The 137,537-nt window shown below is 50.0% G+C and overlaps 10 protein-coding genes and 2 long non-coding RNA genes across 20 annotated transcripts; 4 read left to right on the top strand and 8 right to left on the bottom strand.

Moving 5' to 3' along the window:
* Positions 1–28,184: 28,184 nt before the first annotated feature.
* Positions 28,185–39,909, bottom strand: JRK (Jrk helix-turn-helix protein). Of its 4 annotated transcripts, XR_014772923.1 has the most exons (3): positions 32,789–37,576; positions 28,590–31,376; positions 28,185–28,500 (listed from the first exon to the last, which is right to left on the bottom strand). XR_014772923.1 is itself a non-coding variant. In XM_084748689.1 (2 exons), the coding sequence occupies exon 2, from the start codon at positions 30,948–30,950 to the stop codon at positions 29,277–29,279; it is 1,674 nt and encodes a 557-aa protein (XP_084604815.1). In that variant the 5' UTR covers positions 30,951–31,376; positions 39,447–39,909; the 3' UTR covers positions 28,185–29,276. The 4 variants fall into 4 exon arrangements, 3 of the variants coding, with proteins under 3 accessions (XP_084604815.1, XP_084604813.1, XP_084604814.1); XM_084748689.1 differs by lacking the exon at positions 32,789–37,576 and adding an exon at positions 39,447–39,909 and having other exon boundaries at positions 28,185–31,376; XM_084748687.1 differs by having other exon boundaries at positions 28,185–31,376.
* On the top strand, positions 37,784–41,021 carry PSCA (prostate stem cell antigen). Of its 2 annotated transcripts, XM_084748691.1 has the most exons (4): positions 37,784–37,970; positions 38,654–38,757; positions 39,916–39,950; positions 40,389–41,021. In XM_084748691.1, exons 1-4 carry the CDS (start codon positions 37,785–37,787, stop codon positions 40,598–40,600), a joined length of 537 nt encoding a protein of 178 aa, XP_084604817.1. In that variant the 5' UTR covers position 37,784; the 3' UTR covers positions 40,601–41,021. The 2 variants fall into 2 exon arrangements, with proteins under 2 accessions (XP_084604817.1, XP_084604816.1); XM_084748690.1 differs by lacking the exon at positions 37,784–37,970 and having other exon boundaries at positions 39,916–40,023.
* A 3,299-nt stretch (positions 41,022–44,320) lies between these two features.
* On the top strand, positions 44,321–47,725 carry THEM6 (thioesterase superfamily member 6). Its single transcript, XM_084747896.1, has 2 exons — positions 44,321–45,071; positions 46,823–47,725. Exons 1-2 carry the CDS (start codon positions 44,559–44,561, stop codon positions 46,931–46,933), a joined length of 624 nt encoding a protein of 207 aa, XP_084604022.1. The 5' UTR covers positions 44,321–44,558; the 3' UTR covers positions 46,934–47,725.
* Positions 47,726–49,216: 1,491 nt separating this feature from the next.
* On the top strand, positions 49,217–64,645 carry LOC311579075. Of its 2 annotated transcripts, none has more exons than XR_014773042.1 (3): positions 49,217–49,625; positions 63,028–63,227; positions 63,554–64,645. It is a non-coding gene; the product is annotated as an uncharacterized lncRNA (long non-coding RNA). The 2 variants fall into 2 exon arrangements; XR_014773043.1 differs by lacking the exon at positions 49,217–49,625 and adding an exon at positions 57,572–57,721.
* On the bottom strand, positions 49,858–51,344 carry SLURP1 (secreted LY6/PLAUR domain containing 1). The gene is made up of 3 exons (XM_084749302.1): positions 51,190–51,344; positions 50,718–50,837; positions 49,858–50,172 (listed from the first exon to the last, which is right to left on the bottom strand). The coding sequence occupies exons 1-3, from the start codon at positions 51,245–51,247 to the stop codon at positions 50,018–50,020; spliced, it is 333 nt and encodes a 110-aa protein (XP_084605428.1). The 5' UTR covers positions 51,248–51,344; the 3' UTR covers positions 49,858–50,017.
* On the bottom strand, positions 58,260–60,786 carry LYPD2 (LY6/PLAUR domain containing 2). 2 transcript variants are annotated; one of them, XM_084749301.1, is made up of 3 exons: positions 60,671–60,786; positions 58,932–59,051; positions 58,260–58,547 (listed from the first exon to the last, which is right to left on the bottom strand). In XM_084749301.1, exons 2-3 carry the CDS (start codon positions 59,047–59,049, stop codon positions 58,342–58,344), a joined length of 324 nt encoding a protein of 107 aa, XP_084605427.1. In that variant the 5' UTR covers positions 59,050–59,051; positions 60,671–60,786; the 3' UTR covers positions 58,260–58,341. The 2 variants fall into 2 exon arrangements, with proteins under 2 accessions (XP_084605427.1, XP_084605426.1); XM_084749300.1 differs by lacking the exon at positions 60,671–60,786 and adding an exon at positions 60,181–60,472.
* Positions 64,646–68,965: 4,320 nt separating the features above from the next.
* LOC311579516 (secreted Ly-6/uPAR domain-containing protein 2) lies at positions 68,966–73,060 on the bottom strand. Its single transcript, XM_084750184.1, has 3 exons — positions 72,910–73,060; positions 69,587–69,691; positions 68,966–69,324 (listed from the first exon to the last, which is right to left on the bottom strand). The coding sequence occupies exons 1-3, from the start codon at positions 72,959–72,961 to the stop codon at positions 69,188–69,190; spliced, it is 294 nt and encodes a 97-aa protein (XP_084606310.1). The 5' UTR covers positions 72,962–73,060; the 3' UTR covers positions 68,966–69,187.
* Positions 73,061–77,552: 4,492 nt separating this feature from the next.
* Positions 77,553–79,648, bottom strand: LYNX1 (Ly6/neurotoxin 1). Of its 2 annotated transcripts, XM_084750182.1 has the most exons (5): positions 79,489–79,648; positions 79,104–79,239; positions 78,442–78,617; positions 78,077–78,178; positions 77,553–77,918 (listed from the first exon to the last, which is right to left on the bottom strand). In XM_084750182.1, exons 3-5 carry the CDS (start codon positions 78,491–78,493, stop codon positions 77,722–77,724), a joined length of 351 nt encoding a protein of 116 aa, XP_084606308.1. In that variant the 5' UTR covers positions 78,494–78,617; positions 79,104–79,239; positions 79,489–79,648; the 3' UTR covers positions 77,553–77,721. The 2 variants fall into 2 exon arrangements, with proteins under 2 accessions (XP_084606308.1, XP_084606309.1); XM_084750183.1 differs by lacking the exon at positions 79,104–79,239 and having other exon boundaries at positions 79,489–79,646.
* A 3,746-nt stretch (positions 79,649–83,394) lies between these two features.
* Positions 83,395–86,679, top strand: LOC311579191. Its single transcript, XR_014773094.1, has 3 exons — positions 83,395–83,584; positions 83,801–83,990; positions 85,988–86,679. It is a non-coding gene; the product is annotated as an uncharacterized lncRNA (long non-coding RNA).
* On the bottom strand, positions 85,062–86,860 carry LY6D (lymphocyte antigen 6 family member D). The gene is made up of 3 exons (XM_084749511.1): positions 86,704–86,860; positions 85,764–85,862; positions 85,062–85,599 (listed from the first exon to the last, which is right to left on the bottom strand). The coding sequence occupies exons 1-3, from the start codon at positions 86,753–86,755 to the stop codon at positions 85,373–85,375; spliced, it is 378 nt and encodes a 125-aa protein (XP_084605637.1). The 5' UTR covers positions 86,756–86,860; the 3' UTR covers positions 85,062–85,372.
* A 9,125-nt stretch (positions 86,861–95,985) lies between these two features.
* Positions 95,986–103,449, bottom strand: LOC311579792 (ly-6/neurotoxin-like protein 1). Of its 2 annotated transcripts, XM_084750631.1 has the most exons (3): positions 103,336–103,426; positions 99,782–99,880; positions 95,986–96,668 (listed from the first exon to the last, which is right to left on the bottom strand). In XM_084750631.1, exons 1-3 carry the CDS (start codon positions 103,388–103,390, stop codon positions 96,457–96,459), a joined length of 366 nt encoding a protein of 121 aa, XP_084606757.1. In that variant the 5' UTR covers positions 103,391–103,426; the 3' UTR covers positions 95,986–96,456. The 2 variants fall into 2 exon arrangements, with proteins under 2 accessions (XP_084606757.1, XP_084606758.1); XM_084750632.1 differs by lacking the exon at positions 99,782–99,880 and having other exon boundaries at positions 103,336–103,449.
* Positions 103,450–126,952: 23,503 nt separating this feature from the next.
* LY6K (lymphocyte antigen 6 family member K) lies at positions 126,953–129,810 on the bottom strand. The gene is made up of 4 exons (XM_084748930.1): positions 129,690–129,810; positions 129,302–129,378; positions 128,476–128,574; positions 126,953–127,364 (listed from the first exon to the last, which is right to left on the bottom strand). Exons 1-4 carry the CDS (start codon positions 129,719–129,721, stop codon positions 127,042–127,044), a joined length of 531 nt encoding a protein of 176 aa, XP_084605056.1. The 5' UTR covers positions 129,722–129,810; the 3' UTR covers positions 126,953–127,041.
* Positions 129,811–137,537: the final 7,727 nt, after the last annotated feature.

Below are 137,537 nucleotides of genomic sequence, written 5' to 3'. Positions count from 1 at the left end.
ACCCTCCTCCCTGTTCTCTCTTCCCTCCTCCCTCCTCCCTCCTCCCTTCTCCCTCCTGCCTCCTGCCTCCTGCCTCCTGCCTCCTGCCTCCTGCCTCCTGCCTCCTGCCTCCTGCCTCAGCTCCTCCAGTCCAGCCTCTAAGGAAACCTGGTATTTTTCCACAGACTCTGCACGGCCTTGATGCTCTCTGTGCCCCAGGCATTTCCCACTGCCCACCTGGCAGTGGACAAGGACACAGGTTTGTGGGAGTCTGTCCTCAAGAGACCTGTGCTCCTCACAGAGCCCAACCATTATTCATAAGGGAGACTGAGGTACAGAGAGGGCCAGAAACCTACCCAAGCCACATAAGGATAGGGGCAGGGAAGGAACGGGGATAGAGGGAGGTCTGAGGGAGAGCTCTAGGCTCCTAGAGTCGTTATGTAGAACACTTCCTTGTGCTATGTGAAGGTGAGTATGTCTCCCTAAGGCCCTACCTCTTCCCTGGCCTCAGTTTCCCCACTGGTGGTCCCCTGCTGTGATTCTAGCTTGTGCTTCCGTCCTCTGCAACTTTTCAACACCAGTGGGTGGCCTTGCTCAGAGCCTCAGAACTTAGCAAAGAACACCCAGCATTTCCTCCCTAGGGATTCGTATTGCAGGAAGCAGGTCAGCCCCTCTAATGGTTATTGTTCAAGCTAGAACAGTCTAGAACAAGGGAGGAGATGCCATGTGGGTACGGTGGGTACGGATCCTGGGACTTGCATGCTAGAAGGCAAGTTTAAGTGTAGAAATGGGACACAGGCTAGGCCTGGGGAAGCCCCTTCAGGTCCATGTCAGATAGCCTGCCGGAGCCCAGCTAAGACTCCTTTTGCGTCTCCTGGAGGCTCTGTGTGACTTCATGCCCCCCATTCACACAACCCAGCAATCTGTACTGAGTGGCCACTAGGGCCCTTCTTCAAGGTGAAGGGTGAGGAAGGGCTGGGTGGACCTGTGGCGATGAGGCTCCCACTCGCTTGTTCAGTTGACAAAATACCAACTCGGTGTTAAAATGAGAAAGACGTGGCTCCCTACCGCTGTATTCTGTACTCTGTGCCGATAGGAAGGGCCCCCCAGGGACAGCAGATGTTGAGTCCTAAGCCTTGGCCCATCCTATGTGCGTCCTCACAGAGCCGCTGAGCATGAGTGGCCAATCTTGGTGTCCATGCAGGGTCAGAGATAAGGAGGGACTGCTGGGTGAATGGGGGGCGATACTTTGGGTCAAGGGCAGCAATGTGGCCCAAGTGGGTTCTGTCCACTGGGGCCAGAACATGGAGGGTAGCAGAAACCAGGTTTCAGGGCAAGTCGGGGTCTCCCTTACTCTGGCCAAGATAGCAGCCTCGAGCCAGGGCCTAGTGTGGCCAGGACCTCATCCACCTAAGGAGGACAAGGAGGATAGAGAGGGTGGGAAGGGGCCAGGATACGAGGAAATGATTCGGGTTTGGTGTTCCTGTTGTGTGGAGAAAAGGCCCAGGAAGTAGGGCTGCCAAGGGGAGGAAGGAATAAAGGCTAACAGGGTCCCCTACATCCAGATATCCAGTGCTGACCTGGGAAGCAGGGGCAGAGAGGTAGGGACCAGGAATCAGCAGGGGGCGTGAGAGGCTGGGCTGAGGTGGGAGTCTGGCAGCCACCCCCCTCCGTCTTTGCTCCACTGGGGCCTTAGCCAGACTGAACGCCCACCCACCAACTCCCTGTGTGCCCACTGGGCCGGATCAGCCCTCCATAAGGTTTGGGGTGGGGGGGAGGGCTTGCTGGCAGCTGGCCCATGCAGACACCCCCAGAGCTGAGAGTTCAGATGCCCATGCCAGTTAGAGGTTGGCATCCAAGGTTGCCACCCCCACCCTGGCGGCTGCCGTTTTCCTGCTGTTCCCTGTAATTGCATTTAAATACCTCCCCAGAGCCAGCCCAGCAGCATCCGCCTTGCTTCCGGCACCATAAAAGGACAGAGGCTGAGAATAGCTGAGCCATGACGCAGCAAGGAGCTTCCCCACGCAGGAAGGCTCTATGCGCAGCAGCACTGCAGTGAGCGCTGAGCCTGCCACCACCCAGGGCCCACCCTGCCCTGAACCTGCTCTGCCCCTGCCCTGGGGGAGAGGCCGGAGACTGGTCACATTGCCCCTGCCGCTGGTAGGTTTGTGACTCTAACAAACCTAGACCTGCACAAATTAGACCTTGTATCAAGTATTTGTTTACTTGTACCCAGAAAAAGCCGATGGTCCTGGCCCTGGGCAGTAGTTCCTAAACGCCTTAAATCCCTAAGGACTGTGTACAGGCTTAATGGTCTGAACTGTGAATCTGGGCATGGACTAGCGCCAAAGGATACCTAAGGATGACTGCAGTGCAGGTGCCTGACATTTTTCATTCTGTCACAAAGGGGAGGGGGGAACCAATAGGGACAAAGCACAGTGCTCTGGAAGAGTCCAAAAGGAGACAAGGGATTTCAAAACCCAGAAGGGCTTCCTGGAGGAGGACGGTGGCCTGGCAGAGAAGAGCCCAGGGTGGGCAGGGGAAGCCTGTGCCCTGTCCCCCTCCACTCTCTCCTGGCTCCCTAATGGCCTTCAATCATGGTTATCCTCTTCTGGATGGTGACTCCCCCATTTTCTTTCTCTGGTGTGGGGGTGGGGGTAGGGTGGGGAGGGGTGGCGGCGGCTGGATCTGAACCCGTATCTTTCTCTGATGCCTCCTCCTCTGATGTCTCCTCCTGAGACAACCCGTCTGCTGCCACAGACCAACTGAGCTGAGTTCTCAAGCCTCTGTCCTGGGCTTTGAAACTGGTGGACCACTCACAGCCAGCTCCCAGTGAGTGACCTGTGTAGCTGCAGACCACCTGGATGGCCAGGTTGACCCCGCCCCGCCCCCACTTCCTGTAGTTTCCCAGGTCGACTGACTCTCCACTTCCTTTAGTTTCCTAGCAAGTCAAGCCGGTCTCTCCCTTTGATGGGTCTCAGGCACCAAGGGTGATCCTTGATCCTTGAACTCACTGGAAAGGTTGGCCTTGGGTTCAGGGTCTGCCCCAAACTGCCCAGTTGAGCAACTGCCCACCATACCTAGCTAGCCCTTTCTCTGTCTAAGGACAGGGGAGGTGCCCACTGTTGTATGGACTTTTTAAAAATTGGGCAGACACTGCAGATGACCTTCACAACCACTTCTCAGTCGTGACCTCCTTCACTGACGGTGTGACCACCACAACTGCTCCCACATCCCAGCCACCACCTCACCATTATTGTCCCCACAGTTCCAAGCATCACCCATGACCACAAGCAGGTCCCCACTTCACCCGCCCCCTCCACTTTGACTCCAACATTGACATCTCTAGTTTCACCCCCACCCTGAGCTCCGTACCGCCAACTCCAACAGCACCATCACTGTTCCCCCTACCAGTGCTCAATATCTGTACTGCCGATGCCACCCGCCGCCACCTTTGTAGTCGTGACCCTTAGCTCCAGGAGGCTTCCCTGCTGTCAGCATTGGGAGAGACGGGGTAGGCCAGCTCCTGTGTGCCAACTGGCTTCACCTCAGCTGTGAGGTAGCACTGTGACGACTCAGAGCTTGCAGCACTGTGGGGATTGACCGCCGTGGCAGCGGGCACTGAGGAGGGCAGGGAGGATGCACACGCGAAGCACCTTTCTCTGCGTGTGCCACCTCAGCTGTTACTCAGGCAGCTTTGTGCTGGACCAGGCTTGCTATCTGTTGAGAACGTTCCAGGCCACCAAGCCTCCCCAGCCCCAGGCAGACACATAGCACGGGCAAGCTGATGGGAGGGTGAGGCAATGAGGGTCATTTTGGGGATCTGTGGACCATGCTTTTTTTCCCTTGGGGTGCTTTATCCATCTCCATGTGCAGGATCCCTGATTCCAGAGATGTTTTCCACCCTGGTCTCTGGATAATGCCAGCGTCTCTCAGATAATTATCATGCTATGAGGTCCTTGCCTATCCTTCCTATATGACTAGTGCCAGGGACATGTTTAGGGAGTCGGTAGACCTATGGCCTCCACCAGAGGTGCCATCATAGCTACCCGCACCCACCCAGAGGCTGTGGCAGCTGTAGTATCTTTGTCCAAAGTGGAATGCAAGGCCACTTGACTTGACCTGCTGCTGCCCTGGCCCCTTGGCTGGGCCCGACCTCCAGGAAGATGAAGGGAGCACGGATGCCAGGACAGTGGGTGGGCACAACAGCTTAGCCTTGTGAAACCCATGCTGTCAAGCCTTCAAGGATGAATCCTTTTGTTTCCTTGCTTCTAATTAAAAAAAGAATTTGTCAGTGGAGTGACACGTTTATGAGGAGAGCCAAGTGACACTGCTGCCCGGCTTTATTAATAAAACGAGAGGGGGAACAGATTCCCACGCTGCTGGAGCCTGGCTTGGAGACTCATTCTCACAGCACAATGGCTTGGAAGCCCAAGCTGTTTCCCAAGTGAACCAATCCCCCCCCATCCCCCCCTTCCTCCCACCCTCCTCATCTACCTTTCATGGACTGAGAGAAGAAGAAAAATGTGTGTGGGCTCCCCACATCTCCCTGCTCTGCTAGGGAGGCCCCAGAGAAGAGGACCACAGCCCATGGGGAATGTGACCAGAGCTGGACCCAGTGCCCAGGAATTGACACCCATCCAGGGAGAGCCCACCACACAGGAGGGCTTACAACCATCCCAAGGTAGCGACCCAGTTTTGGGCTTGGCCTACTCATGCCCCCTCCCCCAAATCAAGTTTCTTCAGTGGCAGTTGGAGTGCTAAACTGTAGCACCTTTGTAACTCCTCATCCTTCCGGTGAAAAGGGGCGTGGCCAAGCCAGGCTATAGCGCCCATCAGGGACTTTACCGTTATCACTGATTAAGACATCTGCTACCAGGAGACACTGTCAAGAGAACAAAGCCACAGCCTACAGACTGGGAAAAGATCTTCACCAACCCTACATCTGACAAAGGTCTAATATCCAAAATATATAAAGAACTCAAGAAATTAAACACCACCAAACGAAATAACCCAATTGAGAAATGGGGCATGGAACTAAACAGAGAATTCTCAACAGAGGAATATCAAATGGCTGAGAAACACTTAAAGAAATGCTCAACCTCCTTAATCATCAGGGAAATGCAAATCAAAACAACTCTGAGATTCCATCTTACACCCATCAGAATGGCTAAGATAAAAAATTCAAGCGACACCACATGCTGGCGAGCATGTGGGGAGAGAGGAACACTCCTTCATTGCTGGTGGGAATGCAAACTAGTACAACCACTTTGGAAATCTATCTGGTGCTATCTCAGAAAAATGGGAATAGGGCTTCCTCAAGACCCAGCTATTCCACTCCTTGGAATATACCCAGAAGATGCTCCAGCACACAACAAGAAAATTTGCTCAACCATGTTCATAGCAGCCTTATTCATAATAGCCAGAACCCGGAAACAGCCTAAGTGTCCCTCAATAGAAGAATGGATAAAGAAACTGTGGTACATATACACTATGGAATACTATTCAGCTATTAAAAACAAGGAATTCCTGAAATTTGTGGATAAATGGATTGAGCTAGAAATGATCATAATGAGTGAGTTAACCCAGAAGCAGAAAGACTCAAATGGTATATACTCACTTATATCTGCATATTAGCCCAAGGGGCATGTCCCACGAAAGCCTTCACTTACCAGGAAACTGAGACAGAGGGGAGGACATTCTATTGGGACTCTAGATGAGAGAAGCATGGGAGAATGGCAAAGTAGAAGGATCCAGAGGGTCCTAGAAGCCTACAAGTAGAACATTATGATAGGCAGATTTGGGCCCAGGGGTCCCGCTCAAACTAAGGCACCAGCCAAGGACAATACAGATGGTAAACCTTAAACCCCTACCCAGATCTAGCCAATGGACAGAACACTCTCCACAGTAGAGTGGAGAGTGGGATATTACTTTCTCACATACTCTGGTGCCTCACCTTTGACCATGTCCCCTGGAGGGGGAGACCTGGTGGCACTCAGAGGAAGGACAGCAGGTTACCAAGAAGAGACTTGATACCCTATGAGCATATACAGGGGGAGGTAATCCCCCTCAGGAACAGTCATAGGGGAGTGGAATAAGGGGAAAATGGGAGGGAGGGAAGAATGGGAGGATACAAGGGATGGGATAACCATTGAGATGTAACAAGAATAAATTAATAAAGGAGAAAAAAATGAAAAAAAAACTATAAAAAAAAAGACATCTGCTACCATCATCATCATCATCATCATCATCACATCAACACTGTCACCACCACCACTACTATCATTATCATCGGCATCATCGCCATTATCACCAGCATTGCCACCATCACCATCCTTGCTATCTCCATGTCTACTATCCTCACTGTTACTATCCTGATCCTTATAACCACCATCATCACTGCTACCATCTTCATCAACATTGTCATCATTGTTGTCACTATCACTGACAGGACGATGAGCCTTAACTCCCTCAATAATACTGTCATAATCAACACCATTACCATCCGACCAGGCCAGCTGGTCAGTTATTGGGGGGCCGAGGAGGGTCGCAACCTGTGGATAAAAAATGGGCGAGAGGGAGGCAGGGCTCAAGGAAACTAGCTTGTCAAGAGCCGTTTATTGAAGGTGAGGGCAGGTTTTTTAAAACCTGCTTTAGGGAGGGCGGGGGTAAGCGAGGAGGGTAATGGAAAAGTACAGAATCTTCTGGGGTTGAGCCCTGGGAACATCTGCAGGGGGAGGGGTTTTCCTAGTTGGGGCAAAGCAGGATGTCTCTGTGGTTATCTCAGGATCGGATCGCTCTCTTCTCAGGGCTAAGCCGGATGCCTTGCATGCCTAGTGAGTGGCCAAGCAGGATGTTTGCTGCAGGTGCTGAATGGGTGGGGGTCAGCCACAAGCCGTTTGGTTCCTGGCAACCATCCTTTCCCCCATTATTTCATTACTCTGTTGCTGTCACCATTGCCACAATGGTGCCTTCACAATGTCACAATTGTCTAGATTATCATCACCACCATAGTCATATCATCTTCATTAATGCTGACCTATTGCCATTATGGGCATTTGGGGGGTTGGGGTGTTTGAGGCAGGGTTTCTCTGTTTAGCCCTGGCTGTCCTGAAACTCACTCTGTAGACCAGGCTGGCCTCGAACTCAGAGATTCGCCTGCCTCTGCCTCCCAAATGCTAGGATTAAAGGCGTGTGCCACCACCACCCGGCTTCACTGAGGGCATTTTTTTTATCATAGCTACAGACTTACCCTTATCACTTCATATGTCTAGTGACAACCCCACCTTCAAGATAGCCATTCCCCATGCACCTTTCTTCTTCACCTCTCCCCTAACCTTCCACTCTTTAGTCAGCCAGCCTCTGCTCCTCACTCATCCCCCTGTCAAACACAGGGTGGTTAGGACAACACTCAGACCCCACTAGACCCAGTGTGTACAGATCTCTGGGATAACACTCTATAATGGCTCCCGGAGTATGCTCAGACCTTAGCCTAGAAGCTGGGCTATGTGCTACTTGGGTTTTATGGCCTGGCCCTGCAGACCCTGGACAACCTGACCGTGGTCCTCCCTGAGTAGGTGGGGAGGCCAGAAAGATACAGCACTGGGAGCAAGATGGGGGGGGGGGTGATCTGAGAGGCCATATGCTCCAGCCAGGCCCCACTGCAGCTGTGCTGTTAACATGTCTCCCACTGAGTGATAGCTTTTGGTTTTTTCTTTAGTACCTTCTCCTCTTCCTCCTCCTCCTTCTTGTTTTTCAAGACCAGGTTTCTCTGTGTAAACTTGGCTGTTCTGGACTGCTTTCGTAGACCAGGCCAGCTTTGAACTCAAAGAGATCCACCTGCCTCTGCTGGGATTACAGGCACGAGCCACCATGCCAGGCTCTGTTTAGTAGCTCTTCATCAATGGTTTCCTTCCATGACTGCTTATTGGGGGGAATCCCCGAGGTAACTCATTATATCTTTGTTCATAGGCGACTCTTCCCTTATCAGGAAGTTCTGAGTGCTGCAGAAGCCTAGGGAATGGGAGTGACAGATGGCCTGGGATGGGCACCAGAGAAAGGTAGCAGCCAGAAACCAGCCAAATACCCCAGGGAAAGAAAGTTAGAAGCTGAGCCCTGAGAGAGCAGTGGGGGCCCACAGACTGAGCTTTCTTCTGCCCAACCAGAGCTGCCTCAGTGGTACCCTGTTACTCTAGACCAGTACTGGTACCCAGAGCTGCAGGGGCCTCAGGCTGGACCACTACGTGAACTCAGTGTATCCTTGTTCCTGTTGCAATCCAGATAAGGGGTCACCCCCTCTCCCCAGCCTGCTGAACCATTTTCTGAGCCTCTCCTGAGTGAAGCTCACCTTTAGGTCCAGTTGAAAGAGTTGGCGGGCTTAGGTCCTGAATTACACTGGTCGTGTGCCCAGAGCTGGCTGTGCTGCTTGCTGGCTGTGCTGCTCCACTCATGGTGGGAAGAAAGGGTAGGGAAGAAAGAGAGACATGGAGTAAGAGGACAAACAAGAAGTCACAGTCCCCAAAGGACACTCTTCCATCAGTCTCTTCATTAGCCAGACTGCATTCACACAACCCGTGGGAAGCTGGGCTTCTCCTCTCCAGTGGGAGGATGTCTAAGAATTGAGATGCTCTTAGACCAGCACAAGCAGCATCCACTGTAGGTGTGAAGAGTGCCCTGCCTCTAATCTCTCTTCTCAGTGGGGTGTGTGTGTGTGTGTGTGTGTGTGTGTGTGTGTGTGTGTGTGAGAGAGAGAGAGAGAGAGAGAGAGAGAGAGAGAGAGAGAGAGAGAGAGAGAGAACGAACTGGGGAATTGAACTGAGATTCCTAAATGTGAGGCAAATGCTATACCACTGAGCCACACTCCAGTCTTCACAGGAAACTGTTGGGGAGTGTCAGGGCTGTGCTGCTACTGTGCTAACTGTGCATCTGCCTGGTAAAATGCAGAAGGGTTCCCGGATCTGCAGGAGCGTAGCCTGTATCTCCCAACTGTGGCCCGCTGCCTGGTTCCACTTTGCATAACCCAGAACCCATTTACTCTGAATACAAGGAGACCCCATCACCCTCTCTGGGGGATAGTGAAAGTGTGGGTTATAAGCACGAGGCTCACAGTTCATGCTCCATGAGTGCTGGGCTTGCAGCCATGGGTCCACCTCAGTACACACACCGTGAATGCTCAATTATAGGCACAGATCACAGACATCAACATGTCCTCCAGTGGCATCAGAAACCACAGACACCAACATAATCTCCTGTGGCAGCATGGGTCACGGATATCAACACGGCCTCGGGTGGCAGCACAGGCCACAACGTCAACATGGTCTCCAGTGGCAATGTGGGCCAAGGACACCAATCTGGCACTCGATGGCAGCTTGGACCACTGGCATCAGCATGGCTTCTTTTCTATAAAGACTTCATGTAGCTCAAGTGAGACTCAGTAGAAACTTGAATATTTGTCAGTTACTACAAAAGGCAACACATTTTGCAGCTTACTTTGAACTCTATTTTAACCCCAGATGGTTTCAATACCCCACATCCTTTATTGTCTTTTTAAAAATATATTTTACTAATTTATTCATATTACATCTCAATTGCTATCCCATCCCTTGTATCCTCGCATTCCTCCCTCCCTCCCGTTTTCCCCTTACTCCCCTCCCCTATGACTGTGACTGAGGGGGACCTCCTCCCCCTGTATATGCTCATTGGGTATCAAGTCTGTTCTTGGTAGCCTGCTATCCTTCCTCTGAGTGCCACCAGGTCTCCCCATCCAGGAGACGTGGTCAAATATGGGACACCAGAGTTCGTGTGAAAGTCAGACCCCACTCTCTACTCAACTATAAAGAGCGTCCTATCCATTGGCTAGATCTGGGTAGGGGTTCAAAGTTTACTGCACGTATTGTCCATATTGCGCAGGACACCTGGGCCCAGATCTGCCCATCATAGTGTTCTTCTTATAGGTTCCTAGAACCCTCTGGATCCTTCTATTTCCCATTCTCCCATGCTTCTCTCACCTAAAGTCCCAATAGCATGTTCTCCTCTCTGACCCACTTTCCTGGTGAGTGAATACTTCATGGGACATGCCCCTTGGGCTAGTATGCAGATATAAGTGAGTATATACCATTTGAGCCTTTCTGTTTCTGGGTGAACTCACTCATTATGATCATTTCTAGTTCAATCCATTTGTCCACATATTTCGGGAATTCCTTGTTTTTAATAGCTGAGTAGTATTCCATAGTGTAAATGTACCACAGTTTCTTTATCCATTCTTCAACTGAGGGACATTTAGGCTGTTTCCAGGTTCTGGCTATTATGAATAAGGCTGCTATGAACATGGTTGAGCAAATATTATTGTCTTTATAAAACCTGTCATAAGGCCAATCCCTTAGTCTCATTGAACCCCACATTGTTCCTTTTTGAAATCCCTCTTCCTCTGTTAACTCATTTCTGGCCCTCCACCACTGGGCTCACTTTTTCAGTTTCACTCTTATCCTCTTCCTCCTGGAACATGACTCACTCTATCTCCTCTTATTAAACCACCCACCTGAACACTGGACAGCGACGAAGATAATTGGATTCCTATGCAAGGATCATTTGTGCCTAACTTGGGTATCTCAACCTCCATCGAATACTGTTAGCTCTGGGTGCTGCATCACCATAACTATTTCCCTATGATCTTGAGCCAAACTTGAAAACTAATCAAAGTGCCCCGTGGTGTACCAAGATTCCTTGAAATCTCAAAGCTTTTGGAGTCAAAGGTTCTTTACAGAAACAAAGGAATACTTGGCTAACAAAAATTCTAAAATACATGGAAACATGAAGAAAGTAAAAAGTACAAGAAAATGAGTGCTGTGGGGAAACAAAAGGCTCAATTAAGCAAAGAAAAACTTCCTGTACTTGGGCAGGAAGTAGTTTGAAGAGAAAACAAAACTGAGAATAAATGAATTACTAATGTCCTTGAAGTAAAGGCTGAGCACGTTAAGTATTTCACTGTGTACATGCAATGCTCTACACTTCATGTGAAGTAATTCCTCTCCAAGACTCCTCTCACCTTGCTCATTTCAAGTGTGACTCTATGCACATGGTTAAGTGAGGTCATCCTTCCAACCTTTGATGACAGTACAGTGTACCCACGCACTGACTAACAGCAACTGCCAAAAGACGTTGAGACGCACTGTTGAACTGTAGCTAGAAATCTCAGGAAAAGGCTACGTCAGAGTTGACAGAAAAGTTAAATCTGCTTTCTACTCGGGGAACTCTCAGTGTACTCAGGGGAGCATAGAAATGCGCAAGCTGACGGTTAAGTCGTGGCTGGGCTACTTGTTAACTGTGGGATCCTGGAATAATCAAACTCTCTGGATGACAGGTGCTTAACTAGTAAGACACTAATTACAATGAAATAAAAAGTTAATATACATTGTGTTTTGGTGTAATCATATCATGTAAGTGAATCATATTGAATCCTATTCAGAGTAAAACACCTAACAAATATTAGCTTCCTTTTCCTGGTTCGAATTACCAGTTAGCATTCATTTAAAAAAATTTTTATACTATGTCCTGACAGAAAGAGGTCTTCAGGATGATTTCCTGTGATTGATGAAAAAGTAAAACATATTTTATGACATATTAATCTATAAAATATAATACTTATAACTGAAGCAGCATCTTGGGTAACTAATCACTATGTTATTGATAGGTAATTAACTCATTAAGAAATCTTCACTTTATTTGGATTTATTGAATAAAAGAATGTAGGAGATTATTAGTATCTGATGTCTAAAATGAAGTGGCAAATTACAATGACTATGTTCCTGACTAAAGTATAAGACTGACAGGAAGTAATATCACTATGGAAATAAGTACCTATAACAACTATGTTGTAGAAAGATGATTTTTTCTATATTAAATAAGGCAGTAAATTATTATGGCAACAGTTTTCTTTAATCAGCTGACATAGAGAAACTATGATTTTGTTTTTGTTTTATTGGGTTTTTTGAGACAGGGTTTCTTTCTATAGCCTTGGCTATCCTGGACTCACTTTGTAGACCAGGTTGGCCTTGAACTCAAAGCAATCCGCCTGCCCCTGCCTCCCTAATGCTGGGATTACAGGCTGAGAGATTGATTTATTATTAAGCTATAAACACTATGGTAGGAAGAATCTGAGCTGCTCTAATCCTAGTACCTTTAAACCCACATAAAAGGCAATCACTTGCCAATCCGATGACTCCACTGGTGGCTTCTGCTCCATTAGTCTGTCCTTACAACCATGTGATCACTGCCATCTTGCCTTATGGTGACTCCTCTCTCTCTCTCTCTCTCTCCCTCTCTCTCTCTCTCTCTCTCTCTCTCTCTCTCTCTTCCTCCCTTCCTGCTGCTCTGCTGCTTTCTCTCTCTCTCCTCTCCTTTCTCAACCCCAGTCATAGGCTTCAGCATCTTTATTTAGCTAATCAGAGATAATTGGGGAACATTCCTTATCATTGCATGGTTACAGGAGATAGTTCAACATTCATAGCAATGCCCATGGCAGGGCAGTAACCAGATCTCAAGGCACTGAGATTAGCACTTGAAAACACAGTTGGACCTTCCTCCAACACAAATAACAAGCAAAGAGAGTAATTTTTCTGGAATAATAGCACTAGGGACAATGTGAAGACAGTATAAATGTTTTGTAATTCAGTTGCATCTTTACAGTTAAGGATAAAGCAACCAATCAGAGAGAACCAGGGTCGGTGAGCATTGCACTTTTCAATTTTCCTCCAGAGGATGGAAACTGATCAGGATAATGGCGTTCACAAAGACTTGCAAGGTCTCAGAGAAGAGAGCTAAGGTGACACCGGTGCTGCTCATCCTCCCTGACCTTCTCAGGTTAGGCGATGATGAGCTCTCTCAGATCTGGATGCAAGTCTCGTTCTTATCTGTGATGCAAACAAGGTAGAACCTCACTTGCTATTTTTGCCACGCTTGGAAATAACCCCTGATAAGATCACTGCCTTAAGACGTGTCCACTCTGCACACTGCTCATATAGAGAAGTAGAATGAATTTTCTGATATGAAATTATATACATATATATAAATATGTTTATGGCATGTGCATATATATATAGCTTATTAATTCACCGTAACTTTCAGAATGTGCCAATAACTTTCCATAATAAGATAGAAAATTGTTTTTCATTTAATATAAAACTGTGGCTCTATTGGTATTACCTATGAGAAAGAATCCTCCCATAGAAAATGAAGACTTGGAATGTGCCCAAGTAGTAGGGAACCTGTCCTGAAAAATAGGATAAAAGATGACCTGCAGTTATGGATTGAAAATTAAGCACTATCTTATTGTAATGGTGGCTTCAGGTTCAATGCTTAGTATACAGATTTCAATCACACACAATAAAAAGAGAATTTAAATCAGGCATGGATAGACTGGTTTCACCTTTTTCTTCAAAAGAAGAGGGTTATTTTCATCTATCCATAGCATTTAACTCTAGTGTTATTCCTCATGGCAAAAATTCATGTAATTTTTTTCCTGTAGATTGTTCTTTTTCTCTGTTTTTCCCTTTCTTTCCTTTTGTTTTGTGTTGTTGTTGTTTTGTGGTTTGTTTTTTTTGTTTGTTTGGTTGTTTTTTTTTTTTTTGAGACAGTGTCTCTTTGTGTAGCTTTGGCTGTCCTAGACTCACTTTGTAGACCAGGCTGGCCTCGAACTCACAGCAATCCGCCTGCCTGCCTCCTGAGTGCTAGGATTAAAGGCGTGTGCCACTACGCCCAGATTCCTGTAGGCTTTTCAAGCCTGTAGACTTGACTACAAGTTTGAAATATGATCTCTTGGGATTGCCTTTCAGGGTCCGCCAGTCTGTACAGAGCCACAATCAGGATGATCCCATTGGTACAGAACAGTAAAACACATTGCCCTTTCTCTCCACCCTTCTCCTTATGAAGCAGACATCTGAAGACATAATCGTCAGTAAACTGTTTCACACATTGAACCCAGAGCGACCTTGCAGAGGTGTTTTTTATTTATTGTTGTGGGTCTCCTCTTCCCTTGGGGGCTGTTGGCCACCAGTTGACAAGGGCAGTGGGGTGGGCAGAGGCTGGGCGCAGGACTCAGAAAGCCATGGGCATGACAGAATAGCATCTGGGACCAGCTGCAGGGAGGCAGATCAACTTTATTCCAGGGGTGAGAAAAATATATAGGAAAAGGGGAGCAGCCAAGAGGTACTCAGATAGGTGTTCATAGCGTACTTAATTTGCATTAAACAGCACAAGCCTATCGCCTTTGCAGGCGCACACTACCTAATATATTATCTGCAGAAAGCTGTCTCAGAGGTTACTTCTACAGTAAGCCAGAAACCAAGCTGGGAGACACTCTCCAGATAAGGACAGAGAGCAGGAAGCCCAACTAGGGACAGGGAGCCCTCCATCTCGTGCCAAGCTCAGAGAGATGTCCTGTCATGGAGGCTGCAACCTTCAGCAGCAGGGCCCTCCAACAGATTGTTACACAAAAGGTATGTTTACCAAGTCAATTTCCACAAACCAGAGCCTTGGTCTGATCTAGGAGTTGTCTGAAGGAACCATTATCCAAGCAATTCTCAGCCATTACGACTTCCTGGTTTGCCAGGAATGTCTTGTGACTGAAGTCATACAAAGCTTCTGAAGCGCCCACAGGAAAAACAACTCCATAAATCACAGATAACAAACAATCACTGAATACTTACACACACACACACACACAATTACTCCAAAGCCTAGGTGCGGCATCAGTCCAGAGTTTATGGCAGGTACAGAGGCTCTACTCAATTTCCCACTGCATTTCCCTTTTTTTTCCAGCTATTTAATGATGCTGAGGATTATAACTATGCTGAAGATTATGTAGCCATACAGTGAATACTTTTTCTTTATCATGTCACACAAATAAGTCAGAATATATTTCAAAGCCTGTAAAGTTATTACTACAAAAACAAGGATAATGATTGCTAGAACAAGAAATCTATCAAAATGATGCATAGGGTTGCAAGAAGCTAAAACATCTGCAAGGCTATCCATAACAGCCGTTCCTGGCGTATCAGGTAGTCTTTTAAAGAATGTTAATTTCTTGTTCTAAATCATAAATCATTTGAGAAGGATTAGGGTGACCCAATCAAATGCATTTTAACCTGTATCCAATCACAGTTGCTGTCATTAAACCTTAAAGGTGTAATACAACAGCATGTAACAGTCCAATCTCCTTTTATTTGTTTCCTCAACATTTCTTTTTTGGTTTTTTGTTTGTTTGTTTTTTTCAAGTCAGGGTTTCTCTGTGTAGCATTGGTTGGTCTGGACTCTCTTTGTAAGCCAGGCTGGCCTCAAATTCACAGAGATCCGCCTACCTCTGCCTCCCGAGTGCTGGGATTAAAGGTGTGCGCCACCACGCCCCCGATAGTATTATTTCTTGTCTCAAATCAGCCACATTATTAACTATCTACAAAGGGCTGGCTTTGATTTAAACTGCAGCACAAAGTGACCTTATCGTCATTAACGTTTGACCTCTCTTTCCACACTTTCAGATGGCAAAGGGCGCTTGCCAGTTTCCACAACTTAGTCTGAACTGAATTGCCAAATTGCAAGAGAGGACCTGCCCTCCCACCTCCATGCCATTAAGCAGGTTTGTAAAGAATGGATCTGAGTTCCGCTGTTTCATTCAAATGATGCCGCTGCCATCTTAAGCCCAAGTGAGAATACTTTCTCTGAGGAAAGCCATAAGAGGTCCGATCAATGACTTCTCCATGGGAGACAGTAACAAGCGCCCAAGGCTTCTCATTTTCACACTGTTGCCAATGCACCCAGTCAGATTCCTTTTTGATAACCCACATTTCACAAGACACAGATTTGTGAAACTAGAAACATTCATTTCCTGTCCCTTAAAACCAGATGTATTGAAGGATAGAAAAAAAAACTTATTATAAAAATCCTGGGTATTATTAGCTACAGATAACCACCCTTGACAAGTTATATTTAGACACTGAGTTCCATTACCCATGCAACTATGAATTACTTGCATTCCTGCATTATAATTCATGATTTCCTTACCCTCTTTCATAGGTTTAGCAGACCTCAGTGGTCCTATGGACCAGGTAGCCAAGATTCATTAGCCACCACAGGGAAACCCATACCTCCCCAACTTACTCCTATGCTAACTGGAGGGTTGGGAATATAGGCCCAATGTGTGTGATTGGTCCCTGTTACCTGTACAGTTACCACAGACATCATAGCAGTGAACAAAGGTGTGTTAGTCAAAGGGTCCCCAGCCAGTTCAACTGTTGCTTCCCCTTTCATCAGGCAATCTCTTCAACTGTCTCCAGGCATGTGGATCATCCATCCGCGTCAAGGGCTTTCTGTATCTCTTCCTTCCCAGAGATATGTCACCCATGTAAGCAGCCTAAGTGTTCAAGAAAATTCTCTTGGTCATGTCAAATTTTTATCAAATTTGATGGCATCCACAACTTCTCGTCCCCTGCAAAAACATGAGCGTGACCTCAGCCCCATCATAACACCATCCCTGGCTTCCATTCTGATGTCAAAACATCCTTGTAGTACACAGGCTGACCCAGTTCAGCAGTTTTCTCTCCCACAATCCAATGCCTTTCAGCAGCTGTTGTCCATGCTTCATTAGCATTTAAAAATTGTTAAATTAGTAAAGCATTATGCAATCTATCCCTGAGAGTCCTCATATACCCCCCTTTTGCTTTATAAGCATCTCTTTTAGAGTGAGAACAGATCTTTCAGCAATTGCTGTCAATGTACAGTATCCTTGTAATGTGTCTTATGTTATAACATGCAAAAAATGTTTTACTTTACTAGAAACATAAGCAGGAACAGTATTGGTTTTCATTTTTATCAATATGCCCCATTATAGACATTACTTCTGATAAATGTGTAATTACAGAATCAGCCTTTTCAGAACTCTATGCAGATGCTCATTGAAACCAGAACATGTATCAATAGTATATATATATATATATATATATATATATATATATATATATATAGTGCGTGTGTGTGTGTGTGTGTGGTTAAATTCTGCTAAATAAAATACATCAATTTGCCAATTTGCCAAATTTCATTTCTTTGTGTATCTTAGGATTACTACCTTCAGGTTAAGGAATTTGATTATACAAAGGACAAGTAGGACAGTTTTTAAAATAACTTCTTTAGCTTGTTGCTATGCCAAGTAATGGAAATTTTTTTCTTTAAGCTTTACTGTTAATAAGATCTTTTAAATGAAAATTTTAAGCTTTCAGCACATTTGCTATCAGTAATTGATCTATTTCATTTTGCTAATGGCTCAAGCAATCAAGTATGAGACTGAATATGAGTGATATACAGTTAATAATTCCTATCCAGAGTTGTTTGTTGTAGTAACATGAATAGTAAAGTTAATTCTGGATTATCAGGAATTAAAGTGAAGAAAGGAAACAGAAGTGATGTAATCATTTTTTAACATTGTACTTTGAGAATCAAAACTTTCTTACTTCAAGCTTTTTTTTTTTTTATCTAAGAAGAACCATCAAACATAGAACTGCAAGAAGACTTACCTAGGCTGATACTCAGTTGCCCTGCAATTAATGTATTCTCATGCTCCAAAGGTAAGACTCTTTCTGTCATGCACAGAAATGGTGGTAGAAAAATCTGTTGTTTTAATACTGATGGGAAAACATTCACCAATATGATAAATTCATAAGAGTACTTCAAGTGGCACCAGATATTTTGTTAGAACATATTGCCATCGTACTCACATTTATGAACTCTAAAACCTTTTTACAGTGTTCCTCAGTGAGGAAAGAAAGAACAGGTGAAATGGCGTTGAGTCAAGGGCAACACAGTTCAAACCATCTAGATTATCTTGATAGGATGGAAAGTGCTCTAAGTCTTCTTGTATTTTTTAAACTAGTTTATTAGGGTTCCTTCCTTCCAACTCTTATCCATCCTAATCCCTTCTACCACCCCCACCTCCCAACACTCAGGGGCAGGGGAAAGGGGCAGTGTAAGTCTCTTTAGACCACTTCCTGCTGTTTAGGGTCATTGTGTTCCTTGGGGCAAGTCCAATCTTCATTTCGGGATATCTTCAACTTCTTTGTCTCATCAAACCGCAACAGCAACCAGGAGCAGCAGAGGGGAGCAGCCGCAGAGGGGAGCAGCAGAGGGAGCAGCAGCAGAAGGGAGCAGCAGCAGCCACCTTCTTCTTCTTCAGAGTATGCACCCTTTCCCCTCCATCCCTCTCTGGGCTCTGGCATTTATGCCCTCTCATAGTCCTCAGAATTAAACTATCTGAAGCTGGCAATGATCATGCCCCTCTCAAAGCTGACATGAGGCAAATAGTCTGCTGTGGACAATATGAAACAGCCCCATATCCCACACCTGGTACTAAAACAAAAACATGTTTACATGACATAACTGAGTTTTTAAAGAAACTAAAGCTCCTGCTACAATTCTGGGACAGTGTTTCTCTTAGGCCCCAAACTTTGGTTTCCAAAACTTTGGATTTTGCTACTTTAATTTACTGCTTGTTATGAGAGTTCATGATATAAAAATGAACACAGAAATAGTAAAACAGTGTACAATCTGCTTCTTAACCTTGAACTGATTAGAATTCTAAATGAAAATCACAGTGTCATTCATTGAGGGGCTTATTATCAAATGGTGCAAAATTCAAACATTGTTATTATTGAGCTGAAGAGTCAGTCCAAAGTAAGAAGACTAATGAATTCCAAGCCATGTGTTAGCCTATTGCTGGCCTTCCTTTAGCCAACAGTGAAACACTGCGTGCGCTGAGACTCGTCATAATGATCCTGAACCTCCATGCTTATCCCCAACTGGCACAGAAGACAAAGTCGTCTTTCATAATTCATAAGCATACTGATGAGATGCGATGGGGCTTAGCTATTAAATACAGCTAACATAACTTAGACTCATAGAATTGTACTCAGTGTCTTCCTTCTGAAGCAGAGTGGGAAAACGTCCTGAATTCTTGAGGTTCAGACTCAAGTGTCTTCAGAAATGTTCTTTAATATGGAAAAGGCACTTGGGTAGGCCAATCACTTCCTCAAAATCATCCCTGAGAAAGGTGCTACAGAGGACGCTGTTGCCCTCTTGTGGCCAACATCACTACCAATCTTCTAGGAAGAGATCCTGGAGGCTCTTACTGGTCAGTCAAGAGAAAATTACAATAGGTAAATGGTTATACTTGTGGTAGTAATTAACTCATAAAAGCCCTCCTCTATGTTACCCCCAATTCTAAGGACCACTGTTAAACATAACACTCCCTGCCTTGCCTGGCTCTCCAACAAGCTCATCTGGGTTGAGCAATGGCCTCTATCAAGGGAGAAACTTGAAGCACTCACACAGAGGAAGAACAACTCCAATTCACCCTATTCACCCTCCCCTGGTCCATCGAACACCCCTGTGTTTGCTATAAAAAAGAGCTCAGGGGCATGGAGACCGCTACAAGATTTAGTGGCAATTAATAAAACCAGGCGCCCAGGTCTGGATGTCCCTCCAAAGGGGGCTACCCCTCATCTCACATTCCTGCAGAAGTCCCTCTCTATGCAACAGGCATTAAAGACTACTTTTTCTCTATTCCTCTCCACCCATGGGACTGCCAATACTTTGCGTTCTCAATGCCCCCATTAACAACTCTGGGCCAGCAAACAGTCCCACCATCTGTCAGGTGGTCTTTGCCACAGCATGAAGGCCCTGCTTAGACAAAGCTTTCTGGGAAACCTTAATTGGCTTCAAGCATGGCTTCAAGCATGGCTTTCCTTCTCCACCAGTGCCCTGCCACCTCTCTCTTCTGAGGCAGTTAAGGCTTTGGGTGTCCGCCCTAAAAGACATGGCACTTGCTAGTCATGATCCAACAGTGTCCATACAGCTTCTTATTTTTTAATAAAAGATTTATCTGTTTATTATGATTACAGTGCTCTGTCTGCATGTACACCTGCAGGCCAGAAGAGGGCATTAGATCACAGTGTAGATGGTTGTGAGCCACCAAGTGGTTTCTGGAAATTGAACTCAGGACCTCTGGAAGAGCAAGCAGTCAAAGCTCTTAACCTCTGAGCCATCTCTCCAGACCCAGCTTCTTATTTTTTAACCCCTCCCCTGCTCTTGTGGGGGCACTGTAGACTGGAGTGTGGAGCCAGTCTAGCACACCCAGGGAGTGCTAGACTGGCTCCACACTCCAGTGGGCGGTGCACCTAGAATTCTAAGGGAGGTTAATGCATTCGCTGTTGTGATTAGAAGTGGCAGAGATGAAGCCATGTAAACCTTCAGGAAAGAACCCGATATCTTTGTCACCCCTTTCTCTTTCTCCAACATTCAATGGCTACTCAGAAAATACTCCCACTTTGCCTAATTGGATTCTGGTGACAAATTGATAATCCTTACCCTAACGAAAGATAGATTTCTACTACCTCTGTTATGGTGGCTATACATCTTTACAAAGGAGTCCCTCACCAAGGTTCCCTCAGTATTTACTGATGGAGGAAAGAGGGGATCCATGTAAATAATATACTATTCCCTCAGGGATAAACTCCTCATTATTCATTTCAGAGAGTTGCCTCATCGCTCTCCCCAATTTAAGGATTAATATACTATTTATTTAGCCCTCAAAGAAGTCAGTGGGTTCTTTAATCTTTCCTCAGACAGTGTATATGTTGCTAATTTGCTTTCCTGGCTATCAAGATCCTTTGTCAAACTAGATGGCAACTCACTATCCCCCTCTGCTCATCCCTGTCTCCATCTTCTTACAGGGAGAAGGCCACTCCCCCTCTCACAGTCAGCTCTCACAGTCCCCTGCCAGGGCTGATATCTGAGGGAAACGCCCACCCTCACTGATCAGACTGCCTCTCCAGGACCATTCATAGCCTCCATTGTCGAGCAAGCCGACCAAATCCATTCATGCACACACGCAAGTATAAAAGGGCTTCACACCAGTTTCCTTTATGTCCCTCTTGCTCGACCTCAGATGATAATAATAACATACTCTTCTTGTGCATCCGTTATCACTGCCCCAGCTTTACAATCTATGGGTACTAATCCCCAGGTCTCAAAACCACTGCTCTCTGACAAATTGATGCCACCCACATTTCCCAATTCAGCTGCCAAAAATATGTCTTTGTTACTGTTGACACATTCTCGCATTTCGTATGGGCTGCAGCCCAAATAGGAGAAAACTCGAAAAGATGAATTAGCCGCACGCTCTCCACCTTTGCCACCATGAGCATTTCTCAACAGATATAAACTGATAATGGCCCTGCTTGTACTCTCTCCCAACTGAAAACCTTCTGCTCACAATGGGAGATTGCCCATCACACGGGGATTCCTTACAATTCTCAGAGCCAAGGAAATCATAAAAAGAACACATCAAACTCCAACTTAAAAAACAAAAGACAATCGCCTACCCCTGTAACATACAATGGACATTGACCCTAACCACTCTGAATACATTTAATATTTACAAAAGATCCAAACATCCTACCATCTCCCTCCACTGGCACACGACAGGAGTAACTCCTCCCGTCCTGGTATGAGGGCATGATCCCTTAGACCAGCGTATGGAAGGGACCCGACCCTCTCCTCATAGCAGGAAGGGGTTTTGTTTGTGTCTTTGCACAGGTCTTCCACTGGAGTTTTTGTTTTGTGTTTTGTTTTGGTTAGAGAAACCTCTTATGGACACAACAAAGTTGTTGGAACAGATTTCTCTCCAAAAGGGTACCAGGAGCCTTCGAGACGCCCAATCCATAGAGGCCATTTGGGACCTTCCTCCTCATGGTCCCCATTTCATCCACTTTTTAAAATGGCAAGTGAGCAACATTGGCAAAGTCACTACCAACCAGGTTCTGGTTCAATTCCAAACCACTCCTCACCTAGAGCCGGATGACTGTGATATCCCCCCTCCCCCTTATAAAATGAAAGGGGGAGATGTGGGGCCAGGAAGCCATGGGACACAGGTAGGGAGCCAATCCCAAAGAAGAGTGGGGTCGGGGTGTGACCACCCCTGGGAATCTTGTCCTGAGATTGGCAGGAGTAGAATTGTTCCCCCACCCCCATCCCGGGGACTGCATGTCCTGGCACACGTAGCCCTGAGCCCCCACATTTGCCTTCCCTCCAAGAAGGTCATGTAGCCTGGTAGTGAGGTTAAATTTCCTCTCCCCTTATAAGGGGAGGAAGGAGCAGTACCTGTAACTCCTCCTTCTGAAAATGAGGTAGCCCCAGAAGCCTGGCCCCAGCCAATGATATATGTGTGTCTGTGGCATAGTCCAACTTCTGTGTGACAAACAGGTCTGTCCCCAAGCAAAGGGTGGACAGAGACAGTCTGAGCCAAGCTGGCTATGGATCCTAATTCATGGGTAACAACAGAGGTCCCAAAAGCTTAGTTCACCCTACTCCATCATCTACCAGAAGGAAACAGCCTCACCTTGCCCAAACCTAATGGATTGGAAGCCAGGACAGAAACCTGGACCTTGAAGTCACCATGACAAATGTTTTATTAACACCAGCCTCCATATGCACTTCACCGTCCTGAGATCTACATTTCTCACATCACAGAATATTTGAAGGGCTCCAGTACCCATACTGGGACATGGCACACAGAAGGGGTCGATAAATACTAAGGAAGAAAATGGAGGGAATCAAAGCCTATGAGAACGACCAAGTCTCCAAGAGGGACTGTGGCCCTGCCTTGTTCTCAGCAGACAGGTATCAGGAGAGCCGGATCAGTGAGAGCAGGCAGAGCTGGAGGTAGAGACCCATGGTGACCTCTCTACCATGAGGTGACTCTGGGGTGGTTGGATGACAGGAACCACGTCAGAGGAGCCACTGATGCCTGCCCTGGGCAGCACCTCTATGGGGGTAGGATTTTCTAAAGGTGGTCCAGGGAGATGGGCTAATTGTCAGGAGTTTAGCCCTATATGAGTAAATGGCCAAGACCTAGTCTTGCCTGCACTAAAAGGCCCTATGCCCCACCCCCACCCCCGAGGCCCACTGCCTGTCTCTGTCCTTCAGGCTGGGTGTGACTCCATCTGTGGAGACACTGGTCTGGTTGTGGGACCACAATGGCCTAGGATTAATGGAGGAAGGGTTGAGACAGCGTCAACCTGATGCCACAAGTAAGTACAGCAGGAGTTGGCTCCCTCCCCTCTCCCAAGCTGGTGCCAGAAAGTTGGCTGCCCCACTGTCACCCCTAGTTAGAATTTATTACCCTGAAAGTCATCCCACCTTACTCCTTGTTTGACTTTATAAGGATTTTCCACCCCCTCGGGCTTCCTAGCTCCCGAGTATTCAGATAAAGTATCTTCCATCACCACTGTCCTGGCCAATTTTACATGGCCATACAAACCTTGCTCCAGAGACCCTGCCCACCCACCTAGGGACATAAAGACCCCATTTTTCTCTCCATTAAGCTGAACAAGTCCCCCAAAGCTGTTCCCAGGCATGCGTGTTCTTTACCCATGTTTTTAAAGAAAGCAAAACTTCCACTACACTGGATGGTACACGGATGTTAGATGACGGATAAATGAATGATCAGAGACATGGATAAATGGGTGGAGGGATGGTGGATGGTTGAGGAATAGGTGGATGGATGGATGGATGGATCAGTGAATGATGGATGAGCAGACAGATAAACGAATGGAGTAGAACAGATGATATGTGAATGGATACATATGGATGATGGGTGGATGCCAGATGAGGTTTGCATGACAGATGTAAATGGGTGCATGATGGATGGATGATGATAAGCAAGCAGAAAGATGAATGGATGAGTACCTGTGTTGCATAGATGGATGGACAGACAGACCCACAGGTAGATAGAAGAATATGTAGTGGGTTAGGTGGATGTACAGGTGATGAGTGAATCAATGAACAGACGGGCGGGTGACTAGGCTAGTGGGTGGCTGGCAATATGTCCGTGAAGATATTGTTCACACCCGCAACTGATATCTGCCTTCCCCTGAGCCCCTGGCAAACACACAAGGGGTCAAGGCTTTTCTCCCTATGTTGCCTTTTGACTTGGTACCCAAGCCATAGTGGATGTTCTTATGTACAATGATATCTCCAAGGCATGAACTTTAGTAGGTACTCCATAAATTCAAGGAAAGAGACGAAGCCAGTCACCTCTGGATGCTGTAGTCATTGGCAGGCACATGCGCATCCAGCCTTTGGAGTGACTTTTATTCAGTGCTCCCTTCTCTTGGCTGTATTCCTTCTCACTCCTTTCCCAACCTGCTTTGCTGGCTTCTCATAAGCCTTCCCAAGGAGCACAGCTACTGGGAGACAGGAAGTGAGGAGTGGAAGCACAGGCAGGCATTTCTTCCCTCCCTCTCTGCCTTGTGCGGATTCTCAAGCAGTGGTTCCAACTCCCATGGGTGACTGTCTCCTCTTTCACCCCTGAAGGCTTCCTGATGCTCTAGGGCATCTGGTGGCCCCCGCCTGTCCCCTGAAGCTTCCTATCCCCATGCCAGACTCCATCGTGAACACCTCCTTGGGTCTAGCTAGTTAAACCACATAAACCATGAGGTACCATTTCAGCCACTGTTGTAGTCACCGGTTATGTAGCCATTACTACAGATTTTGGAAACAGAGCCTGTGGCCTCATTAAACACCAGCGTCCCACCTGCCAGGCCCCGTCAGCCTCTACTTCTCTTTCTGTCCTGGGAATCGAGTCTTTCTGAGATGCCTCATAGACAGTGACCCCACACAATTTCCTGTGCCCAGCTTGTTTCACCAAGCAGATGGTTCAGGAGTCAATGTGCAAATGACCCATAGCCTTATTGAGGAAACATCAGTACCAGCCCTACCCAGGCTTGTAGGGAAGAGGCCTGGTAGATGTGGATGCTGTCAGGTCACTGGGAGATGAGGTAAGAGAGGACATGGCAGGCCCGTAGAGGTTAGCCCAGAGGTTAGATGCTGGGCATGGTAACAGGCATAACTATCCTTTATAAAGCTTTTAAAGGACTCATAATGACATTCTGATCCCATTTATCAAGTAAGAAGTTAGGCCTGTCAACCCATAGTGCCACTTAGAGTCAGAAAATAAAATCCAATTAATAGGAAAGGCTCAAAAGCCCTTGACCAGAACGGCAGCTGAGGGCCTGGCTTCCCCACCATGAGGGACGCTGCTTAGCAGAGTATGACCTTGTGGCTGGATGGAACAGTGGCCAAGCTACAGTGTGGAGCCTGACACGGAGCCGACATACTTTACTATATAGGGATCAGACAGCCAAAGTAGAGCCTATAGTAAACAGGCACCAAGAGCTGGGGGCCCTTCAGCCAGGAGCGCTTCCTAAATACACACCAGGGCAGGAGTTTCCGGGAAGAGGGGCAGGTAGGTGGCTGGCTGCAGAATGTCCAAGGCTTCAGGGGGGTCTCTGGCACACTCAGTTTTGCTTGTGTAGTTGCTACCTCAAACAGATGGCAGTCTTTAGCAAGCACAAACCTGCCAAGCCTTACAGGGCTGTGAGAAGATGTAGGGTGTCCCTGTAGGAGAATGAGTTGGGGGGGGGGAGGTGGTTACAGATCCTAATAGTATCTTAGCACATCTCTGCATGTGGCCTTGTGGATGGGATATTCGCAGAAGTGAGCAAGGGTTCTCTTATATCGCAGGTTAAGTCTGCCCTGCCAGCAGAGGGCACACTCAAACTTTCTGGCTTCATGTCTGTACAGAGATGGCATGTAGGGAGAGAGCCCTCTAGTGCCCGTCCTTCCACTCCACACTGCTTCTCTGCCCATTTGGGGATTCCATGGGTGCTGCTCTGATGTTCCTCCAACCTTCCCCGAATCCTTCTGCAGGAGGCCACCTTCATTGTGGCCTGCTTCTTAGGAAGCCCAAACTACAAGGCACATGTCTGTTCCCAGGGGTGGGACAGTCGGTTCAGCATTGGGGCCAACTGCCTGCCCTGACTCAAGAGATCACAAGGAACACAGGTATGGGGGTTGTAGTGGCTGAGGAGTACACAGTGAATTTACTACTACTAGAGATGGCAGGTGGGGACACAGTTCCATTTGGGTGATGTTTCTATTTGAGTTCCATGGAAGGATTTTTATTCACTTATCTAGCTGCAGAATGCAACTTTTAGCTTTTCTGCTTCCTGTCATTTGTGAGCTGTGGACAGAGCTCTCCATCTCTCAGCGGGAGCTCCCTTCAGCTGGGCAAGCTCCTCCGTGGGCTGGTGCTGAAGGCTGAGGATATGATCCGTGATGCAAGGACAGGAGGCAGGCAGGGTGCTGGACAAGAGGCGGGCTTAGTGAGAGGATAACCCTGGCCTAGAAGTCCTACAAGGGGAGCTGTTTCAACCTTACCCAGGTCTAGCATCCATTAGGGGCCTCAGGACCCTATCCCCACCATACAAGAGCTCCCAATGGTTTTCTAGCCCAAGGATGCTCCAGTACTGGGCACCATACCCTGGCTTACTTCCCTCCCCTGGAGCCTAAGCCTCTCTGCTATTAAGCACATGCTAAATGGTGAGGAGAGCTGGGGGTTACATCCTTGGAAACACAAAAAAGTAGTTAATTCCTTATACTCAGCCAGTCAGTAGCTGGCCTTGTCACTCAATAGGGAGCCCTGAACTCCCTACTTAAAAAACCTATTGTCCCCAAGATAAAAGACAGCATGACACTCATTGGGGATGCAAGGAATGCTCTGGTGATGTGGGGGGGGGGGGGGCGGGAGGGAGCTGGTGGCAGGCGAGGACGAGTAGGCCAAAGGCCATCATGTAAATGAGCTGGAGCCAGGACCAATGGCAGTCCACTGCATAGCCTCACCATCTCCCACAAGTCACAGCTAGCATCTCACTGAGCTCAGGGTGTCCTCTAGCTAAAGGCCAGGCTCATGAGAGAATGAATGATCCCAGATCCAGTTCCTAGACTTGGATCCACCCCACCCAAGTTCCTCCCCCGGGCCTTACCTGGTCTGTCACACGGATACCCAGGTCCTGTGCATCAGGTCATGGAGGGCCTGAGCTGCTTCCCAACGGAATCTGACTTCCACCTAGGTAACTGGTCAGGGCAGCAGCCTCCTCTTCCACCCACTTACCCAGGTAACCCACCCGTTGCTCAGCATTCTCCACCCACAGGACAAAGGCTGTGGCTGTCTTGCTGTAGATGTACTTGAGTGGAGACAACATACAGGGCGGTGACAGGATGCTTCTGCTCTCCCATCACGTGGCAGGTACTGAGGGGACTGTCCTACGCAGGCCCTCATAAGCAGGGACAACCTTTTCCAACCAGATGCCAGCAGGATGATAGTCCCTCGACATCTGCAAAGGGCCACGTAGGGCTCAGGTAACCACGCCCTGGAAATAACATCCGCCTCTCACTGGACAAGAAGCCACCATGGATACCAGCTCCTTGTGGCCATCTAGAGGCAATGAAGGAGCAGTCCTACTTGGCCCTGCTGAGACACATGGTTTGACATCCTCCCAGTTTCCCTGAAGCAGAGGGCCAGACCTCACAAATTAGCATCCTCCAAGGAAGTGAAAGGTGACTTGGAAGGCCTCTGAAAAATACACAGGGAGAAGGGCTCTGATGGTGGGAAAGGAGCAGCCAGGGGACTGTGACACTCCAATGCCCAAGATCTGTGGTAGGGAGCAGGAAGGGCCTATGATGCTAGCACCCAGGAAGTCAAAGCAGGGCTGCCAGTTCTAGCCAGCCTGAGCTACATGGGTATCCGAGGGACATAATGAGGAAGTAGACAGTATGTAAGGGGGACCCAGAGCGCATTCTGCCCTGGAGAACTTGGGGCTTTCTGAGGGTCTCAGCAGCCACTGGGCAAAGGGACCTCTCCTCTGGAACACACGGATGAAGGCAAAGGGGGCTGCCCACTACGGTTGTTCTGGAAGGTGCCCTGGGGACAGATATCATTCACCAGTAGGTGGCAGGAGCAGGCCCTCAAGGTCAGCCAGCTCTGGTCCTAAAATGTGATCTGATGGGCACAAACCTTCTTAGGGACCCAGAAGTTCCCCGAGCCCTGCCCCATCCTCCTACAGTGTGGACTATCCCGTTCACATGCCCATCATCTGATGCTGCAGGCAAGTGTGACCTCACCTCAAGTAGCTGCAACAGTAGCACAGCAGTCCCCATCATGAGCCAGAACCCACAGCAGGTGAGCATGCAAATGTCACCTAGACACAGAAAACAGTGGTGACAGAAGCATGGCAGTCATCAGGGACCAAAGAATCACAACAGAGACGTCTAAAAACAACCTAGGTATAATATTCACACATGCAGGGAGAGTAAGAAAACACCCACCCACAACTAGAGCCGTCTACAATGACCATCCTCAGTGTTTGGACAGACACAGACAGAAACACGAACCAACACTTCCCAAGCCCCTCTGCCTCTTAAGAGGTTCTGGCAAAGATGTCTCGGTGAAGCAGCTGTCCACCACTGGAATGGAAACTGCAGCAATTCAGCCCCACTCCCATAGGGAGTGGGGGTCAAGCACAAAGCCATGGTGAAAGAACAGAGCTGATCACTGTAGACAAAGGGCACCAGGAGTCATGGGCACTGCAGCTGCCACAGTGCTACTCGTCAGCTACAAGGTCAGGAAGCCATGTCTTCTGACAGCTGTTCTCCACGTATTCCATACTGCTAACCCACCTATCCCGTTGCGCTCCAAGCCATCAAGTGCTGTTCTGTGACTTTGTGTCAACTGTTCACATAAAGGCTGTTGCTTTGACCTTCTGGGCAAGTTGGCCTATGAGCAATGCTGAAACTAGCATGTCGTGTCTCCGTGGGACCTGGACCCTAGAGGTTGGGCCTGCTGCTGATAGGGACACTACAGAGTCTTGCTGTTGAATTTGTTTGCCGATGGCTAAGGTGGGTGCAGGCCAAGAGGATGCATGGTGTCTATCCAACTAGTAGTGAGGGAAGTGGGGTCCAGTGCGCTCAGGCCTGGGCTTGGGGGTCCACCAGTTGAGGAAAGTGAGCCTCCTAAGGGCTAGAGGTGCACCCTCCAAGGCACTTCAACTTGATAATGTGGCTCAGTCCTCCAACACCAGGTGCAGAACTGGCCCACTGGACCCCGCTGCAGCTAGGGGAGGCTCCAGAATACTGAGAGAGAGGGCACAGGTCTCCTGACATTCAAATGACACATTCTCTGTGCTAGGAGATACAGTAAAACCACTAGGCAGAACATACGAGCCCTCTATAAACACTGGAGTCTGCGCTTGCTCTCTCACCCATCTGAGAACGCCCTCCTGCCTAGCAAGCAGTCTGTGCCCCACAGCGGCACACGCTATACAGCAGAGCTGCACTGGGCCAGCAGGTGCAAGCGAGGTACTTCAGTTGTCACCTTCTGTGGATGAGCAAGGCAAGGTAGAGTGGGCTGTGGCCACGCACACACTAGGGCGCTCCTGAAGGGCCTCAAGTTTGATCACTGCCCTAAGAGCCACTCGGGGTTGCCTCAGCTGCTGCTGTCTCCTGAACACTGCGTGCAGTGCCTGCAGCTGCCCCACCTCCTGCATGGTGAAACATGGCCGCTGCTCTGCAAAGCGCATAAGTGCCTCGAAGGATATGGCTGCCTGCTCCCAGGCTGCCTCCTCATCCTCGCCAGCATCTTTCTCTGACTTTTCTGCATATTCAGTGGCCTGGGATGGTGCCACAGCAGCAGGGGCCTCATCCATGTCCCTCCCTGCCATAACCCGCTCTTCAGCCCTGCTGTTCTGAGGCCTGCTGCCGGAACAGGAGGGCCCTTCTTTCACAAGCTCGAGGATGTGGGCAAAAGTCTTGTGAGGCTTGATGCTACAGCACTCGGTCTCCCCCTCAGAGGAGGAGCCTTCAGTGAATGTGACAGTGGGCCACAGCTTCCTCCAGGCCTGCCTGAAGACCTGGCTAGGCACGGCATTCCAGGCACAGGCCACGTTCACTATGGCATCGTTCATGCTGTGGCGGGTGGGGAAAGTCTGTAAGGCCACAGGAGGGTTAATGAAGAGCCTCATGAAGGCTCTGCGAATGCCTTGCTCTGTGGGCTGCAGTAAGGAGGTCACGCTGGAAGGCAGGAAGATAGTGAAGACATTCTCTGACACCAGCTCTGACTCCTGGGGGTGGGCCCGGGAATGGTCCAGCAAGAGGATAGCCTTGCTGTCTTCCGGTAAGCCTATGGTTCGAAAGTGCTCCCTCACTGACGGGACAAAAATATGATGGAACCAGTCTGAGAAAATCTCCTTGTCTACCCAGGCATTACCCTGGGCCTTGTAAGCAATAGGCAGGTGCTGGATGCCTCTGAAGGCTCTGGGGCCGCCACACTTGCCAATGGCCAAAGGCTTGATCCTGTGGGAGCCTGTGGCATTGGCACACATCAAGACAGTCAGCCTGTCCTTGCCCTGTTTGAAGCGGGGCACAGTCCCATCGTCTGGGGTAGAATTTGGCAAGCACCTCCAGACAAGACCAGTCTCATCAGCACTGTACACCTGCTCAGGAGACAGCCCGTGCTCAGCTGCGAGGCTCCTGAAAAAGCCACAGAACTGCTCGGCAGCTTGGTGGTCAGCCACCTGCTTCTCGCTAGAGGCATCTAACTTTTTAATGCCGTGCCTGGCCTTGAAGCGCCAAAGCCACCCTCCAGAAAACACACAGGGTTCTGTCAGCCGCATCTGCTTGTAGAAGTCCTTGGCCTTCTCGATGAGCATGGGGCCTGATACAGGGATGCCCTCGGCACGCTTTACCAAGAACCACTCATACAGCACGCGGTCCAGGTGCTCCAGCTTCGGCGTGTGCAGGGTACGCCGCTGTTCCAGCGCCTGGCGGGAGTCTGAGCTGGCGAAGAACCTGAGCAGCTGAGCCTTGTGGGCTTTGATGTCGTAGAGGGTGGACATGCCCACATTGTACTCCTGCATCAGCGCCTTCCTGCTCTCGCCACGCTCTAGCCGAGTGCAGATGTCAATCTTCTCCTTCAGGGTTAGCACCACTCGCTTCCGCTTCTCCCCTTTGCCCTTGGCTGCAGCCTGCTGGGAGGCCATGAGGAGATGGTCCAGCCTGGGCTGTACCTGTCCTTCCCTGCCGATGTTTCTCGCTGGCTCCCTGGGCCACAGTCTCTCCGTCTCCTCTGCCTGTCCACAGAATGGATGCCAGGCTCAAGGCAAGTTCATTCTTGGCTCTGCCTTTGTCCCACTGCAGTCTCTTGCCTCAGTTTTCCTTTAGTATCGGGTCTCCTGCACACTTAGGCCTCAGATCCTAAGTGTAGTTAACTGTTTCCTTCAGGGGAGGTGACAGGGCTGAGCTACCCTGGGCTGCTGGGCTGCGCCTGGAGTCTATGGCTTCCACACAGATGGCGACTTTCCCCTTCAATAGCGTCCAGCTTTCAGGTTGATGAAGCTTTGATGGCCCGAGCTGGGGATTCTTTTCAGCAGGATTCACAACGTTGTCTTACCCATACTCTTCAGGAACTGGGAAGCAGAGGAGAAAGAAAGAGAAATGTTAGCAAGAGCACTCAAGATGTGCTTCAGAGTCACTGGAAAGCGTCAACCTCAAATATCAGTGCCATTGGGCCTGGGGTTTGCTAGTCAGTCTGTTAACTGCCCTTCCTTTGCAGCCCTGAGAGTATGTACCACCAGCAACCTTCATAGCTGTCCTGAAAAAGCGAGAGTCACAACGCCTCCCGAAGGGCTTCTGCCTGCTCCCTCCAATTGAGCATGCGATTAGCCAGAAGGCCACACAGTTATTTCCATAAGCAGCACCGAAACGCACCTGAGACCACAATCTAAGAGACACAAGACATTTATCCAAATGTGCGAGAGCTCCAAAGAGAGCCAGGGAAAGACAAATTGCCACCAGCCAGCTGTGTAACCCTACTCAAGTCAGCCTCCTGGCCTGCAGAACTCGGTGCCTGTCTCCGAGGGTTGCCCACTCTAGGCATAGTGAGGGTAGTGAGCATACCACTGGTACACACGGCATGTGCTGTGTGCCCATCACTGTAGAGCAGAGGGAAATCAAGGCCACGGTCTATTTTTCAGGGAGATGTTTAACACCAAACCTAGGCAGCTGAGAAATTCTGCAGCAACCTGAGGGCCAGACAAGCCTCCAGGAGCCTCAGCTCATGATGACTGTTTCTTGGTGCCTGGTCTGCAGATATGTTGAGAGGGGTCGAGTGGCTGAATACACCCACTCCAGAAACGAAATTCTGTCAAGCTGAGTGTAGCAGCCCACGCCTGATACCTTAGCACTTGGGAGACTGAGGAAGAACGGCTTTGAGTGCAGGGCCAACCTGGGCTGCCCAGCTAGCTAAGCGCCAGGAAGGGAGAAAAGAAATAATAGGTGGGGACATTTGAATGTTGTGCCACTTAGAACCTATAAATGTAGCTGCAGAAATACAGGCGGCTTCTAACCTTGGGACTTCAAAAGGAGTACTGATGACCCAGGGTCACTTGATCAGGGGTTTAAAGGACCACTTTTCTCGGGCTGGAGCATAAGCTGGGAGAAGCTGCTAATGGAAAAAGCAAATTTCTTCGCGTCGGTCCTGAGGCGTCTAGAGGACGGATGTAAGAAACAACTGGCTACCCGGCTGCAGCCGGAAGGATGCCCTGCAAGAAAAACTCAAAACAAAGGCAAGAGACGAATGAAGGGTCCTGGGAGGGACGGAAACAACGGAGCTTGCCGGGTCCGCGTGCTGGTGGTGCGCTAGGAGCCGAGGGGTCCCGATCCCGGTGGGGAAGAGCTCCTGATCTGTGAGTTCCGAGTTGGACTCGATTCCCGGGAGTAGAAACGACGACGCGCGTCGGGCTCTGGGGCCGGAGAGCAGGCTGCGCCTGGAGTCAGTTCGCGTAGGCGGCAGCGACACCCCCAGCCTGGCCCCACTCACCTGTGGACCCTGCGCCCCGGATACAGGCCGGAAATGCCGGACACGCAGCTCTCCACCGGTCCGCTCCTCGCCAGCCTTCCCCGACCCACTTCCGGAGACGCTCTAGACCACTGGGTGGCTTCGGTCTCAGTGTTGTCTTTCTTGCAACACCGCGTCTGAGCAAGGAAGTGGCCCGGCGGGCAGCTCCTCGCCCGTAGAACAACGAAGGCCAGAGGGAGCCTAGCATTTCTTGAGGAACGGAAGCCCGGAGCTTCCTGGGAGTCCTGGGAGCCATGGCCGAGCGAGCACGGACGGGCGGCTTAGTACAGCGCCACCTTGTGGTGGGAGGTTCCCAAGGCCCGCCAGTTGCCAGGACCCCTTTCCATCCCTGTGACCTTTCCTTTTAGAGTTCAAAGACGTGCCCAATTTAGACGATTTTGATGATGAGATTGGAAAGGTAGTGCAGCGTGGAGGCTTTGAGAGATCTTGAAATGAGAGGAACCATTTTTCATGTGGAACATACCTGAATCTTTGGAGACTGGAAAGTGTGCAGTCGTGAGCTATGTGGTGACCTAATCCCCTGAACCTGTGAGTACAGGCTACTGTTAGTAGCTAAAAGAAACTTGACAGATGTGACTAAGTTAAGACCTTGAGGTGGGAAGTTTATCCTGGTTGTCTCACGGGACTCCTGTAAGCACAGTATTCGTTGCCAAAGCATCAAATGAGAGAGGACACTGTAATGAAGATGGTAAAGTGGCAACAGAGACTGGGGGCCCTGTGCTTTGAAAATGGAGGAAGGCCACCAGCCAAGAAGTACAAGTGTCTTATAGGAGCTCCAAAAGGCCAGGGAACATTCCCCTTTTGGACTACGACCCTGGTGACACCCTGATCTCAGTATCTTGGCCCGCAGAAGTGTTGATTTGGGCCTCCACACTCGGGTAGTTAGTCACAACGCCATAGGAACACAGATTGTGGAAACTTGCTCCTCCCAATTCACACCCTTGCCTGAGCCCGGAGGACCCTTCTGCCAGCCTCTCCCCACCCTCTCCTGTTGGATCCTTTGCCCTCTCCGTTCACACTCCCTAGGGATCTCTAGTACAAGAATTCTAATACCGCGGAAGGCTGGTTGCCTCCCAAATGCGCGTCTCCTCCCAGAACCTCTACCCTGATGGCCACACTTCTGTCTTTGGCCCAGCACCTGGACATAGCTGTCCACATGCACCTCAAACATGGTGTTTCTGAAATGGAGATCAGGGAGGCCTCCTGACCAGCCTGGCTGTACCCATAACGTTTCTCAGATGTTCCACCTTTCCACTCACCGAGGCTCACCCTGAACTCTCCCTCACATCCCACACCCATCAGCCAAGTTCTGATTGGCCTGCCCCATAAATCCATTTTTTTTTCTTAAATTTCCTCTTTTCCTTCATCTGCCTGACCTGTGGTCAGGTCCCTGGTCATCTGGTGCCTCCGGCTTGCTCCTGTTGTTCTGCCCTTACGTCAGTGTCGCCTGTTGCTGCTGCGCTGTGAGCTGTTCTCAAACAGGGGCTGTTGTCTTGTAGACTGAAGGTTGTGAATTGCATGATAGAGTTAAATGTACGCGATGCGGGAGGAAACCGAGTCACAAAGGATACCAGGCACATGACACCCAGGACCCTTAGAAATATTTCTGCGAGTTTCCTGGACTCCCTGGGCATGGCTGGCTCTGTGACTACATGGGGCTCTCTCTTGCCACCATGTAAACATGAGATCACACACTTCTCTAAGGGTAGGGCTTGGCACGTGGCTCCAGGGCCCTTCATCTTACCTCAAGGACTGGGTTCACTCTCACAGTGGGTAAGTGGTCAGAAAGGGAGGAAGATTCGTGTTCCCTTGGATTTGGCACTAAAGGCTCCCCTCCCTCCCACTAATCCACAGGCTTAAGCACTTGAGATCACATTTATACAATTACAGCCTCCTCACCAGCCAGACTTGCCCTCCCACCTTATCTAAAACGGCCTTGGAGAAGGTCAGTCTGGACAGATCACTTGTCTACCCGTGGTCTGGCTTACCTCAGTCACCTTCCAGGCCCCTACATCATACCTGAAAGACTGTTCCCTAGATCAGCAAGCCTTTGCCTGGAGGAGGAGGAGGCCTGGACTACAATACAACAGTGCCATTGACTCAAGTGGAGAAACGACAAACTTCCACTTCCTCCTCACAAGACTTCTCACTGGCTAGCTCACACTGACTTGTCTCCAAGGAGGAGTGGTCATGTGAAGAAAAACAGGGAAAAAAGCAGGGACATCTCTGAGAGATTTAAGGCAGAAGGCTAGGTGGTGACAGCTGGGAGTTGGTGGAAAGGGGATGCTGCAGACAAAGCCATGAGCAGTGCTCCGTCTGGGTAAGCAGTTACCATAGAGATTAAAGGTGGGACATGGCCCAGGAGTCAGCAGGATCCGTGGAGCTTCAGGTCCCCAGCACACTGTCCAAGGGCTAACTCCAGGGACCCAGCTCCCAATCTTCACATCTGTACATATCTTTAGGCTCACAATACATTTATAGTGTACATTTGACCTATACCCACACTCACACTCTCATATGGCATAGGTTTTCATCCCGTACAGAGCTTGCAAGGAGTAGCTTTGACTTGCAGGAGCCAACATGGGGACCCGAATGGGAGAGGATGCCCAGCTCCCTGGAGGCCTGGACGCACATGTGTCATAGCCCTCCCTACCTGAGAGACCGTGCTTCCAAAGGCCTGCAGTGGCACGAACAGAAATCAGCTGTGTGTTGGCAGTCCATGTGCCGACTTTACTTCGAAAAGCTACCTATGTACAAAATTACAATTCCGCCCAGCCATGATTTGTGTCCAAATAGGGGACCCTGTGACGGCCCCCCCCTAAGAAGAGGTAGAGGTGTGGTGAAAAGGCATAGTTTCGAGAATCCACACCCAAGGAACAGTAGCTTCTTCGCTATGTGAACGGGCAGGCTCTCTGGGGAGTGTGGCGAGGAATGGAGGAAAAGAGAGAACAAGAAAAACTGGAGACTCTGGCACTGGAGCGTGGCTAAGGGTGAGTCATGGCAAGGTTACACCCCTACCACGCTCAGTCATGGAGGAAGTACTGCCTTTGTGATAGACCCTTTTGGGGAGTATATCACCGGGGGTTCCCTGCTACAGGGTCTAGGCTACAGGTTTGCGTTTAGCATGAACAGTAAGGGTCAGGGGTTAGCGTGTGGCTAAGTTCAGAGGGTAGTGGATAACCAAGATCAGGCTTCATACTGTAACTAGTATCAGCCTCGGTGTATGGGCTGAATCAGGGCTCAGCGTCTAAGTAAAGTGAGCACTCAGTGTGTGCTTTGAGTAAAGGCACACAGTATGACCAGGATCAAGACTCAGTGTGTGGGTGGTTAGGGTCAAGTCTCAGCTTGCAACCAGGGTCAGGATCATTGTGTAACCAGGAGAAGAGCTCACTGTGTGTCCAGGATTAGGAAGAGGGGCTCAGGGCTCAGTATGTATATCCAAGTTGAAGACTCAGTGTGTGACCAGGGTCAGGGATCAGTGAGTGACCAAGATCAGGACTCAGCATGTGGTCATGACCAGGTTCATGTATGGGCATAGCGAGGACTCAGGGTGTGACCACAATATTGCCCTATTTGGAGACCAGAGTCACCAGAATGAGTGTTCAGTGTTGGGCTGAGGTCATAGTTAGGCCTGTGGTGAGGGGTGGGGCTGTAGGAAAGAGCAGAGCCACGGTCTTTAATATTTGAGGTGAGGCCAGTAAGCCACCTTTTGGCCAGAACTCCCACTCTGGGCACCTCTGGTGTTTGGGGCCCAGCGGTCCTGCTAAGGGCTGGCACTGCAGGTGTTGAACAGATCTAGGCCTGTGCCCCTGGGCTGAGACAACCAAAACTGCCTCTGGGCATTGATGTGGAGAGAGAAGTCTTGCTACATTCAAGAACCCACTGCCTTTAGAATATTCCTTTGATATCAAACACAATCAACAAACATTTACACACCTGTAAATATTTGGGGAGTGACTGTTCCAGCTGGTGCTGGGTGCCGGTGGCTCCAGTCCTGAGACAGATAAGCAAGGTCTCCCAAGGGCAGCCACCCTGGTGGGTGGGAGCAAGGAGACAGCCATACATGGGCACCACCAAGCTGTGGGCACTTAGAGCACTCCCTGGACTGGCAGGCCTGTGGCAGGAGGGGATGTTCCAAGAGGAAGTTCTAGGTGGGCAGAGAGCAGGGAAGCATTCTAGAGAGGGCACCATCACCCTGTGTGACTTTGGGCAGGATCTTGTCGTGCCCCCACTTACCCGCCCTTCCCCCCCATTCTGCCCACAGGCTCATTACTGCCAAAGGAGAAAATTTCCAGTGAAAAGAGGCCAGCCCAGGAGTGCTAGAGTGTTGAGCAGGGGAGATCACAGAGGGACTGGGGCTGCACCAATCCGTCATTACTGCATGTGGTCCAGGCATGGTGGGGCATGGGATGGTTCCTTGAAGGGTAGAGGGAAACACTTAACACTCTCCTGTGTCTTAAATGCCAGGCGGATCTCAAGGAACCTTTAGGGTGAAGGGAGTAATCAGGGATCTCTCAGCAAGGACACAAGACCGTCAGAGAGCCCTGTCCCTGGGGGTAGGCAAGTGGATGGTGGTCATGGCCATCGTTTCTACCCACTGGCACCTTGCCAGCCAGAACAACAGTGTACCCAGTAGGGTGCCCAAGAAAGCCTGGCAGAAGGATGGTAAATGTAGGTGAGCCTCAGGTTGAGGACATGAAACAAAGACTGCAAATAGCCCAACAACAACAACAAAGCCAGCAGCAGCAGCAGCAGCAGCAGCAGCAGCAGCAGCAGCAGCAGGGAGCACTGGGCCCCTGGATCTGTGATCAAAGCTGGCTGGGGAAGACCAACCAATAAGATCTGTAGCCTCTGTTAAAGAGCGGCAGCGGACCCACCAAAACAACCCAGCAGTGAGGCTGCCACAGGGAGGCACGGCCTGATCTCCATCCCTCCCTGCTTTGTTCAGGTCGGCTGAATGCCTCCCAGGCCACAGGGCATTATGCCAAGTGGATCTGGGCACAGCAGGACATATCAGACTCAGGGGCATACCTGCTCAGACAGCAGAACAAAGTGTGTGTGGGGGGGGGCGGGCTCCCCACTCCTCTTTCCCTTGGGACCTTGGGAAAGCTCCCAGAAGCTGTGTTTCCTGATTCTCTTGTGGGTAAAGTTCCAAGTTGGGGTGGTGGTGGTGGTGGTGGTGGTGGTGGTGGTGGTGGTGGTGGTAAACACGGTCCTGAAGATAGGTCCTAATCCAGGGCCTGGCACACTCCAGTGCTCTAAGACATGAGCTCATGGCTACCCACACTCCTCATTGGCTCTTCTGTCCCAGAGCTAAGGAAGGCAGCCTCAGAAGAGCCCCTATTCAGTGACACATTCTAGCAGTCAGTCATTGTCTTTCATAGCAGTCAACCGGTACTATGTCTCCTGCCTTTCAATCCAGGCCTGTCTCCTCAGGAGTGGGTACAGGCCCCTGGGAGACGATACAGCTTTGGTGCAGAGCACCGGGGCCCTAAGGATGCACTTTTTCCTTGGCCAAATGGTTAGGAGAGTAGAGAGCAGAAGGTAACGTTTTAGAACTGACCTCACTCCCCAGAGAAGGGCAGGCACAGTGCGGGTGCCTTAGGACTGACAGCTCTTGTTCTGTGGGTGGCTAAGAAAGGGCTTCTACAGAGATAGCGAGCCCCACCATGGGAGGGCTGTGCCCTCCAGAGCCAGAAAGAAGGGCAAAGGCATTGGGAGGGGTGGTGTGGGAGATCAGATTGGAATGGGCCAGCCCTTGGGCTTTGACTGGCTCCAGGGAACCTGTCACTGTTGACTGTGAGTAACACAAGCCTCCCCTATGAGCTGGAGCCATATAAAGCCTCTGGAGGCACGCGCGCAGCTGCTCACTGTGACCATGAAGACTGGCCTCTTTATCCTGCTGGCCACTTATTTGGCCCTGCATCCAGGTAAGCTACAGACAGCCACAAGGCAGGGTTAGGGAAGGAGTGAAGAAAAAAATGTCAAAGGGGATGATGGTCTAGGAGAAGGGAAGGAGAGAGGGAGGAAGGGAGGGAGGGAGAGAGAGAGAGAGAGAGAGAGAGAGAGAGAGAGAGAGAGAGAGGTTAGGAGGGACCGATGGACTTCCAGAAAGGCCACTGAGGAACAGACACATGGGGCCTTAGTCAGGGAGGCCACAGGGGCCAAACGTCTTAACCGAGAAGTTTCACAGAGGGAATGGGGAAGAAAGGAACAGTGAAGGGAACTCGAGATGTCTTGGAAGGGGACTCACTGGTCGATCCCTGGCTACTTTCCCTTCTAGTGTGTGAGTCCACTGGGGTGGGCAGTCTGTGATGATCTAGTGTGCTGAGCCCTTCCATCAAGGGACCCCAGAAAGGTCACTATACTCTTAAAACCTCAGTCTCCTCTTCCAGACAAGAAGAGAGAGAGAGAGAAAAAAAAAACTGCCCACAAGGCCACTAGAGACCTAAGCAGGACAAAGTCTGTAGCTACTGAAGTCAGGTGTTAAGCACCTATTCCTCCAGATGTGACTTTAACCCTAGCTTTGTCGTTTTTGAAGAGAGAAGACAACTGACACACCCTGACATCTGGGACTACTTGCTCCAGGCACAGAGCAGGATGGGCCCAGGGGTCTTACCTTTGCCACACAGCATGGTGGAGGCCCTGGAGGGGCTGAGAGGGCAAGCTGGGCTTAGAGAGCAAAGACAGGCAGGCCTCTGTGCGCAGTAGCACGAGGGAGTCAAAGAAGAGCCTCCCTCCAGCCTAGTGCCCAAAGCAGCTTTTTCCAGATGTGACTAGTCACCGGGGCCTCTTTCCCCCTCTCTCAGGGTTGACAGGCACTTAATAGAGCTTTAAATTCCTGAATAGTGAGTAACAGCAGAGACTGAGGGCTTTGGGTGGCCAAGGGGAGATAAGCTGGCCCAGAGCCCTCTGTGAAGGGTGTCAGGGGACTTTGGGCTTCTGTCCCCTCTATGCTTCAGCAGTCTGGAGGGGACTGGGATGTCCCTCTCCACTCTGTGGGGATGAGAGTGTCAGGCAGGCCTCCCTTGAAGTGCAGCTGGCCAGTCTCTGAGCCTCAAGCCTCAAGCCTCCTGCCTCACCCACAGGTGCCGCCCTGCAGTGCTATTCATGCACAGCACAGGTAAGCAACAGTGACTGCCTGAATGTGCAGAACTGCACCGACGACCAGAACAGCTGTTGGACATCACGTGTCCGTGAGTGTCCCGCTGCCCTGCCGCCCGCCCAGCGGCTCAACTGTCCTGCTCCTTCAGCCTTCCTCCCCGTTCCTCCAGCTAGGCAGCAAAGAACCTAGGCCTCCGGCTTTGCCGCAGCTCTTTCTCTGTCCATTCTCCCACCTATCCGTGCATCTACACACTCCTGCTTAGGCATCCAAAAACCCATCTCCACCTTCCTACCCTCCACACCCTCCTCTCCCTGCTCACTCACTCGCTAAACATTTTTGGTACTCTGTGGGGGGTGGGGTAGGGGGTGGATCCAGACCTTTAGTATGCTCAGGAAAGGGGCAGAGAGGTGAATATCAAGGCCCAGCTTTATCCCAGGTGTCACCCCGTCTTTCCAGGGGCAATCGGACTCGTGAGAGTTATCAGTAAGGGCTGCAGCTCAAAATGCGAGGATCAGTCGGAGAACTACTACGTGGGCAAGAAGAACATCACGTGCTGCTACTCCGACCTGTGCAATGTCAGTGCAGCCCACACCCTGAAGCCAGCCACCACCCTGGGGCTGCTCACTGTGCTCTGCAGCCTGGTGCTGTGGGGCTCCAGCCATCAATAGGCTCTAGGAGAACCCTACTACAACCCCTACTGTGTGGGGAACCCCCCCCCCCGACTCCTAACATCCACACAGGGCTGGCCTTCACCCTGTCCCGCTGGGGCTTTTTCCTCTCTGCTGGCGCTTTGCCCGCCCCCACCTCCATCAGCACGGGGTGGGGGGGCCCACTAGTTCTGCTCAGGCACTTCCGCTGCAGGACTCCCTGGCCACCCCACTCTCCGTGACCTGAGCCAATCTGCACAGCAGCACCTGGGGAGGGCCTGGTAAAAGCTGAAATGAGACGGACTGAGCAGAAGTGACACTGGGAGGTGGGTGTGAGCGACTGGGAGTCCTGGGAGATGCCTGCCAGGTGGAGGACCTGCCCCATGTTTATAGGGCCCTTGAACATAGTAGCCCTGTAATAAATATCTGTTGGGTAAGTGGAGAGAGTGTCTTTAAGCAGTCCATGATGTGCCCGGGCTCCACCTGAGCAATGTCTATAGAGCGTCACCGACATGGGAGCTAGAGCCCTGGTCCTGATAGGAAGACAGGTGTGGCACCTGGCAGAAAGTAGAACTGTGAAGCTCAGAGCAGCCAGCACTTGCTGTACAGACTCAGGCACATTGCCAAGCTTATCAGAGCACCTGCTCTCACACCCCCCACGCCCCCACCCCCAGAACTTCCATAGATAAGAGGATCCCCGGGGAAAGAGCATTTTACAAAACTTTGTTCCAGCTGGACGTGGAGGCGCTTGCCTTTAATCCCCGCACTTCAAGAGGCAGAGGCAGGCACCTCTCTGTGGATTTGAGGCCAACTCGGTTTACATAGCAGTTCCAGGCCAGGCAGAGCTACCTAGCAAGACCCTGTCTCAAAACAAACAAACGCACAAACATCATTTGTTACACACTTTACGCACATAGGAAGTACAAGCACAAAACGAGCAGCCAGTCAGCTGCCCCCACACCACACCACCCCGGAGTGTCTGGCCCACACTCCTGAACTACCTCTGCGGAGTCTGTGTCCATGCAGTTAGGGGAGGGGCTGTCTACAGGAGGGCATGCCCATCCCTTCCATTCCTGGGAAAACCCTTTTGAAGGAAGCCCGTCTTACACCTGGGAATAGTCTGCACCCTTGGAGGGGACCTGCATGGGGACCCTATTTCTGCAGCTGACTCCTGATCCCCCACCCCCACCCCAGCGTCACTGTTGAGATAGCCGCATGAGGAAGTCAAGGAAAGACCTCCCTCCAGCCTAGTGTCCAACGGAGCTTTTTCCAGGTGAGACTAGTCACTGCGACCTCTGACCCCTCTCTCAGGGATCACAGGCCTTTGATAAGGCTTTGAGTTCCTGAACAGCGAGCAGTGACAGCACAGACTGAGCTGTGGCTGTCTGAGAGGAAGAGGCACAAGAGGACAAGAGGATCAGTGAAGGGTTCAGTTGTGTACTGAGCCAGGGGTCAGAGGCCAAGTCCCAGCATTCAGTGGTGGTGGTAGTGGGATCCCAGTGGCCAGCACCACAGGAGTCACGGTGAGGGTGAGCCTGGCCAGGGGTTCCAGGCTCTCTTCGGAGCTGATGCCCTCGGCCTTTGTGTATGACCTCAGGTTGGAGGCCTCCTTCTCAACCTCAGGGTAAAGTGAGCATGTAGAGGCGGGATAGCTTTTCTAGGCTGTCATCCAAGTGACAGCCTTGAGTGCCAATGTCCCTTTCCCCTCCAGCCCTCCCCAAATCTGCCTCCTTCCTCAGCCACATACAAGGCTAGCTTGCCCAGAGCTAAGTCGAGGCTCTAGAAGGCCCTGTGTTTTCAGGAAGACACAGAAGATCTAGAGGTCTTACAGCAGAACACCACGTCTATCAGGAACATGGTGCAGGGCCTGGGTCCAACAGCAGCCACAAGTGTGTGTGCGTCTGTGTGTCTGTGTGTGTTATCCTTGGCGCCCCTGGGTACCCTAGAACCATGGAGCCCGCAGGACAGCCGACTCAGAAAAATATGACAAACTATGGAATAAGTATTCAGTTTCTTAACACATGAGCTGGGAAAGCAAAGGGAAGAGGGTAGATGGCACAGCTGCCTCACACAGAATGATAATCCTCAGCCACCAAGGACCACACAGCAGCTGCCCCTTAGCCAAGTCTCTTTCTCCCTGAGGTTGGTGCCCACAAGGTCCTGTAGGCTAAGGATGCCCAGGGGCAGAGGGACAAAGGGCCTTACCACCGTATCCTGGAGACTTCATTGCAATGAATTATTAGAGTTAGGATGAGGGGAGCAGAAGGCAGAATGTGCTCCGAGAAGGAGAGAGGCCCTGGATGCCAAGATCAAGCCTATGACCTGGCATGTACCTCTAACTCCTGCATAGTTTCAGCCACCAGTGTAAGGGGGTTCATCTAGCGGGGGCGGAGCCAGGGGAGGATGGGGCGGGGTCTAGGGCCCATCATCCTGCTGGGGCCTGCTCTGCCCCCTGTGCTGTGTGTTCCCCAGTAGCCAAAATGAATTGCCGGCCTGCCTCTAGGGCAAACACATTAGCCCCGAAGAGCCAAGGGTCCCTGAGCGAAGCTTCTGGACCTAGTATTCCTAGTCACCTAGTGCTGGCAGAGGGAGAGAGTATTGGGCCATCGGTGACATCGTATTGCCTTCTTTTGCAGACACTGTAGTCAGTCAGGGCGACCAGGCCCTCCAGTCAGGGTTCAGCTGTGAGAGGCATGCATTACTTATGCATGAAACTACAACGACTTGTGCTCAGATCCCTGCGTGAGGACCCTGGCAATGTGGTCCAGGCTCGGGTAGGGAGAGGAAGATGGGAGCAAGGTGAACAGTGTTTGGCGCCGAGTCCAGCCAGCAGAAAGGCTCGGAATGAAACAAGGTAGTCAGGGCAGAGATGGCCCTGGTGGTAGGTGTTCCGGCTACCAGTCGGAGGGTCTCTCCCCTGGAGGCATGAGAGAGACAGTGGACAGAGTAGGTGACAGAAAACCTATTCTCTGAGCAACGGACTCAAAGAGCATTAGTCTTTTCCTCCCGAGGGCTGCCCCTCCCCATGCTAGGGTGCAGACCAGGGCAAGGTGGATGGTACAAGTGTAACCAGTATGTGGGAAAGGTTCTTCTTCCGGTCCTTTGGAGCTACTGTGATAGGCAGTGAAGTCCTTGCCTCTCGGTGTATCCAAGGAAACCTCAGGCACCCACTGTACCACATTCCACAAACCATGGCTGCACCTTTAGTGGGCTGGATAAGTCTCTTACATTCATCGCGCCCCGTTTCCATTGCCCCACTTCTTCCTCTCCATTTTGAATGTTACTTGCATTAACAACGGAAAAGGCTGGGAATTATTGGGATGCACTTGGGGTGATCAAAATTTTTGGTGGACAGGGAGTAAGTACTTGGGGGAAAAGTAATGTGGATGCAGGGTGAGGCCGAAATGCTTCCAGAAGACCAGATCTAATTCTTAACAAACCGTGAACGCCTCTGGAGCCTTGCGGAAGCCGAAGGTTTGGACAAGCTTGTGGGTCGCGGTCAGCCTCGCAGAAGTAGCATCCTTGGCGATGCATTGCCCATTTTCCTGGCAAAGTTCCTCAGCCTCTCCGGGGAAGTTCTGGAAATCTTTAGCTATGCTCATCTGGGCGACTAGATCTTTAGAGAGAGCCGGCTTTCCTGTCGCTCTTAAACCTGCAGGGTCGAGCGTGGTGGCCAGGGGGCGCTGTACTGTTCCCTGAATCCTGCCGCGCCCCGCCCCGCCCCGCCCCGCCCCGCCCTGGGAAAAGCGAAAGCCGCTAGCGAAGAGGACCCGGGACAGACCAATGAAGGCGCGTGTGGGGGTGACCGGGATCCGAGCGCGCGACTCCAGCAGGCGGCGCCGCTGCCTCCAGCGCCCCCCCCCCTCGGACTGCTAGAAGCGGTGGTACGTTCTGGTCCCCGAAGCTCCCAGGCTCTCCCGCAAGCCGGCGGCCGGCACCTGCGCAGCGGGCTTCTGGGCAGCCGGCGCCCGCTGCCAAGATGCTGGGGTTGTTGGTGGCGTCTTTAGGCCTGGCGCTTGCCTTTTTTGCACTACTGGACGGCTGGTACCTGGTGCGCGTGCCGTGTGCGGTTCTGCGCGCACGCCTGCTGCAGCCGCGCGTCCGTGACTTGCTGGCCGAGCAACGGTACGCGGGCCGGGTGCTGCCTTCGGACCTGGACCTGCTGCTGCACATGAACAACGCGCGCTACCTGCGCGAGGCCGATGTAGCGCGCGCCGCGCATCTGACCCGCTGCGGTGTGCTAGGGGCGCTGCGCGACCTCAGCGCGCACACGGTGCTGGCCGCCTCGTGCGCGCGCTATCGCCGCTCGCTGCGCCTGTTTGAGGCGTTCGAGGTGCGCACCCGCCTGCTAGGCTGGGATGACCGCGCCTTCTACCTGGAGGCGCGCTTTGTCAGTCTTCGCGACGGCTTCGTGTGCGCCTTGCTGCGTTTCCGGCAGCACGTGCTGGGCACCTCGCCGGATCGCGTAGTACAGCACTTGTGCAAGCGCAGGGTGAGCAGCCCCATCCCGATGCCCCGGCCCTGTTCGTCTTCCAGGCCCCTCCCATGAGGAAGAGCTCTTCGAAGCTCTGGGACTGGTCTTTCTAAAGACATCTTTGTGAAGTTTTGGGACTGCACTTTTGCACTCTATGTCCACGCTGACACCCTTCTTAGGGTTCCCAGCATCTATGAGTCAAGGCTTTACAGTCAGACTTAGCCATTTTTAAGTCTGGCCCCAACACCAGGGTTTTTCCTTCCTTCCTCTCTAATAGAACGGAGATGCTCAGAGCAGGTCTCACCACTAGGAGTTTGAGTCCTAGGTCTGTGTGGTCTAGAGTGCTGCATCACCCTCTCTGGTCTTTGGTTTTGAGCACGAAATAAAAGGATGGTCAGTTAGAAGCAGCTGTTAGGAATTCTAGTGGACCTGGGACCCTCTTTTGCACAGCTTGCAGCTGAGAGGCCCCAGGGGTTGGATTGACCCCAGGGGACCACAAGCCTTGTGCCTTTCCGAGGTTGGAGGAAGGAGAGTCCTATGCCTGCAGGGACCCAAGGCCCCTCCCTAGGGCCCACTCCTCTAGCGTGGTGGCAGAGCTAGCTCCTGCAGTATGGCAACTGTGACCTTGGAGACAGCCAGGGTAGTGATGGTTGCTAGGGCAGGCTCCTGAAAGATGCCAGGGCATGCCCTACCCTATTGTGCCCTTTCTGGTCTTAGGCCAGTGCTTCCTCTAGAGCACAAGGATGACGTTACATCAGTGAAGGGGAACACGGACACGGAAGAATGGTGGCCATTCGTCCAGTCTGCACAGCGATTGGTGGTAGATAAGGCTCCTTAGCTTTCTGCGTTTGAGTCATGAACTCCTAGGGGCTAGCTGGTCATGATTGATACAGTGCGTGTAAGGGGTGAGGGGGCTGAAAGTGCAGCCACAGCAAGCAGTGAGCAGTGTGGAGGAAGTTGAACTGATGTACCCTGGCAACCCAGTTCAAGAGGAGACGGGGTTGGCTGGGAGTTTCCCTGGTTACTGGCATATATCTTGGGCCAGGTCGGGTCCCAGGCAGAGGCAGATATGGTTCAAGACAGGCTGAGCCTGGGGTTGGTTCCGTAAGCTGAGGTGCTGGTCTTGGGCTATGTGGCAGGAAGGAGTGACCCTGACGGTAGATTGTACCCGGAAAAGATCCAGACTGTATAGGCCAGCAGCTCCTACCTGCACTCACCACGAGAAGAGGGCATCTAGCCTCTGCCCTCACTCTCTCAGCCCTTAGAACCTATCTGCAAGGAACTCCTGGGACGCAGCTTTGTCTGGCACTCTCCAGGAGGAGCCCCTCCCCATGCCCTGCCCCACTTCCTGCTTTCATCCCCAACCTGTGCCCTCCCCCACTCCCCCCCCCCCCCCCCCGGACAGCTGGTGGTCCGTCAACCAGCCAACCTCACAGGCTTTTGCCTGGTTCTGGAGACAGACACTTCAGACATGGCCCTGCTAACGGGACCTGGCAGAAGTTGATGGGTTGGAAAGAAAGAGGGAGGAGGGCATAGGTTCAAAGGGATTGGGATTGGAGAGACACTGGGCAGGTGTCTCAAGTGGTGTGTGGGGGGTGGGGGCGGGGCCACAGTCCTGCAAGGTTACAGACTAGGCCATGAAATAGGCAGAGGCCCAGAAGCAGGAGGGCAGCAGCCTGGCTGGTTGTCTCTCTTGCAGTGTCTCTCCCTCAGCGTGCAGCAGCAGCAGTTTGGCCCTCTGGAGCTTCAGCCTCCTGTCTCCCCCGCAGGTGGAGCCCCCTGAGCTGCCAGAAGACTTGAAGCACTGGATCGCCTACAATGAGACCAGCAGCCAGCTGCTCCGGGCCGAGAGTGGGCTCAGTGACAAAAAGGACGAGTGACTGCCACCTCTGCACACCCTCCCTGCCCTGCCTGTCAGCCAGTCCCGTCCCACAGAATGGGCCACCTGGGATGCACTCCTAGCCAGAGTGGCCTTGGACAAGCCTGGATCCTTTTACCCGCTTGACATTCCTCTGTGCTTGCCTCATCTTGGGCAGCTGGCAGGGTGGGCACTTGTCCTGGCCCAGCTCTGCCCCCTGGGTCCCTATAGCAAGACTGTTGTATTGTGCCCAGATGCTCAGGATTCTGAAGCAGAAGGACCAGCACAAAACCAGAAGTCAGGGATGCTTGTGGCTAAGCAGGCCAAGAGGAGTCCTGGGTGTGGCCGGGGCCCTCATGGCCTGGCTCTGGGGCCTGCAGCTTACTCAGGGACATTGGGCCCTCTGGAGGGTCACCTTATAGCAGGGAAGATAGGCTAGGACCAGCCCAGGGAAGGGCAAGTGGAAGCTGGCCCTTGGCTAAGATTCTGGTGATGCCCATTACTCTTGATGTACCCTGTCTAGCCAGGTCACCAAGGCCAGGAGCCCTGGTGTAGGGGGGTCCCATGACCCTGCCTAGCCCCTGCCCTGTCAGCTCAGGGAGAGGACAGCTGCTTGAAGCTAGGAACTGCCTCCATGCTACCTCTCTGGGAACCACACCTGGAGGCAGAGCCCAGAGCTTCAGAGATGCTCAGACCCTCACTTGCACCGCTCTGGCCCCCCGTGCTGCTCTGCTTGCCTTAGTGCTACCGAAGGGAAGGCTGCAATCCGTTTTATTTAAAGAAAGCACAAGATTAAAAAAGAGTTTTAAAGGCATGTGTGCTGGGGAGGTTCTCATTGCTGCAGCCTTGCCACCCCTGCACAGACCTACCCACTCCCTGGATAAGTCTTCAGGAGGTACATAAGTGTCATAGGGTGCCCAGGCTTGTGGGCGCCTCTGAATTTAGGGCTAAGCCTGATGAGTCATAGGATTGAGGCCAGGAGTGAGCAGCTGGCTAGAGCCCCAGCTGGCCTTCCTACCTTGTCTACCCCGAGCCTATGAAACTTGGAGCCCTAGTCTCATGCACTTGGCCCAGTTTTTCTGTCCCCTTCCTTAGAGTCCCAGGAGAGCCCTAGGAAATCAAGAAGAAAGTGGGGGTGTGGGCAGCACAGGGTTGTGCTTCATGCCCTTTGTAGGCAGGGAGTCTAGGATTCTTAAGACTTAGAGCAAGTGTTTTATGGGGGGCTGAGGGGAGAGCTGTGCTCTACCCAACACAGTCCAGAGACCTGAGGGTCTGACTTGGGGTGGGGATGTAGACAGACACTCCATGATGGGACACGGGTGGAGAGGTCATGCGGCCAGCCAGTAGTGTGCCCCTGGGAAGACCTGTCCCCGGCCTCTACCTTTCCCATCCCCTGCCCTATAGGTGGTACACACAGGTGTCTTTTAATTTCAGGGGCTTTGGAAAAAGGTTTTCCCCTTTCAGGATTTAGTGGAGCAGAGGGCAGAAGATGGGCCGTGAGTAAAAGGCCAAGAGTAATCTGGAGGGGAGGGTCCTTGGAGGATGTCTGGGTGGATCATAGCAAGTATCTTGCGTGCTGCCAGACAGCCCCACTAGGACTCCAGATAGAAGTTGTGGGAGCCTCTGTGTCTGACTTAGCAACTGCCTCCAGGCCTGGACATAGAGTTCCCTGCTTAATAACCTAGATGTGAAATCACGTATCTATCTATGTGTGTTCATAGGTTGGTAGCTTCAAGGTCAACCATGGGGCAAGGGATTTTGCAGTTCCCTGTTGTCCCTGAGAACCAGGTAGCTGAGCCAGGCTTGTGACTTTGTAAGCGGGGGCCCCTCGGGTGATAAGCCACAACTCTCCTGCCTCCTCATGGACTCAAGACCAAGACTAGACTTGACAGAATTCTCCCATTTCCACTTCGATCTCTGAAGAGGACTGAGGCAGTACCCCAGCTGTTCCACTGGGGGGTGACATCTGCTCAGTCTCCACAAAGAACACATAGCCCTGGCCTCTTGCCTCCAAATCCTGAGCCTAGCAAGGCTCTATGAAAATAAGTCTGCAGTGTGGGGGTGGGGTGGGGGATGGGGTGGGGGTAGGGGGATGGCCTCAGGAGGGGAACTGCAGGTATGGATTTGACGCGAGAAATGCTCCTAACTGGTGAGACTTAGGAGGCCAAGCTGGGAACACAGGAAGTATCTGTCCACAAATCTGTCTCTCACATACATCTGTGGGGGGTGGGGGTGGGGGGGGGTTGGGGGGGGTGAAGGGGTGTTTCACACAACCTCTCAGAGGTCTGCCACTGCCCTAGTTACTCCCTTCTGCCCTTGTAGCCTATTGGGCAGCCTGCCACCTTCTTCAGAGTACCCAACCCAGCAGTCCTGGTTGCCAGTTAGTTGAATCCAAGAAGTGCTCTGTGATGTTGCATTAGTGCCTGGGGGCCACGCACCTCACAGAGGACAGAGCACTGTGGAAGGGGCAGGTATACTGGGAGAGGGACACAGCAGCCACAAGGCAGAGGCTCCTAGGTCCTAAGGAGCTTGGTTTCCTGGCTGGAGAGTCAGTGCCTGAGTGGGTACTGTCCCCTCCATCCTCTGCCCTCAGGAGCAGCCCTGGCCACTGGCCCTGGGAGTGCTCTGGGCCCAGCATGGCATTGGGTCTGGAGATAAGTAGACACTGGCTGCTGTCTCATTTGATCCTCCAGCTGTCTCAAGGCCATTATAAGGTAGGGTGTGTGTGTGTGTGTGTGTGTGTGTGTGTGTGTGTGTGTGTATGTGTGTGTGTGTGTGTGTGTGTGTGTGTGAGAGAGAGAGAGAGAGAGAGAGAGAGAGAGAGAGAGAGAGAGATTTGTGTATATGGACACCCCAGGGAGACGAGGGTAGAGAGGTTGCTGGCCTTCTGTGTACCCTGCAGGCCAGCTCTTTGGGTCCCCAGTGCCCAGCAAGGACAGAGGCCCCTTCATCCTTGGCTTATTTTATTTCCCACAAGTTTTGTAGACAGTGAGTACCCCGGGGCTCAGTGAGCTCTGCTCACAGGGCCGTGCAGGCAGAGATAACCGCAGGTGGCACCAGGCCCTGCCAGGAGAGGGATCTAGGAGGATCAAGGCCCCCTGCATGGCTAGAGGCCTGTCACCAAGCCTGGAAACCCTGAGTTGCAGAGGTCACGGAAGCAACAGAAGACGGGATGGGCAACTCCAATGCTATCAGGGTCGGTGGCCAGGCAGGAACTGGAGCAGGAGCGGGTCACCACTGGACTGTGGTGGAAGGGAAACTCTGCAGGATGGGTAGACATCAGAGCCCAAAGTCACCGCAGCTCCTGACTGCACGTGCTCTTCCCATAGCCCCCTGCCTTCGCAAACCCCTCCTGCAACCCAATCACAGATCTGCCCAGCCCCAGGCTGCGGCACGTATATATTCATAATAGCGCCAGCCTCTGTGGAGCATGCGCACTTCCTGGTCCTGAGATGGGGCTCTAGCCTAAGCCACAGTAGCGTTATCCTGACAGAGCTAAGGTTAAAGCCAACTGCTGTCTCCTACCCTTCCTCATATTCCCATGCCACTACCTCAGTTCGGGTCTGTGCCTCTAACTGCGGGCACCATCTTTAGGGTGGAAGACCAACCCCTTGACCACACGTGCACGCACGCACGCACACACACACACACACACACACACACACACACACACACACACACCCATTCCTACCCCTCTGCCTCGTAGGCTGAGCCGAACAGTGGTGAAAAGAGAGGGAGCATGGGCGGGAGGAGAGGTAATCCTGACCCCAGGTGGACCCCCAACCCTTGCCCGAGCCCAACCTTACCTGCTTCCACCGTCTCCAGTACGGTCTTACAGGCTGTGTCTTCCAGCTTGCACTGAGCAATATTCTTGCATGAGTCAATGGCCGTGGGCTGCTCACATGTATAACACCTGAAGGCTTCACCTAGCAAGGGCGGAGGGTGGGGGACAAGTCTCACCACCTGGCTCTAGGCCCATATTGGAGCCAGGTGGGTGAAAGAGAAAGTGACCTGACATTCTTCAAGACCCGTATGGCTGATGGACAGACTTGAACATCACATCCACCATCCATGTCCCAGCCTTCCTCCCTAGAGAACAGGCCACGGCTGTGACTCCTATCCCAGGGGACAGTTCAGTTCTAAGACCCAGGAAGCGCACCGAGGGTCCAGAGGATGCCTTGGCCACCAGACTTCCCAGCACTTCTCTCCCATTAGGAGATGGAGTAAACTGAGGCCCGTAGCAGAGTCCCCCTGCTAGCCTCACTCCTAGCCACTCACCAAAGCCCATGCTCCACGCTGCCAAGGGCAGCAGCCACACGGCCCAGCGAAAAGTCATTCTTCAGTGCTCAGGAGCTGGGAGCCCTGGCTGGCCTCATGTTGAGGATTTATAGCCAGCCTCCGGCTTCGGCTCTTGGGTGTTGGCAGGACCAGCGTGACTCAGTAGGGTGGCACAGGGCTGGGGATGTGGGTGGTGGGTGGGAGCCATCACCACTTACCACCCCGGGGTGGGGCCCCCTTCTACGGACTTCTCGAGAGCCCCTGTCTGGGAGCCTTGGTCATCCATTTCCTGGCATACCTCCAGTACTAGATGCTCTGCCCGGCTTTCCCAGCATGGCTCCAACTTAGGAAGCCTATTACAGCCAGGCTCAGCTGACCCTCCGATGAGCCTCTTGTCCCAGCTATGTTTGAGGGAATCCGACAGGCCCAATAGCCCAGTCCTGAGGACCCCTGAGGCCCAGGTGCAAGGCTGCCTTAGATCTGCCTGCTGCAGGGAACCTCACAGGAACTATCTCCCTGTCTGCCCACCCAGTGCTTAAGACTGATCTACTCCGTACCCAGATGTACCCACAAAGTAGAGGCTGAGCCAGTGTGGAAAGAAGGGGGTGCCTGATGAGGTGTAGGTGCTGTGAGGATCGAGGCGGATACGGGTTTTAGGCTGACCCCTCCACCTCCACCGCCAGTCCCCTGACTACAGACGAATGGCTTTTAGACCAAGCTTGACTTCTTGGCTTTAGTTCTGACAACAAGACTCTACGAGGCTCCTGGCCTCCTCACCTTATGGTCTCTTTGGGCTTCCTAGGCCTTTTCCTGTGCTGGGCCTTTCGTTATGGGCACACTGGCTGTTTACCGGTGTCATAAGGACCAGCTAGGTCTTCATCCTCCATAGCCCTCCCCAGGTGAGGTCTCACTGTTTCCTCTGTTCTCCAGGGTTCTAATAGTGGTTCTGTGGATGGATAGGGGTGTCAGCAGATGACGGCAGGGTAGAAGGACAGGTGGACGGATAGATGATAGGGTGGATAGGTGGAGGATGGGTGATTGGATGGATGCAGGGTGAATGGAAAATACTTGGCTTTAAAAGTTGATGATAGATTTGTGACTGCAGAGGTAGGCAGGTTGGCAGCCTGCGTCTGTGTCTCTTGTCAGTGACTGCTGAGTGCTGGTGAGTGGACCGCCTCTTTTTTTTTTTTTTTTTTTCTTCGAGACAGGGTTTCTCTGTGTAGCCTTGGCTGTCCTGGACCCGCTTTGTAGACCAGGCTGGACTCGAACTCACAGCGATCCACCTGCCTCTGCCTCCCGACTGCTGGGATTATAGGCATGCGCCACCACTGCCCGGCTATCTCTTATAGACTCTGTTACAGCAGAATTACAGCCTGACCTTGGGACGGGCTGGGAATAGAGAAGGAGCTCCTGACCAGGAGCCTAGGAGGCATGAGTGTCTTTCTTGACCTTTAAGCTCTTTCTGTGTGTGGCCTTGGGGTAGCCCCCACCCCCACCCCAGCCCTTCTAGACCTTAGTTTACTCTTTACAGGTTGCTAGGAGAGAAGAAACCTAGCACTGTAGGGTGAGACCAGTTGTACAAGGTTTGTCTAAAAGTAAAAAGAAGGTGTGGCTTACAGAGGGAGGGAATGTTGTTCCTACAAGTCAAATAGTGGGGCTGTTCATCCCTGGGGCGCTGGCCACAGACCACACCCAGAGGTTGGGAGAAGAGCCACACGGGATGTCTGGTTCTTGCAGCCTGGGAGACTGAGCCTAGCCTTGGCCAGCAGCTGCTGGGTGACCCAGGTCTGTTCCCCAGGCACTCACTCTAATCTCCCTTTCTCTCCTCTGTGAATTGAGCAGATAAGCATCTACTGCACAGTGCTCAGCAAAAAACGGGTCTTTATGGGCCCCGCAAGGCCCTTTGGACTGCAGTGCAGGTGAACTCGGAGCTCAGGGTTGGGGAGGCATGTATACTGAAGACAGGCGATACTGATTGGGAGGCTGAGGTTGCCTCAAGGGGCTACTTGTCCTGCCTTTGCAAAAGAGGGATGACTTCACAGGTCAGCGATGGCCAAGGGAGGTGCTGGGTGGGACAGCCAGGAGAGGACACACGGCATCCTCAGAGGCTACCATGCCACTCCTCTAGCCCCTGTTTGGTAAGGTCAGGAAGACAGCACTGCGTCTGGGTCGGCACTGCTGGGCAGGGCAGAATTTATGCCCTTGTTTGGCAGCTGTTTTTTGTATGAGTCCACACACCCTTGCCATTGGCCCCAGGGGTAGACCCAGGATACCAGGTTTGAGCCTGGGATGTGATAGCAAGTGACTTGGAGGGCTAGCTTACTTCTCTGACCCTGGGACAGAGTTTCTTCATGGACCCGTGTGCTGTGGGTCCTGTGCTGTGGCCCTGGACCAGTCATTTCTCCTGTCTGAGCCAGTCTAAGCTTTAAATTAGAATGGTGATGGTGACTGTCCTAGCCCTTGGGGCTGCTGGGATGCTGAAATGAGGGAATGTGTGTTAAACCTGCCCAGGCCAGGCAGAAGCCAGCAGAGCCTCTGACAAGATCTCCTCAAATCACCTCTCTTGCCAACTGTCCTGACAGGAATCCCTGGGTCCCTCTCCAGATACAGCCCAGGTACCCAAGGCAACCACCAACTTTTATGCAAGCTGGAGCCATGGCCTCTGCCTGTTTGCTCCCATCCATCTGGCCATTGTCCATCCCTAACTGTCTGCCAGATCACCCTGTCTGTTTTGGGGAGTCTGGCTCTTCCTCCTCAGCCATACCCTCTACCTCCCAAAGGCACGGGCTAAAATGCAAATCACACCACTTGCTCCTCTCCTCAGGAACTTTCTCTGGCTTTCTACTGCCTTCAGGACAGAATGCCCCACCCCTTGGTACTTGATGCTCACCCGCCCTTTCCAACTCCTGCGGAAGTGTCAGCTTTGAAAATGAAGGAGCAGGTGTTTTCCATTGCTCTAAGTCCCTTCCTACCCCCAACCCAGACATGGCCATGCTGACTGTTGAGAGGGAGGAGAGAGGGAGGAATGGAAAAAGGATGGCTGCGTAGATAGATCATAGACTAGATGGATGGCATGAGAGGATAGATGGATGAGTGGAAGGTGAAGAAAACAGTAGGTAGATAGATAAAGTGATGGGTAGGTAAATAAATGGATGGATGGTTGAAAAGGAGGATGGATGGGTGGATGATGGACAGACGAGATAGGGAAGATGGATGGGATGAAGAGACCCCGGGCTGCTAGGATTAAAGGTACCAAGATGAGATGTGATAGCCTATGACCACATAGTGGGGGAGAAGGTCCCCCTCCTTCAGTCTTAGACCTAGGAGAGGGGAATTGGGTGAAAGTGGGAAGGAGAGAGGAGCAGGAGGATACAAGTGATGGGATAACAATTGAGTTGGAATCTGAATAAATTAATAAAAATTTAAATTTAAAAAAAGGTGTGTGTCACCACCACCTGACCTAAAAAAACAAACAAACAGACAAACAAGTCAGGGATTAGTGGCACACACCTTTAATCCCAGCACTTGGGAGGCATGGAGCTCTGTGAGTTCAAGGCCAGCCTGGTCTAGAGAGTCTAGGACAGCCAGGGCTCTGTGTAACAGAGAAACCTTGTCTCGAGGGGGTGGGGAAAGGGTGGATGGAATGGGCAAGTAAATGAATGGATGGATAGATTAAAAAAATGGGTAGCCATCAGGCTAATGATATTTGGAAAGTAGAGGTGGGAGGGTCAAGAGCTCAAGGTCATCTTCAGCTACATAGTGAGTTTGGAACCATCCTGGTCTCCATCAAACCCCTGCCTCAAAAACAATGGATGGGGAGATGAAAGGACAGGCAGGTAGCTGAAAGGGTGAAGAGTGGATGGATGTGTGGAGTCAGTGGGTGGAGGATAGATGAGAGGAAAGATGGGTGAAAGGATTTGTGGTTGGTTGTATGGACAAGCGGGTAGACAAGATGATGGAGGGAAGGACAGAATAAAGGACAGATAGCTGGACTGGATGATGGGTAAATGAGAAGATAAAAGATGGATGGGAAATCAATGAGTAATAGAATAGATTGGATGGATGGATGGATGGATGGATGGATGGGTGGGTGGATGGATGGATGGATGGATGGATGGATGGATGGGTGGATGGATGGATGGATGGGTGGATGGATGGATGGATGGGTTTAGCTACTCTTTACTACTTTGGGTTCTTCTTTGTCCCTCCCTTTATTGCCCCCCCCCATCTCACCCCCAACACTAGATAAGAGAGAAGCAAGGATAGAGGGAGGGAGAGAGAAACAATGACTTTCTTTTTGTTTCTTCTTTGAGCACGACTACTAGCAATCCTCATTCACCACCCCACCACCCCACCACCCCACCACCCCACCACCCCCAGACAATCACCAACCACCAACCTCACCTCTCAGGGCCCTGGCATTTATATACCCTCTGAAAAGTTCCTAGAATTCCAAATGTCACACAATCACAGAAACTGTCTGCAGCTGGCAAAGCCTCATCCACAACACCCCCCCCCCCCCAAACAACCACCAACCACCAACCTCACCTCTCAGGGCCCTAGCATTTATATACCCTCTGAAAAGTTCCCAGAATTCCAAATGTCACACAATCGCAGAGATTATCTGCAGCTGGCAAAACCTCATCCACCACACCCCCACCACCCCCAAACAACCACCGACCACCAACCACCAACCACACCCCTCAGGGCCCTAGCATTTATATACCCTCTGAAAAATTCCCAGAATTCCAAATGTCACACAATTGCAGAAACTATCTGCACCTGGCAAAACCACGCCTCTGCTAGAGTTAGCTGCTGCAAACAGTCCGAAGCAGCCCCATACCCCGACACCTGTGTGTCTTTTTTAAGAAATCGAAATTTCAAAATTGTCACTACAGATGGGCTGGTAGATAGAAGGGTAAAAGGATGGGTGAGTGGGAGTGTTTGTGAGCAGTTTAAATTGTAGGTTTGTTGATTCTCCTGAAGAGATGATGCTAGCTATAGCCCAACCAGTAAGGTAAGTGCCAGAGCAAGAACCAGGCCATCAAAACTACTCAGCCCTGGAACTAAGATTGGCCTCTCCCCAAGGTAAAAATGGCCCTTCTTTTAGCCCTTTTCAGACTCGGTTAGCATACACCTGGAAACCCCGGGGTTGGAGAGCTCACCTCCTTTAAGAGCATGCTGCTAGCAGCCGGGCGTGGTGGTGCACGCCTTTAATCCCAGCACTGGGGGGTGGGGGTGGGTGGGTGCAGAGGCAGGTGGATCACTGTGAGTTCGAGGCCAGCCTGGTCTACAAAGCGGGTCTAGGACAGCCAAGGCTACACAGAGAAACCCTGTCTCGGAAAACAAACAAACAAACAAACAAAAAAGAGCATGCTGCTTGGGAACTTACATTTTGTTCTCTGTTCAGGGCAAGAGCAAGGCCGGAGGCATAGAGATGTGGTCTGTTTACTAATGATTTCAAGGCCAGAGGGATGGTGTTAGGTATGTGTGCTGGAGCTGGCAGGCCCCAGAAGAGGGTTAGAACTTACCATATCAACCAGACTTGGGATGGAGTGGGCCACTATACACCCAAATTGCTTTTCTCTTCCTGGATAGCCACACTGATCAGACCCCTGGTCAAAATGGGGCCCCTGCTGAAGCGCATCACTTTCTGACCAGTGAGTTAGAGAGGGGACTAGCTAACAGTCTTGGGTTTAGCTAGTCCACAGACAGGGACAAATCTCCAGAAGAGAGGCTCACAGCCCATGAGGCTGAGGTCAAAGAATGGTATAAGTTCCACATACCCTATACCTGGACAAAACCCACAAACTAACCCCTTCCAGGCAATACACTGGGTCCTGATCCTGATCACAGACAAGGCTGATCTTAATTTTAGATAGCTTCCTGATCCCTGGTTATAAACTGGACTTAATCTTTGGTATTGGGCTCTGCTCTCTGGTTATAGACTGATCCCTGCTCTCTTGTCATAGACTGATCACTGCTCTCTGGTCATAGACTGAGCCCTGTTTTCTCATCATAGACTGAGGCCTGCTCTCTTGTCATAGACTGAGCCCTGCTCTCTGGTCATAGACTGAGCCCTGCTCTCTGGTCATAGACAGTCCAGATCTCTCATCACAGATGGGCCTTGCCCTCAGTTTCTGTGGGGGTTTGTGGGATGCCTGTGCATTGTAAAGGCTTGTATTATACATGAAAGTCAAGTGAGAAAGTGTGATATGGTAACAGGACCATGTCCCCTGTTGACGAAGTCAGAAATCAGAATCATACCCCCAGATGTGAGTATACAAGCTAGCACAAGAATTGTAGATTTACGTTATCCACTTTCTGGAAGTCTACCTTATTTTCATTCCAGAGGCCTCCAGACAGAGTAGTAACGCTTTGGATTAGTTGTACATCAAAACCTGTGTTGAGTCTCACTAGACTGTGGGAACCCTGTTGTCAGGAGCTGGCCCAGGACTGAAGAGCCCCACAGGAGACAAGGATGAGGACTCCTACGTCTCAAGGGACAAGTCTTCAGTCTCCCCTTCTCCAGGTATGGGGTGTCGTCAATGGCACTTGGTCATGGGACCCTAGCCTAGAACCACAGCTATCCCTGGAAGTCATGACCAAAGGACCAGCATCAAGGACTAGGGCAATGATGGAAACAAGACAGTGACATTCATGCAGCCTCGCTGGAGACGCCACCAGCTGAATGAAGGGGTGACTCCTCCAGAGGCCTAGGGCAGGGAAGGTAAGTTGGGTGATGCCAGTGAGGGGCAGCAGAGCTTTCTGTGGGTCAGGGTGGAGAAGCAGGTTCCAGCAGGAGAGGGGAGTCTTATCCGCTGAGCTTCTCCTGGAACCCAGCCTCTGCCTACTTAGCAGGCTCCCCACAACCCCTAAGACCTAGATGGCAACAGTCCTGGTCTGCATGGGTGGTCCAGGCCCGGTGACTCTCCTTGCTTATGACATGAAACATTAGGAGACAGGAGAGACTGACAGAGCGAAGAATAGAGTCAGAGATGTAGCAAGGAGGCCCCCTTTCCCTGCCCACAAGGCCGGCCGGTACCCAAAAAGGAGACTCAAGAGGCTGATGCAGGTGGCTATGGTATTTCTTCAAGGCATCAGGGAACTGGGCTGTCAGGGGCAAGGGGACAGAGCAAGACAGCCATGGCTTTACAGCAGGAGATCCAAGAGAAAGGTAAGTGCCAGGGCAAGAACCAGGCCACCAAGACTACTCAGGCTGGTTGCCCCGTCCACGTTGCATAGGTCAGAGTTGCAGCAGGACACTGGCCGGGTTAGCCCAATGCCATCCACATCCGAAGGCTCACACTTGCTGGCGCAGGACTTGGTCACCGTGGAGTCCCCAAGGAAGGGAAACACTGTAGGACACAGAACGTTTCAACAGTAAGGGCCAGGCCTTTACTCTGTGCCTCCAGCCCGAGGGCCACCCACTCTGAGGCCAATAACCCACCAGCCTGGCTTCCCCTTTCACCAGGGCCACTGAATGCCTGTGACATACAAGGGACTGTATGCACTGGTCTGTGGGGTGACTATATGTCATAGAGAATGTAAAACCCAAGCTGGAAGACAACCAGTCCTTACCAGGGACCTCCCACCATGAGGGGAGAAGGGTAAAGAAGGAGTGATGATGCTGGGGTGGAAAAATCTCTTGGTGGAAATGGCAGATGGTGCAGGCTGTGTGGAAGGCCAGCTGGTGTTACGACACTGGGGTCCTAGTTCTGCCCCGCCCAGAACCTACTGACCAATCTCCCGGGAGTAGAGCGTGGTCTTGCACATGGTTTCATTGATGTGGCAGGTGGTGGTGGTGACACAGTTGGACACAGTCACAGGATCCTGACAGGTATAGCACTGTAAGGCCATAGCTGGGAGAGAAGGGATGAGAGGGAAGTGAGCAGGTCATCCTGTTCCCAAACCCCAAAACATCTGTAGGCAGTGCCCAGCTGTGCCATGGGGGCTTAGTATAGAGAGACAAGGACACTAGCCAGGGGCCAGATGCCTACTAACCGAGCTCAGGGAAGATACCATGACCGTTGAACTAGGGTCTTATGGAATGTGGCCCTGCATCAATGGGCTCAGCCTGTGGCCAGGATGAGGACAGCTGATTTGGAATGAATGATCATCACACACACACACACACACACACACACACACACACACACACACACACACACACCCCACACAGCCACAGGCCAGTTTTAAGGAGACATCATTAAGGCAGGAGCCCTTCCATTTCCTCATCACCAACTGGCCTTCTCTGATGAAGTGCTACCTGTCCTGGGGTCAGGCAAGCAGGTCCTTGGATCACTGGGTGGGAGCTGCACCTAGGAACTCACAGGTGCCAGCTGGGCAAAGGTGTCATCCTGAAGGGGAGGGTTGCAGGTATAGAGCCTGGCTGAAAGGCACTGTCTGTCCTTCATCTTGCCAGCATTCCAGACCCAATCCCAGAAGCCCCCTGTAGACCTGATTGTCTCCGACTGGTCCAAGCAATCCAGACACACAGGGACATCACCTACTCCCCTCCCCCACCCCAGTGACCTACTAGGGTCTCTTCCTCTGGCCCAGCCAATCTCTCCCTCTAAGAAATGTGTGGAACAACCTGGCTTGAACCCTCACCACTGAGCTCCTAACTGATTGAGTGTCAACATCCTGTGAGCACCACTTGTTCTCTTAAACCAGTGATCACCCCATCTCTGGACATTTCTGGGTTTCCTTTCCCCCTCTACATCTCCATTTTGCCCAGAGTCGTAGACCTTCTGCCTCAGCACCCCAGATCTTTCCTATTCCACAGCTCAAAAGGCTTTCACTAGCAAACATGCTAATACCGGCTAACTCCCGAGCTGGAACTTAGGGCTTTGGTGCTGGCCTTTGCCCACCTGCCAAGGCCCAGGGCTGTCTTCTTCTTCTCTGAAACTCCCCCATGAGGTACTCTCTTCTCTGAAGACAGTCCTGGGGAGCATAGACCCCACCGCCCCCATACTCCCCCATGCTCACCAAGCTCCCCGAAGGCGCCTAACACCAGTGCGGACAGCACCATCCAGGCCCCCTGCATGGCTCCAGTGTTCACTCTGGCCTGCCGGTGGGGAAATGCCTACAGTGGTGGTCTGACCGGTTGGCTGAGCAGATTAGAGGGGGATCAGATTTCCGGAGGGCCTGTCCTGCCTCTTTACCAACACCCCGCTCTTCGGGACACTCCTCTGGCTCCCTCTGGACCTTATCCAGTATTCTCAGACTGTTCTTCCAGCTCCACCACTCACAGCTGTGTCCCACCATCCCCTGACCCCTCTTCTCCCCACAGGATGGGGGCGAGGATGCATTCTTTTCCCACTGGAGTCCCTTCCACATCACCCCTGCAACTCCTAGGCCAGGGAATCTTCCAGATTTCTCCGTCTGGGGTAGATCAGGGGTCTCCAGGCTGTACAGAATGGGACAGTGGGGGTTGAGCGCCTCTGCTCACTTCCAGCTATCTTAAGGACATTTTTACCTTGTGGCCGCCATCTTCTGTCTGCAAGCAAAGTCCTGGCCTGGCAGCTCTTGGCTGGAATCTTTCCAAGACGATCTTGCCCCTCCCAGCTCCTCTGAAGTGGTCAGTGGGAAGGTGAGGTATGCTGAATTGCCACTGACAACCTGCCCAGAGTTTGCTCAAAGGCCTAAGGAACAAACACAAAAATTGCTTGTTCAACAGGAAGGTTTCTGGAGGAAGGGTGAGGTGGGGAGGACCTAGAATTGCTTTAGCGGGAGACACTATTTTGGCGGGGGACACTATTTTACGCTTCCTGGAGGGCTATTCGCTCTGGGCTTGTTTGCACACCTTGGTCTCAAACGGCTCAGAGGTTGATCTCAGGCAGGACTTTCCTGGGCCCCATCTACCTCCTCCTCCCTCTGTCCTGCGAAGGCCAGGGGGTTGGAGCAGTGATTCTCAATCCAGCTCCAAAAATATTTACATTATGACTCATAACGGCAGCAAACTTACAGTTATGAAGTAGCAACAAAAATAATCTTATGGTTGGGGGTCACCACAACATGAGGAACTGTATAAAGAGTCACAGCATTTAGAAAGGTTGAGAACCACTGGGTTGGAGGAAGGGAAAAATATCTCTGTCTGTCTGTCTGTCTGTCTGTCTGTCTGTCTGTCTGTCTGTCTGTCTCTCTCTCTCTCTCTCTCTCTCAATCTCTCTCTCTCTCTCTCTCTCTCTCTCTCTCTCTCTCTCTCTCTCTCTCTCTGTGTGTGTGTGTGTGTGTGTGTGTGTGTGTGTTGTCCTTGCACCAGACAGGATGCTGTGACAGCCATCCCCATGACCTGGCAGCACCCACAGGCAGCTCCCTAGAGCACCCTATCCCCAGCTGAGACGTACAGGCTTGGGGCACAGCTGCCCGCCTGACTCTTTGTTAGTGGTCAAGACCACACTGCTACTAGGCCTCCCAAGAGTCTCTTTGTGGGGCATCCAAACCTCACTTCTGTCCTGAGCACAATAAAGGGGTGTCCATTCTTGCCTCGGCCCCACCCTTGCTGTTGAAGTGATTGATCTTTGGAAGTCTCCATTATGGCTCTTTTATGGTCCCAGGGATTTCCTGCTAAGCAGCTCCACTGGGGTCTGGTTTCACCCTGTGTGGGAAGTCCTCATTTGCCTAAGCCCTGGACCAACCACTGTGCTTCCTAGGGCTTTCCCGGAGACTCAGCCTACCAACTGTATTTTTCCTCATGACAGTTCTGGAGGGACAGACCACTAATTAATTTTAGTGTGGATAAAGAAACTAGGTTCCGGGACACTAATTGACTAAAGCAAGGTCACCCAGCAAGCCAGGCAGCATCCCAAGCCTGTCTGATTTTGCAAACCATTCACCATGCGTGGCTGTGACTGCACAGCTGTGGGGATGGCTGTGGCGAGGTTAACTGGAGTAAAGCGCCCACTTTGCACCCATGTGTGTCCTTAGGTCAAACCCAAGTCATCCACCACACCCAACTGAGCTCAGCTCTTTCCTGGCCTTAGGTGCAGGGCCTTTACCTCTGCCTTACCCCCTGGAGTATACCTGGCCCCTAGGTGTTCCTCCTAGAGTTGCACCCACCCCAATGGGAGACCCAGGTTGTACCTGGGAAATTCCCACTTTGGTGCCAGGAGGAATGTGGCCCAGCCAGGGTCTGAGCTGGCTCAGTCTGGGAGGCCTCTGCTCAGAGAGGCCCACACCCTCCTCTTCTCAATTCCAGGAACCTTTGGATCAAAGCTTAGTGTGTGAGTAGGGTCAAGGCTCACAGCGTAACCTGATCAAGACTCAGAGTATAAGGGGATCAGGGCTCAGAGTGTTACTAGGATCAGGGTTCAGACCAGGATTAGCATTCAGGGCTCAGTGTGTGACCATGGTCAGGACTCAGAGCGTGAACAAGATCAGGTCACAGAGTATTATAACCAGGAATAAGGCATGATGATTAGGATCAGGGCTCAGTATATAACCTGGATCAGTTCAGTGTAGGGCTAGGGTCAGGCTTCATGTGCATCTGGGCTTAGGGCTCAAAGGGTGACCATGGAGGACTTCTATGGCACTGGTACTATGCTAGGACATTGTGACTTCTCTTCTGGGGCCACTGCCTTTGAGAAGTCACACTGCAGCTGTGACTCAGGAGTCAGATTCCACCTTTTAGCCTCCCTCACACTGCACAGCTACTGGTTTTCTGGGCACACCAGGACTCTGCAGTGGAGACTTTCTCCCTAAGCTGTCTAGACCCCCTTCCCTCTACAGCTGTGGTACTAATGAAATGGGCTCTGCCATGGGGTGGTGGACAGGAAGGAGCCCACAAGCAGGGAGCGACTCTGAGTGCACCTACTCCTGCCTTTGCTTCTCAAGGTGATGGAGATCAGCAACAGAGACCTGGCTCTGGGTGCCTGGCAAAAGGAGCACTGGATACCATCCTGAGCCCAGGACAAGCTATGGAGGGAGATCTGGATGGATGCTCTTTCAAGTTCAGGAAAGTCCCTGTCCACACTGGACATTGTGGCTCTTCCTTTGTCCTCTAACACCATCTCCCAGGACCACCTATATACCTTGTGAGTACCTTTGCTTTGTGCACTGATGCCCTGGCCTCTCTGGGAAAGGCTGGTCATGCCGGGGCAACTTGGATTCCTGTACTCAACCCACAACCACTAAAGGTTGGCCATGTTCAACCTCAATCCAGAACGTCCCATTGTGGGAACAATACCCACATGCCTTCCTCCCCAGGTAGCCATACCCCCCTGCCCCCACCCACCCCTACTCTGCCCCCGCAGCCAGGCTCTGCTGACTCCAGGAAGGCCAGGGCCCCTTGGGTCCTGACTCTTCTGTCCCCTGGAAAGGGGCATTGAGGAAAACTGACCACTGTGCCCTGTTCCTCCAGGATCTTTCCAGAAGAATGCTGGTATGCACAATAAGCTCTTGTGTAGCAGCCTCTGAGCCCATGAGCATTAGGACAGTCACAGTTTCATCCTGGAGGGGCAAGGCGGGCAGAAGATATCTTTTCCATACCCTCCCTTTGCACCAAGCAGCCAGACATTGAAGGAATGTTTCTAGAAGGGCAGTGTCTGGTCCCAGGGGGACTGGAACCACTCCTCCACAGGCTCATTGTCCCTGCTGTCATAACCCACACTAGTCCTCACTGCCATAGTGCGACTTTTCCTGGGGACTTCCAGGAACATGGAAGTGATTGTGGTTTAATTCAAGCCCTTCCCAAAGGACCTATGGAGCTCTAAAAAGAAACCATTAACCATCACTCCACACTCGGGCTTCTGGCCTCTGATTCCCAAACTGTACTTCAGCCTCCTAGCCAGCCTTTCTCTTGAAAGTCTGCCTTGAAACTTCTGATTTTTGGCCGGGCGTGCGTGATGATGCACGCCCTTAATCCCAGCAGGCAGGAGGCAGAGGCAGGCAGATCTCTGTGAGTTTGAGGCCATCCTGGTCTACAAAGCGAGTCCAAGAGAGCCAGGACCACAAGAGAAACCCTGTCTTGAGAAGCCAAAAAGAAAGAAAGGAAGAAACCTCTGGCTATACAGCAGGGGTCACGGATGCGCTCAAGTTGACTGGGTTAGACAGGAGACACAGGCATCTGCAGAAGCAGCATCCAGCGCACTTCAGACTCCGCCGATTGTCCTCCAAGGAGCAGGCCCAGAGGCCACCCCTCCCACAGGCCTCACCCACTGCATCTTTCATCGGACACCACTTAGTACCTGTGTCACAGCCTTGATAATAAGGTGAGGAGGCTCTGTCCTGTCACCTCCACCTCAGCACTCCTCTTTTCTTGCCTTCCTCGTCTAAGTGTTCTCTGACCATTTCCTGTGGCCCTGCCTTGTGGGCCCACATGGAGGGTGGTGTAGTTCTTGGCATATGGGACAAATAGTTCCTTCTTGGTCTGTTGTCTTTCAATTTGGCTAACAGTCTCCTCTCCCGGATCTTCCTATGTAATCCGGCTTACCTGAACCTTCAGTTCCAGCCTCCCTAGTACTATGAGGCTTTTGTGTATACACAATATATTGTGTTATATATAATATATATTATATATACATATATATTATATATGTTATATATATATATATATATAGTACAGATTTCTATATAGTAACATGTGGCTTTTAATTTGGATTTTGCATCTTGCTTATCTTTTTCCTCTTCTTCTTCTTGTTTGTTTGTTTTTCTAGCCATGGTTTCTCTGTGTCTCCCTGGCGGTCTTGAAACTTAATCTGTAGACCAGGCTGGTCTTGAACTCAGGAATCCGCCCGCCTCTGCTCAATCCTGAGTTCTGGGATTGAAGGAATGTGCCGCCACCACCTGGTTATTTTTCCTTCTTAATGTTCAGTGGCTTTGTTGACTATCTCACATACCTGGCAGCTCACACATTTCAAAGTATATCACTTTCAGAATCCAGTGGTACCTACTTATAATCCCTGCATTTGTGTGGCTGAGAAATGATTGTCATGAGTTCAAGGCCAGCCTGGGCTGCACTGTGACATGCTGAAGAGAGGGTATGAGGAGAGCATACTGCAGAGATCAACAGTTTTGGCATAGCCACAGACATTGGCAAAGCCCCCCAGCTGAGCTGACTTTCCAAAAGGAATTCCATTCTCTTAGCAATCACACTGTCCCTGCGTTCTTGTGGCATTGTGAAAGACACTGTTGGGCTTCAGCCAAGTTTCTTGACACGCAGCTCCTTAAAGTTCTTGGAATCTCTGTAGCAATAAGAGTGCCTTTTATAGGTTGATGAATGACAAGTGGATGGATGCCCCTCCGTAGTTCCAGGACCAGGACGGGGCTGATCACCTAAGAGATACCTGCACAATTAGAGGGTGGGGACTTTGGTCCCCACCCCAAGTCTCCTTTGAAGGCAGAGAAGGATTGGAACCTGAGCTGATCTCCAGTGGCCAATGATGTAACCAACCATGCCACACAAGGAAACCTCCGTGAAACCCCAAAAGGACAAGGCTCAGCGTCTGGGTTGCTTAACACAGAAGGTTCTGGGCTTCTTAGGAAGATAAAGAGAAATTACTCATGACCTGAAAGGCATGGAGGGACTGTTGTTCCTTGGTGGACCCCAAGAATTCAGGTGACACTTTTACCCATTAAAAAAAAAATCAAGGCACACTGGGTGTGGTGGCACACATCTGTAATCCCAGCACTTGGGAGGCAGAGGCAGGTGGATCGCTGTGAGTTCGAGGCCAGCCTGGTCTACAAAGTGAGGCTAGGACAGGCAAGGCTACACAGAGAAACTCTGTCTTGAAAAACAAATAAACAAACAAAAATCAAGGCAATGACCAAAGATTCCAAAACACCACATGGGAAGAGAGAAAGCGTGAAGGATGTGAGAAGGGAATTAATGGCCTTGGGGAACAGAGCTCTAAACTGGTCGGATCTGATGTGGGGTACACACAGTTGGTGTCTGGGTTGTGTTGACCTGAGGAGTGGCCAGCTGGAGCCACTGTGGGATTGCCTGCTGGCTGACGGAAAGCCCCGAAAGCTCCCAGGACGAGAACTTTCTTTTCAGACGCAGTGAAACTAGACAGAGGAAAGAAGTTGTGAAGGGAAGGTTCCTGCCCACCTGTCTGGGACAATGATTTCCTCAGGAGCCGTGCCAGAGATTCCTTGCTCTGCATGTATCCTGTGTTTTGCACGCCCAACACATGACACACAGATTTCTGTAACTGCAGACAAGGTGTACAGGGCATCACAGCAGAACCACCTCCACCAACCGCAGATGCTGAGCCCTGCCCCACATTTCTAGGGCCAACAGACTGCTACCCGAGAATCTTAGGCGCACTCCCCCATTTGCCTTTCTCCCTGGGGTGTTCCCATCATAGTGCTCTGTCATCCCCAAATAAACATCGTTCTTGGAGAATCTTTAAACATACAAGCATTTTGGTGGTCAGAGATGCTAAATGGTGCATTAGAAGGAAATAATTTGGATGTCATTGAAGGAGAGATAAACCTGTTTTTTTATGATCCCCAGTGTGGGATTGGAAGGATCTTGTGAGAGAAGAGGTGAGGTTAATCCACTAGAAGACCAACCACCTCATGCAGGAGCTTAATTGTAGCCAGTTGAAAAGATCCCTCGAACAGACTCTGGGAGGAGCTATATAAAGGAGCCCAGAACTGGAGGCGAGGCTTTTGGAGACTTAGGACGGTTTTGGCTGTTCATCGCTCTACTTTGAGACACTCCTAGAGAGAACCACTCGAAGGAAGGCTTCAGGGCTCCTGCTCCTGCTGAGGTTTCAGGTTCTGGTTACCCCAGGTTCCAGCAGAAGAAATCTCGCTGTTTACACCAGGAGAATCGTTCCTCAGAACGGATATCCTTACTGTTTTGTTATTGTGTTCTTCTCTTTTCTTCTTGTTTTGGTTAGTCGGGTTATAAGTGACGTATGCCCGACTAATAAGTTGTACTAAAATATATCAGTTAAGAAAATTGAGCCTACAAGTGGCACCCAATGTGGGGCTTAATTTTCTTAACCAATATATATTATTACAACTTATTAACCAAGCGTACATCATGTCATCTCCTGCCCTATGTACCCTCCCCATCTGTTTCCAGTGTGCCCTCAATTCCCACCGTTTCTTGCACACAGAGTCCTAGAGCACGCCACGTTCTGTAGTGTTTTCAAGGGTGGGTCAGTACCTCCCTCCTGTATATTGGTGACCAGGATTTTCATAGCCTAAACATGTCATATTGTATGCGTTCATTCACCGTGATGGGCATGTGTGTGTTTCCACCCTGTGGCCACTGTGAGTAGCTGTTTCTATAGACATGTTTCTACTTCTGTGTATACGTCCGGGGTGCCCCTTCCACGTCACCCGATTAATCCCTTGTAAGATCACTATCATGTCTGAGGCCTTTTATCTTCTGAATTGGCTAGCATTTAAAGACTGTCTTTTCATCCACACAGGAAGCTGAGGTAGGAGCCAGCCTGGGCTATACAGTGGGACCTGTTCTCAAAACACACAAAAGGTCTTTGTCTGGACCCATGTCTTCTCGATTTTACATCTGGGTACCAGTATATCAGCTAACTGTCCTTCCCCACTACCCTGAGCAATGCTTATTCAGGCATTGTTAGCACAGGTTACCTCTTTTCCGTCTATTAGCTGAGGCTGAGGCCCCCACTTTCTGTCAGTTACTCTGTTTGTGCTTTGTCCTCCTCATGGGTGTCACCTTTTGCCTGTGTTTATTTTGGTGAGAGCCTTGCCAAGCTGAGAACAAGCAAGTTGAGGGCTGGCCCTGCCCCTGTGTTTCCTGGCAGGTACCAACCATGACTTGCTTTTGTGTCTCCGAAACCAGGAGCCCGAAACTTATCCCCAGGCCTGGTTGGGAGCTAGAGATTAAATATTTACTGGGCACAAATTCTGAGCATTTAATTCCCCATGTCCATACTAAGGTGAGTGGGTTTACTGTCCGGGCAGCTCTATCTAATTGCCCCAAGGCACAGCTTTCCCATTGCAGACTGATGGTGGGTACCTGGAGGCAGAGTTCCTGCTCGGGGCTACACAGGGTTTGGTAGGTGGGCAGCCTTCCGGGAGACATAGGAGAAGTGAACCAGGTAAGGACACGGTGGGAAGGATAGGACAGGACAAGTTGCCAGAGACACAAGGCCAACAAGGTAGCAGGTTTCCCCAACAGCTAATAACAAAAGTGGTCGTCCCCAGAGGCCTGTGGTCAGTGAACACCATCCCTGTTCTGCAGAGGCCTCCTCCTCCACCTGCTCCACTGTGCGCCTGTAGGAGGCTTCCGGAGTCTCATTCAGAGGGAAACTGCTTATTGGCCTCACATCTGGGTTCCTTTCTGCTTTCAAGACCAGGTTAGCGTGCTGCTCAAATGTCAAAACCCACATCAAGGGTGCTCTGTAAGTGTTCTCAACCCCAGGTTTAGAGTGCTTTCCGGCCCTAAGCTGCAAGGCTGGGTGCTCCTTGGCCTTAATACCAAGTTCAGGGTACTCTTTTCCATATCAGCCCCAGGTCAGGGTAATACCCAGGTGCCCCAGCCTCAAGTTGGGGTGCTCTCCAAGTGCCTACAGACTCAGCTACTCCTCACAGCCTGCTCAGTAGCAGAGGAGGCAGCCACCTGCAGCTCCCTGTGCCTTTCAGGCCCCATGTCTACCCAGAGATAGGCAGGCTCTTTATAGAGAAGAAGGTCAGTGGCGGGCGCAGTAGAAAGCCTGGGCCAAGGAGGCCATGGCTGACAAGAGAGGGGGAGGGGATAAGGAATTGTCTGAATCTAATTCCTTCTGTGGCCAAGCCTAGCGCCTGATGCACTCCGTCCACAGGACAACTCATACCGTGTGATCCAGGTAGTTTTTTATTGGGAGATTTGTTGATCCTGAGGGCGGTCCACAGATAGGGCCTTAGTATGTTCCGCAGTGGATTTACGCAAGACTCCATTGGGAACTTCCTGCAGAAGTATGAGTTGGGGGGCTTTGGGCCAGAATAATCTCCAAGAACCGGGCGTGGGTGAGAGGCATGGTATGGTTCTGTGCAGCCAGCTGGTAATGGAGGAAGGTGGTCAGTCCCTGTTGCAGAGGTCGGACTGGCAGCAAACGAGGGATACATGAGGACCTAATTCCAAACTGGGGATGTCAGGACAGCCAGTGTAGCACATCTTCTTCACCAGGGGCAGTTCTTTAAAGCTGATGGGAGACCCTGTGGGGGATAAAAGTGAGACCAAGGTGCGTCCTGAAACTCTAAGCTGCCCAAACCTCTGTCCTATCAGCCACTGTACTGAGAGTCACTCCCCCACCCCGCTAAGCACTGGTCCTTGTCCCAGGTAGAGGCTGTCAGACTTCTTCCTTCTCTGTTCTTGATCTTATGGGCACCACATGGGCTCTGGGCCCCGCCTGCCCAGTGAGCCAGCTCTCTGTGCAGGAAGGGTGTGCCCAGCCCACCCCACCCCCACCACACTCACGGGTGGCAATGATGACGCAGTGGGTGGAGTTCCACGGGCAGGTGAACTGGCGGGAACAGCCTCCAAAGCCCTTGCACAGGTGGCACCGCAGGCCCTGTGTTACAGCTTACAAGCAGAGACAGAGACAGAGGGCAGCAGGTGAGCAACTTCTTCAGAGGATGGAACCCACTCTTGGACCCAGCACTGCGCTTCCATTCTTGGGCCAGCGCCATAGCTCTGTAGCCCAACTCCTCCTCAAAGTGTGAGGCCCCTCGAGACCTTGGAGGAAGGGCTAAGTGAGACCCTGGTGCTCAGCCTCCTGCTGTGTGAGATACAAGTGATTACACAGGAGGTTCTCTGTGTTCCTCTGCCCAGAGCTCCAAGGCCTGGGGGAGCAGAGGTGAGACCTCCTGGGGAAGGGGAGTGCAGGTTCAGACTCCTGAAGACCAGAGATGGAGGGTTGGGGGGCCAGAGACTTTAAGCATGCCCCCCTTTACCTCCAGAGACCTGAGGAGGATCATTTATACCCCCAGGGCTCTCTGTTCTATGGGTTGAGATAATAGAGCTTTCACTCCATGGGCAAGGAACCCAGGGCAAGGCCAGGCAGAAGGAAGGGGAGCCCACTGAGCTCTTTCTGTTGGCTACTGGCAAATACTACATCACAGGTCTTGTGTCCAGCCCATGCCTGCTCTCTCTGGCTTTCAGATAATTCCCTCATCTACCCCCCTGACTCTTCCTGGTCTCTCTGTCTCTGTCTCTCTGCCTCTGCCTCTGCCTCTCTCTCTCTCTCTCTCTCTCTCTCTCTCTCTCTCTCTCTCTCTCTCTCTCTCTCTCTCCTTTTCTTCCTTAAGCTCCCTTCCTTAGATTACAAAGTCCCTAACCCCATGCCCAGTGCTGAGTACTCTCCAGTACCTGTACCAGTCCTGAGCTGACACTGAGTGAGGGAAGCTCCGAGGCTTTGTTCCATCCCACTTGGGCCACTGAGTAGTGTCTGAGATAGGAGGGTAGCTCCTCCCTGTGGCTCCTACTACAGCCACACCTCTGCCAGACCTCACCTGTAAGGATGCTGGTCAGTTTCAGGCAGTCTCAAAGGCGTCCATCCTATGTATTATGAAGCAGGTGACAGACAGGAGGTCTCTACCACAGCAAGGTCCCCACTACTTGTCTTGACTGTTTACTAACTCTACCTAAAAGCCCTACCTGTGACCCTGCCAGGGACACAAAAACCACAAAAGTAACAGAAGCCAAAAGAAAAATCTGTAGCTATCCCATGGATGTTAAAAATAGACTGACCATGGGTTTCCCCAGACAGGAAAGGGCATAGACAGCAGCTGACTGAAGGGCATAAGCTTGAGAAGGTGCTGGGGAGAATTGTACTGGTACCACTGCCATCCTCCTACCTTTGCCCAGGTTCATCTTTCCATTATCTATGTATCATACACAAGCCCCCAGCTCATAGGTCATCTCTGCCCAGAAAGCCTCTCAGCTCTGGGGCAGAGGCCATCCTTTGATGCAGCCACCACAGCTGACCTTGTTATGTCTGTGCTCACGGCCACCTCCCCACACCTGGTCCCTAGGGTTCTGGAGATGAATGGGGATCCCTTCCCACTCCCCAGTGCCCCCCACACACACCAAAGCATCCATTATTCTGAACCTTGCTGCACTGGTGAGGCTCAAGAGATGTTTAGTAAATAAATGAATGATCACTAGGTGTTGAGGCAAGAGCTGGGTCATTGAGAGAAAGAAAATACTGTCCGTCTTGGTGTTTTTGTGTTGTCATTAAGGAAGCCAGGAAGGTTTAGCTCCCAGAAGGAAACTGACTTTGGGGACAACGGTTGGGCTGCAGGATCAGTGTTTGCTTAGAGAGAGGGGACTTTGGAGAAGAGGGCAGGAGGGACAATGAGATAAACCTCGGGACACCAGACTCCACGAGGTGCAGTCCCTCTGCAATGTTGCCAGGGACAGGTGAGTCCCTCTGGTCTTATTTTCTCACTCTAGGGGTCAGCTTAGGATGCAATCCACCATTCCCAGACTGCTGTGAGCCCAGGGGGAGATGGCATTACCCATGGGTGGCAGAGCGGGAACCCAGCAAAGATGTAGGACGTGGAGTGTTCTGGGAGAGGCTAATGGAGCCCAACCCCCTCCAACTTCTAACCCGGCCAGGATTGGGGCTTTTGTCTTGAGGGGCAGGTATGATTTCCATGAAGGGGAGGGACAGGGAGCTTTCAGGGCAGAGAGTTGTCTCAACCTCACAGATGCTCATGAGATACTTAGGGTGTTGGCTAGGACAGAAAGGGCAGCTGGCCCAAGGCTGAGCACTCCCTCTGATACCTCAGCCCTGTCGGTGACAAAAGGTCTCTAAACTTTGAGCTCAGGGCCATCAAAGTGGAGCTGGCCTGTCCTAAAGCTCTGGGTAGCACTTTAGGGGGTCAGTAGTTCAGACTTTCTCAGGTCAGAGTCCTCATGAGGCTTGGCCCAAGAAGGGCAGACTAGAGCCAGAGATGTACGCATGGACCTCTGATGCCACACCTCAGCCGGACCACGGGTCCTGGAGCATTCCCACCCGTGATGAAAACAGAAGTTTTGCTAGGTGAGGCCTCTGGGATCTGGGGCTGTCTTGAGTTTGGAGCATGGGTTGCTGTTGGGCCACAGGGGAAACTGTTTCTTTGCTTGGGCATTGATCGGGGTTGGATATAGGAACAATGTGGGCTCCACTAAATGATGTCAATGCCAGACATAGGCAATGGTATTTCGGGGGGGGGGTGTCCCTGGGAGGCCATCAGCAGGGACTGGGGCCAAAGCTCCTGTGACTGAATCAGATGAAACTCGCTAGCCTGGAAGCTATAGAAGTCTGAGGGCACTAAAGTCAAGTGGATGCAATCGCCCTAGGAAGGTGGAACAGAGAGAACCTAAGCAAGGAGGCAGGCAGGCCGGGTATCAGGAGAGGGTGGCTGTAGAAAACAGGTCAGCCAGAGCTTCTAGGGGCTTGGATAAGGGCAAAGTGGCAGAGGTTGTGCCATGCTTGTGTGTGTGCACGCGAGAGAGTGTTGCTATGGAACTGGAGATGTTTAGGGGTGGCTTTCAAACTGAGAAGTAGGCGTGAGGACAGTACTGAGTGGTGTTGAAGAGGGCTGAAGAACCCGTGAAGTTCAGCAGAGGCTGCTGGGTAGGGACAGAGGCTGCTGGGTAGGGAAGGTCCTGGTGTCCAGGATAAGAAGAGGCGACAGGAAAAGGAGTACCCCAAGGGTCAATGGTGGCCCAGGCTGAGAGGACAGTGATAAGTAAGGCCAGTAGGGAAGGCGGCTGCACCCCTGATCCCTGATCTACACCCCTGATCTACTCACCTAGATCCATGCTCAAGACCACGGCCAGAAGGAACCAGAAGGGAAGCCTCATGTTCTCCGTGTTAAGGATGAGGCTTACTCCCTGGCCACCCCTTATACCTGCTTGCGGCTCCCACCCCACCCCTGTCTCCCATTGCCACTGGCTCCCAGCCCTGAGTCACTTGCGGCCTGGTTTAGACGGGAGCTGGCAGAGCTTGCTGCTGTGTGGCCTTGGGGAGCCTGGTGCAATTTCACAAGTCGTCTTCCCTCCTCCACGGAGTAGGGATGAGCTAACCATCAGGCCCAAGGCTTTCAAGGGAGGCCTGGTGCAGGCCGGAAGCTCAGGAGAGGTCCTCCTCACCCTGCAGCTCCGTGGAGGGTGTGGCGCAGCATGCCCTCAAAAATGTGAATGGAGCATGGGCCAAGTGAAGCCGGGGTGTCTTCCACAGCAGCCCACTCTGGATGGAGTATGGTGGGCAGGCTTTTGAGAGACCAGTTTCCTCATCTGCCAAAGCAGCCTTCAGTCCTGACCTGGCCCTCCCAGGATTAGGAGAGCCAGGAGAAGCACGGCTGTACACATTATCCTAGGTCCAAGGCATGAGTGTTAATCTATCACGGGATTGTACTGTCGTGGTACCAAGGAAACTGAGTCCTGCCGGTATTTGCTCACTAGCAGCAGTGGGGAGGGGGGTTGTGAGGGTGAGTGGGTGGAAGCAAAGCCTTTGGTGTTAAAAAGTTCCCAGGTTGGGGTGAGAGACAAAAGTGGCATATTGCAGGGCAGGGGTTATTCTGCTGATGGACTGAGCCTGAAGCCAGGTGGGAGGCCACATCTGTCTGCTCTGGCTGTCCAGGTGATTGTGACTTGCCTCCATGTTTTATGGAATCCCCCCAAACCTGGGGGTTGGGAAGAGCAAAGGACCAGAGATCCTGAGAGAGGGTCTGGTAGAGTCAGGCTGTCTGAGAAGTAGTAAGGAATTGGGATCAGGTCAGAAAGCCAGAAGAAGGCAGAAGGAGCAGGTAGGGCCTAGGGTCCTGTCTCTCCCAACCAGTCCCTCAGCCTACCCTAGGGCTTGTCAGTCCCCTGATGGGAGCTGGTGGGTCTGCCTCTTTCCACAGAATGGAGGTGACTTTCAGCAATGCCCCAGCTGTCCTGCTAATTCCTCTCTTGCCTTGGCTGGCTCAAATATCAGGACAGGAGCCAGGACACTTCAGGATCAGGAGGACCCACCAAGACCATCTGCGTGGGTAAAGTCCAAACTTAGAAGACAGTCAGGAGGGAAAGATAGACACCTGTCCTTCATTTGTTTATTCATTCAGTGGAGGACATTGACATTGACAGGACCACTCTGAAGTGTGGGTACATGGGACTGGCGGGGGGAAAGGAGCTATGGCATAAAAGTGGGTTTCATGTCCTTTCTGGGTGAGAGGTTGGGGTCGGCAGAGACACAGGCAAGGGAAGCACCAGGCATCCTGTATCCATGCATCCTTCGGGCCCTCCTCTGTGCAGACCCAAGGCCAAGAGCCATCTGAATAGGCACCGTCATTGTCATTTCAACAATGAGATGGCTGGAGTGTGAGCCCGTCCATGGTTGAGGAGCCCAGGGCACGCAGTGCTGCAGGATGCCACGTTGCTTGCCAGGAAGTAATCAGGTGCTGAAGCGAAGGGCCACCCTACTCCAGGTTTCAGAATGTGAGCTCGCATCCTTGCTGGAGAAGATGGAGACACAGGTGCTCTGGGTCCCTCTTCTCCTTACCAGCGTTTGGGGGAAGCCGATCACAGAGACGGTGGCAGAGCCTGACTTACCCGATGACGGCTCCTCTCTAGTGGGCTAGACCAGACACCCCACTGTGTTCCGAAGTGTGCCTTGGCTTTCAGGTGTTGACCTGGCTTCATCAAATCCCACAGAAGCATACACATTCCACGGTGTCATTGTCTCATCAAGCACCCTCTCTCCAGTGACTTCAAGCTGCCTCCAGATTGCGACTCCATAGATTACCACCACCAGCCCCTCTACACAGCCCAGGTGAGAACACCCACTGCCTTGTGCCCTAGTCCCCGCCCCCCCACTAAGGCAGGGACAGCTTGTGTGGTGTCTGATCTTACTTTGTTCCTCTCTCCACCTCTCCATCCCATATTTCTTCTCTGTATCCACACACAAGGCTGGACACCCCTGGCCGGTTACCCCTTCAGCCAGGCCCCCCCAAACTTTCAGCTCTTATTTTCCCTTCTAAGGTTTCAGGCTCGTATGCTTTTACGACACCCCATTCTGAAATGCTCTGGTTAATGAAGCCACTGTCACCTTTGAGGGTGGACCGCCTCAAAGAACCCCAGCTGCTGAAAGAGCACCCATAGGTGAATGGCTTGGTACCGGAAAGATGAGGAGGCCCAGGACAACTAAGTGCTTCACTCCTCTGTGCCTCAGTTTCTTTATCTGTCAAAGGGGTACAGTAATGACCACCCCCAGACACCTTGCGGAGCTGCTGTGGAGTGTGCGGAGCCACCTGCAGTGGACTGGACAGATGTTCATTACATAATCCCAGACAGGATTCGGGACAGGCCATCTGGCGCTGTTGCCCTAATCAGCACCTCCCAGTGGCAGGCTCGGCCCTGTATTAATTGAGCACCTTCTGGGGCTCTGTGCTAAGCAGCAAGGATGGGCTAACTAGGCGTAGTGCTCCCTGTAGGGCTGGGTGGTGGCAGTGTGGTCACTGTGTGGCCTATCTGGTTGGTGTCAGGAGACAGGTGAAAGATGATGCCCCCAACACTGAGGCATTCAAGTGCCTCACTTTGGGGCTGCAGGTAATCAAGCCTCTTCCACATCCTCTCCCCCCTGGCCCCCCCCTCCACCCCCCGCTTTGTGGTAGAAGGGAGGACCGGCCCCCGGCTCCTCCCAGTTTTGGCCTAGGATGCCACTTGACTGGGGACAGTGGACTTACACAAGCAGGGTAACAGGATAATGTTTCCCAGGCCTCACCCACTGAGTCAGGGGCCCGCCTCTGACCCTCCTTGCAGGTGCTCTGTGGTGGCGGGTATAGGTCAGTCTCAATGCTGGCTGCTTGCTGGTGGTGGTGGTGCTGGTGGTGGTGGTGGTGGTGGTGGTGGTGGTGGTGGTGGTGGTGTGTGTGTGTGTGTGTGTGTGTGTGTGTGTGTGTGTGTCGCATGCAAGCTCAGGTGTGGGCAGCATTGGCTTCCTCCCAGTATCCTGCCTCAGCCTCAGGGGATGTAGCAGCCAGTGCTGTCTTCTGTAGACGGTGTGTGCACATATGCACGTGTGCTCCTTCCTCCTACTTCCTGGCTTCCCAAGAGGCTCATCTTCCCTCTGGGTAATCTATGTCTCCTCATGTCCAGGCCATTTCCCACCCAGTTCTCCTTTGTAATCAAGCTGCACAGTCCCTATTCCTGAGGGTCTGGGTCCTCCCCAACCTACTAAATCCTCCAGTGGCCTGTCTTGGGAAGAAGAAACTGAGGCAGAAAACTACATCAGTTCCAGTAGCAGAAAGAGCTCAGGTCTGCCTGAGAACAGGGAGGAAGGTCTCCAGAATAGGCCTCTGTGTTGTGAGATCCTACAGTGGGGGTGGGGGTGGGGGCGGGGTCCGAAAAAAAAAAAAGCACTCAAGATGTGACCAGTAGAATGCAGGGACCATTAGGACTCTCTATTGGATAAACCCACAACATGAACACTGATCTGCATCCTCACCCCTGGTCTGAGCCAGCTTGAGGGGCTTCCTCACTGGCACATGAGTTGGGGGGGTACTAGTTAGAGTGGAGGGTAAGGCTCCGTAGGCTACCCACACTGCATAAAAGGTAGATGGATATATCCCAAATCTGGGCTGGGTTCCCTGGAGTCTCGACACCCAGCAATACTCAGCCACAACTGACCTGACAGGCAGTCACCTACAACCTGGGCTGGCTCCCCATAATTTACCGAGACTGAAGGATGCAGGCGCTGCCTCGCTGCCTGCGGGACTTGGGGAGCTGGCTGAAGTCTGCTTCCCTATCTTAGTCATACTACCCGCCTGCTCTGACCTGCCTTTGTCCCCTTCCTGCTATGCCCAGAATAGCTCTGGCCAGGGTACAGGCCAGACAAAATATAGCCGGGCCACCTGCCCCCATGTCCCTGCCAGCCTCAGGGGATGTAGTAGGGGCGGTCAAGAGGCCCATTGAGTTGGAGCTGGAAGATTCTCAGTGGCCTATGGAAAGAAAGCCGTTGCTAGCTACCCGTGGCCAAGAGCTGTCCTGACACCCAGTCTGGAAGAGTGCCTGAAGAAGTGGAAATAACAAATCACAAGAGGCCTCCGCCTCACACCTGCCCTGGGCAGCTGCTGGAGACTTAGTAGGAGACAGCTCTGCTGAGCCTTTCTCTGCTTCTAGGCAGTTCATGATCTTTTGTCCCCTTCTAGCAGAACTATCCTCTACTGGGTAAACCGAGGCAGGGTCCTGATGCCATGATGGTGGAGTTTGGCCGCTAATTCCTTCAAATCGGTGTACCTTGACTTAATGATGCCAACCCCTCTAAGCTCTAGCACTCTCCCAAGATGCCCCTGATGATGGGTAGAGGAGGGGCCCCGCCTGCCTCACCCATGGCCAGGCACATCACAAAGGCTTAGATCCACACACCCAGATGCCTTCTGAAAATGAAAAGGTATGGCCTTGGAGTGAGGTATCTGGGTGTCATCAGTCCTTTTATCGATAGCCATGGGACCTCTTTGTGGCCTAGGAGTCTCAGAGGGAAGAGGGCTGGGTGAAGCAAATGGGTGTGAGGGTGCAACTGTGTCTTTTAAGAGCTTTGTGTGTGAGTGGATCTGCTGGGTGGGGGTGGGGAGAGCAGAGCTTTACAGCAAGCTCCAGAAGGTGACGAGAAGTGCTGGGACCAGACCCAAGGTCACTGGGGTAGCAAAGCCAGCCCCATTGCAGAGGTAGTACTGGCAACAGGAGGTGGCTGATGCATGCTTGGAGTAGCCATCGTACACGGTCTCAAAGCACCTGGGCACACATGACTTCCTCACCTTCATCCGGTATGGGGTGAAGTCTGCAGGGGACAGGACATAAGAAGGTTGCAGTAAGAGATTCAGGACCATGGATGGCTCAACTTTAGCTTGTAGGTCCACACTCCACCCCCTGGCCCCCACCCCCGGGGCAGGTGGGAGCTTCTCTCCCTATCTCTATGTTCCAGGATGCCAGACTCACAAGTACGGGTGGTCATACAGTAGGTGGCCATGTCTGGGCAGCGCATGGGTTTGAAGCAGTTGTCTCCATTGTAGGCACACACGTGGCACTCCAGAGCCTGGGCTGTGAGCCGGAGGGGGGATGGGGGGCATGGGGAGGTGGGAGTGGGGGATGGGGGGGCGGTGGGGTGGGGAATCAGAGAACAGGAAGAAATCCTTGCCCTGACAGTCAGACTCCAGCTGTCTCCAGCCAACCTCCCACTCCCACTGGGCACCAGATTAGGACAGCCAGAAGGCAGGAGAACTCTGGCCAGCCTGCCCCTCTTTCCACCTGCCTGTCCCAGGTTCAGGTTCCAACTGGGCCCCACTAGCCTCTGTCCACCTTACCCACAGGCAAGCCCATCAGAGCCACCAGGAACACCATGAGCAGGGGTGCCATGACGGAAAGGCGAGGACAGCGTGGGAGTGAACAGCTGGGCAGCAGCTGGTCCTGGATCCAACTCCGGGCCAGGGAAGAAGCAGAGCACAGAGGCCCCGCTTGAGCTCCTAGTGGTAAAGCAACCCTGCATAGACAATGGCGGAGACTTGTGATCACAGCTGGGCTGGGGCGGGCACCAAAGCCTCCCAGCTCAGCCGGTGCCACCTGGAGATGAGGGGGAAGGAGTAGGATGTGCAACATCCCAACAGAAGACCAAAAGCAAGCAAAAAGCTAGGGTGGAGGGAGCTAAAGAAGGAGAGATGCATCAAAGAAAATCAGGAGGCTCCTGGGGACCGTGAATGTCAAAAGCATAGAGGACTTCACCCAAGGGGCTTTTTTTTTTTCAGGAACACTATGGAAACAGCACCAGTCTCTTCCTGGCAGAGCCTAAAATGCAGGACGCTGGCCAGAATAAGACTGGAAGCCAGGGTTGGTCTCTTCTTGGGGCAGGGGACCCTCTCTTATTCGCTCTCCTTGTGAAATCCCCTCCCTACCCGCAGGAAAGCATAGGCTCTGCTGTGTGAATCCTTCGCTTCAGATGAAGAGGCCATGATGAGTGATCAGCTCCTACCTAAAGGCTCTTCAGATGCATGCCAGACGATGCTTGCCCAAGACAGAGCTCCAAAGGCTGAGTCTGGTGTTTGGGACTGTTGGAGGGATGTGGACCAATACTGTCTCCGCGGTCTACAGACTCGAGCCGGCCCCTGCTGGGAAGTACTAAAATACACTCCTGGAAGATAACCCATCCTTCATGACCCATTTCCCAGGTGCCAGCCCAGAATGCTGAGGTCCTGAATCAGACCAGGCCTGCAGGTCGGGCACCTCCTGGCCCCTCTGGGGAGCTCCGCCCAAAAAATTGCAGTCTCGTTTAGGGAGGACTCCCGGGGAGGGTTGGGTGCGGGGTGACCTCGCCCTTGCCCTTCACCACCACAAGCCCTGTCGCCATAGAAACTTACCCGTGGCCGCTCCCAGGTACCTCTTGCCTTGTGATTGTGCGTCTGTACACACTTCGCGCAGCGTTTGTACCGCATCCCAGGCCTGGTAGGCTCCGCAGCCGCCGCAGGGACCTGCAGTGCTAGCTCACTACTGGTCCCGCCCCGCTCCGCCCCGCAGGACACACGCTCCGCCCCCGAGGCCGCTCAAACCCCGCCTCCAGGCTGTCTTCTGTAAGCTCAGTCGCTAGGGGAAGCTCTCTGGTTATGGCCCTAGTGAGTAAAGCCTGGGCATCGCCTGGGCATCAGAATGTGCCCACTTATGTGCAAATTCACAGTGACACAGTAGCGATCCTGAGGCAAGTGTATACCTCCTGGACATTCTCCTCAGGTTTCATCAAAGCTCTCCTCACCCCTGCTGCCCTGCTCCCACAGACCAAACTGTTCTGGGTGGGCATGCACTCACTTCACCCCTGTCCTTACATAGGACCCACTAGCAATGCTTGCGAGCAAGCCTTAGAGGAATCCCATGACTCACAGGCAGCTCTCACCATCAAAAGCCCACCACTAAATAATTACTTTACATAACTAATATGTATTTTATTTTTATTCTGTTTCAAAAGCAGCCAAAGTTTAATAGGGTTTTCACAAAATCTACTTTTGTTGCTGCTGTCATGTGAGGAAGAAAATAAGGAAACGTGCAGTGACAGCAAAGAGCAGATATGTCACTCTTCCAGCCCATGTGCATGCACATATAAGGAGCCTTAGAACTGAAACAAATGCTCCAGAGGCACACGCCTTTCATCCCAGCACTCGGGAGGCAGAGACAGGCAGATTGCTGAGAGTTCGAGGTCAGCCTGGTCTACAAAGTGAGTCCAGGACAGCTAAGGCTACACAGAGAAGCCCTGCCCCAAAAACAAAACGAAAGAAAGAAAGAAAGAAAGAAAGAAAGACAGACCAAAGGAAAAGAAAAAGTACTGAGACAAACAACCAATACACTCTAGTCCCCAAGAAAACATACTTGTTTCCGCAAACTTTCATCAATAGAGGCATTGTGGCAGCCTGAGTGAGAGTGGCCCCCACAGACTCATGTGTTTGAATGTTTGGTCCCCAGTTGGTGGGGATGTTTGTGGAGGCTCTTGTTGGAGGTGTGCCACTGCAGGTGGACTTTGAGGTTTCAGAAGACTTACACCACTCCCAGTTAGCGCTCTCTCTCTCTCTCTCTCTCTCTCTCTCTCTCTCTCTCTCTCTCTCTCTCTTTCTCCCTCCTGCTTGGATCGAGGCTGAGCTTCTAGCTGCTCCTGCTACCATGTCTTTGCTCCTCCACTCATGGACTCTGACCTTCTGAAACTGTAAGCTGAATTGAGCACTTTCTTTTATAAGTTGCCTTGGTCATGGTGTTTTGTCACAGACCAAAAAAAAAAACAAAACAAAAAACAAAAAAAAAACCTAAGACAGACCATATTCTGAGCCATCAAATAAACCTCAAGGCACACATGGACAAGGACCAGAATCCAACAGTACTTGTTGTGGACAGCAATGGACTTTGATTAGACTCCTGAGCAGTGGGACCAGCTAGAAGGCTCAGTGGGTAACAGCCCTTGCTACATGAGCCTGACGCCTGAGTTTGATCCCTGGGACCCACTGCGGAAGCATAGAACAAAATCCCTGAAAGTCATTCTCTGATTCCTCTGCTGTGGTATGTGTGCACCTGCACTGTTCCCCCAAATAATAGTAATAATATCATCATCAACAACAAAGGTTTAAAAATTATGAGCAAAAAAATGTACAAGCGTAGAGATGCCGAGTAACAACACATTTCTAAGTAACCTATGGGGCAAAGGTGACATCAATCAGAAAGCCAGGAAATATTCCTGGCAGATGAGGAAGACACAGCCCATCCAAGCCACTGATGCCATTACAGCTGGTACAGGAGGGAGATGCCATGGAAGTGCTCTGTTTTGGGAGAAAGAAAGGTTCCCTGATGAGGACTTGAGTTTCCACCTTCAGAAACTAGAACAGAAATTAAATCCGAAGGAGGTACTATAAAGCAAAACATGAGCAGAGCTCGAGGTGAGGGAAGTGCTCATTGTGCAAGTGTGAGGACCTGCATTCTTATCCCCAGCACACGGAGAAGCTGGGCTAAACCCTGTGGGTACGGAGTGTCCACGCACTATTAAAACAGAGGGGGGCTGCCTCAAGAAATGTTACTATGAACTGATGTTTGGAGACACCCAGACTTCCGTGTTTGGTAAAACAAAACAGGCCCCATTGCTCAGAAAATAAATTCATAAAAGGTGCGTTAAGTGGTGTCTGCCTGAAACCACAGTGCTGGGGGAGGTGAAGGCTGGAGCATCACTGGGGCTCTGTGGCCAGCCAGTTTAGCCAACTTGTGAGTGCCACTTCGTAATGAGACACCTGTGTTAAAAAAAAAAAAAAAGAGAGTAATAGGAGACCCTCAGACACATGCACAGACAGATACATACATACATACATACATACATACATACATACATACATACATACATACACACATACATACTAAAAGCAAAAAAGAAAAAAGGAAAAAATCAATGAAACAGAAAAGTCAACACATTAAGAGAACTGACCAATTCAGAAGCCATTAGTATGAGAGTGCCCACAAGGGGCCCTGTACCAGCCCCTTTTTGTTCATGGCTGGGTCAGAGAAAGGGCTTGTCAGAAGCCAGACCCAGGTGACTGACTAGAGGAATTGGCAATGGGCGGCCTTTATGTCTTCTGTAAGAAATGGGCGATTAGGCTGAGATGCCAGCAAGGCTATAGGTCACACTCTTTGGGGTGCTGAGGACAAGAGATGTTCTGGGTAGGCTTGCCGTCTTAGAAGATATGATCAGCTGTGTTTTTGAAGTCCTCTACCTTTTTTTGGAAGTTGTGCTTGGGTGCATGGAATGTCTTTTGCTGAAATGAAAGGAACAGTGTCTCTCTCTCTCTCTCTCTCTGTCCTAGGTGGGTCAGAGATCTGTCCAGACCTTTTTGTGTTTTTTTTTTGTTTTGTTTTGTTTTGTTTTCCAGATCTGATGGCACCCAGGATTCTCAGGCTCTGGAGCTGCTAAATACCTTCCTGCTCCTGCCTCCAGCTAGGACCACCACTGGGGTCCCTTCTACCCCTGTTATTGTCTTTTGTCATCACCTTACCACATTGTTGTGCAGCCCTTGGGCCTGGGTTCCTGCAGAAGGGATCCCCAGGAATGAGGGACAGGACTGCTGGCTTCCCACTGGCCCTGGACTCTATCCACATCCACAGGGTTGCATGTAGCTGGAGAGGGCTTCCATTTTTGCAGACCCTGCCAAGGCCTGTGACCGGGTGGGTCCTAGTCAGTGTGTGTGTGGGGTACTGTTAGGTCTAGGAGTAGCAGAGAAGCTGTCCAGTGGGTTCATGCAGGAGAAGGCAGAGAGCTGGCTTTGAGATGCCTGTAGGCCTCCGGTTAGAAGACAGAGCTAGGCTGGGAGACTTGACAGCTCTCAGCTTTTCTCTGGCCTCTGGCCAGCGTCAGGTGGTGCTGTGCTCCCTAAGAAGCCTGGGGCTCCTGATATGTGCAGGCTGGCCCCCTTTCCCAGCATATGCCCACAGCCTGTACACACTTCACTCCACTCTGTGATGGTGGCTGTGTAGCCTTTTCCTTACAAATTGGAACATGGAGGAGGGAGGCTAGTGGAGATTCCCAACATACAAGGAGTTTACAAGACCCCTCCCCCAAAAATTAAGTAAAATCTCTAAGTCTCGAGAAGGCCCCTGAGGCTCACGAGGTTCATCAGTGCCCCTCCCCCAAGCTTCTACAGGCTGGAGACAAGAGACTCTGTAAAGATGCAACTTTCCTGAGCTGTTCCCCAGGTTGGGGTGGGGTTTTTAGTGACATGTCTGCCTCTGAGTCATCTGTGCTTTTTAAAGTAACCATTCACACACATTACTATAAGCAGCCTCCACTGGATCTGGGTGGAACTGTTTTGTTTTGTTTAATTTTGTTTTGTTTTGCTTTTCCTTCAGTGCCATATCTGAGGTTCACATCTCATCAGAGAAGTATGCACTACAGCTGTCCTTGATTTATATGTCAACTGTGGGAAGCTATCAAAAACCCACCTGGTGAGACTGGTTGTGCCCTCTGTCCTGGGGCTGCGTGGTTCCTTGGGCTTCCTGATTTCTGGCGTAGTGCCACATTCTTTTCTGCCTATGTTTGCTCTGATGGGGGACACTTGGGAGTCACTATCCAGGTTCCCAGACTGTTTCCACACTTGGAAATGGCTAGGGCTTCCGTTTGAACTCTCTTAGTCCTCTTCTCTGCCTGGCTTCCACGTCCAGGTGGCTTTCTGTGGTCTGGATACTTCCAGGCACCGGCAGAGAGGAGTGGCAAATTCCCTGGGCAAAGAATTCCCTGCCTGACTCTACAGGCCACTAGGTGGCGCACCGGCATCAGGCTTGGCCCTCAGCTCCAGGAATGACAGCCCCGGGGGAACAGCCGCGACATAGCAGCCAGGAAAGGGTAGTACCGGTAGGACGCTTCCTAATTTCTGGGCTTGGGGCACGTTCCTCTTTGCTTTTCCCTCCATCTCTCTTGCTCACGGTGGATGAATGTCCTGCAGCGTCTGGTAGACAGGGTCGTGGCTATATAGTCGACCAGCCCGCTACTGTGGTGATTAAGTGTGGGAGTCTGAGTAAAAAAAAACCCCAGGCTCAGCAGGTCCAACACCTTGCTCCAAGTAAGGACCTGGCAGAAAAAGAGACTCACTTGGCCCTAGGGCTCACCCCAGACCAAGTAGTTCCTTACCTAGACGTTGAGGCTCCACGGCATACGTAGCCTGGATCACACCTCTCACAAGCCTCTTTTGGAAGTAGAGTGGTTACGTGTGCCTTACGGTTCAGGGTGTGGATGCATAAAGGGAAGAGAGGTCCTCATCCTGCCTCTGTCATCTGCCACGGGCAGGGTTTGCCACACGGACCTGCCACGGCGTTAACCCTGTGTCCACCTCTGTGGGGTTGCAGGATAGTGGCTGCAGTGGAATGAGTTAGCCTGCTTGCCAGCAAGGAGGGCTGCATGTATGGATGGGTATCTGCTGAATGCCTCTCTCTCACTCAACCTCAGGCCTCACCCCATTCAGGAAACGGCCCAAACCCAAGTAGCACACAGGAGCCTAGGCAGCAGGAGGAACCCGGTGCATGGGAAGGCAGGCGGTGAGCCTAGATACAGGGTCCCCAGGGATGTGCTCTGCTGACGCCTGCTTCTCGTAGGCTTGTGCTGAGCCATACCTCACACTCCGACACATCTGGATGAGTTCCTAAGGAACAAATGAGCCTGTCCTGGTAACCTTGGAGCTATGTGCGGTGGCCTTATAACTCTAAGTCTCCTGGGTCTCTTTACAGCCCCGGGCAACCAGAATCTCAGGGTTGAGGCCTGGATGCAGTGTCCTTCCTCCCCATCTGGAACTTGGCAAGAGTCTGCCTCTTCCAGGATGGAAATGCCTTTCAGGCCAGGTACCAAGCTCTACTGCGTGCTGCCGAGGCTTGTCTAGGCTAACATGTGGCAGAAGTCCCACTGGCCCTCTCACCACTCCACACAGACACAGTATTTTTAGATCATTTATTTCCATGTAGAGGTTCAAGTAGAAAAACATAAATGGAACAAGTACAAGATCAGAGGGGATGGATCGTGTCTGTCACCCATCTTCCATGCTGGGGAGCAGGCCACATCTTCCCGTCCCGGGACCAGCACGGTGCTATGTATGTCAACGGCTCTTGGGGCCCACCAGGACCCAGACCCAGCCTTTAAGAGCAGCCCCCAGCCTCAGCATCTGCTGCCTCCATCGTGGTCAAGGATGGTCCATGGGGACCCTGGGAGCCAGAAGGGAAGGGGCAAGGGAAATTCCAAGCAGTGCATTACAGAACCATTAGAGCGAGGAGGCCCAGGCTCACTGCCAGGCCCAGGGTGGCGCTGCTGAGCAGGGCAGGCACAGGTGCAGCACTGAAGAGCCGCTTGTTGCACAGGTCACCCTGGCAGCATTGTGTGACCTCGGAACCACTGCTGACCTGGCCCTGCTGGCTGAAGTTGGAGGTGCATGAGTCTGCACAGTCTTTCTTCACCAGGTTCCCGCTCAGGGCCTGCACTGCACACAGGAGAGGAAAGGGCATCAGGCCTGGCTTACCATACACCCTGGTTCCCACACAACATCCTCCACTCTTGAGCACCATCCTCACCATGACTGGCCCATCCCCAGTATCACGCCTAGGGCTGCTCTCTTGGTCCTGGGGGACTTGGGCTGCCACTCACCTGTGGTGACAGTTTTGCAATAGCGGGAGCTGGCCGGACAGGTCTGAATTTCCTCACAGTTGGTAGCGCTGCTACACACGTGACATCGGAGTGCCCAGGCTGGAGGAGGAGGGGTTAGTGAGTCAGTCAAGAAAAGGTCTTTGTCATGACAGAGTCCTCTGACACTTGTCACCCCAACTCCTGCCCTAGACCCCCACAAAGCTCATGTCTGGTGTTTACTCCAGAAGGTGTCTCTTGGAGCCCTAGAGAGGGTGTTCTATCCTATGCCACCCCTGGGAAGAGGTGAGGAAGCAGAGAGAGTGCGGAGTGGAGAGGGCACTTTTTGAGGACCCCAGGACGCGCCTGGATGTTGCTAAGGGCACAGCTGTCTCCATCCCCAAAGGTTTGAATTCCTGAAGAGCCTGGAAGAAGAGGGGCAACTGCCACCCCAGTGTGTCCAGGAGAGATGTGAGGTGAGGATGGTGGTGGAGAAGCCTCTTGAGATAGCTCCCGCTCTCGCCTCCCTCAAAGCACCCCAGTTCTAAGAGTTCCTGCTAACATTCCATGACTCTGAAATAATTGCGTTTCTCTGACTCCGTTGAGTTAAGGTGTTAAACTTGGCTGGAGAGATGGCTCAGTGGTTAAGAGCGCCGCCTGCTCTTCCAGAGTTCCTGAGTTCAAGTCCCAGTAGCCACATGGTCGCTCACAACCATCTATAATGTAATCTGATGCATTCTTTGGCAGATAAAGCACTCATATACAATAAAGAAAATAAATCTTTTTTTTTTTAAAAAAGATGTTAAACTAGTTTTGTTTCACATTTCAAGAGGCAAGCGTCCCTAAACATCCGTGTTCTTAGAGTCTAAATTCCTCCAGTCAGGCCCAGTCTGCCTGGGGCTGACTGCCCAGTATCTAGACAAAGCAACCCACCCCTTCCCAGTCCCTAGGCACAGCCTCTTACCTGGGCTAGTGGCCACGGCCAAGGCAAAGAGGAGAAGCAGAGTTGCCTTCATCCTAAGGATTGTCTGGAAACAGTGGGGGCCTTTCCTCTCCCCCAGACTTTATAGATGGAGCAGGAGCGGTGGGAGGAGTGGGGACAGGCCAGACAGCAGCATGCAAATCAGGGCCCACCCCACCCTTCCTGGCCCCATGCCCAGAAACCCAGAACAAGCCTGGTTCCTGCCACCCGGAGGGACTGAGGTTCCTGGCCCCCTTATCCCTGCGGCTTCCCTGAGCAGGCTTGGCTGTGGGCAGTAGCCTCCGAGACTGTTCTGATTCCTGCTCCAGACCCTGGATGCTGTTGAGTCTTCATCTCTCCCACTGATGTCTCTGTCACTCTCTCTGGACCTCAGTTTCCTTCTTGATTGCCTGCCCTTTCCTGGGTCACGTTGTCTTTGATTCTCCACTTCTGTCTGTTACTCTCCTCACCCAAGTACCACTGGGAAATTCCTTCAGTCACAGCCCCGGCTGGATGTCTCAATACCCACAGGTCGGGAGGCACAGACGCAGTGGAGCCTTGGATCAAGGAACCCCCAGGGAAGCAAAGGGTCCTTGCTCATGATGTGGAAGGTAAATTGTGGGGCATCGGGAGGGAAGCAAGGGTCCGTGTGTGTGTGTGTGTGTGTGTGTGTGTGTGTGTGTGTGTGTGTGTGTGCTGGGTATGGCCAAGCTAGGGATATAAAGACCCCAGGCTGTAGTAGTTTGGGTATCTTAGGAAATGGTAGAGACAGGGTTGGATAGTATCAAAGGAGGAGCAGCTCATTGCTGGGCAGACATGAGCTTTCCTCCACTCCCTCACTTCCTCCCTCTGCTTGGGCCTCAGACCCTATTCCCAATGAGTCCGCAACCCCCCATCCCTCACCCAATGGTAGTGAGAACACTGCCTTCTTCCTCCTTAAAGCTATTGCTGTGCATATCTGCCTTGCTCCCCTGTCTCTGAGAGCTCCCAGGGCTGACCTCAGAGCCCAGGGCCCCAGGCAGGTGCTGATAAAGGTCTCTGTCATGCCCCAGGACCCCACCTATGCTCTCTGTATGCATAGGAGACATTCTTTTCCCTATGACTCTAATTCTTGGTAAAAAAGGTAGCTATCTCCTAACTGCTGCCTCTGGCTACTTGTCTGGTGGTAACGTGGATAGGTCTTACAGAGTTTGCCTTCTGCTCCTGTCCTGGGCGTCCAAACAGTCAACAAAGGGCTAGGCATAGACAGAGGTCAGTCCTCGGCCTGTTCCACTAATATCTCTGCATAGCAGATGGAAAGTGCCAAGTATGTGGCAGGTCGGGGCCTGCTTCAGGTTGGCCTGGGCCAGGCTGAGGTTCTTAAAGTTCTATAGACCTTGTGCCAGTCAGATCTGGGTTCAAGACCCCTGGGTGCTCCTCTCTGCTTTTCCCTGGGTTAACTGGCTCCTGAGCTGAATCAAGTGGGGTAAAGCAATGCCTGCTTGCTGAGGTGAGAGGGCAAGTGCCTTGAGAACTTCTTCCATGTGGCTCTTCTTCTTCTTTTCTTAAGTTTATTTATTTAGTCATTTTACATCCAGACTGCAACTATCTCCTTTCTCTCCTCCCGGTTCCACCCTCCCTCCCTTTTCCTCTTCCCCTTCTCCTCAGAAAAGGGGAGGCCGCCCCCCTCCCATTCAAACCCACCCCAGCACATCCAGTCACATCAGGGCCAAGACCATCCTCTTCCGCTGAGGCCAGACAAGGCAGCCCAGCTAAGGGAACGGGATTCAAAAGCAGGCAACAGAGTCCATGTCAGACACAGCCCCTGTTCCACTTGCTAGGGGACCCACCATGCTGTTCTTCTTGAAGTGGGTTTTGGACTTGGCAGGACATGGAAGCTGGGAAGCGCTTGGATAGAAGCAGAAGCCTGTGAAGAAGACCCATATCTGTCCCATGCCTTCCACTGTTTTGCTAGGTAGTGCCTGGTTTCCCTGGGATTTGCTTGCAACAGCTGGAATGTTACCAGAAAGGCCTGAAATTCAGGGTCCTTCCTTTCTTTAAAAAAAAAATCAAATAAAAGTCCCACCCAGCTCCAGGGCCTCCCTGAATACATTAGACACAGGGAGAATGGGTGGGTGGGGATAAGAGGGAGTTTTTAAGCCTCGAGAACAAAACTTAGGTCTCCATGACAGGGTGGTGATGGTGGAGTTGGCAAATGGGGGGAGATGACTCATTGGGAAAGGTACAGAAAGTGCTGGAAAAACAGGTTTGGAGCTTCTCTTCTGGACTCAATGGAGTTGTGGGGTCTGGGAGTGAAGGGCAGGAAAAGAATTGGGGGTCTGGGCCTGAGACTGAGAACACTGTACAACAGACTTCACATGCACGCCCTGGGTAGGAGGCGGTATCCTCATGCTGGCTTGTCCCCAGGGGCTCAGGCTTCATAATGGCCACAGGGTTTGGATCTGGAGGCCATAGGTGAGGCCCCACATGCATGGTGGAAAGGGCCTTTGTCCTTAGCAGGATTGCTAGGAGGACGTGCCAGCTGCCTATCCCCAGCTGGGTTCCAGCAGAAGTGCCAAACAGCCACATTCTAAATTTTCTCTTAGGAGAGTGTGTGATCCCGGTGATCCCGGTGGCAAGAGCTCTTGGGGCTACCAGGGCAGTCAGTCCTGTTGGAGGTAGCCAGGATGGAACTTGAGGGCAGGGCAAGGTGGAATAGGCACAGGTGGGTGGGGGTGGGTGGAGGGAGGGGTGGGGCATCATGTGCCTCATGTCTGCCTTATGCACCTCTTTGTTTCATTTATTTATTTATTTTTATGCACCTCTTTCATGCCGAGCCACTGTGCCGAGAGCCTGGGTCGGCCTAGTCTTTGTTCATAGCTCCTGAGGCTGGGGCTGAGACCTGATCACAGCTCCTGGGGCTGGGGCTGAGACCTGATTTCTACCTTTCAGATGCTGGCAGAAGTGGGAAGAGAGGAACACAGAGCAGGGGACCGCTGTCACCTGCTCCTCAGGTTTGCCCGTTCCCTGACCTCAGCAGGCCGACCAGGAAGTTGAGGGACAAGCCTGGACCTCTGTCTGGAGCAGAGGTCTCCCTGCTCATGTCCTTCCCCCTTGCAGTCACGTCTGTGACACAGGGATCATGAAAAGTGTGAGTGGCCCAGAGGGAAGGCTTATGGGTGAGGGACGGTGCAGCATAGCACTGGAGCCTTCTGAAAGTGCAGTTCTGGGCCCTTTCCTGGCCTGAAGAGGGCATTCGGTAGATAGGTCTGCTCCCTAGGTGGAAGGTGTCCAAACACCTTAGGATATAAGAAGTAGACACTCCCCAGAGCCGCCCCCCCCAAAAGCCACCCTATACTTCAATACACTTCATTCATTCATTCACTTATTCATTCATAATATTTTATAAAGACCTACTATATTTTAGTCACTACTGGCATAAGGGACACTGAGGGAGGGGAAAGGCAGGGCCCAGTCCTATGCCCAGACTAGTAGGAGAGAGGGACACAAATATCATTGCTGTGTGTTGTATATTGAATGACAGCTAGAGGGGTAGGGGGCTGAGGCACTATAGGAGGACTGACCTATGTAGATCTGTCTAAGCTGGGACCTGAGGGTAGGTGGCCATGAGCTGGTGAAGAGTGTTCTAAGACAAGGACACCAGAGTTTTGGCTTCCCATGCCACACCCTAGTCTATCTCTTTTTCTGCAAGGCCATGCAAATGCTCAGTGAGTCAGGCAGCGGAGAGAGGAGTGTTTCCCTGGGGCCCGTTCTGTCCTTAATCACCCAGGTAGAGGCACAGATGACACAGAGACAGGCAGAACTTTGGTCAGCATCACTCTAGACCTGGGGCCTCTCTCTCCACAACCCTTTCTCCTGGCACAAGAGTAACCTTTACACAAGGAGACACAAATCTAGGCATGGGTGTTGGGGTTGCACTAGAGCTGCTGTGTCTCCAAATGTTAATTGCTTGCCTCCCAAGATCCTTACAAGCAAATTCTCAAGTATCCAAAATGACTTGGGGTAAACCTTGCCTCCCACATTATCCCTGATTGGCTAAATAAAATTGCCTATAGCCTGGACTGGACAGAGAGAGGTAAGCAGAGCCAAGGTCGTTGGGCTTTGGGCGTGGGAGAGAGACCACGAGGAAGGAGAGAGGGAGGAGGAAGTAGGATCAGGTCGCCATGGGTTAGTGTGAACTAGAAACACATGGCCAGGAGGAGGTTGCTCTGAGGATTGGCACGATGGAGCAGAAGCAGCCCAGATGGAAAATGTGCAAGTATTTATGGGGACCTGGGCTGGGGAGCCAGACAAGATAGCTTAGAGGGCTAATATCAACCCAGCCCCAGTACATTAAAGCTTATTAAAATCTAACAGGTTTCTGTGTCTCTTCTTTATAAAATAGCAGGTTAAGAAATAACTGCCACTTTAATGATTATATAAATTAACATTAAATGTTAATAACCTTTCAGCACACGGGTACTGCTCACCCGCTGTCTAACACCTGGCATAGCCCTCCTGCGCCTTAAACTGCTCTCTAGGACCCTGGCCACCAACAGCAGTTCTCTAGAGGCCCTCCTTCCATAATTCATCTATCAGCAATTCATTCATGATCCATTCATCTATCCTGTGCTCATTCATTCAACCACCCATCTTCCCATCGCCTGTTCATTATCTATTACTTCATCAATCATCATCAATCAACCAGCTACCTCTCCCTGGCCATCCATCCACTTGTTCACTCATCAACCTAACCATCATCCATGCCCCCTCCATTGTCTATCCATTCTCACTCTTCCATCCTTCAATCAGTCCATCCATCCACTTATCAATCATTCAACCATCCCCTGTTATCTACATACTCACTGATCTACCCATCAATCCATCCGTCCATGCATGTACCATATATATATATATATATATATATATATATATATATATATATATATATATATATATATAGTCATGTATCCTCCCATTCATCTTTCCACACATTCACTCACCTACCCATTCTTTACCCACCCGCCAAACTACCCATTTGTCCACACATTCATCCCCCAGTCATCTACTTGTCCAGCTACCTACTGACCCTTCCATCTGTTCACTTTTCCTCCTATCTTCTATACACATCTGTCCATTTAGCCATCTGTCTCTCTGTCCATCTATCCTATAGGTATGTGTTGCAAAGCATCACCCATGCTCACTCATGTCTCCATGCTGGACGCACGGGAATACAGATACACACAAGGCAGAGTCCTAATGTGACAGAGCTCAGATTTCCCAGGACACCATTCAGTAAAGTCAGCAGACTGAATTTTAAGACATAAAGTATGAACAGGGCCCATGAAGACCAATAAGTTAGGACGGCAGGTGGAGTGATGGAGGCTGTGCTGGACCACTGAGTGGTCCAGGAAGAGCCAGTGGGCCAGATTTTTTTTTTTAACAATGGGGAAAGACCGGTGATGAGTACAGTTGTGAGGTAAGTAATGTGATAACTCCAGGATGGTCCCTTAGTCATAACCCCAGGAAGGGTGATTGCATCGAGTGCTCTCCACTTTTTCACCTGTGCCTCAGTCTCAGGATGAGGTCTTGATGGTCCCTGTGATACTTCCAGGGCCTGTGGGTGAATTCCTACCTCACCCACGAGCCCCTCCCCTATGACTCAGTGCAGACTTGCTCTCAGAGGCGTTCCACAAGGAAGTGAGGTCTCAGCCTGTCCCAGGAAAGGGTTATTTGGTCAGCAGCATCTCTGCCCCCTGGGCCTTTGTCCCTAGCCTGATGTGATCTGCTGTCGGGAGAATAAGAAGTCACCCTGCAAGAGGAAGCTGAGATCATGAAGGGTGAGAGTCAAAGTCAGCAAGGCTGAGGGTGGCAGCTCAGGAGCCTGTGACACACAGGTAACTTGGGGATGGGAGAGGACTTGGCAAAAAACAACTCCAGTCCTACGTTAGAGGGAAAACACTACGCTGCTGCCTGACTAACTTGTCTGTCATCAGCGCTACCCTTGGAGCTGGTGGCTGTCCTCACATGACTAGGGCAGGAAGCCGGCTTCTGTTCCTTCATCCTCACCTGGATCACATGGATCAGGCAGTTGTCCTCAAGGATTCCACTGTGATGCTGGATCCAAGGCAAGGGTGTGTTCATTGTGAGGAGGAGTTTGCATGGTGCTATAGTCTCCTCTGGGTGTGGGCACAGCCCGGGGCAAGAAGGAGGGTCCTAAGCTGCCCTGCCAGGGAGCTCACTGTTAATCCTAAGAGATTAGGGATCAAGAGGTATACTCTCTGCACACCCAAAGTTATATAAGGAGGGCGGGAATGGAAAGGTCCTTGGAGTGCAGACATGCCAGTGCCCACAGTAGAGGAAACATCACGCAAGAGGCCAGGTCAGATGGCCAGCTGGGCAGATGAAAAAGACATAGGCAGCACCTGCCTTCACTCCAGAACTCCCCACTGGCTGGCACAGTGGGCGTAACCCCAGGGCTAGCCTTCCGTTTCTGGTTCTACTATGAGTTGACTCTCAGCCTGAGCTCCGGAGAGTTCCAGTTGCTTCTCTATACCCCGCCCCCAACCACTACCACCTGCCTCCTGTTGAGCACCTGGGGGGCAACCAGGGCCTCAACAGAGCCCAAAGTGACGCTCCCTTGTGTGCATCAACCTCCTCTTCCCTCTTCAGACCCTGGGGTTCCTACCTGGCTGTCTCTGCCTCTCAGCCAATCACATGTCTCCCAAGCTCGGAGTCTGTGCCTATGTCCCTGTCCTCATCATCCTTACCTCACTTCTTTCCTATAGCCAAGGCCCTGACGGAAACATTGCTGGATGGATCCCTTCTCTGCTGACTTAGTGCTCTTTGCTTCAAGCCTTGTCTCCCTACCCTGCTCATGAGTCTGACATCGGCTGGCCGCCCCCACTTTCCACTGCCCACTCTCCCAGGGCTCCACTTTCTTTCAGGCCCTTCAAGCCACCTCCAAGCTCTGTGTGGCAACCACACAGTGCGGACTGGCTGCCCTGAAGGGCAAGGCTCTTCTGGTTAGACTTTGGGAAAGTTGGTCAGATAGGAGAGGGCCCCAGTGGTCCCTGTATGACTGCTTCATAACCCTAGACCCCCACACCCCCAAACTCCAGAGGAGTAGGCTGGCCACTCAGGGGCTGAGGTATGCCGAGGCTTCAAGGGTCTTGCTCAGCACCCTTAGCTTACTCAGTACTCTCGGTCTTCCCCACCTTTCTTGCCCTTCACGGCGCTCGCCATCCTAGCTCACTGCTCCCAAGACTTAGGAACTAGTGTTTCAAAATGTTGCCCAGTGCGTAGTCCTGACTTGGGCAGTCTTTGAGGGCATGTGAGGCAGGGCACTAGAGTCTAGACACTAAAGGACTGTGGCCCTGTGAAGCTAGGTGGTGTCTTCTGGGATGTGTGGGGGGAGACACACAGGGAGGGGGAGGGGCTTTGTGGGTAGGTGGGAGGTAGCAAGCACGGAATGAGTGTGCGTGTCCTGGCTCTGTTGCCTAGGGTTGCAACAGGTGAGGGAAGGGAGGCTGAATGGAGGGCCAAGTACCATTCTCCAAGAAGAGGAAAACATCTTCTGGGAAGGCTCTGAGCCAACCCCAGGTGATGGAAGAGGCCCCTGCTAGGCAGATAGGAGACCTACTGTCACTTGTCCTGGATGTTTGTTCTTATTGTCTGGAAAGGAATATGGGGAACAAAATTTTACAGTAGGCAAATACTGTACCTCTGAGCTGGTTCTCCATCTTCAAATGTAAATTGGTAAAGAAGTAGGGAACAGTCAAGAGACATATTTCTTCTAGCCTCTGGGTGAGAGACAGAAGAGCAGGGAAGAAACCTGGGGCTGGATAGGTAGGCTGACAGGCAGCCCTCACAGGCCTGGAGGCAGGGAAAAACTAGGGGTATAAGCTCCAAGCCTGGGCATGCTCCAGAGCTCCTTAAACAAGGCAGAACAGGCTCTTCAGGCACAGGTGCTCTGGGCAGGTGTAACACTGTTAAATGTCAACTTGAAAGAGTCCAGAACCACTTGGGAGATGGGTCTCTGGCCATGTCCATGAAGGATTATGCTGACTGTATTAACTGGGGTGGGAAGACTCACCGTGGCTGGGACTCTGAATTGTATAAGTGGAGAAAGGAGACTTGAGTAGGGGCTGGAGAGACGGCTCAGCGGTTAAGAGCACTGGCTGCTCTTCCAGAGGACCCTGGTTTGGTTCCCAGCACTCGCATGGCAGCTCACAACTGTCTGTGACTCCACTTCCAAGGGATCTGACACCCTTTTCTGATCTTCCTGGGTACCAGGCACATATGTGGTACACAGACCCATGTGTAGATGCACAGCAGGCAAGCATTGCTCCATTTCTCGATGCAGTCTAATGGTATACTTAAAGCCCTGGTTGCTGTGACCTCCTTACCATGGTAAACTAGACCTTGAATCATGAGCCAAAATAAACTCTTTCTCTGACCGCTTTTGTCAGGATGTTTTATTACAGCAACAGGGAGAGACAGCAGGGGTAAGGAACAAAACTCTCCAGAGTTGAGGGACTCTGCCTTTGCCCCTGAAGAAGAGCCCTGGAGGACATATGCTCTTGGGTCCTGATGACTATTCAGAAAGATAAGGGTTTCCCGTGCCACCAACTAGGCGTATGGAGTTTTAGGGACCCGGGGGCACTGTAAAGGATGTGACTGTCTCCCCAGTAGCAGCATCAGGGACATCACAGCTCAGAAGGGCTCTCAGGGGGACCCCTGTGAGTGCTCCACTTGGGGTGTGGTAGGAGTCTGTTCCCTCAATTTTGGCCAAGGGGACCTAGTATAGATACAGGAGACCTGAGCCCAAAGCAGAGGCACCACTCCTGCACCTGGGCTTATGCATTAAGGATTCTACCTGGCCCTGACTCAGGTGTCCCTGCCTGTCTCTGAGGGTGAGGTTGACCAAGGACCAGAAACCCCTCAGACCCAACGCCTTGGGCCAAGCAGACTTGCTGCATCTTTCCCCCCTTTCTCCTCCTCCTCCTCCTTTCTTCTTCTTCTTCTTCTTCTTCTTCTTCTTCTTCTTCTTCTTCTTCTTCTTCTTCTTCTTCTTCTTCTTCTTCTTCTCTTAGAACAGCATAGGGAAGGGCTGGCAAGATAATGCTGCCAGGGAGACAAAGCAGTTTCCCTATGCCCAGGGAGGATGGACATCCATTCCATCGTCTAACACCAAGACCAAGGTGATCTGCATCACCCCAACACACACACACAACACACACACACACACACACACACACACACACACACACACACACACACACACACACACACGGAAGTCAGAGAAATGTTTAAAAGCTCATGTTCAGTTGGATATACCAGGATCCCTTCACACATAGAAGAAGCCCAGGGGTCCAGATGGCCATATACAGGGTCCTTTCAGTCGAGGAGAGGGTAGTACAAGTGTCAAACCTAAGGTCTGTTCAAAGCTCCTGAAATGAGGGTGGATGGAGTTGGGGAAATGGGGGCTTTTCCTACTAAGGGTAGTTTGGCATGCCCATAGAGGTGAGGGTTTGGGGGAAGTGTGTCCCTGTGCCCCGTTGAAAGATTTCCTGAGGCAGGAGGAGAGCTGGGCTCTGGAACAGGAACCTTAGGACAGGTGCTGTTACTTCCTTTCTGTGACAGACAGGAAGACTGGATGAGTCTTGAGGAGAAATGGGGAGAAAGGGTAACAGCCTAGGCTGGGTAGGGATGGGTGTAGGACACTGCTGAGGCTGCAGACAGATCCCTGATGACAGGGAAAGGCCACCCAGGCCCTCACCAGGCAGCTCGAAGCAGGGCCCACAGTAGGCTGGTAGAGGCACAGGCCCATAGAGCCCCACGGCTGCTGGTCAGACCTGAGGCAGCACTGCGGTTGCACTGGCTGCCCTGGCAGCAGGAGACAGAGAGGGCACGGCCATCTGAAGACACGGTGCTGTTGGGGCAGGTTGGGGCGCAGGACTTCATGACCAAGATGCCTCCAGGATTGGCTGTGGAAACAGGAGGAATGGCCATGGGTATTGTGGTCACAGCCCCCAAAGCTATCACCACCCTGCCAACCCTCAGGGAACCTGCAGCCTGGGACTCTGAGTGTTTGAGGTGGCAACTTGGAGGTGTTCCTAAAGAGCCTCATGAATGGGTGTCATTCCTCAGTGCCTGTGGAGATGCATCCTCTTTATGATGGACTGGGCTTTGTGACATCTGAGGACAAGATTCCTTTCTCCCTCGGTCTGTGGGTCCCTCACTCCCTCTATTTTCCCTTTCCTGAGAAACAGATGATTCCCCCTCTTTTTCCCCCTTTCCTTCCTTTCCCTCCCCTCTCCTCTCTCCTCCCCTCCCCTCCCCTCTCTCCTCCCATCTCCTTTCCCCACTTCTCCCTTCCCCACCTCTCTTGCCCTCTCCTCTCCCCTCTTCCCTCCCGTCACTTCCTCTCTCCCCTCCCTTCCTCTTCCCCTATCTCTCCTCTGGGTTTCAGATACCAGAAGACAGGCTTGGGCTCTTGTTAGATCTCACACCTCTTGGGACTGGGACATCCTAGACAGGCTGAATGACCATAACACTCCATGGCCCATACAGGGGTTTCTAAGTCTCACAATCCATGAGAGGCTAGGCTTGCAAGGGCCCCTGGGAAAGGAGAGGTTGGCATGGGGTGGCTGTGCAGGACTTGCTTTGCACTCTTCCTGTGTGCACACAATGGGGATGACTTGCTTTGTGTCTACACACACATACACAATGGGGACAGCAGGGCTCCTGAGACCACATTAGCCCCAGAGATATAAGTCATTTCCCTCAAGTGGCACTGTTCAGAGGTTCTGGGAGCAGTGACACCAGCCCTGTGAGCAATGGCCTCTAGCCTGGAGTTGGCCCAGATACTGTGTGATGGAGGAGGCTTAACTATCTCAGGATGCTTGATCTTCCTGTGCCTCAGTTTCCCCACCTAGAAAACATAGACTAAAGGTGGAACCTCCCTTCGCCTCGGCCCTTTTTTTATGATAATGAGAAATTCGTGGATAATTTGAATGACACTGGCATGAGGGGAGTGTGGGTAACATGTTAATCATTAGTTGGCAAGTGACCAGGCTCGGTGCCACCTCTGAATAGTCTTCTCCTGGCCTTGGCAGCACAGGGTCAGAATAGACTTCAGCTGCTCCTTGACAAGACAGAATCCAAGCCCTCTGGCATGTGCTGTAAGTGGCTTCTACCTGTCCAGGCCTGGGAAGTACCGTGAGGATGCAGCCTCCTCCCAAGGCAAAAAGGATGCTAAACTTCACATCCTGCAGTTCTAAAGTAGAGTCCTTTACTATCCCAGATAAAGCAGAAGAAAGGCAGCCTCAGGGCTGTGTGTGAAGAATTGCTATGATTTATGGTCTCGCCTGCCCAGGGCTTAGAGAGAGAAGACCTTGATGTTGGTAATCCATCTGTCCTCTCTCCTTGGAAACCCAGCAGCTAAAGGCATCCCCTAACCCATGGGACTGACACCCAGGGTCTGATGCTGACCACTCATATTATTGCACCTCCTTGCCCTCCTCACCTTCAACAGACAAGGGCCTCTTTCTGCCCACAATGGACTCTCCTACCAAAAGTGCTTGTCCCCAGCCCATGTTGCTTCTCCAGAGAACTTTCTGTTGCTTTCTGAAGGATATCTTTCAACTCTACTCGCCTGGGATGTCTGAGATCTTAGAGTACAGGAATGGTTCCACATATCTAACTTGCAGAGATGGATGGACAGACTACAGGCCAGATAGACACATGCTCAGTAAGGGGCAAGGACAGGGCAGGAGCCCCGGAGTCCCTGAGAGAAGCCATTGTCCAGGGATGGAACTATGAGGAGCTCTGGTTCCCTGGTACCCTGAGGGCCCTCATTGTTTTCCATCTTTGCTTCAACTGGACCCCTTTGCTTAGGTCTTTTCTGGGCTTTGGCTCCTGATGTGGCACTCACTCGTTGCTGGGCAAAGACCTCATCTTCACTGCTCTTGCCTTGTGCCCTTGGGCAATCGCTGGGCCTGTTAGCCCACTAGGTGTTTACCTCTTTGCAGAACAGCTGTGAATAACTACTGGCAGCTGTCTTTGGACAGGATGCTCCTCTGCAGGGTAAGGAGGGTCCTGGAGGCAGTGGAGGAGTGTATCATGTTTCCTCCTAGAGCCCCTAAGCCAAGCAGCACAAGAGCCAGCCAGAGTGTGGGCAGGAGTGTTCTCGTAGGGTCTGGACTGGGTGTTGTGTGGCTGTACCAGACACTGCTGCCTCATAAAATAGGAATGACATCAAGCCTGAGCTAGACCGGCCCATGTCACCTCTGAAACTGTGTGTTCTTATGGACATCCCAAGGCCACACTGGGAACCCACCTGGCTTCCTTCCCCTCTCCCCAGAATGGTATCTTAGGAGAAGCTGCCTAATGACCATAGCAACTTCCACTCACTGGGGCCAATGGCCTCATGTCTCAGTTCCAATGGCAGCATCAAAGAGAGGATCCTCAAACCCTTCGAGACCTACACGTGACATTGTCCACTTGGATCTTCAGAGTCTGAAAGGTCTGCTGGCCTCTCTGCTACACTCACACTTTCTTCTGGGATCACTTCAGATTAGTGACTCCCTGCCCTTAGCTACTCTAGCACCAAGCCTGAATCCCATCACAGCCACCATCACAGCCCAGTACACAAGCTCTAGGCCCCAGCTCAGCCCCTCTGCTCAGGAGAGAACCAGATGCACAGAGGGATGCAGAAAAGAGAGGGCCTAGCCTGGCAAGTTCAAGGGAATCTCAACAGTGGCAGGATTGAATTCTAGAGTCATGGGGCATAGCACCCAGGGGCAAAGGCTATGGCAGACAGGGATCTGGGTGGGCAATAAATTATCCAGAGGAGCCTGAAATACCAGGCTGTGATGCCAGCATCTTCAATATGTCAATCTACATCCAGTCCTTATCCCATTTAATCTTCAGCCTAGTTTAAACTGTAAACTAGAGGATGATGATGTTTCTAGGGTCTGACGTGGGGATACTGAGGGCTTCCATTGTGGAGGATGGAGAGAGGCCAAAGGGGCCCCGGAAAGCACTTGTGTAGTGCTTGGTGGGGCGGGATGGGGCCTGCATGGCCCAGGGTACTCACTGGCCCGAGTGATCACACAGTACTTGTCCGTCAAGGCGCACTCCACGAGAGACTCGCAGTTCTCGTGCCCACAGCACACATGGCAGTGCAGGGCCCGGGCTGGGGGGAAGCACAGGCCATCAGTCTGGGCTGGGGCTGGGACTAAGTGCCCAGCCACCTGCCTAGTGGCCCACTCAAAGTCATAGGCTGGGATCCTCCTTTCCCCTCTAGGAGTTCCCCCAGTCCTTTAGGAGAGTCTGAAAAGCTAAGAACTTCATGGCTGTCATTATGACACGATCTTCCCTGTGTGTGTCAGTGTCCAAGTGTCAGCTTGAGCTGCAGGAAGGGTATGGGGTGTGGTAGCATGTTACCCTCAGGCTAGACTCAGCGGCAGTCTGCCTAAAGCTTCTCTGGCACCTATGAACTCCCACACTTATCTGGCTCATTGCTTTGTGTTTATCTCTCTGTCAAGGAGACGGAGAACATTAGTGAGTGCAGGAGATCCTTATCGGCTAAACCAGGAGGAGATCAAATGGGTGAGTAGATGTACGTATGTATGCATGTACGTATGTGTGTGTGTGTGTATACACAGGAGTGGGTAGATGGATGGATGTGTGGATGGGTGGGTGGGAGGATGGGGGAGTGAGGAGATAGATAGGGATGGTATGTATGCTTGGATGAGTGGATAGATAGGCGGGTAGAAAGGTAGATGAATTAAAACATGCATGCCTAATGGGTGGCTGGCTGGCTGCATGGATGGATGGGAGAATATGGGCAAGTGGATGATAGGTGGGAATTGTATGTATGGTTGGATGAGTGGATAGGTAGATGGGAAAAATGGTAGATGAATTAAAGCATGGATGGATGGATGGACAGATGGATGGATGGATGGATGGATGGACAGATGGATGGATGGATGGATGGATGGATGGATGGACAGATGGATGAATGGAAAGATGGATGGATGTACAGGTGGATGGATGGACAGATGGATGGATGGATGGATGGATGGATGGACAAATGGATGGATGGATGAGTGTGCGGTTATATAGCTGGATGGATAGATAAGTGAATGAATGCATGTGTGAGTGGATGAGCAGAGGAATGGGCAGATGGTGAATAGATGAGTAGTGAAAGGGTGCGTGCATGGGTGGGTTAGAAGGGTTCATGGGCAGAAGGAGGTGTATACGAATACGTGGGTGGATGGGTGGGTAGGTGCATGAATTTCTAGAGAGGTAGTGGTGGGTGGCAGAAAGGATGGAGCATCAAAAAGAAATATGATCCATGGTGCCCTCACCTGTAATGTGGGAATAATGGTGTTCTTGGCTTTCTCAGATGATAAAACAACAGAGCTCATAATGCACATGGATCCTGTCCCTTTCTTTCTTGGGAAGAAGACAGAATGGACCTTCCAGGGCTAGGACAGTTGCCTTCCTAGAGACAGCTCCCTAGCCAGGGCAGTCTGGCTCTAATAACGTTGTGTCTCTAAGCATCATGAAGTCCTTAGAGCTGTTCATCTGGAGGCAAGGACCAGCCTGGACCTGACCCACTCCTTCCAAGGCCTGTTGGTGTCCCTCACCTCCAGGCTGAACTCAGAGGCCTCAGGAAAAGACTGCCAGTGCTAGGAAGCTGAGAAGGTGACAGAGATCCTGTGACACTGGCCACAGCTTCCAACCACAAAACTGACAAGAGAGCCCTTAAGAGAACACAGGCTGCCTACCCATGACTGACTCACTGAGCAGTGAGACTCCTGTAAGGATGGCTTGGGCAGAGGGCACAGCGATTACTCCATGGTGACCCCAGCTGAGAGGCAAAATGATTTGTGAGAGGGCCGGATAACCGGGGGAGCCCTCCATCTTTGCCCATGTGAGTGAATTTCTATGTGTGGTTGAGAACAGTTGCATTGGCCAAAGGTGCAGAACTGCAGAGACAAAGCCAGCTTGGAGGGTTGCAAGGACCCCTCAACTGCAACAAGACATGCTAGGGGTCCTGGTGCAGACACTGGGCTGTTGGGAAAGATGTCTTTGTGGCTAGGCCTTGGGAGGGATGTCCTGTAAGGAGTGTCCCGCAGGAGTTTCACTTCAGGGCATTGAATAGCAGGTGTGTCCTGCAGGAGTGTCTTACCAGGGAGTGTCCTGTGGGGTTTTCCCTGTAAGACTGTTGGGTACCAGGTGATCTTGGCAATGCATACCTACTTGGACCTTAGTCAAGTTTACACATGGAATGAGATGATTACACCTCCCACATAAGGGTCATGAGTTTTGAAGCTGTGATGGGCCTGTGTTGAGAGTTGGGAGGTGTCCATGTCACTTGGCAATCTTCTCTAGGATAAGAGATATACAATTTTCCAGGCTAAGGTCTCAGGAACTCTCAGAAAAAAAGAGCCTCCTTCATTGAGAATGTCTCCTGGCTAAGATCTCCTATCCCATGCAGAACCTCTGCACACTAGTCCACAGTCCTGTTTGGCTGGGGAGACAAAGGTTATTGTAGACAAGGACCTCACAGTACCCCAGTTTCCTCATTGCAATTCCCAGAGACCTCTGCCCTAGAAGCTGGTAAGGGTTAGTGGGATACACTCCTTAAGCCTTCAGAACCTTAATGGGTTCCCAGAAGGCACTGTCCTGCAAGAATGCTCTAAGATCAACCTCCCAGGAAAGCCGAGCCTTGAGGACAAAAGTATCCCAGCCAGCCAGTGTCCCCCACCTTCTGACTCAGCCCTCCCACCCTCCTGCCCTGTAGCTGTTTCCTGCCTCCCAGGCTGGGGGTTCCTGCTTAATGGGTCTCTCTGGTCTGAGGGCTCCCAAGTATTTTCCTCTCCATGTTTGCTAAGCGATGACCCCAACCTGACCCTGCCCTCCTCCCTGTCCTCCAGGCCAGCCTCCACCCTTGCCCAGTGTCTCTCTACCTGCTTTTCTACCTCCTACATGGGCACCTGATGGCTAGGCTGTGTCCCAAGGCCCTTCTTCTTCTTCTTCTTTTTCCTCCTCCCCCTCCCCACGCTCAGGGGAAGCTGATGGGGCTAATTATCCTGGAGATGATAATTATTCCACTGATAATCACAGGCTGAAGTACATTCCTCCCACCCCCGGCCTCGTTTCTGTCCCTAAACCAGGTCATCAGGGTCAGGGCGGAGCGGGATGGAGGGGTGAGACCCGTGCAGTCTGTCTTGCTGATATCTTTCCTTCCTTTTTAGTACCAAGAGTCCTGCATTCCAGGAGTGCCTCATCCTGAGAGGAGGGGGCAGAGTTGACCCTTCTCCCTAAATCCCAGGACCTAGTACTCACAAGAGGTACCCAGGGTACCTCCCCTTTCTGCACCTCTGGCCTCTCACTCTAATTTTTATACACTTACCCCACAAAGAGCAAGAAAGTCCTACATAATAATCTAAAAGGAAGAGGTTTCCCAATCTGACTGGTCAGAGAGCCATTATTGGAGCCTCTTCCTCACTCCCTGAAGCCTCCTTACCAGGCTAGTGCACTAGATGGTACCCTCAGAAGCTCCACTAACCCCATACACCTGCACCCTTCCTAGAGGCTGCCTACCTCCCCTCCAACCAAGTGCAGCCAGCGCCTTACCCAGAGAAGCACACACAGCAGCCAGCAGCATCAGTACCAGGAGGGACCTCATCATGGATTTCCACCAGGAACTGGGGAGCCACCAGAGAGTGGGTGCCTTTATAAGGCCACTGGGTGCCTGGGAAACCTGGTAATTTGGCTGGGGGATGAGCTTTGGGTGGCGAGGCTGGCTGGCCTGACTCATGTCACCCAGGCTCCCTCAGCCCCACCTCTAAGGTGCCCCTCGGCCTCCCCTTCCGGTTACCAAGAGACCCCAGCTGAACTAGGGAGGAAGGAGAGGATCTGTGGTGACATTCCTGTCTTTTAGTCTGAGAAGAAGGTGGTTCTCCCCTGGGGGTTCTGAAAACTGTCTCTTCTGAGCATCACAGTCCCTCCCCTCTGCCCTCCCCTCACATTGGGCAGTCAGAAAGACACCGAACCCATGTTAATGGGAGAAACTGCTGTATTATGGGCTGAAGCTGGCCCCTTCCATCTCAACGTGCATACAGTTCCTAAGGATCGAGTGGAAGGCTGATTCTAACTTGGAGGTCAAGGCTGACGTTTTACCTACTCAGAGGCTGATCTGGAGCAGGATCCTCATCAGGGCAAAGACTAGGCAGCCTGGGGCACACCCCATCCCTATCTCTGGCCTCCACCTTGGGAGCTGTGGAATGACCAGAGTTCCCAGGAGAGATAGGAAATGACTCCTTCTTATACTGGTTATGAGGTCTTGCTGAGGTCTGAGGCTCAGAGATGGGAGCCCACATTTCCTAGTATCTCTTCTGTCCCATCTTATGGCTGCCCCTGCCCAGGTCTCCCCTTGCCCAGACCTCTTGTCTGGTTCCCCTGGTCTCCCCTGGCTTTGTGTGCCTGCCCAAGTAGATTCTTGTTCCCTTAGCCCTTAATACAAGCCACTTCCTCCTACCTTAAGACCCTCATCCAGACCTAGCTTTGTGCTTAGAGCACACCCCTACAGACAAATCACCTTTATCCAAACATTCGTTTTAGCCCCTGCCCTAGCCTGTGCCTAGGAGGTACCTACATAGAGCCTGAACCCCTTTCTAGATGTCTTCTAGAGGCCTAGAAGCTCCAGAGCCTCTCCTGTGTCTCCCTTGAGGCTGGATGAAGATGCTGGAGGCCTCACTGGGCTGTGAGTAGAAACGGTAATGGCCAAGGAAAGGGAAGAGGTGAGGTTGCGTGGCCAGAAGTGGAAATCTGCTCCTGCGAAGAGGGTAGTTAACCCGCCCCGCCCCACCCCACCCCACCCCACCCCACCCCACCCCCCACTCACCCCCAGCCTCAGCACCAGGGTTGTAGAGTTAGAACCTGCCCTCATGCCACATGCTCCGGGCGGCTCTGATGTCTTATTTGAATGGTTTCTCCAATTCTTTAGAACCTTCATGGGTTTCGGGCATGTTTCTTTCCTTCTTTCTCAGCCTCCAAATGGCACAGAGGAACTGACCTTTGTCAGGAGCATACAGCAGGCCCTGGAAGGGCTGTGGTGATCTGGGCTCTGGCCACTTCCCTGTCCCAAGGGCCTTGATACGCTGTGCACCAATGAGTTGGTATTAGCTGTGATTGCCCCCCCCCCCCCCCCCCCCGCTCCCGGAGTTCTCCAGCCACTGTCCTGCTTACCTGCTCCACAGGCTTGTGAATCCTCCGAGCTGGGCATTTCCTACGGGGCCCAGCTGCACACAGCAGCCTCCACACTTTCTGGTCTGGAGCTGGGACTCAACCTCCTGAGATACCATAAAGCTCTCTCCCAAGCCAGGGAGTCTCCTTACTTGGCTGGCCAGGCAATTAGGAGTGATGTGATGGACCAAACCTGGTGCTAGCCAACAGTATATGGACCCTGGTCATAGACCTAGAGAAAAGTGGTAAGCCCAGGGCTGTGACCACAGGCTTAATATTTCCTATGGGTGGACCCCAGATGGGCACCCATGGAGCAGGAGGTATATTGCCTCCTGGAATAGGTAAGCTGCCACTGTCACCTCTCTCTTCCCTCTCCTTGAAACCTGGGCCCACATATTAGCATCTCTCTCTCTCTCTCTCTCCGTATACCCATGCAACCACAGGGCTCTCTAAGGTGGGAGGGGGGCCTTGTGAGGCAGAGGTATCAGAACTGGCACCACCCCTGCCCATAGCAGTGCTCCAACTTGCCACTGTCAGGCTGGGAACACTTGATGCAGAATGCAGGTACAGGGGCTTGGGATGGTGCCTGTGTGCACATGTGTGCTAGGCCCCATATTAGTAGAAGACATCAAGGTCAGATGGCAGCCGGGCCAGGGGCCAGTGGCACTCCCTGGAGAAGCTGCAAGGCATCTGCACTCCAAAGTGTGAGTGGAATCTTGAAAGTAGAAAGCTAGGCAGTGTGACACAGAAAACAGGCCAGGACCTGATGGCTTCTGAAAACACTGTGCTGGCAATGCCAGCTGGATCACAGAGGATGGCTCTGAAACCAGGGTCGCTAAGTTAGAGATCTGCAGGGGCAGTGTGTCCCTTAAGAACGACCTGATGAACACTGACCCCAACCAATCCCAAAGAGCTTTAGAGGAGCAAAGGTTCCATAGTGTCCATGGGGCAAAGTGCTACACTGTCTACCAGTGGGAAGAGGAGAGCCATCAGGTAGGACCTGCTGGGGTGGGGCTGGAGGCTGCGAACACTGAGGAGGCTGCAGCCAGTCTGTGATGGTCTCTTGTTAAGCTAATGAAACACCTGATTGCCCTCTCTTGCAGTTGGATGGGTGCTAGTTATAGCTTAGACTCTCCAAGCTTGCCCATAATTAACGCATATCTTTCTAGCCTGGCATTAGCCTCGACTCCCAGATGCCAACAGGGGACAGGGCTCCCACTCCTGGGAAGTGCAGGGCAGATGAAGGAAGCTGGCATGGGCCAACCCTCTGTGCCAGTTCCATGGAGCTCAAGTCCACTTCAGAAGAATTCTGGGTCCCCGTCAAGAGGCCAGGACCTCCCTGTAAACCAAGGGCCTAGATCTGCCCCTGTATACTCTATCTGGAGACCCTGTTTTCCTCCTATCCTTTCACTTTGCCTTTTCCAACCTGTGCTGCTCACAGTGTCTGAACTCCATCGATGAGAACAAGGCTGGAGATCCAGCACAGCCATGCAGAAGTACATTCCACATCGTATCTTCAAATGCTCAAATCCCTTATGTAAGATAAGACAGTGTTTGTGTGTTATGACCCGTGCGACCCATGCCTGCCCAGCAATTCACAGCAAACCATTTCTCGGTTGCTTAGAGTGGTCCACCCAGTGCAGATGCCAGGAAGGAAGGAGGTAAGGAGGTCTGGATGTTTAGGCAGATGCAACCCCACACCACACACACACACACACACACACACACACACACACACACACACACACTAGAGCTTTGGTCTAGGTGAGTTGGATACACGGAGATGAAGCCTATGAACACAGATACCAAGGGGCATCTGCACTTTGTAAACAACACCTCAAGCTCTTGTGCACTCATAGGTCTTATGTCTGCCAAATGCACTCTCGGACCTTTCTATACCCCTTAGACCTGCCAGGGACCCTCTCAGGCATGGCTGGAAAGCTAGTAAGATGGAAGTGGGCGCCTGGGAAGAATAGCTTTGTCAAGTTAGGGAAGGGCCTGGATGGAGCTCAGTCAGCCCAAAATCCTTGCTCCCTTCACAACTGAGTCTGAGTGAGGAAAAAAAAAATTAGGACTCAGAGTCAGGCCCCTCAGCTAGCAGGCAGGTTCTGGAACTGGGGACTTGAGAAGATGGGCTTGGTGGGATCCTATGTTAAGGTACCCACAGGGGATTCTTCTGAGGAAAGGATAGCTTTAGGGTAAAGGGCCTATATTTGGATGAGTCAGAGGAAATTCAGGAGATCTAGGCTCTTCCTCAGGTCTAGAGAGCTACCTGGGCTAACATGCACCCACACTGTGAGGTATCATGTCTGTCCCGAGTCTTTCCAACCCCTTTTTGACATCTGAAAGATCAAGATCAATAATCATCCTGATGGCAAATAGAGAGCCTCACCAGTTAGAGTTTGCGAACTGGACAGACAGACTGATTTCTGGTCAATCAGGCAGCACAGCCTCCCAGTACTCTTGACTCCTGATACAGCCTTGTAGTGAGAGAAATGAGGTGTGTGTGTGTGTGTGTGTGTGTGTGTGTGTGTGTGTGTGAGAGAGAGAGAGAGAGAGAGAGAGAGAGAGAGAGAGAGAGAGAGAGAGAGAGAGAAATGGCTGATGAAGCAGAGCAGACTGTGATGAGTCAAAGGCCAAGGCACTTCTGCTCAGACTTCTGTTTTCAGATGTAAGTCACATGGCCACAATTTACCCCTTCAGTCACTTGGGTATCCTCATATCTCACCAACATCTACATCTGCCCAGAAACAGATCCTGTTCCATCAGCAGTCTCCATCTCAGCCTCTGGAAACCCATGGTCTTCTTTGCATCCCCCCAAGGAATTGCCTCTTCTGGATGTTATGTGTTGGAATCATATAACACATGGGCCTTGGTTCACCCCTGTGGCAGCATGTGGCAGCACACCAGTCCTTTTTATGACAGAGTAGTCCTCCCTCCATGGACTGAGCCAGCTAATAAGGCACGAAGTTACGCAGCATCATGAGGGACCAGCAGTTAAGAAAATGGTAAAGGCTAAGTGTGGTGGCCTGTCCCTACAATCTCAGCACGTGGGAGGCTCTGGGATACATCATGAGATTCTATATCTAAACTAAGGATAAAGGTCATCAATAAAGCACTTGCCTAGCATGTACAAGGCCTAAGAGTCATTTCTCAGCACTGTATGAAATTATAAATAAAAAACAAAGAGAAGGGGAGATCCGTTCGTACATGAGAATTCCACGAGGTACTTAGCTATGCGGCATCATGCTCTGAAAGGACAGAGCCCAGGTGGCATCTCAGCTGTGGCTTCGTTCACTGACTATGCTCCAAAGAGCATGCCATGGGAACACTGAAGGACAGCACCTGGGAGGTAGCTGGTATTCTGGAGGCCTAAGTCAAATCATCCACAGTGAAACGTTGTAGTGGATGTAAACATTTTTTTTTTTGTTTGATCCCAAGTGTGGGATGGGAAACAGATTTGTGAGAGGGTGTGTAATGTTTGCCCTGCTATAAAGGGAACTGCCTCGTGTGCGGGCATGGCCTTTGCCAGTTGCAAAACATCCTGTGTGGACTATGAGAGCGTCTAGTCCAAATAACAAAGGTCAATCATTTTTGCATTGCTTTGAATCACTTGGCTGTTTACGCTCCACTTCAAGATGCTCCTAGAGAGAACACTCCAGAGAACCCTTTGGGGTTCTGGCTGCTGCAGTTGCAGTTGCTTTTGCTGTTTGCTGTTTTAACGGGTCTTCTGGCCTCTTGATGCCAGAAGAGTGGAATTGCTCCCAAGGAACAAAGTCTTTAAAAGGTCTACTTCTCCTGTTCCTATTAACCTCCTTTCTCTACATGGGTTGGAAGGAAGGTAGAGGCATTAAAGAACCCCCCAAAAAAGTCGGTTTTAAAAAGATCAATGCCTACAAAAAAAGTCTTGCAAATAAGAAGCCACCAGAAAAGGCATATTTCTTTTGCTTCCTCCAATCTTCTCAAAAACCTCCACCTGGACCAACCACACCACCGCACTGAGGGACATTCTACTGTTAGCCAGTACTGGCAGCTGACAAGATCCTAGAAAACCAAGGCAAGTCTACAGTCACCTCTCTCCAGGGATCATGGTGACTGTATTAGATAGGATCCTCAATAGAATTCTGGAGGAGAAATAAAGACATTGGGGAAAACCAAATAAAACTGCATAAAAAACGTGCCCAATACTGATCCGTTAACCACAGTGAACAGACTACAGGAAGCTAAGACTTGGGGGTAGGGAAAGCTGGGGATGGGGAATGTGGGTACCATACAGCTATACTGTATTTTCAAATTCTTTATGAGTCTACAACTACTACAAAAGGGAAATTTGATATTAAAAGGTGGCGTTGCCTAGGGAAGGCCAGAGACTCAAGGGGTGCTTTGAGTTCTCAAAGGAGCTCCCGGGCAGCTTCCACCCTTCCTGTATCCACACAGTGGGAGCGGCTGCTGCCCTGGCAGCCCGTCAGTCCCTCAGGAGTGGTTTTGTTTTGCAGGCAGTGACAGGATCTCTCCAGAAGCCTGAAGAAGGCAAAGAAATAGTTTGTTTTAGCAGATAAGATGCTGAGATAATGAAGCAAAGGCCAGAATTCAGGCCATCTCTCATTAATCCATAGTATATATCCTGAATGCTGGGTATGCTTGAACCTAGGGCTTGGTCACACTGGCCCTGACCTTGTTTACACCCTAAGCCCCTATCCTGGTCACAGCTGAGCCCTGATCTTGATCAGAGCTATTGTCACACTGAACCTTGATCCTGGTCATAGCTGAGCACTGGCCCTCATTGCATACTGAGCCTTGGTTCTATTTACACACTCTGAGCTCTGATCTTGGCCAGACTCTGAGTTCTTATCCTGGTCACATACTGGCCACGGTCCTTGTCACACAGAGCCCTGGTCTAGGTCATGGAGATTGGGAGACATCCCAGATCTCAGAACAGAGCTTGGAAGAAACAAAGGTGTATAGAGTACCCTGCAGTAGACTAAAGGGCATGTGGGATTTAGAGTATGAGGTTCTGAACAGCACAGCGACAGGGAATCTGAGGGCTTACTCCTGGCCAATCCTGTCTCACCCCTCCTTTCCTTCCTGTGCATAAGATCTTGGTTGCCTTCTTCTTCCTGCAGTGCTGGGCACCAGCTTCCCCCAGCCCCTCCTGAGGGATCCTGTCTTGGTTCCCAGTTCACTCAATACTACAGTCGCTAGGTTGGCTCCCGCCTGCCCAGGCATGTCCTGGCTGCTCACTCCCTAAACACTGCTGGCTTCTAGTGGGGAGACAGGGGTGGGAGGCAAGGATATACATACATAATTCGTTCGGGGTGCCTGGGGTAGCTGGCTGCACCAGTCCTGGCCTGTCTGTCCAGCCAGAGCTGGGTTGCAAGGATGCCATGGTGCTCCTGAGAGGAAAGAAGCTGGTATTTTTGCAGGAGACAGCTGTGTAAACAAAGGCATTCTGCCTGCCCTCCAACTTCCCAGCACTCTTTGGGATGACCTGACTATTGACTGATACACAGGCTGAGGATCCTGTAGTCTTAACCTAGGGACCATGAAAGTGGGCCAGAAAAGGAAAACAGAACTCATCAGCCAGGCCAGAGAACTAGGTAAACCAGGCTGTGACTTAGAAGATGTTCACCTCGGTTCCCTTCCCAGGTTGTGGTACCCATCAGGCTTCTTTTTTTTTTTTTTTTTTTTTTTTTTTTTTGGTTTTTTGAGACAGGGTCTCTCTGTGTTAGCCTGGGCTGTCCTGGACTCACTTTGTAGACCAGGCTCGCCTCGAACTCACAGCGATCCGCCCGCCTCTGCCTCCCGAGTCCCATCAGGCTTCTTTACCCATTACCAAATAAAAATGTTGGCGCCTTCTGGCCAGGGCTCTGGGTTTTCCTGCTTAGGGGAGGGCTGAGGGATGGGTGGTTACCACCAAAGTCCAGATTCCCTTTAGCACCCCCTGGTGGCCAAGATGAAGCATGGCTTGTAGAGGGGTTGCCAGAGCTAAGCCCAGGCTGACTGCAAACCGGCACCCTGACTGGGCAACCATGGCGCCTCCAAGTTTTGCGAGTGAAGTGGACAGAGGTCCCAGCTACTGCCCCTCTGGACTCAGCCCATTAAGCCTCCAAATGCTGTGTTAATTGATTTTCTATCACTGTTACAAAATACCCAAAACAAAGCACTCAGGAGAGGGAAGGTTTATTCTGGCTCACGACGTCAGCTTTGAGCCACTGTTCAGATGGTAGCACGGGCGTTAGGTCTGTGGCAAAATAAAATCATTGTGGAAAGGCGTGGTGGATGAGAATCACTCACCTCATGAAGGCAAGAAAAGTAGGGGAACATATGCAAGAAGGGTCTGGGGACCCTTCAAAGGCATGCCCTGTGTCCTGCTCCCTCTGTGACCTCATGGCAGCTTCTTCAACTGTGACCATATCAGCAGATTAATCAGTGATGAAGTTAGCACCCTCAACATCCAATCCATCTGCCACTACCTGAAGACCAAGACGTTTACACATGAGCTTTTCGGGGAGTGCCTTGTATCCAAATGAAAGCATCCCCCCAACTTTCACGAGATGATGGCCAGAGCTTTGAGGGTCTGTCCAACATCTCAGATGGCCCCACTCTCCAGGGACCTCTCTCCTGTACCCGTCAGCCTTGCGTCATTGGCCTCATAGACCTCACTCTCATACCCTCCCATCTTTCACAAGAATGTCCCCAAAATGCTCTCACAGCTGAATCCTGTCACTCTATGTGAACTAACAGAAAAGACATGCCATGTTTTTCAACAGGGAGAAGCCCACCTCATCTTTGGCCCTTAACAATGCTCACACAATTCCTTACACACACACACACACACACACACACACACACACACACACACAAACGATCCTACACATGGTACTGGAGACACAGTTCTTTTCCAGAGAACCTGGGATTGGTTCCCAGTACACACATGGCAGCCCACAACCATCTCTATCTCCAGTTTCAGGGGATTGGATACCTGTTCTGACCTCCATGGTAAGGTACACATATGACACACAGACATACACATTAAAATAAATAAATATTTTAAAACTCCTATGTATGTAATAACATCCACACACCTATGCACAGTCCACACACACACAAACTACTATGCTCCTATTTATACACCATTGACTGTTTTCTATGGACTCAGCTACACATAAAAAATAAACTTGCACATGCTCTCTCACGCATTCATGCTCAGACACTTGCACAGGGATACACCTATGCAGGCATTCATATGCAGATCCGATATAGATTCTCACACACAGATGCACACATGCACATACACCCTTACACAGTGCACATGCCGACATGTATTCCCATAGACAATAGCACATGCTCCTGTACATATGACACACGTATTTGTTCACAAAATGTGTGTGTGTGTGCAAGTACATTCATTCGGATGTTCACACGCATACCCATGTCAGCATAAGTCTCAGTCACACTTTGAGTAAGAATACCTCTCATTCGCTGATACGGGGACAGGCTCAGCTGCCTCACCTCGGCTTCCTCCGTCACACGGGTTAGAGGGCTGTCATCTCATGGGCTCCAGCACACTTGGGAGGCTAGGACAGGCCTCGTATGAGTGTCATCCAAGGACCAGCCTCTGCTGAGGGCTTCTCCTGAGTACCCTGGATGGCCTCAGAGACACCACTTATCTCCATGGTTTCCACGAAGGGGGGGTGTGTTCATTGCAGCCAGCCTTGGAGGTCCTGGCTGAGTGAGATGATAATAAAATACACCACCGGACACTTGCCTGCCACCGTGGAGCCATGCCTGATTGCCCACCCTGACACTGGCATGTGATTAGCAGGATTCTATCTCCTCCAGTCTGGGCATAGAAGGAGCAGCAGAAAACCGATGTCCTTAGAGTCTCCAGATGATGACACTGCCCAGTCTGTTTCAACAGAGGTGAATCTAATTGGCCTTCCCACAGAGCTGTGAGGCCTTGGCCTACAGTGGCGGCCTGTTGAACAGCCCATCTCCTCCCTGGTTCCCTAGGACATGTGTGTCCGTCCTTGCATAAACCACTTGCTCTCTCGCCCTCATTTTATGGCCAGCTTCCATGGGAGCCAAACTCAGCACCTACAGAGTCTGCACAAAGGTATCCGCCTTGCAGCAACAGCAGCATACACAACGACCATCCCAGGAGTTGTCAGGGGATCTCCAGGTGGGTGACAGATTCTCTCTCTGTGCGTGTAGCCACAGTGCCGTGATCTAAATATGGGTTGAGTGTGTCCCCAAAGCCTCATGTGTTGGAAGCCTAGCCCACAGTGGTGATGCTAAGAAGAGATGGTAGACTCTTAGACATTGGAGACAGGTCACTGATGGGTACTGCCTTCAAAACAGATTAAGGCAAGCCTGGAGAGGTGGCCCAGCAAGAACACTGGCTGCTCTTCCATGTGACCCCCATTTGACCCCCCCAGCATTCACATGGTGGCTCACAATTGTCTGTAACTCCAATTCCAGGGCATCGCACATCTTCTTCTGGCTCCCAGGGACACCAAGCATGCATATGGTGCAGAGACATACTCGCAGGAAAAATACACACACACACACACACACACACACACACACACACACACACAATTCTACTGATAGCCTGCGTAGCTCTCACAGAGTGGGTTGCTGTAGACGAGCAAGGCCAGGCTCTAAACAGCTCTGCTCCCTGCTTGCCAGGTGAACCTTTTCTCTTGCATCTGCCAGAAGGTGGCCTCACTAGGGCAGCCCTGAAGCCAGTGCCACGCCCAAGAATTAAAGAATCACAAGCCAAAGGATTTTCTTAATAGAGGAGAGTGCCTCTTAGATAAAATTCATTACAAGTTCTCCTTGCACAGAGGACCTGACATTTGAAGTGATAACCGCAGAGGACCTGAAATACCCAAACACCCGAGTGTGACAGCCACAACTCTGACTGGTTGTCACAAGACCTCACTGATGTTTCGTCACACCCACAGGGAACCATCTCTTAGGAAGCAAATGGTGTCACAAAGTGGTAATTTTTGGAACTGAGGTGATACAGGGGACACTTGTGGGAAGCCTGTGATTCAGGTGAATTCTCTGCTGGCCTGGACAAGAGTTTCCAACTCCAGAAGAGCATTTTGTGCTTCCACAATGTGGCTCTCCCAGAAAGTAGATTTCTGCACTATTAATATGCATGCATGTGTGTGTATGTGTGTTTGTGTGTGTTACATGTCGCACGAGTGAGTGCATGTGTGTATGTGTATGCTTTCTCACATGTGTGCATGTGAGTGTGTACGTTGTGTGGGTGAGTGCACGTGTAATGTGTGCATGCGGGTGGGTGGGTGCACATGTATGTGTGTGCACGCACGTGTAAAGGCCAGAGGTTGGCATCAGTGTATTCTTTGAACATCCTTCACCTTCGTCATTGCTCCTAGGGTGTCCCCAGCCAAGACTGAAATGCCCAGGGCTCGGTAAAAGGTGAGGAGGTAACTCCAGAGATGGCTTCAAGGATCAGCAGCGGCTGTATTGCACCACATACATAGCGGAAGCCTATTGACTGTGAACCGGAACTGAAGTTAGCTCCTTGGCTAGCCCGTTACCTCAGATCGGACAATGTGTACTCACACCATGAAGATCCCTGTGTGGAAGATGCATGTTAAAGGAGACGCGGAGAGTGAAGACTTGTCTGCTACTGGCCAGCTACCGGCCACTCACTGCTCCTTTAGCATGTGGTATTCTGACTTCGGGGGCCACGGTGCACCATGCTTCGTATTTAGCTCAGTGCGCCAGGTAGGCTGGCCACCAGGTCGGGCCTGCATTTTCTCCTACACACCGTGTGTGTGTGTGTGCGTGTATGTGTGTGCGTGCGTGTGTGTGTGTGTGTTTTGTTTCACACCTTGTATTTTTAAATTAACTTATTTTTATTTTATGTTTATAGGTTTTGCCAGCATTGGATGGATGTGCGTGCCTGGTACCCTAAAGCGGTCAAAAGAGGGTACCGGAACTGAAGTTAGAGACAACTATGTCATGTCGTGAGGGTGCTGGGAGCCCAATGTTAGTCGCCAGCTCTCTTCAAGATTATCAAGTGCTCTTAACCAGAGTCATCCTTCCAGTCCTTCTACCTTACTTTTAAAAAACACAGTCTCTAACAAACCCAGTGGTCCCTGATATAGCTAAGCCAGCTAGGCAATGAGCCCTGGCGGCTTCCAGATTTCCTTCCCACAGAAGCGGGAGTGTGGAGGTATTGTGAGTGGATGTAAGAACTGTCAATAAAGCGCTGTTTAGCCAATGAGCTGGGCAGAAGGAGGGAGTGGAAGGCGGAACCTCCTGGAGAGGAGGAGGAGATTTTGGCAGTTGACTGAGGAGGTGGATGAAGGGGAATTAATGGCCTGTTGATCATTACAGTGATAAGTGCTTGGGGTATAAGTTTTATGAGGTTTAGAGTGCTTTGTTTATGTTAGATTTAGGAATAAGTTTGTTCAGTTTAGATTCTGTCCAGTGTGTGCTAGCAGCTTTAAAGTATGCCCCTCTGTCTTTATTTAGTATTTTAGGCTGAACTGATACATTTTTACTGTAACAAATTGGCGCCCAGCATATGTAGTGTATCCACACCCTTGAAAAAGGTTACTTTATTATAATTTGGTGGAGAATAGCTCCCAAAAAGAAGTTATACTTTGTTATACTTTGGTGGTTTAGAGATAGAAGGCACACTAACACAAAGTTTTGAGGTCTTGTTAAATGCTCTTTTACATAATGCTATGCTACAAATAAGACAGAGAGAAATCATGCTATTGATTATGACTACGATTTTTATTTTCCTTACTCTTGCTTTCTATAAGTCTTCAAAAGAAAAGGCTTTAGAGAAGAAATTACTACGTTTTATGGATTGGACTGAAGAAAATACTAGGGTATGGGAGACAAAGCAAAATGAAAAATATGAAATTTGGAAACAAACCTTAGAAGAGAAGTTAGAAAGGATTATAACTAAGAATAACAATACTGAGAGAGAAACTGAAGAAAAAAAGGTTAGAACATCCAACATGATTTTGTAACAAGACTACAAAGCAGTCATTATTTGTTAAAAAACCAAAAATGATTTTTCCAGCCTTTATAAGGGAATTATCAGGAGATGTGGAAAATCCACAAGGTTATCAGGGTTTTGCTTGGCAACCTATAGAGGCACAAGAATTAAAAGGGTTTAAGGAGGTAATAAGCAGTTACAGTTTACACTCACCATATGTTAGACATATACTCAATAATTGGGCCACACGGAATCGCATAATTCCAAAAGATTGGAGAGATTTAATGACTGGCATTTTAGAGCTGGGTCCTCAGTTACAATGGCTGGCATGGTGGAAAGATGAGGCCGCACTTATGGAGCAGCACAATAGGACTAGAGGCGTTGATATTGTCAGGGATCAATTACTAGGTGAAGGCCCATATTCTGAATTAGTAGTACAGGTTGCCTTTGATGATAATGTCTTAGATCAATGCCGAACAATAGCCATGAGTGATTGGGACAAGGTTGAACAACAGGGACAAACGAAATCATTTACAAAAATAACCCAAGGTTCAAATAAGTCTTTACCAAATTTTTACAGAGAATAAATTAAAGCTCTGAATAGAACCATAGCAGATCCAAATGCTAGAGAAATTCTACTTCTATCTCTAGCTTTTGAAAATGCAAATGCTAGTCAGGCATGGTGGCGCACGCCTTTAATCCCAGCACTCGGGAGGCAGAGGCAGATGGATCGCTGTGAGTTCAAGGCCAGCCTGGTCTACAAAGGGAGTCCAGGACAGCCAAGACTACACAGAGAAACCCTGTCACAAAAAAAAAAAAAGAAAGAAAGAAAGAAAGAAAGAAGAAAGAAAATGAAAATGCTGAAAGTAAAAAGGCTATTAGGCCCTTGAGGGCAAGATCTGCACCTCTTCATGAATGGATTAAAATTACTTCAGACATAGAAGTAAATACTCATGATTTTGTTATGACTGGACAAAATACAGGAGACATCAAACCACAAAATTCTCACTGCTGTGATTGTAAAAATTCAAATCATACTGAACAAACCATTCCTAAAGATAAATTATTCTACAATGATAATTCAGGGAGAAGGTTTCCTGTTAAATGTAGAAGATATGGAAGAAATGGTCATGTGGCTCATGAATGTAGGTCATCCACAGATACCCAAGGCAATTCCCTGAACTCAGAAAACTGACTAAGGGGCTAAGCTCAAGGCCCATCAAAAAACAACATGAGCCATACTCTTTCTGTTCACCAAAAAAAGGATTATTCTAAAAGCATAAAAAAAAAAAAGGTACTGAAGATACTAAAAAACAAATATTTTGGCAAACTATAATTAATGATAAGAGACCAAGGTTAAAATTACAATTAAATGGCACAGAGATTGAGGGATTACTAGATACTGGCGCAGATGTCAATGTAATTTTCCAAGAATCCTGGGATCCAATTTAGCCACTTCAAAAGATATCTACACAGTTCCTAGGGATCAGAACATTATCTCAAATAAGACAAAGTGTCAGATGGCTGAAATGTACAGGGCCAGAAGGTCAAACAGGAAAATTAAGGCCATTCATGGCTGATATTACCATAAATTTATGGGGCAGAGATCTGTTACAACAATGGAAAACCCAGGTAACATCCCTCCAATTCCAGTAACAAACAATAAAACAGGTGATACTCCTGATAAGAAAATTAAAATTATAAAAAAGGAATTATCTAAGACAGTTCGTCTGTGTGTCCAGGCTGTCCATAAACAAGATACAATGCAAGCTGATTTTTCTAAATTATATTGGGAAAGCATTGCTGATAAAACACCTACAGCATTGCCACTCAAATGGTTGACTGACCAACCTATTTGGATTGAACAGTGGCCTATGAATAAAGAAAAATTGCAGGCACTAGAAAAGTTAATCCAAGAGAAACTGGAGGCTCATCATATAGAAGAGTCCAACATCCCTTGGAATTCTCCTGTATTTGTCATAAAAAGAAATCTGAAAAATGGAGGACATTAACAGATCTCAGAGCAATTAATAAAATTATTCAGCCAATGGGAACTTTACAATCTGGAATCCCATTGTCTTCAGTGTTACTTAGGGAATGGCCTATTATAGTGATTGATCTAAAGGATTGCTTTCTCATAATTTTTTTTACATAACATGATAGAGATTTGCCTTCTCAGTACATACTTTTAACAGAAGCTGCCCAATAAAGAGATATCATTGGAAAGTTTTACCACAAGGTATGTTAAACAGTCCTACTTTGTGTCAATATTTTGTACAATAGCCATTGGAGATAATGCGCAAAAAATTCTTCAATCCATAATTTACCATTATATGGATGATATATTATTGGCTGATTCATAATCAAGTATATTAGAAAAGATTTTTGATGAATTAAAAAAAAACCCTTGCGTAGTTAGGGATTACAGATTGCCCCCTAAAACATACAAAGAGGGAACTCTGTTGAGTATCTAGGATACAAAATAGGCCTACAGAAAATTAGACCACAGAAAGCACAGATCAGGAGAGATCAATTAAGAACTCTTAATGATTTTTAAAAAAAATGTTGGGAGATATTAACTGCCTGTGGCCTACAACTGGTTTAACTGCCCAAGAATTAAGTAATTTATTTCAAACCCTACAAGGTGATAAGGACTTGAATAGCGTAAGAAAGCTATCAGCTGAAGCTGAAAAGGAATTGGCTCTGGTAGAAAGGAAATCACGAGATTCGTATATTGACTGCATTGATCCAAAGAAGCCGTGTATTTTAGTTATCTTGCCTTCTACTCATTCTCCCACAGGAATTCTTACGTGAAGGGAAGATTATATTTTAGAATGGATATTTTTACCACACAAAGTAAAAAAAAAAAAACAAACTAAAAACCTACATAGAAAAGGTTTCTGAATTGATTGTATAAGGAAAAATGAGACTTTGCCGGTTAGCTGGAATAGATCCGGCTGAGATGGTGGTACCCTTTACTAATGCTGAGATTGCCTCATTATGGGCAGACAATGAACATTGGCAGAGGGCTTGTAGTGGGTTTTTGGGAGAAATTAATAACAGAAACCCCAAAAGCAAGTGATTTCAATGCATAAAAAGAACTAATTGGATTCTTCCTTGTATGGTGAAGAGGATTCCAATGTCTGGTGCTCCTACATTTTACACTAATGCCAATAAATCAAAAAGAGCAGGTTATAAATCAGAAAATATAAGTAAGGTAGTTGAAAGTCCTTATGATTCCGTTCAAAAGTCTGAATTATATGCAATACTTCTGGTGTTATCAGAGTTTGAAGACTCTCTTAATATAGTTACTGACTCTCAGTACGCTGAAAGAGTTATGTTGAATATAGAAACAGCTGACCTAATTCAGGATGATTCCGAATTAACTTCACTATTTATTCAATTACAACAAATGATCAGAAATAGAAACCATCCATTGTATATAATTCATATAAGATCTTACAGAGGTCTACCAGGACCTCTAGCACAAGGTAATGATGAAATTGATCAACTATTGATCACAAGTGCATTAGAAGCTTCAGAATTTCATTTTTAAAATGCCATGTTAACAGCAAAGGTTCAAAAAAGGAGTTTTCTATCACTTGACAACAGGCTAAGGGAACTGTGAAAAAATGTCTTACTTGTTCTATATATAACCAAACTCCATTACCTGCAGGAAGTAACTCTAGGGGTATTCAAAGAAATGAAATTTGGCAAATGGATGTGTTTCATTTTATAAAGTTTGGAAAACTGAAGTATGTGCAGCATACTATAGACACATATTCAGGATTTCAGTGGGCAACGGCTTTGAGTTCTGAAAAGGCTAATTCCATTATTACTCATTTACTAGAAGTCATGGCAATTATGGGTATACCTAAAGAAATTAAAACTGACAATGCTTCATCTTATGTCTCCAATAAAATGAAACATTTTTAAATGTATTATAACATAAAACATGTTACAGGTACACTGCATAATCCCATAGGACAAGCAGGCATTGAAAGATCCAATCGTACTTTAAGAGAAATGCTCATCAAACAAAAAGGGGTATCAAAGACCCCAAGAGACAGATTACATAATGTCTTATTGACTTTGAATTTCTTGAATGCTAATGAACAAAGCAGGACAGCTGCAGAGAGACACTGGATTTCAGAAAAATCTGCTGAATTAGATCAGCCTGTCTATTTCAAGGACATCCTGGCCTCAGAATGGAGAACAGGAAGTGTGTTACTACGGGATAGAGGTTTTGCATATGTTCATACAGGAAAAGAGGAATTGTGGGTTCCATCAAAAATGATAAAAATTAGATATGATAGAAGAAGATCTCCTGAAAAATCACACATACACCCTTAATCTTAACACAGTGGAGAAAAAGACAGGTGGATCTCTGTGAGTTCTAGCCCAGCTGGACTCCGTAGGGTGTGACCCCCTTACTGATAAGTTACTTGCAAAACAGCAAAACAAAATTTTCATTAACCAACAAAGTTTTCACTAACAGACATGCAAACTGCAATGCCTCCCACGTTGAAAAGCCTGTGTTTGCAGAGTTAAAGTGTCACTGCTCTGGCAGCCAGCTTATCCCTCTAAACATGAGCTACCTTCATGGGGGGACAGGTGGCGGTCACACCAGATGCAAAAAGACACTGAGGACTTAAAGGTGACAAAGTACATGTCAGCCTATTTAGATCCAAAAAACTCAAAGGCTAAAATTTATATACCTAAAAGGACATTTAGTTTAAAAGGTGGAAGTGTCCATCCCTTTTGGAAAGAAAGGATGAGACAAAAACACCTTCAAAAAAATGTATAAGCCCAGGTACAAGATGCCTAGGGGATGTATAAACTCTAAAATGGGAGTTTACGTAAGTGTGAAACCCCAGGTAGAAGATGCCTAGGGTATGTATAAACTCTGAAATGAGAGTTTATATAAAGTTTAAAAGGTGAAGGCGTCCATCCTCAATGGAAAAAAGGGATGAGCCAAAACACCTTCAAAAAATGTAAAACCCAGGCACTAAATGCCTAGGGTGTGCATAAGTTTAATTAGAGCTAAGCCTCTTCTTTTGTTCAGGGCAACCAGCTTGTCTCTAAAACGGGGTGCATTTCCTTGGGAGACAGGTTGCGGCTTAACCTATCCATCAGGTGCCACAGAGCCTAGAGAAGGACATTAAGAACTATACAATATTGTTTTGATTTCAATTAAATAATGATTGTAGGTTCTTTGGTAATGGTAATACTATACTTCCTCTTTGAAAGAGGTAGAAATGAAACAGACCTGGATGAAAGGGAGACTCTGACTTAAGTCAGTCCATAGGTACATGAATTCAAACTACAGAACCAGCCTCGATTGTGCATCCTGCACACCTCATGCATTTATAGTTTTAGAACTGTATAATGCTTGTGAGAAATTATATAATTTCAGAATTAAAGTACCAGACACTGATGCTGGATCAGACCCAACAGGATTCATCCTCCAGCATGCTGATATGCTGACATCCCACGTTCCTCATGTTCCATCCACAAGTGCTTCGGTTGCTGTTGTCATCAGAACAGAACAGCTCCCAGGACAGCTTCAAAGAAAGCTCCTGATTCCGATTGGTCCAGCATTTCAGACCGTCCCACACAGGACTTTTATTAAACCTGAATTTCTCAACATTTAGAGACTGGACCACAAATGCTACCTCAGCTTATTTAACCATTTTCCTAGTTTTATTTGGGCCCCTGTATAGGTATTGTTCATCCCAAATCAGCCTGAAGAAGCCTTAAAAAGAGAATGCTGTCCTGTTTCCCTTAAAGGGGAATTGAGTGAGGTTTTGGGCTTTGGATGTTTATCTTCATTGGGAATTGGTTGTATTATTATTGGTTTTATTCTGAAGAGAATGAGGTTGGACTCAGGGATTTTTCTCTGAGATTATAAAAATATATAGGAAAGATAGGACAAAAGGTAGATTATTTAATCTACTCTTCAACATAAGGCCTTAGTTGTTACTCACAAGGCTATTTTTAATTCATTCATATAGAATATTAGATATTGATGTAAATTGAGTTTATTTTTAATTCATTGTACAACTGAATTTTATCATAAGGCTATACATCCTAGGTTTAATAGATAAGGTAAAATATTTAGATAAAGTCTTCAAAAACCTCAGAGACCTACAGAATAAATGAGACGGATTGACTCCTAGCAACACTCAGCCTACCTCAAAGAAGGTAATGAGCATCGAGGAATTTTCTTACGGAGATGGCTTCAGGTGTGGCAAACCAAGCACTGGGCAAAAATGTCCTTGTTTTCTGCCACAGACAGATTTCTGCCTGAAATGGGCAAGCTTGGATGCAGGTGGAGCTGATGGCCAAACTCTTCCAAGACAGGGTAGGCCAGTCCTCAGTAGTCCTTGCCTCACAAATATGTCTGTCAGATATACTGGACCAGAAGGCTGACGATGATGCTCCAATGTGTCAGAAAGCTTTGGGTGACTGTTCAGGCAGCAAGGTGTTTCTGTAATTTCTTTATTTTGGAAGCTGTTAACCTACACTTCCTATTTACTCAGCTAATTAATTTTATTCCTTCTCAAGTCTCTGATGGGGTTGAAAACAGCAAAATATTATATGTATAACATAAATATAATGATTGTTTTGTTGTTCTTGTGTATGTATATTGTATATTGGTGTAATGATATAAATGTATGGGTAAAAAAATTCTTTTAAAATTAGATTAAAAAGGGGAATTGTGGAGGTATTGTGAATGGCTGTAAGAACAGTCAATAAAGCGCTGTTTAGCCAATGAGCTGGGCAGAAGGAGGGAGTGGAAGGCGGAACCTCCTGGAGAGGAGGAGGAGATTTTGGCAGTTGACTGAGGAGGTGGATGAAGGGGAATTAATGGCCAGTTGATCATTATAGTGATAAGTGCTTGGGGTATAAGTATTATATGAGGTTTAGAGTGCTTTGTTTATGTTAGATTTAGGAATAAGTTTGTTCAGTTTACATTCTGCCCAGTGTGTGCTAGCAGCTTTAAAGTATGCTTCAGACTCTGTGTCTTTATTTAGCATTTTAGGCTGAACCGATACATTTTTACTGTAACACACGAGTTACAGATATGGACCCAGCACAGATTGCCCAATGGTGCTGGGCAACTCAACTCAGGCCCTCAGGTAATTCATGAACTGAGCCATATGCCCAAGTTTCTTGTTACCTTCTTATGTCTAAAACAATCACCAAAGAGTGAAGTCCTGATTTCGGCATCGGCCTGTTTACAATGTTGAGAATAATGAAGCCTTACAGAACCTGAACAGCCCTGTCCACCGTGTGCATTTCAGGGCACAGCAGTGTCCAGGGAGGGGGTCTTTCAAGGAGGGACACTCTACCATCAGCCGTTCACCTCCTTGGTTCACACTTATTAGCTAACACGCTTTTGAACCTTGTTGGAGTCCCTATGGCTTGGAGTTTTCTGTCCCAGACCATACTATTCTCGCAGTGGCACAGCCACTGGGGCTGAGCAGGGTTATTTTGGACAGTGTGCTCCTTGGCTTACGCACATTAAGTTCTCACGGTTTACAGAGTCGGCCATCCCTTCAGCCTCCAGCGCCCGGCACTGGCCCCACTCTCACGTCGGCCACTAACTTACTTTCACTTTCTTCTCTGCCCACTGAGCCTATTTTCATAGTATAGCACTTAACTGCTCTTTATTTACTTATTTTTCTGGTGCTGGGCCTTGCATGTACTAATCAAGCACTTTACCCAACTTTTATCGGTTCCTCTCCTTACTACTTGGGATAAAAAAAAAAATACCTAATTAAAAAACAACTGAAGGAAAGCAAGGGTGTAGGCTTCGACCTTTTCCAAACCTACTTTATTTGGGCTTCTTACATGCTTATACCTCCTTTCCAACCCACCTACCCTAGATAGGAGAGAAAAGAGCTTAATGGGAACAGGAGAAGCAGACCTTTTTGGACTCAGTTCCTGGGAGCGATTCCCCTGGAGTAGTCGGCAGAATTTCAGCAGACCAGTGATTCAACCAAAGTTGCTGCTGGAACCTGGAACAGCAGCCAGAACCTGGAACCCTGAAACATTCTCTGGTGCCATTCTCTCTAGGAGCATCTTGAAGTGGGGGTGATGAACAGCCAAACAATACCAAGACCCCCAAAGCCCCTGCCTCCTGCTTTGGGCATATGTGTGTGTGTATATACATACATACACTCAGAGTCTGTACTAGGGTGTGTTTCAGCTGGCAAAAACCAAACACCTACACAAGGGGGTTCGTCTTCTAGTGGATAAACATCACCTGCTCTCTCACAAGTCTGTTCCCCATGCCACACTTGGGATCATAAAAACAACCCATGGGTACATCCACTACACAAGGGCTTATCTTGGCTCACAGTTTGAGGGTACAGTCTAGCACAGTGTGGTGCAGGACTGTAAGGCAGCTGCCACACTGCATCTGCAGTCAGGAAGTGGAGAGAGATGAATGTCAGCACTCTGCTTCTGTTGTCTTTTTACGTTGCCCTGGACCCTGGCCAATGGAATGATGCTGCTACATTTAAGGTAGTTCTCACCTCAGTTAGCCTAATTTAGAAAGTCTCTCACAAAGCTCTGTCTTCTGGATGATTATAGGTCCTGTCCAGTTGACAGCATTAGCTGTCACACCCACACACCCAGTCCATTTGACTACCCTTTTGAAATGGAGGGAAGTTACTCTTTTGAGACTGAGGCGGAAACCGCAGTTACTCGATGGCTTTATGGAGTGATCAGTTAGATACACATCAGCCACCTGTTTCCCCACTAGTGTCCATGGACTTGCTATCAGGGAAAGTCAGCACTCAATGACAGCCACAGTGCTAGGTTCCCCAACGGCTGCTCCCTGCCTCACAGCCCCACGACCTCCCTCCTTTCTTGCCCTTAAGGAATGTTCCAGTCTGATATGCTACTCAAAGACCTGCCTCCTTTGAGCTCTTGTTCTGAGACAACCAGAGAGACATGGCAGTCAGAAAGAAACATGTTTCTCAGGTATGGTGGCTCACACCTGTAATTCTAGCACGTGGGCAGCTGAGGGAGGAGAGTCACAAGTTTGAGGCTATCCTGGGCTACATGACAAATTCCAAGCCTACTTGAAGTATAGAAGGAGAAGCTTTGTCTCCAGAAGTGCAATTCTTTCCACTTTCCAGCCATCTGATTTAACAATGTCTACTGAACACACACACACACACACACACACACACACACACACACACACACACACCAAGGGGTGGGTACTGGGGATGTCCTGTGTCTTCCTATCGCTGTGCCAGGTTGATATAAGAGTTCCCTGGCCCTTTTATAATAGCCAACTCAAGACGTGTCCCCATTCCTCCCTGTTTGCATAACTGCTTGCCCCTGGACCAGCGGGGCTGTGTGCAGTTCTTAGGCCTTTGCTCTTAATGAGCTTTTGCATAAGGTAGTACCCATCCTAGCCCCCAACTTCCCTAAACTCTAACCTCTGCATCTTCTTCCTTCTGCAGAGACCCTTCTAGAAAGAGTATCTAACACTTGCAGGCAACATATCCTAATTTCATTCTAGCTTCTTCATCCCTATGTCAGTCTGGTACAATCACAACCACAATTACGTTGCTGGAAGTGGTTCTTCTTAAAGTGGCTGAAGAGGCCACCAGTTCCAAATTGAAGACGAGGCTGTGTCTAGTTTTACCGACCTAGGTGCTACCAAAGATTATCCCCATTTAAATAAACTCCAACACCACTTTGCCATGTTGCCTAATGTGCTTTCTGTTATTGTGATAAAAGGGGATAAATATTTCTAAAAATCAACATGGAGAGGAAAAGGTTGAGTTCAGTTTACAGTTGTCCATCATGTGGGGAAGGCAGGAACTCAAGGAAAGAGCCTAGAGGAAGGAACTGAGGCAGACATCACCAAGGAGAACTGCTTCCTAGCTCACTTCCCTTGGCTTTCTCAGTTTGCTCTTATACAACCTGGGACCCTATGGGTGGCACCACCCACAGTGGGATGGGCCCTTCCATACCAACCATTAATCAAAAAAAATGTCTCCACACACTTACCCATTTGGCCAATCAGATGGAGGCATTTTCTCAGTTGACGTTTTCCCAAGAACAAACAAACAAACAAACAACAAAACAAATTCAACCAACTACCTTTACCAGGGCACCGTATTTACTTCTCTTATGTGTTCACCAAGCACCCTCCAACCTGTTTCTTCAGAGTGCTCCAACTATCTTTTCCAACAAAAGTAGTACCCCTGAACTTCAACTTAGGGGTGTGGGAATGGCCTGGCTGTTGTCACTGGGCAGGTCAGAGGCAAGATGTAAGCTTATAGCCTGTGACAGACAGATGTATTAGAGGTCAACTCCAGTCCTGAAGACACTGTCCATCCCTTCAGGCTTCCCCTTAATCCCTGTCCCCTAAATCGACCTTTGGCTTTTATGACTGAGATGCCTCAGATCAGTAAGAGATTTTCTAGAAGATTCACCAGGCTTCTCCTATCCAGCTATCTAAGGCCAGAGAAGAGATGGAGTGTATAGGGAAGCCCTGCCCTGACGCTAGGTAAAATCCATGGCAAGAAGACTGTGTTTGGCAGAGGTCACTGAAAACATGGAGGGCATTACACCTGCTGCTGTCTATCTGGCCCAAGCTTCTGATGGCAGAAAAATCTATGGGTGGAAACTTGCAAATGTGTGCACATGTGTTGGACAGTGGGCTAGACACTTTAGAGTTATTTTTCCTTCAGGATGTTTACCTCTGATTATTTCATCTTTCCCTTTGATCCTGAGTCACTGTGCGTGTTGTCTTTGTGGGTAAGGTGTGGGTTCCTGCCCCCCTCAACTCAGAGGCACTCAGAGGCAGTGGAACAGAAAGGGGAGGGGCAAGGCTTGATTCTAGAGACACTGACCAGCAAAACAGTGTCACAATCTGAGCCTGGCTCTTACGGAAGCCGAGGAGCTGCTGAGGCTGGTAGCTATGGAGCTTGACATGCCACTCACCCATCCAGAGACCTCAGAAGTCAAACCAAGAGGTAACAAAGGAAAACAAATTTAATTAGAAGGGTCCAACAGGATACAGAGAACTCATGCCCCACAAGGCATGTTCCAGGTCCTTCTGTGGCTTACAGCAGGCTGAGGTCTGGGAGGCCAGTAGCAGTAAGGACCATGAAGCCAGGCAAGAAGAATTCAGTGTATCTGGGTCTTCTTTCACTGGCTTTTCCAGGCTGGTCTTTGAACATCGTGAAGTTTTCTGGCCCATTTGAATTACACAAGTTCCATTTACAGCACTTTGACCAGAAAAACGGCAGGGGTTTTTCAAGCACAAAATACTTAGGCTTGAGTGGTTCTGAGGGAGCACCACCGTCAACCACCGGAGACAAAACTGGAGGAGTCAGACAGGTTTGGGTGCACTGTTTTGATGTATAGAAGAACCGTTCAAAGAGTCCTAATGGGAAAGAAACAGAAAGATATTATGAAAAGCTCTGAAACCAGAGCCTCTCTGTTCCCCTTTGGGCCTTGTCAAATAAGAACATTAGTCAGGGGCAAGAGTCACTACCCAGGAGGAAGAACGCCGGGCTGTTTCAGGGTGGACTGTGTGGTCTTCCACATGCTATGGGAACTTGGGGCTCTATTGGAAACACAGGGTCTTTGACCTTCAACTTTTCTTTCTTATTTATTTTTTGGTTTTTCTAGACAGAGTCTCTCCATTAGCCTTGGCTGTCCTGGAGTCACTTAAACACAGAATTGGCTCAAGTGATCAAATCAGACAGAAGCACATGGCAAGGACCTCTGGCTATCCTGGCTTAGATGCAGGTGGGAGGCTTAGTCTTTGAACCTCTTCTTGCATTGCCCAGATAGTTGGTTTTCTTTTTCATATTAATGAATGAAGTTCCTACTGGCTGAACCAAGTCCTGTCTACTGCTTTAGCATCCCACAAACTCTCAGAATACAGAAAGACCAGGGATGTATGTATGGTGGTGGTGGAGGTGGTGGTGGTGACTGAATCTGAATGTTCAAGTGAAAACAAAAAGAAACAAAATACTGCTGTCGGTAGAATGTTATGAGTTCCCTGAATACTTTGAGAAGCTCTTCTTGTATCCAGAATTTCTGAAATGGGTCATGGAAGACTTTGTCAGTCTGCAAACATCAAAGCAATGGCCACTTCTCTAAGAACATACATTAAGGTGTAAACTCTATCCCTATGAGTCCCCCCTAAAAGCCTATGTAGATGCTCTTCTCGGTAAGGCATTTGTCATCATTAGAACTTTGTTTTGTAATAAAAATATAGAGAGATAAATCTATATTATTCTCCCATCTAATACCTCTGACCAGCAGCTGCTCTTGCATGCTTTCCTGCCTGGCTCACACTTTCCCTGTGCTGAAGCCTGCACTTAACTCTCATGGCTTTTCCTCTCCAATGTTTTGGGGGTTTTTGCTGTTGTTGTTGTTGTTGTTGTTGTTTAAGTTCACTTTTGATTGGCAGCTCCTATTCCTGAAAGCATTTGTTACTCTGCCCACAGGACCTTAGGGAGACCCCAGAATTAACCAACACGTACGTGTGCTAGCGATCACACAGAACTGTTTATCCTGAGGACACGTCTCTGGATTCGTGCAGCTAAAGGTGTTCTCCTCCTCACACACGTGGCAGGTGAGGCCTGTGAGCCCAGGAGTGAGGGATTGGAAAGAAAAAAAAAAAAAAAAAGGAGAAAATTGAGACCATTATTCCTCCTGCAGTACGGTACCAAACCTGCCATGCTATTCCAAGTGGCTGCCAAGTCCAGTTAGCCCCCTACTCGCCTCATGCCCACAGTCTGCGCATGCCACCCGAGATCTCAGCTTCTGTCTGGAGGCTCCCTCAGCTTTCCCCTGGGTGTTTTATTTGTTCCTTCACATCTGGGCACACCTCATGAACCCACATTCTCAAGCAGACACTCTAGTGTTTAGATGCCAAAGGCTACTCATTCCCATTCCACCCTTGGCCCTTACTTTCAACCCTAGGGTTCCACAGCCACCCTTGGTCCTGAGCAAAGCCTCCTGGCCGCCAGGTTCCACCTTAGAACTTCTTCTGGGTCAGGACTAGGGCAGCTCCAGTTTGGGGAAGACAATGAGGCACCTTTCCCCCACTAATTCCGTCTCCTCAGTGCGAGAGTGGGAGGGGGGGCGGGGGCGAGGCTTGGGTTTCTAGAACTTTCTCAAGAAGGAAGAGTGGTGGGAGAGACATACCGAGAGCCGCGGGAATGGGTAACCCATGCTTGCCCCTAGGGAAAACTCCGAATCAAAGCTCGATCACGCCGTAGCCTTCACGACCTCAGCGTACTTCAGCGTGCACTACCTCAATGGACTCTGTCTGGCGCCACGAACCCTCACCATGTTTTATCTTACCTGAGGGCTGCACCAACGGTAAGCCCATGACTGTGAGGAACACCAGTAGGATCGCCATCTCCAGACGCCGCTTGGTTCTGTCGAAGAATGGAAGTGAGTGGCTAGCACTGCCCACTAAAGTGTCCCGCCCCGCCCCCCCCCCTGCCATCCCGCACGGCACAGCAGGGAACCCTCTCCTGGTCCCGAACCCACCCCCACCCGCACCGCCACCCCCGCCCCCACCCCCACCCCAGCCCCGGCCTCACTCTCTCCTTGTTCAGCTGATGCCCCCACTCTCCAAGCCCTCACACCCCAGGGAATCTTCTTCACACCGTCTGCCTAAAATAGTCTACGCTCTGGACCACTTGCTGGCCCAAGTTAATCAGCCTACACCCACAAACACACTCACTTTTTCAGCAGTCCGTGCCTCAGAGTGTCCATGACTCCCAATATCTGACTAGGAAGGTCCGAAACTCGGCTGGTTTGGAGTCGCGCTCTCTACACTGCCCCCTACAGGGTGCCACTGGTGCTCCTTCTGGAACATTCCAGCCCACCAGCCCGGCTGTTTCATTAAGGCCCTCCCAGAGAGGGCGACTCAGGGTCTGAGCGACACTCGACAAACAGCGCCCTCTGCCTGCCTCCATTGCGATTATTCTTTCTTTACTCAGAAAGACCCTTTTCCCTGGGCAGCCAGACAACAAACGGCCTCACTCTGACCTTCCTTATGCCATCTGAGGCAGATATGATGTTAGAGTCTGGCTGTATTAGATTTTTAGTTCCATGAAAGAAAACGCACGTATGCGCTACCAAACGACTGGTTTTAAGAAACACAGCACCTTCCACCTCGCGCACGAAGCGCTGCAGCAGATGTGTCACTGAGTGGTCCCATAAAGAACTCTAGCCAAACCCTTTCCAGTTCCCTCTAGCCTGCTTTTTACCCTGCTTTCTCCCCACAATTCCGTGGTAATGTTTTTAATTTAATTTTCCCCCCACAATTGCATATATTCCCTAGCCAGAATTTAGCGCAGCATGTTTAAACAGTCTTCTTTAAAATAAGAATCACAAGCCTGGTGTGGTGGTGTGGAGGCAGAGGCAGGGAGATCAAAGCCAGCCTGGTCTATAAAGGGAGTCCAGGACAGTCAAGGGTACACAGAGAAACCCTGTCACGAAAACCCAAAAAACAAAACAAACAAACAAACAAAAATCCAAACCCAAAAGACAAATGTCTGAGTTCATGCACGATTTTTATTTTTTAAGTTAAGAACATTCTTATTCACCCTTTGGATTCTCACTATCTTATCAATGCAAATAGAACCCTGGTGCAATTTTTAGTCTCCACATTTAATGAAGTGGGTTGATCAAGTATCTTTATTTCTAGTGGCTGTCAGTATCTAGGCACACATCGTAGCCCTTCCATGTGCGTCTGTGGTGCATTTCCCTATTGATCTATTCAAGCTGAGATTAGTTTGTTGTTATTGTTCTTAACAATGAAAACTAAGCTTTCCACCACTCCCGTTTGCTGCCAATACTTTTAACAAGCAGAATGTTTATTTTGTGGCATATGCCCCAGCCTCCTTAGGCAATTCTAGCTAAATGCTGGAGAAGGACAGTACGGACAACAGAAATTTATGTCTCACGGCTGTGGAGCTTGGGAAGCTCCATGATCAAGGTGTCTGCTGAGGGCTTTTAGATGGTACTGCCTAAATTCAGTTACATGGTTGAAAGGCAGATGAGTTGGACCCACACCCAGCAGCCTTTTTATAAGGACAGTGAGCCCATGCCCAAGAGGGGCCCTCGTGGCCTAACTAATCTCCAAGGACTTTACCTCTCAATGCTACCACAAAGGCTGTGTGTGTGAGTGTGTGTGTGTGTGTGTGTGTGTGTGTGTGTGTGTGAGTGTGTGTGTGTGTGTGTGTGTGTGTGTGTGTGTTTGAGTGAGAGAGTGTGTATGGGAGTGGGAGTGTGTGAGTGTGTGTGTGCCTGTGTGTATGTAGTTTGGAGGGACACCTACAATGAAGCAGTAGCCATTGTCGGATATAGATGCTACCACCACACTGACCATCTTGAAGGATGGATGCTGCTGTAATGAAAGATACACCCCACCTGTTGAATTTTACCAAGGAAGACTCAGGAGCCAGATGCAGGGGTAAAAGCCTACAAGCTCAAGGAGGCAGAGAAAGCATCCAGCTGACCTTCTTATGCAGCTCACATTGGAAAAAGCCAAACACCAAAAGCTCTGCTCCTTGATCTACGGTTGGCTTTATTTAGTTTTTAGATTAAAGGTATGAGCTAGGCTGAGCCAAAACTACAAATACTTGCTTATAGCAAACAGAAAGCTCTTGGGTTAAAGGTGTGTGTTATGGCTGAGCCACTCCATAACTAGAAACAGGTTTTTACAGTTCGCAATCTCAGAGTTCACAATGGGATCAAATACCCTGCAGCAGATGGAACCTGATGAACATTCCTCAGCTTGAATTTGGGATCCAGGACTGACTATGAAATTCTCTGGGATTTGCCAGCTTAATGTCCTCACAAACACAGAGAAAGAATTCTCTCTTACAGATTCTTTGGTCAACAAGGAACAAATGAAAGTAGACTATCAGTTCTCAACCTGCAGGTTCTGGCCCCCTTGCGTCAGCTTGTAACAATGAAAATGCATCCTGCATATCGGGCACTTATATTGCAATTAATAACAGTAGCCAAAATATAGTTATGAAGTGGTAACAAAAATAATTTTATGGTTGGGGTATCCAAGCCTGCTAGCTAAGTTGAGCAGTACCTGAGAGAGGAGTGAGGATTAAGAAGAAAGCAGAGACAAGAAATAGATTCAGGAGGATGGTCAGCAAATACTACCAAGATGATTTTATTAATCAGAGCAATTTATACACATCTCAGGAATGAAAAACAAAACAGAAGGTCACTCTCAAGATATAATGCTGACATTCACATGGTTAAAAACAACGCAATCTCGAGAACCCAGGTCCTTCTTCCTTGGGTCAAGGAATAATCAACTCTCAACCTAGAGGCCACAGTGTACTGTATCCAAGAGTCAGAAGACCTTGATTGTATACTTGGCAGAACATCTTGTTTATCAAAATCTCAGCAATTTATATGGTTTTTATGCCAGAGCAGAGAGCATGAGAGCAATGCCTAATAGCAGGGAGCCTTTGTACAACTCCCAACAGTTGCCCCTTTTTTATTTACAAAATGTTGTAGCTTTCTCAGCTAAGACACAGAATAACTGTGTCTGTCTTAGGTTGTTTATTTGAGGTATTGACCTTTCCCCGTCATTAGTACACGAATTTCGTCGTTCATGCCCTGTCTTAGGTTTTGAATGGATCTTACTCATCTTTGACTACCAGCCTCTGCAGAGGAATTATGACAATGCTTGCAATCTGACATGTGCACCTTGGCTCAAACTTTCCAATAGGAATCGGCCATTGTTTTGACCAAAATCGGTAATATACAGATGCCAAGTAAAACACATACTTTTAAAGCTGCAACCCCTCCTAAGAGAGAGGTAAAAGATGACCAAGAAGGAAGAATGGCCCTCAATCTGTAGAATATCTTTAGAAGCTTTAGCTGTGTCAAATTTGAGTGGTTTAGAATTTGTGAAGTTTAAAATTGTTTAATACAGCCATATTAGGTCGACAGAAATAATTGTATTATTCCATACTCTCTGTAAGTGGGTTTTAACTAAACTCTAATTATACACACTTTTATTACACACTTTGGAAGTAATACAAATCCAATCATAGTCTGTATGACAATTTAAATGAACTCTAACTTTTTTTTTTGAGCCAGGGTTTCTCTATGTAACAGCCCTGTCTGTCCTAGACTTGCATTGTAGACCAGGCTGGCCTCGAACTCAAAGACCCACCTGTCTCTGCCTCCTGAGTGCTAGAATTAAAGGTGTGTGCCACCATGCCCAGCTTATGAGCTCTAACTTTTACTCGTAGAACTTTATCTCTTAAAAAGTGTAACATCTCATACAATACATTGAATTCATGATCTAGCCTAACATCTATGTTTTTCTGAGATTTAAGTGTCAAAGTAACATTTTTAGATAAGTGATTTATACAGGAGGCAGTTTGCACTTCTTGAGACAAAGCAATTGTAGCAGTGGAGTCGGTAGCTATAAGGATTAATTAAAGTAGAAATCTTAGCTATAATTAATCTTATTGTTTTCTGTAGTCTGCTTAAAGCATTCTTGGCTCCTCTAAAACTTGTAAATCCTTATCACTATACAAAAATCCTGAAACATTAACTAGGATCATAACAAAGAAAGGCTGTTGAAATACCATAACTTGAGTGCCATTACTCAAAAACACAATTTGTAAGTGTACAATTAACATTTACAATTAAAGTGGTTTTTTAAAATCAAAATCAATCATTAAGTTCTCCAGTAACAAAACATAAGGTAGGTTAACACATGTTCTAACAATTTCTGATAGAGGGCATCCAGAACTATTCTTTCCTTAAGAGTCCTTTCTTTGAGCTCTTATCCGGCCCACAGCCACAGTAAGTTTGTATATGTATGTCTGAGGATGTCTTGAATCCTCAGTCTAGTAAAATTTTTTTTTAATTGTCTGAGTTTGTTTGAGGTGATTTTTTAGTAACCCCTATTTGATTTTCTGACCAGCTTAATAGAAATCTGTTGCTTTTAGTCACATTACATTGTAATGGTTTTTCCCCTAGACACTTTTTCTATAATAAAGTTTTGTTACTATATCATGTCTCTGGTCCACATGAATCAGGTGACCCCAAGAAATTGGAATTCCCCTCAGGAATCTCATGCTGGGAAGAAGAAAAAAGACTAAAGCCTAGGGACAGCCAAAGGAGCAACTCTCCTATAAGAGAAGAGATTTCCCACAGTGCTGACAACTTGTTGGAATACTTTAACGGAGAGACTGTGGCTCAGACAATGATGGGCAGGGCCACATCTTGACTGGGACTGTTTAGAGAAGCATAATTCTAGCCTCTACACAAACCTAAACTTTGGGACCCTGAAGATTGATTTAATGGAATTCATTGTCTCTGTGCCCAATGTGGTCCTATTTCATATCCCCACATCTGTCTGTCTGTCTGTCTGTTTGCCTGTCTATGTCTATATATCCTTCATCTATCTATCTTGTTCTCTCTTCTTTTTACTATAATTCGGCTTATCAAGAATAGATGGAAGAATTGGACTCTGACTACCCTAAACATGGTAAAACTCTTACCAACAGCTGGCCACCATGAAAGAGGAGAGAGACAGAAGAGGCAGTGAGAGGAACTTGGCTTGGTCCCCAAGGACCTGAGGAAAGATTCCCTTCCAGGAATCAAGTTGGCCTGGGCCCAGCCCACAAAAGCACCAAGGACAGGCAACAGGAGAAAAACAGGCACTCTGTTCCTGAAACACCCCTCCTCCAAGCCCTCACTGTAGCCTGATATTTAGACATTTTCCTAGAGGAGCCATTTGCCTTGTAGTCACTGAAGCAAATGTGAAAGTGTCTTGCCCTGTCTTCCTACCCAGGAGGCCCACTCTAGGGAAGTCAGAAAAGGAGGGGATTGCAGCTCAGTGGGTGTCGAGCTCTTTTCAATGAACTCCAAAATGCTTCCAGCTTCAGGCCTTTTACTTCAGGGAGGAAGAACAGTGACACTGGGCCTTAGTCTGCTAACCTAAGTTGGGCCAAGCTGTAGCATTCATGTATATGGTGGTTTGAATGAGATATTTCCCAATAGTCTGTGGCATTTGACTACTTGGTTCCCAGTTGGTGGAACCATTTGGGAGTGATTAAGAGACGTAGTCTTATTGGAGGAGGAGTGTCCCTGGGACTGGGCTTCAGGTTTCAAAAGCCTCATGTTATTCCCAGTGTGATCCTTACTTCCTGTTTGTGGCTCAAGCTGTGAGATCACATCTGCTGCTCCAGACATCTGTTACCTGCTGCTTCCCCTCCATCATCATGAATTCTAACTCTCTGGAACTGTAAGGTCAAAAGAAACTCTTCCATAAGTTGCCTTGGACTTGGTGTTTTCTAACAGCAACAGAAATAACTAATGCAGTGGCCTCTATCCATTTTTTAGGACTTCCCACATGGACCACATGCCTAGTCTCAATACCAGCCTCCCTCCACCCATATGGTCCATTTGCTTTTCCTGGACTTCACCCCTTCACTCCTCCTACACTTGCTTCTAAGGCCTGCCTCAGGAAGACAGCACATCTGCAGTGACTGGCTTCTCCACAAGACCACCAAACGTTAAATACTAATCCATTGGAGACACCTGGAGATGATTTCCAGTTGACCCTTTCATTGGGAAAAGCATGGAGAGAAGGACGCAGCTCAGCACGATGATCATTAAATAATTTAGTAGGAGTGACTCCAGAAGGAAATCATTCTTTGTAAATCAGTGCAGTGTTGGCTTAACAAGTGAGGGTTTACCCAAGAAGAAAACATAGTAGATGTTAGAGAAGCTTAAACTCTAGTTCCAAATATCTGATTTGGTGAAAGGATAAAACAAGATTCTTGGTTCTCTAAGTCAATTTTTGTAAACGCTGTGAAAAGCTGATCAATACTTCAGAAAAAGAAACGTTGTTTCAACAGGGTTAACATCAGTTATATCTCAGTATAAGAGGAATTGGGAATATAAGAGGAACCCTGGGAATTGGGACTCAGTTGTAACTTTAAGATAACCAATTTTTATAAATTTCTTCTGAAAACTCTTTTATGTAAAAAGTATCATACTTCTTAAAGCCCCTTTACAAAAATACACAGACTATTTGGAATTCTTATATCTCCTCATAAAGAAATGATGGCTCATAGCACATAATAGAAATTAGTTATTATTACAAATACACGGTAAACAGAAGTTGCAATTAAAATTCATTATCTGCACATTTTAATCTTGTCTCTGTCTCTTTGTTTCTCTGTCTCTCTGTTTCTCTCTCTCACTGTCTCTCTCTCTGTCTCTGTATCTCTCTGTCTCTGTCTCTCTCTGTCTCTGTGTGTGTGTGTGTGTGTGTGTGTGTGTGTGTGTGTGTTTCAACAACAACAACAAAACTCCCTTTTTCTCTTAAGGTGTGTCTATGCTTACCTTGGAAGGGTGGCTCAGAAGTTGAGAGCACTGGTTGCTCTTCCAAAGGATCAGGTTCTAGTCCCAGACCCCACACAGTGGCTCACAGACATCTATAACCCTAATTTCAAAAGATCTGATATCCTCTTCTAGCCTCCTCAGGCATTGTATTTGCTTGTACAAAGCCATGCATAGAGTCAAATTACCCATACATATAAAATAATTTTTTTAATGTGCACAACTGTCCTATTTCCCATTCTCTCTGCCCAGCCAGATCCTGCATATATTGCACCGGAATGAAGACAGGTGAATCCACCTGATCCTTCCAACTCTGCACTCTCAGATCTAGCCTGGATCCCTCATGCAGTGCCCTGGCCTAGTTTGTTCACCCTTGCTTGCTTGGGCCAGGACCCACCTCATCCACTCTCATGCTATAGGCCCCTCTTGCACTGTATTTTAACCCTTCTCAGATGCTACAGATCTTGTACCAGAGTCTAACTGGGTGAATCCTCCTGACCTTCTCCTTCATGACCCCTCCCTAATCCTCAGATTTACCCACAAAACTCCAGGCTTGGATCAGGATGCACATTAAACACCAGCCTAGCTTCCTGTGTCTCCTTGGCTTCATTCTTAGTTTTATCCAAGCTTAAGGCCCAACCTGGTCCACCAGTCCTGTGTTCTAGCCAAACCTGTTCTGTGTATATCAGACACAGAACTGACCAAAAAAGTCCCTATGTCCAAACTTCATGGTAAAAATACAGAAAGTATGAAAAATCAGGGCAGTATCTTCCCCAGAAAAGCCACCAGTCTTCTGGAAATGTTAGCCAATGAGAACCTACCTAAATGAAACCCAGGGCACAGACTTTGAAAGAGAACTCATAAGCTTCACCAAAGATTTCAAGGAGTTTTAAAGAGGCACAAAGAAACAGCTCAATGAACTTTCAGAGATTAAACACCTGAATGAAGCCCAGGAAAATACAAACATAAAACTGATTTTTTAAAAAAAATGACAAAGACAGGCCAGAAATTGAAACAAACTTCAATAAAGAAAAGCACTGAAAAAAGCTCAAACTGAAATGAATACATATTAAAAAAAAAAAACCTCAATAACCCAACTGGGAAACTCAAGGGAAATCCTTACACATAGAATGAAATCAATCAAAATATGTAATATCAGGGCTTGAAGATAAAGTAGAGTATCTAG

This window comes from Acomys minous (assembly GCF_964271855.1).
Source record: "Acomys minous genome assembly, chromosome: 12".
In the NCBI taxonomy this organism is placed as follows: Eukaryota; Metazoa; Chordata; class Mammalia; order Rodentia; family Muridae; genus Acomys; species Acomys minous.
The sequence above is the reverse complement of the archived record's forward strand: the minus strand, read 5'-3'. Positions and strand labels throughout refer to the sequence as shown.

Coding starts and splice junctions, on each gene's coding strand:
- JRK (XM_084748689.1), bottom strand. CDS start 30,950: ATGGCCTCCCAGCAGGCTGCAGCCAAGGGCAAAGGGGAGAAGCGGAAG.
- PSCA (XM_084748691.1), top strand. CDS start 37,785: ATGCCTCCCAGGCCACAGGGCATTATGCCAAGTGGATCTGGGCACAGC. Junction 37,971..38,653: donor GTTTCCTGATTCTCTTGTGG/GTAAAGTTCCAA, acceptor CTCCCCTATGAG/CTGGAGCCATATAAAGCCTC. Junction 38,758..39,915: donor TTATTTGGCCCTGCATCCAG/GTAAGCTACAGA, acceptor CCTCACCCACAG/GTGCCGCCCTGCAGTGCTAT.
- THEM6 (XM_084747896.1), top strand. CDS start 44,559: ATGCTGGGGTTGTTGGTGGCGTCTTTAGGCCTGGCGCTTGCCTTTTTT. Junction 45,072..46,822: donor AGCACTTGTGCAAGCGCAGG/GTGAGCAGCCCC, acceptor TCTCCCCCGCAG/GTGGAGCCCCCTGAGCTGCC.
- SLURP1 (XM_084749302.1), bottom strand. CDS start 51,247: ATGACTTTTCGCTGGGCCGTGTGGCTGCTGCCCTTGGCAGCGTGGAGC. Junction 50,838..51,189: donor AGCGTGGAGCATGGGCTTTG/GTGAGTGGCTAG, acceptor CGCCCTTGCTAG/GTGAAGCCTTCAGGTGTTAT. Junction 50,173..50,717: donor ACTGGAGACGGTGGAAGCAG/GTAAGGTTGGGC, acceptor CCCATCCTGCAG/AGTTTCCCTTCCACCACAGT.
- LYPD2 (XM_084749300.1), bottom strand. CDS start 60,238: ATGCAGGGGGCCTGGATGGTGCTGTCCGCACTGGTGTTAGGCGCCTTC. Junction 59,052..60,180: donor AGGCGCCTTCGGGGAGCTTG/GTGAGCATGGGG, acceptor CTTCTCTCCCAG/CTATGGCCTTACAGTGCTAT. Junction 58,548..58,931: donor GCTCTACTCCCGGGAGATTG/GTCAGTAGGTTC, acceptor TGTGTCCTACAG/TGTTTCCCTTCCTTGGGGAC.
- LOC311579516 (XM_084750184.1), bottom strand. CDS start 72,961: ATGAGGCTTCCCTTCTGGTTCCTTCTGGCCGTGGTCTTGAGCATGGAT. Junction 69,692..72,909: donor GGTCTTGAGCATGGATCTAG/GTGAGTAGATCA, acceptor TCTGCTTGTAAG/CTGTAACACAGGGCCTGCGG. Junction 69,325..69,586: donor CTGCGTCATCATTGCCACCC/GTGAGTGTGGTG, acceptor TATCCCCCACAG/GGTCTCCCATCAGCTTTAAA.
- LYNX1 (XM_084750182.1), bottom strand. CDS start 78,493: ATGGCACCCCTGCTCATGGTGTTCCTGGTGGCTCTGATGGGCTTGCCT. Junction 78,179..78,441: donor TCTGATGGGCTTGCCTGTGG/GTAAGGTGGACA, acceptor TCCGGCTCACAG/CCCAGGCTCTGGAGTGCCAC. Junction 77,919..78,076: donor CTGTATGACCACCCGTACTT/GTGAGTCTGGCA, acceptor TGTCCCCTGCAG/ACTTCACCCCATACCGGATG.
- LY6D (XM_084749511.1), bottom strand. CDS start 86,755: ATGAAGGCAACTCTGCTTCTCCTCTTTGCCTTGGCCGTGGCCACTAGC. Junction 85,863..86,703: donor GGCCGTGGCCACTAGCCCAG/GTAAGAGGCTGT, acceptor CTCCTCCTCCAG/CCTGGGCACTCCGATGTCAC. Junction 85,600..85,763: donor TTGCAAAACTGTCACCACAG/GTGAGTGGCAGC, acceptor TCCTGTGTGCAG/TGCAGGCCCTGAGCGGGAAC.
- LOC311579792 (XM_084750631.1), bottom strand. CDS start 103,390: ATGATGAGGTCCCTCCTGGTACTGATGCTGCTGGCTGCTGTGTGTGCT. Junction 99,881..103,335: donor TGCTGTGTGTGCTTCTCTGG/GTAAGGCGCTGG, acceptor GCTTCCCCCCAG/CCCGGGCCCTGCACTGCCAT. Junction 96,669..99,781: donor CTGTGTGATCACTCGGGCCA/GTGAGTACCCTG, acceptor CTGTTTCCACAG/CCAATCCTGGAGGCATCTTG.
- LY6K (XM_084748930.1), bottom strand. CDS start 129,721: ATGGACACTCTGAGGCACGGACTGCTGAAAAA. Junction 129,379..129,689: donor AGGCACGGACTGCTGAAAAA/GTGAGTGTGTTT, acceptor ATTCTTCGACAG/AACCAAGCGGCGTCTGGAGA. Junction 127,365..128,475: donor CTGTGTGATCGCTAGCACAC/GTACGTGTTGGT, acceptor CTTTCCCATTAG/GACTCTTTGAACGGTTCTTC.